Genomic DNA, 144,179 nt, shown 5'->3' with positions numbered 1-144,179 from the left:
AGATTGATGGTGTCATAGTCAGAGTCATCAGAGTCAATTCAAAAAAAGTCCTTTGGCCACTGTCTGTGTACAGGAGAAGGTGGGTTAGTGCTTTGAATGGCATCTCGTGACTCTGTGTCCATTGGATCCTGGGAATCTTGCCACATGGGATGGGTCCAGTCAATAGGCTCATCAGTGAGAGACTGGATGGGACCAAGTGATGTGCAATTCACATGGGGAGGTACCAGACAATAATAGCTGTTGATTTCACAAAGATATTCAGCTAGTTGTTTTCTCAAGGGTCCCATGGCCTCCTTGTCAATAATTGATCCCACATAAGTCCTCCACTCGTATTCAGTATTCTGGGTCCAGAGGAGTCCATCGGGCCTTCTAGAGAAAGGCCTGTGAAAAATGAACATGGTTCTGATGTTGGGCTGAGTAGCGATGGGCCTGTCTTCTATTCCATGGGTGTCTATGATGCGCTTCAGACTGTAGCGCCATGCTGAAATGGGCTTAAACCATTCCAGAAATCTGGACAGGAGAGTTCTGTTGGTGTTGTTCATAACATACTGATATAGGGCCATGAGTGGGAATTCTATCCCTGTAGAATAGAGAGTAACCATGCACCAGAGGAGCCATAGTTCTTCCAGGATGAGTTCTCTGCCAGGGTGGATACTGAAACAGGTGAGGAAAGGGTTGTCAGGGATAAAGACAGTCGAGGAGGGGAGTAATCCCCTTAGGGTATTTCTTGCACTCAGGTAGTGAAATAGATGATCCCTTGCGAACTTAGCCATTTTTGTGATAGGCTGGTTTGGTGAACATCCGGGAGGGAAACTGTCTGGAGTAGGAACCAGGAAATTGTGCATTGGAGAAGGAGTATGTGGAGAGGATGAAGATGATGCCATGAGGATCAAAGGGAGTGTAGAGGAAGATTGGATCAGGTGGAGGGTTTTTGGCCTGGATAGAAGGTCAGGAACCAAGTTGTGCTTCCCCTTGATATGCTGGACTGTGAATTTATACTTGGCGAACCAGTCCTTAAGCCTCAGTAATTGTGGTTCAGGAAGAGACTTGTTTTTGAAGTCTAGAACCTTTGGGAAGGATGAGCTGTCCATGACCACAGTGAAATGGTGACCAATCAAATGAAATTTGAATTTCTTTATTCCATTTTTGACAGTTAGTATCTCTTTGTAGACTGAAAGATAATGTTTCTGAGGCTCTGGGAACTCTCCACTAGCATGTCCACATATGTACTTTTCTCCTTGAATCTCTTCGATGAGGACGGCACCCCAGTGGGTGTCACAGCATCATTCTAAAGGATGCGGTGTCCAATGCTGGGAATCTTTAGTGGTGGTGGGTTTAAAGCCACTTCTTTTAATTTTTTGACTGCACATGTCTGTTCTTCCCTCTATGGTGGGGCATCCTTTTTAAGCATCTTTGACAGCTGGCAGGTGTGGGCGGTCACATGCGGAATAAACTTCCTGATGTAATTGATGATACTAAGGAACTGTTGTATTTGTTTTACTGTCAAGTCCTTATCAGGAAACTTCAGTAATTCTTCTGCAATGTGAGGTCCCGGTTGGTATTTTCCATCCTTGAATTTCATTCCAAGGAAGTCGATGTCAGTTTGGGCCAGTGAGCTCTTCTTTTCTGATAGCATAATTCCATAGGAATTCACCAATTGTTGAAATGTGGAGAGGAGTGTCCTATGGGCCGTAACATCTTTGGAGAAGAGAAGGATATCATCTATATAAATAAGAGCACTATGTAGTATGGGCTCGAATATCCTTGTCATGGCCTTTTGGAAAACTGATGGGGCCGTCTTAAGGCCGAATGGAAGGACTGTCCATTGGTATTGGGCCGTAGGAATGCAGAAAGCAGTCTTGGGCCTATCAGAGGGGTTAATACCTAATTGCCAAAAACCAGCTTTAAGATCAAACTTGGAGAAGATATGGGCTTCGTGTAGTTAGGTGAATAAGGCTTCAGGCTTTGGTAATGGGAACTTGTCATCTTGGAGGAAATGATTCAGAGGCTTGTAATCTATGACAAGTCTTTTCTTCCCTCTTAGTCATTCCGATCTTTTTTCAACATAAAAGGCCTGGCAGGCCCATTGGGAGGAAGTGGGTTCTATGAGGCCTTGTTGGAGAAGCTGTCTGCACTCTTCTTAGGCTAGAGCCAAGTCTGTAGGATTCATTCCCGGGTGTGATGCCTTTGTCGGATTGATATCTTCATTGAGTTTGAATGGAAGACTGACAAAGAATTTCGGGTTTTTCCATAGGGGGTGGTGATGGTGAAAATGTGCATGGGAATCAGCACAGGACCTTAAGAGGAGCTCCTTGTGCTCTTGGAATTCGGCTGAGGCATCGGCCAAAGAATATAACCTTGGGACATAAGTAAATGGCTAAAATTTTCTCTTATATTTCAATCCTGTGGGGAGGATCTTCAAATGCTTCGCCTGTTGATACAAGTCAAAGCCTATTAGCAAATCCTTGTCAGGAAGATCCGACCCGATGACCCTAGTCCAGAGGATACAAGTGGGTAAGAACTGGATTCCAATTGGATGCTTAGTGATGAGGCTAGTTTTGAAAACATTTCCATCTGCAGCCTTAAAGTATTCTTCATGAGGGACTCAGTATTCTGAGGGTAAGATGGCTGGGTTCATCATGCTTTTGTGAGCCCCGGTATCCAGGAAGCCAATGACACTAATGGGCCGTTCATACTTGCTAGGAAGAATATGAATCGGGACTAAAGGAATTGGGATAGTGTCTGGGCCATAAGTGGATTGGGAGGATTGGATATGTTAGGCCAGGTAAGATGGGTAATGGGCTTCAGTATCTGAACTGGATTCTTCTGAAATGAATGAGTAATCTTCTTCTGATCCAGTGTCTACTCCAAGGGCAAAGACTGTTTCTTCATCGGGTTCATCATGTTCAGAGAACAGAGATTCAACATCATCATGTTCCAGGGAGATGTGAGAAGCCTGTTGTATGTGTTGTAATACCTTAACTACCTTATTGGGGTTTTTTGGGCAGTTCTTGGCATAATGACCTCGATTGCCACAGACATAGCACCTGTCAGACTTCTTTGTACCCGTTCTTTTCTTTCGAAAGTATCTGACTGGCCTTCTTCCTTTCTTTTACTTGAAAGGGGGTTTGAACCCAGAGAGATGCTTCTTGTAATGTGCTTTCTTCTTTGGCTTGCATTCACAGTTCTTTTCCTTGTATTTAATGGCAAGGTGAGACTTCTGGCATACATTCTTCAAAGCTTTGCTATTGTCAATGATATCTTTGAACAATTTCTGTTGTTCGCACATTTTGTCCAGACAGACCAAAGTCATTTAATGGATTTCCCCTATAGTGATAGCATTCATTGCTCTTCTAGTAGCAGCAATACTTCTGTGGAGTTCTGGTTGTAATGCTTCAGGTAAGGAGGCAATATAGGTATGCCTGAGGTTGACATCATTGTAACCATTAAGCAGATAATAATGTTGAGTCATGTGCTGGTAGTGTTTTTCAATGTCTGATCTTTTTAAAGAACAACAGCGCATATCAAAAAACTCTTGTCTTAACTGCTTGCTGTATAAGGATGCATCTCCGAGAAACTCAACAAAGAAAGCGTTGACTGCTTGTAAGGGAGTCAGGTGGCAAAATTGAGCTTTCTGATATTCTCCAATGGAGTAAAACCAATCTTGCAATGTGCCAACAGTTCGAGAGATGAATTCTCTGAGTATAATGTGGGAGTCAGCACCTTCCCGGAGCATTTGGACATCAAGCCAAGCTTTAAATTCTGCAAGGCGATCTCTCCATTTTGATGGGGGAACATCATCTAAGGTGAACCATGGGCCTGAACTGGGCCTGGTCTGTTGTGGAGCGCCTGGTAGTCCAAAATCTAGAATTGGTTCATCATCAGGGATCTCAACATGGGGGTCTTGAGGAGGCCCTGTAGGGCCTGTAGTGCCACTGGTAGAATCTGTGGTTGGTGAAGGACCTGTTTGGGAGGCTGTTGGCTGAGGATCAGCCATGAGCAGTGTCGTGATATCCATTCGTCCGTCCTCACTGTCATCAGACGAGTCATCAGAAGAATCTTCTTCTGGTTCTGGCTCAGAGGGTATGGACACCATATGCTGAGGAGGAGGATCAGGATACATTTTGTCCTTCCCTTTATCAATTTTTCTTTTTGAAGGATGGGATTCTTCCGAGGAAGATGGACTCTTTGGCTCATATCTGGCAGGTGTTGGAGTAGGTTTGAACAAAGGAGACGGGTGGTATGTCGGAGGTGGTTCATATGAATAATTAAAAGGTCCAAAAGGGGAGTAAGTAGGTTCAGGAGTAGGAAGAAAAGGATTAGGAGTTGTTTGAGCAGAGAAAGGGCTGAATGGGCTGTAAGAGACCGGAGCTTCTGTGGGCTTATGCAAGTCTGCCTCAACTTGGGCCAACTGTTTTTTCAGCCTTCTTATCTCCTGTTCCTTCTGGTTGAATTCTACACCAAATCTCCGTTGTTGGATCAAAGCCTTCAGATCTCTATCAAGCTGGGTAATTCTGCTTTGTAAGTCCTTGTACATGTTTTGGGCAAAAGCAGTGAAGGAGTCAATCTTTTGATCAACATGCTGAGTCCTGGTGAGGACCTGGTCAATCTTGGAATCAATACGCTGTAGTGCCTTATTCTGGACAGCAGCATTCTTGGTTTGCCAGTTCAAAACTTCTTCAGCTTGAGTGATCGGGGTTGTCTGACCTTCACTATCAACCTTAGTTGAGTGAATGAAAGGTCTGGTGGAGATTTTGGTCTGCTGGTCGGTCTGTTGTGCTAATGGAGGAAAATCTGCTTCATAAGAGGTAGGTGAGAACATCATGCAGGGTTGCACCAAAGGAAGTGAAGTCGGAGGGGAAGAAACTGGTTTGAGAGGGGGCAGTTTCTTTCCTTCCTTTCTGATGATCTCAAGGGTAAGCTCATAGATGGGAAGAGGCTTCTTCTGCTTGGTTTCCTCATGGATACCAATCCATGGGCTACTATCTGGATAGTCTCTTCTGAGAACTTGTTGTGACTTGCAAGAGGCTCTTCTTGTTTGTTTGGTGAGCTTCCTCCAATTTTTGTCAGACAAAGGATGGTCATATTCATTTTCCCAGTAATTGTCACGACAGTCACAATCTTCATCGCATGCTCCAGAACCTGGGAGATCCTAAGGGCAGTGACCATCTATTTTATGAGGATAGATGTAATGATTGTCTGGTGTTACTGCTCCAATGGGATAGTCGTCTTGCTCCTTTTCTAATGGCTGGACCATCATGGTCTGGAATACAGGCAAGGATCCTGTGGAATGCCGTGGTGGCTGGAAGGAAGTCTGTACTGTTCCATCAAGATTCCTTCTGAAAGAAGATTCTGTGATCTGGATTGGTTGGGAGGTTGAATGAAGCCTTTCATAATTGGTTAACCAATCCTTTGGGATGAGCTGTTCAAGCTCATTTCTAAGCAGTTGCCTAGGTATCTGAACAATTGTTGGAGTAGTTTCAGTAACTGCTAGCACAAGCAGAGCATCATTTGATACAGATGGCTGAGATAGATCTACTGCATGATCTTGCAACCTGTAGATAATCTGGTGGTGTAACGTAGCCATCATGGAAGATGTGACTTGGGCTGCACCCGTGAGTTGGATTTGGACTTTTAAAGCAGTGCTGAGATGTGGATCTCTAAGGGAGAGATTGTAGTTAGGAAAAAACGTCAATACCACACTTCCTGCATACAAAGTGGTAAGACATGTCCCTATCACTGCATGTTCATACTGTAAAAACCTCGTATCGAGGAGTGATACTCTTGCTGTTACTGGAAGTCCTCGTCGTCCATGTAGACTGAGGATAAGTCGAACAGCTCCAAAGTGAAGATGAGAAAACCCTTCTTGCCTCCATCTGGGGATGAGCTGAGGAGGGATTTCTAAGGTTACGTACTGTTCAGCAGATGAACTCTAGAGAGAGCATTGATCCATTCTGGAAGCCTGAACATATTCTTTTGACAAAGATCTTCTGGAAGAAATGAGAGATCTGATAGATCTGGTCAAAGATCCAGATCGTCTGTAGATGTTGTATGGACTGAGAAGAGGAAGAAGAGATTCTCCAACCTGAGCATCTTTAGGTAAAGTGGATATTTCCACGAGGTTATCAATTCTGGAGGATAATGTTCTTCTAAGTGGTGAAGAAAAAGAAAGAGAAAAAGTGAGGTTAACAATCTCAGAGGGAGAAGGGGTCTGAAGATGAGTTTCAGAAACAGGGTTAAGTGTTTGACAAGCCATGTTTGGTATGTGGCGTTGTGACTAGAGATCGCTCTACCTTCTAGGAAGGAATTAAGCAGTTACTAGTTTCCAGCCGATATACCAAGATAAGAGAAGATGGCAGAAAACAGTGATACAAAAATTAAGAGAAATACCAGAGTTTGAAGATTTCTCTCCTATTCACCAGTGAAGTATGTATAATACAAACATAATCTGGCTCTGATGCCAAGATAAGCCGGGAGCCCTTACCACACTTTTTAATAAAATGTTAAAATATTTAAAAAGTTAAAAGGTGCATTCCCAACGATTTATTTTAAAATATGTATTAAATTTTTTTATATATTTTTATTTGAATTTACATTTAAGAATTTATAATTATGAAAATAATTTTAAAGTAACCCTTTAATACATATGATAATTTGAATACATTCAAAATTAATTTTGGCTCATTACAATTACAAATTTAACCTTGATTGCATATGTTTTTGCGTATTCAATATTTAGGTTTACTGTCCTTTTCTTCCTTTGTCTCATCAGTGTTGTTATTTGACAATTTTACCCATACTTTTTTTACCTTCTTACTCATACCCCCTGCCCAAAATAACACATCCAAAAGCCTTTCTTCTTCTCCTCTAGCTTTGCTTTTGCTCTAAGCCTGCTTTCATGTTTTTATTTCAGATTTATGATCTTCATGAGAGAGAGAGAGAGAGACCCAAGGCAAATGAGAGGCTGAGAAAGACAGAAACAAATGTAAAATTTTGTCCAATGATTAATTTTACCATATGAGCCAAAATCAATTCCTTTAATGTAATCTAATATTAATTGATATTTATTTTAATTAATACAAATCCTAATTGTACAAGGATTACTCTAATTAAAGTAAATCCTAATTCTAATTGTATAAGGATACTTGATAGATGTATCATATTAAGTCTTGGATATATATGTAAGTCGGTCCTCTCTCCGCCCATAAGGTTACACCCATTATCTTTCATAAAGTCGGAGATATTAGGGTCATCTCAAGAAAGTCTTCCATCTCTAAATTCTTGTGTGTAAATCAAGAAGGGTCAAGAGGAAAAAAATCAGTTTATTAAATTAAAGGGTCTCTCTCAATTATTAGCATTGCTCAATTAAATTTGGCATCAAGTACGCTTTCTAGATCTGTGAGAATTTATTTATTCAATATCCATTATTAAGGTGATGGTTGAATTTTATGTTTATGATTTACATTATGTTTGTGATTGTTATGACCTATTAAGAATTATTTTTACATATAGTATCAGAGTTTTAGGTTTTGAACAATTAAATTTCTCCATCAAATTTATGATGATGAACATAATATTAAAGTTCTTACTTGTTATTAGATATGGGTAGAATTAAAGTGTAGATCGTGAAAGTTTTATGATAAATGTTAATGATTAAAATAATTATAATAATATTATTATTAAAATTTGACCCAATTAAGTTTTAAGCATGAGGATTATTAACACAATGACAAATTGTGTTATAAAGAGATTTAAGTTTGAGATCATATTTTCTCAAAAGAAAGAAATTAAAAGAAATAAAAAAATTATATTTTCTACCCAATCTAATTAAGATTTGTAATTAAACCTAATAAATGAACAAATATTAAGTTTATTAAGATACATAATTTATATGTGTGCCTTATGATATTTGTTTTAGTTTGTTAGTTACCAAAGTGGCAGAACTATGAATGATATTTCCATGCATATAAAAATTATCAATTATCCGTACTAATAGATGCCTATTATGAAAAGTGGATTAATTGATACTTACTAGTCATCAGAACTTAAGGATTTTACCCAAAGGTAAATCAATTATTTTGTGATAGTGAGAATTATGAGGACAATAATATTTTATCAAATATATATTGGATGTCCAAAGACAACATGTATATTTGATACAAGTTAATTATTATCCAATCAAGTTTAAAGATATTTAATTTCGGATAGTATATTATAGTATCTACCCAAAGGAGAACTATAGTATACTCTAATTGTTAAAGTTATCTGAATCTATTTTGAGCATATAAATATCATATTACAGCTTTTTTTCTTCATTCGCAAGCTTCATCTCTTATTATTTTAATGAATTGAACTTCTTTGAATGGTGTGAGCAAGTCAAGTTCCAATTAGTGTCTTAGACCTTAACTTGGCTAATTCACTGCTATTATGAATATAAGTAGTGAGGAGGAGAAGTTAGACCACAAGCAATGAGAATCATTAAGCAAATTAAACCTTATGTTTTTTGTGAATGACTATTGCTAATTACATTAGGACTACAATTCCACAGGGGAAAAATATAAAAGAATACCTTAAACTCATGAAAGATATGTTCTATTCTGAAGTTAAGTCACTCACTGGTACTCTAATGGCATAACTCACGACCATGAAGTATGATGGGTCGAAAAGTATGTAATAGTACATTATTGGAACGAGTGATATTGCAGTAAAATTAGAAACTTTAAGAATGACAGTTGATGATTCCTTATTGGTGTAGTTCATTTTGAACTCATTAACTCCTGAATATGGGTTATTTCAAATTAATTACAACACTATTAAGGATAAGTGGAATGATAATGAATTGGCTAGTAAGCTAGTTTAGGAGGAAATAAGACTGAAAAATCAAGGTACTCATTCTGTCAACATTATAGGTTAAGAAGCTAATAAAGGACTTAAAGTTAAAGCCTAAAAGTTTAAGAAGAAAAAAAAAGATCTTCAAATGTTGCTTAAGCTAAGGAAAGGAATAAATGGTAGAATGACACTTTTAGAAAGATTGCTTGAAAGATAAAACTTGATTTTAAAGAAAAGTAATCTTTATGCTTATGTATATTTCAAATCAAACATATTTGAAGTTCCTAATAATACTTGGTGGCTTGATTTTGATGCTACTATTTATGTCTCCAATGTGATGAAAGAATTCCTTATGGTCCAAACCAAAAACCCAACTAAGACTTCCTATTTATGGGGAACCATATGAAGGCTCCAATTGAAGGCATAGAGACTTATCGTTTGGTCTAAGATAATGGCTATCAACTAGACTTATTAAAAACCTCCTATATGCTTTCAATTTCTAGTAATGTCATTTTTATTTCAAAACTTAATGAATTTGGGTTCAATGTTAAGTTTGGGCATGGATGTTTCAGTTTATTTAATAATAATGATAATTCCATTATTGTTTTTGGAATTCTTACCGATGATCTATATATACTGAAACTTGATGATAATTTTGTTGAATCCTTGCTTGTCATTTATAGCAATATTGGAATTAATAATAGTATACTGAATGAGAATTATATTTTCTTGTGGCATAAGCGCTTGGGTCACATATCCAAAGAAATATTAGAAAGGTCAATAAAGAATGGGATTCTACTGAGTTTAGATATTATTGATCTTGATGTGTGTGGATTGCATTAAGAGAAAGAAAATCAAACACAATAAGAAAGAAGCCACAAGAAGCAGTAAACTTCTTGAAATTATACACACTGATATATGTAGGCCTTTTGATACTCCATCTTTTGGTGGAGAAAAATATTTTATTACCTTTATTGATGATTTTTCATGTTATGAACATATTTATTTGCTCAATGAAAAATTTCAATCAATAAATGCACTTGAAGTGTACATAAATGAGGTTGAGAGGCAATTAGATAGAGAAGTGAAAATAGTAAGATCAAATAGAGGTAGTGAATACTATGGGAAACACACTGAAATGGGACAATGTCATGGTCTATTTGTAAAGTTCTTAGTGCACAATATACTATGCCAAGTACTGCTTAATAAAATGAGGTGGCGGAAAGGCAAAATCGGACTTTAATGAATATAGTTAGGAGTTTGATGAGTAACTCTTCTTTACCTATATCTTTGTGGATATATACACTTAAAATCGCTATATACTTGTTAAATAGGATCCCTAGTAAGACAGTCTCAAAAACACCTTATGAATTATGGACTGGAAGGAAACTTAGTTTAAGGCACCTGCATGTTTAGGGTTGTCGAACGGAAGCAAGAATTTATAATCCACATGAAAAGAAATTAGATTTTCGAATGATAAGTAGATACTTTATTAGTTATCCAGAGAAATCTAAAGGATATAGGTTTTATGTTCCAAACCATAGTCCAAGAATTGTGAAAACTGGTAATGCAAGATTCCTTGTGAATTGTGAAGTTAGTGGGAGTGTTGAGAGACAGGATGTGGATATACAAGAAAATAAAGTTGATTTTCATGTGCCTATTAAAGTTTCAATATCCACTCCTGCTCCACATTTTGTTCCAGCAGTTGTTGAAGGACCTAACAATGTTACACAACATAATGATGAAACACATCCTGAAAAAGCTAACCCACAAAGAGCTAATGAAGGTGAACCACAAGAAATGCCATTAAGAAGATCTCAAAGAGAAAGGAGATCGGCAATTGCTAATGATTACGTAGTTTACTTGCAAAAGTTAGATTTTGACATAGGAATTAAAAATGATCCAGTTTCCTTTTTACAAGCTATAGAAAGTAATGAGTCTGATAAGTGGTTAGATGCCATGAAAGATGAGTTAAAATCTATGGAACAAAACAAAGTATGGGATCTTGTCGAATTGCCTAAAGGATCTAAACGAGTTGGGTGTAAATGGGTCTTTAAGACCAAGCGCGACTCGAATGGCAAAATCAAACGATATAAAGCAAGACTTGTTGCCAAGGGTTATACTCAAAAGAATGGTGTTGACTATAGAGAAACATTTTCACCAGTCTCAAAGAAAGACTCATTAAGAATTATCATGACATTGGTGGCTCATTATGATTTAGAGTTGCACCAAATATATGTGAAAATAGCCTTTCTAAATGATGAACTTGAAGAGAGGAAGTTTATATGGACCAACCTAAAGGTTTCTCAGTTGAAGAAAAAGGCCATATGGTGTGTAAACTTAAGAAATCAATATACATACTTAAGTAAGCTTCCCATCAGTGATATATTAAGTTCAATGATACCATAAAGTCTTTTGATTTAAAGAAAAAGTCATTAATCGATGTATATATATCTTAAGATCAGTGGGAGTATGTTTATTTTCTTAATTCTGTATGTTGATGATATCTTGTTTGCTGCAAATGATTTGGGCATATTACATGAGACTAAAGATTTTCTCTTAATGAATTTTGAAATGAAAGATATGGGAAAGGCATCCTTTGTGATTAGAATAGAAATATTCCGTAATAGATCACAAGGACTGTTGGGATTGTCTCAGAAAGCCTATATTGATAGAATTATAAAGAGATTTAATATGCATAAATGTTCAATAGGAATTGTTTCCATACAAAAAGGGGACAAATTCAGTCTCAATCAATGTCCAAAGAATGATGTGGAACATAAAGAAATGAAATCAATTTCTTATGCTTCAGTTGTGGGCAATTTGATGTATGCTTAAACCTATACAATTCTTTATCCTGAAATTGATCACTAGAAAGTTGTAAAGAAAGTTTTATGGTACATGCAATGAACTAAAGATTTCATGCTCACTTATAGGATATCTAATCATTTAAAAGTAGTTGGATACTCAGATTCAGATTTTGCTGGATGTATTGACAATAAAAGTCTATTTTGGCTACTTTTTCCGATTAGCTGAAGGAACAGTATTATAGAAAAATGCCAAAAAAAATAGTTTGCTATTATTTCATCCATTATAAAAGCAAAATTTATGGCATGTTTTCAAGTTATAAATCATGTATTATGGATGTAGAATTTTATCTCAGGACTTGAGGTAGTCGACACCATTAGCAAGCTGTTGAGAATTCATTATGATAATTCCGTAATAGTATTTTCTCCATAAATGACAAATATGCCAAAGATACCAAGCATATGGAAAATTATTTTATTGTTAAGGAGAAAGTTAAGAAATAAAGAGTGTCTATTGAGCATAATAGTATTGATCTCATGATAACAGATCTGTTAACTAAGGGTTCACAACCTAAGATATTTAAAGAATATTTTCTTATAATGGGTCTGGGTTGTATTAATGTATAATGTATTGGTTTTGACACTCTGAGCTCATTGATATGTTTCTGATATACATTAAAATGTTTTCTATTTCTCATTATTGTCCCTTGTAGCAACCCAAGAGGGGGAGGTGAATTGGGTTCTAATTGCAAAATTAAAGATTAAAAGAAATTTAAACACAAAGAATTTATAATTCAAATATCAAGTTCTCAACATTAACTATAGTAGCTCAAGTTCTAGAGAGAGAGAATGAAGAAAATCTTTAGAATACAATAAATTTCCAAAAGATTATTATTGTCAAAACTTGTTTTCAGCCATAAATGGTGTCTATTTATAGTTTTTGTAAGAAAATAGCCATTGCGAGTGTATTAAATGCAAAACTAGCCATTCAACCACTCAAAGCTCTGTTTTATCGAGTTGCAGAAACTCAGGTTCGGCTGCCGGAGTTATTTACTTCAGCTACTAAAGGTTGAAGGGCCAAAAAATAGCTTTTGAAAAGTCACTTTCGACTGCAGGAGTGCTCTCTGGACAAAATGACTTTTAACGCTCAAAAATCATGATTTGAAGAGTGAACTTCGATAGCCGAACTTCCCACTTTCGATTGCCGAAGTGCTCTCTGAAAGTGTCAAAATGGCACTTAAGTTTCGGAAATGCATAACTTTTTAACCGGAACTCGGATTTTCAATCCATTTAAACCATTGAAAAGTTAATTTGATAAACTTTTCAATTAAAACACTTTTGAAGACAAATTTGCATTTCCCAAATGTGAAATTTTCATTTTAGTCTCCTTGGTTAAGAAAAAGTTACAAGTAAAGATACTAAGAAATTAAGAGTTTAGAAAATTCATAACTTTTTGATCTGAACTCGAATTTTTTATCCGTTTGAATCATTGAAAACTAATTCAATTTATTTTGCAACTAAAATACTTTTCAAAATTAATTTTACATTTTTGAAAAATTTATTTAATTTTCCCTTGATAAAGAATTAGGTGAAAACCAAGTTGAATAAGATATTCTTAGTACCACCTAGACTTGAGCCAACACAATTAATTAAATGAGATTTACAATATATAAAATAAATGAAAGTTATATTGTAGGGTCCCATAAATGTTTGCTTCCTTATCTTGCTCTTCCTCAACCTTAATTTGAAGCAATTTAGTAATTTTGAATCTAGAGCCTACAAACTCAACACAAACACTTTCAAAATATATTAGTAGCATACTAATTATTTATTATCATCAAAACATGAGTTAAGACACCTAAGTTCAACACTCATGATTGTGTACATATAATATTTTGAGTGAATGATGACAGAAAAAGTCTTTGGAGATGTTATTGTGGACCATGATGTGATAAATATATATCTATTATGAATCTATTATGGTAAATTGCTAGTATTGTGATATATGGAAGGAAGTATGTAATTAAATAATATACAACCGCCATAACCCACACTTAGTAATTTATTATAGGAAGGTAATTATGAAGTAAATTATTGAAATGATTTGCTTATTCCATGCGCGTCTAATGTTTATGTTATTAAAATTTATATCACTTAATTATTGTGCCAAGTGAGAGAATGTAAGATTTTATCCAGTAATTAATATTACCATATGGGTCAAAATCAATTCCTTTAATGTGACCCAATATTAATTGATATTTATTTTAATTAATACAAATCATAATTGTACAAGAATTAATCTAATTAAAGTAAATCCTAGTTCTAATTATATAAGGATATTTGATTATGTATCATATTAAGTATTAGATATATATATATATATATATATATATATATATATAAGCTGGTCCTCTCTCTACCCATAAGGTTACACAAATTATCTTTTATAAAATCAGAGATATTAGGGTCATTTCAAGAAAGTCTTTCATCGCTAAATTCTTGTGTGTAAATCAAGAAATGTCAAGAGGGAGAAATCAGTTTATCAAATTAAATGGTCTCTCTGAATTATTAGCATGATTCAATTAAACTCTACGTTAGATACGCTTTTTAAATTTATAAAAATTTATTTATTCAATATCTATTATTAGAGTGATGATTAAATTTTATATTTATAATTTATATTATATTTATGATTATTATTATCTATTAAGAATTATTTTTACAACAAACCCAATACCATCTCATTGCCTTAAGAGTATCAGGCTGTCATTTCACCATCACCGTTATGGTACTAATTTGGTCACTTGTGATGGCCTGTATCCAAAGATACATCCAGGTCGATTGCCACCTAGCGTGAAGATCCGACCATTAAGTTGCAGCTTCCGTCGTTTGTACCTTATTAAAGCATAGCTAGCTTCCCTCAGATAGCATGCTTTGATGTTTGTCCAATGTTTGCAAGTTATTTCACCTATCATATTATTCATCCTGTACTATAAAATTCTTCAAATTTCAATTTCAATATTATTAAAATTTTTATAATCTGTATCATGCCAACTTATTGATAAATTTATTAATCATCTCTTAACTTACATAAATGAATTGCAGTCATCTTTCAACTTTAATTCAAAGCATAAAATTATATATATATTAAAATTGAGAAATATATATGAAAAACTTAATCGAAAGACAATGATTTTAATAATATTTAAATTAAATTTTAAGTATTTTTATAATAAAAATTGAAATCAAGAGCATGCTAATATAAATATATAAATTGAGATATCATGTGGAAATTAATACTATGAAAACTTGAAGAAGAAGGAGGCAAAGTAAAGAGTTAGTAACTTCATAAATTGACATAAGGCATGTGAAATTCATCCTAAAAAATTTAATCCTAGTTTTAAACATTTTATTTTCAAATGACAAAAAAAAAAAAATTATTTTCAAGAAATGAAGGCCCAAAAGGCAAAAGTTTTGGATAAGCATGATCGAACTGTCCATTTAATAGTGTTTGGACATTGAACTGAACCAGACAAGGACCATTGATATGGGCTCCAGTTAAATGATTTTAAAAATTGATATCACGGCACCGTTTTTAACATAGAAATTCCTTTCGCCTCTGTCACGTTTCGTGACCGCAGGCTGCCAATGTTGCGTCTTCCGCAAAATTGCAGCCCATGAAATCCTTCTTTTACACCCTTTGCCTCTCCCCTTAAAATCCTTTTGGCAAAATGTTGAATTTCGCTTCCCGCACTTTTTGAGAAAGTCCAATTTAATTATTTTTAATTTTATATATAAATTATTTCCAAAATTTTAATATAAATTTAATTTAAATAAAAATCAATAATTTTAATTTTTTGATTTGCAGACTAAATTTTTTAATTTTTTAATTTAAATTCAAAAAATTGAAAATATATTAAATTGAATTTCAATAATAAGTAGATAGATGAAATTGAACTTTAAGCTAAATCCTTTTTCACTTTATTTCCTTTTATTTATTCATCCTTAAATATATTTTTAGTAAACTTATTGAATTATAAATTATATTTATATATAGATGTAAGAGATTTAAATTTAATACTTATTTGAATTTTCATTGTAAACTTAAAAACTTGAAAGTAATATTATTAAATTCGACTTGAAAATTGACTCAGCAGAGATATAGAGTTGATGGGTTAATAACTCAATTAGGGTTAATTAAATACATAAAATTCAATTAATTATAATAGCTATAAATATAAATAAATGAATATAATTAATTAAATTTTAATTATTTAAAAATAAAATTTTAACATTTATTAAGTTATATTTACATAAATTTTAATAGTGTATGCAATCGAATCACATTAGTTTACTAATCTACCAATTGATTTGATGCAAATACATTAAAAATATAAAATTAATTTAAATGGTAAAATGTGAACATATTTTTAATATATATTTTAAATTTATGATCACATAAATTAAATAAAAATGGATTGATTTTTTTAAAAATTATACGTGTAGTTTTATATTATTTAAAATTTATTTCTATTAAAATTTAAATTTGAGATTTTACGATTTTAAAAATGACTTCAATATCATTAAATTGAAGATTGAATTAAAGTTTACTAATACTTTTTTATTAATCGTTAAATTAATATAGGTGTTGAAAATAAAAAAGTGTTCAAAAAAAAATTCAAATTATTCATAATCCATCATCATCATCATTATTCTCTTCCTATAATCCTAGCTGCCTTGACTTATAATATTCTGTACATTTTCAAACCCAACAGAGGCTTACAATGACAGCTTGTAAGCATATCAGAGTTCAAATTGAAACAGCATACACAGCATACCCCAACAAAGAAGCCAGGCAGGCCATTGGACGCTCTGCTGAATTTCCGGTCTAAAGGTAGAATCATGCAAATTTTACTTCTAGAAATCATAATAGAAAGGTGAGAATATGAAACTCCCATGGGTCACTGGTGTTGCTGTTCCAACACACTACTACATCTACCTTAGATCAATATAGGTACGGTAACGAATGAAATATCTGTGAAAATCATTCTATCCTCAAATTTGATTAATATTATTAAAATTTAAATTCATTGTAAATTCGATTATTATTATAAAAAAAAAAAATTAAACCCAATTAATTTTATTTATTTTAATTAATATTTTACATAAAAAATTATTTTAATTAATAATTTATATTTAAAATTTTAATAATTTCATAAAATATTAAAATTTCATTTTATATAAAATAAAATATATAAAAATTATTATAAAAATATATATTTTATATTTTATTAAATATTTACATAAATAAATTCAAATAACGGACACCTAACATGTAAAATTCGAATCTGACCTAAATCTGTCACGAGTATTATTTTTTAAACTCAAGCTCATTACAAACTTAATTATATAATATTCAAATCCGTTTTATTAGGGTTCAATTAAATAGAATACCCATAAAAATTTGATCCGTTGCCATTCCTTGATCAATTTATAAATGTCCTAAAAAATTTGAAACCACTATGGTAATAAATATTTTTTTAATATTAAGTTAATAACAAAAATAATTATCAAAATTTAAATCACTCATCTTTATTACAAAACAAATTATCTAAAAACTTAATTCAACAAGATTAATACTATTGGTAAAATTATAGAATTCAATCAAAATAATATCAGGTTTCATAATTTTTGAGTTTTGACAATAATTCATATCCATTATAAGTTCAATTAAAAGTTCACTTTTTTTATCATTTAGAGTTTAAGAATAAGTAATTTTTAATAAATTCTTCTTGTAGAGCATTCATTACTTCAATAATTAAGACTTAATAAAATCAAAATTGTTTATAATCTTCTAAATTGATAAAATTAGAGTCGTTTATAATTTCCTATATTCCCCAGATAATATATTTTTAAGATCATTTGAGAGAACATTTTATTTTAAAAGCAGTAGATTGATATCTAAATATTCTTAAAATAATAAAAAATTTAATTTTAGTTTCCAAAAATTGAATTAAAAAAAAAAAAGAAGCCTCGAGTTGGTATCCTTTTATCCACTGTAAAACGTAAGAGGGTGACGGGTGAAAGATAATGCAAGTGTCAGGTCTCGGGAACTTGAAATGTCTTAGCAATGAAAAGCTTTTCTCATGTCAATCAATCAATTTCAACTTATATTTTCATTTACCATACATGGTAAATCTTAAAAATCTTACCACTCTTACGCTTCTGTCACTGGGTATAGTGTACCCTACAGAGACTCATGAACAAAAAAAAAAATTACAATAAATTATTTATAAGGAAAAAATTTTTTAAAAAATTTCTCATACACTAATTCTATATCTTTTTTAAAAAATATTTTAAAAATTAAAAAATTAAAAAAATTTTATTTAAAATATTAGAATTAATAAAATATTAATTAAATTAAATTTTTATAAAATTATAATTTTCAAATGGTGAAACGAAAATTATTGTTTTGCAAGCGAAGTAGAAATTATTAAACATGTATGTTTTGTAGTTGTGGAAATTTGTAGCTCCCTTTAAATGAGATGTGGAGCTTTCTGAATACAAATCTATAATAAATACTGATTTTCAAATCGAGTACGAATTGTGATTCCTTTGTCCTCCAGGAACAGAACACGAAATTTGTTTTCAACGCTCATTAAAGTCAGGAATTGGTACACAATTTCACACGAAAGGTCTGCTATTTTGGGCTAATTGTAAAGGAAACACTGTGAGAGGAACTGGAGTCGCACAGTTACTTCTTTTGCGGTGCTGAGCTGATCATAGGTCAGTCATGAACTGATGGGTCCTTCTATATAATAGCTATATATTACCACCATTAGGTGTTCAAAGGTCAGCCGGAGAAAAATACGCGTCAAGTCTGGTTGAGAAATGTCCGTGACTGGTTTGTCTTTCTCCCTGTTAAGCTTATAATATACTTCCATGTTCTTCATCGCTGGTTGATTAATTCGTCTAAACATTGATACAAGTAATCCAGTTTGGATGATAAATTAATAATGGCTCCCAACTGGGTCTGTTACGAATCCTGTGATAGTGCTATCTGCTAAATAATTTCGATAAGTTCAACCTCTCCTAATATATGCTAGTGGAATTACCTAATTAACATGCTAATTAATGCTAGTTATGTTATTTTTGGTTGTGACCCTTATGGCTCCACCAACTGCTAATTAACTCTCAATCGTTATCGTGGTAGTTGGTTACATATATGCCTCCCCATTGCCAATGTTCTCCAGCCCAATTCCCATGAAGAAGCAGAAAACATAAAGAAAAGTACGATAAATATTGCCAAATCAAAAGAAAGACACAGAAACTAATGCATATATGTTTCTACTTTATCACTATTATTTCATCGTTCTTCATCCTTCATGAGCTGTAACCCTTATCCCATGTTGTGGTGGGACATGAAAGGTTAAAAAGATGATCTCTTTGGAAGAATCTAAATACGCACTTGCCAAGTATCTCTCAATTCTATCTCAAAGACAGGATTAATTATTTTTCATCAACAATAACCTCATTGGAAATTATAATTTGTCCGATAAAAGCCATAATTAGACTCTAGTAAACTTTTTGGAGATCAGTGATGATTAAAGGATATTTAATCAAGTGCGGCTTGTGTGCATAAGTCAAAAGGTAAATTTAGTTTTCAAAGCAGAAAAAGAAAAAGCAGAGGGATTAATTAATATCATAATTAATTTAATTTAGAATTTTACTTTTTCTCGCCTTCTTATGATTTTGAACCCACATGATCACTGTACTTTAAACATGGGCTTTTTCTTCTTTAAACAGCAGAAAACATCATGCATGATGGGAAGCAATTAACAAAATACTGTCGCTTTGCTTCTGCTTCTGCATAATCGATGGTGGATTATATTGAAAGAATCCCTTTACAGGCATGTATTTATAATCTTATAGGTTCCTTTTAATCTGTTAGCTTATCCAGTAGACCCACATTTTGAATTTGTGTGGGGTAAAATGATTAGTGGTCCAAAATATACGCGTAATTACATACACTTGTTAATCTGATCCCCAAAAATTCTCATTAATCTCCTCCTTCAACATTTTATTTTATTTTTTAATTTTCAGAATCCAATGCCAATTTGAGAAATATTTTTTTTCCCCGCAAAAGTGGGGCCGAAAGGTCTTCCTAGTCCTTGTTTCACCCTTTCTATTAAAAAATAATAATTTTAATTAAAAAAAATTGCAAATGCCCACATGCAGCTTAATTACGGTATATTTTCATGTCTTCAAATTAAAAAAAAAAAAAATAAATGCAATGTTGGAAATTCAAAATTAATTAAGTTAGAAGTTATGAAAAGAAAATTATTTCCATTATATAATTGTGTTTTGTTCCTTTAACGGATTATTTGAATTTTGATAAGATTCCTAAATTCTTCGTGCTCGTCTTCTTGACTCTCTCTCAATTCCTCCTTCCTCAAGCTTGAATATCCAATTCGATCTCATTGTCTTTTTAGTTGTTCTCTTTGCTTGCTTGAACTCAATATTCCCTTCATCGTTTTGAGCGTTTCCTTCTACTTCTTTTTCTTTTCTTTTCTTTTTTAAGAATTCAAATCTCAATTTTATGATTTTTTTTTTTTAATTAGCATTGGCTTGTTGGTTTTCTTGGATTAGGAGATGAAGAATGATCCCTTAAAAAGTTAGACTGAATATAAGGGTATAAAAACAAATGGTATTGAATAAATGACACGTAAATTAATGTCCACAGATATCAGAATTAGTGTAGATGTAAGGAGATGTTATATAGACAATCTTGCCGAATCCGAATAGTGGAATTGATAAGGTAATGTCTACAATACAAAGGAAAGTCAAAAGACTAATGGGGTGTATCTCTTCGTTGGTACTCAGATACTTAAGTTGGTGTATATTTTAGAAAAGCAAGTGAAGAAAGTGAATGAGAGAGTCATTGTTCAATTGAGTTACCATGAAGAAGTGAGACCTTATACACTAACCTTTAACTCAATATAAGAGTGCCAAATGATGTGTTAGGGTCACTAACTCAATTGTAGTGTTTAACTTTTACAACGTAATGCTTAGAGTTTATTTTTAATCAGTATCCTATCTCATATGTTGTAGTAGTTATTGTGTCAATAATGATTTATTTATGCTATCGTGATTACATAACTGTTCAGACATTCACTGTGCTTGTCTTACAAACAATAAATGACTCTTCCTATTTCAGTGAGAGTGTTTTGCCTTCCAAATATAGCTTTGCAAGACGGATCTCCATTACTTGATCCGCTCATAATTCTCATGCTCGACCGGTAACTCATATAATCTTCCCACCATTCATCCAGTTTATAGTCCTGATATGTAGATGCAGTATCTACATAATTCTATGTCGCCCAACGACCCACACGTCGTTAATCCAAAAGTCGAATATTTTTAAATGTGTATGGTATTTTCACATTTTCATCTCACACTAATGTGAATTATAAAAAAAAAATTAAATGAAAGGAATAAACAATAAATTTTTTGAAACAAATGAGAAAATTTATTTGAGTATTAAATTTTTGACAAAATCCATAAATGTTATAATAATTTACCCATAAAAAAAAATCAAGCAATATATTCTTACATGAATGCATATAAATGCACATATATACATACAAAATAGAACATGAAACGATGCATAAAGGCTGTGAATCAAATGCCGATGCAGATGCAGATGCACATCAGAACGACAGTATCCAAGGCCAATCATTTTCACACGCATTCAAGCATCATTGTCTCTCTAAGGAAATTGGTCTGAAAACGATGTTTCATACTCTGCTTTTCTTTTTTGATTCAATTCTGTATTTAATTCACACCTCTTAGAACAATATATATATATATTATTTTTACATGTAAATTTTATATTTTACTATTTTAATTATAGGAATTAGGAATTTTATTTGAATAGTCTAGGATGATGTAGTCTTTGTTATGGCTATGGTCTGGTTTAGGTTTAAATTCAACTAAACAAATGCTATCAAAGAACAAACAATGTCAGATTCTGGACTCTTAGGGGTCCACCTACTTGCGCGGCGGAGGCCCTCCCATCCTTTTCTTCTTCCTTTGTTTCTTTCTTTCGAGTTTCACCTTCTCTTTCTTCCTTTCCTCTTTCTCTCATCTCTACCTCTCTTCACCTTCTTTTCTTATCACCTTACACATGCGCAGCTCTCTTTTAATTTGATAACGTGTTGTGCTTAGGAAAATTTTATATCACTCAATTATAAATTTGAAATATAATAGAATTTATACATAAAATAAATAAGATTTATATAGTTATATTTTGAATTTAATTTTTTTTTAATTTAATTAAATTTCATATTTATCTATTAAATTTAAAATTTTTCTATTATGATACTTCATGCCTGTTTGTTATTGCATTTGAAAAATTGAAATTACTTTTTTTGAATAAAAATATAATTTTAGATATAATTAAAAAAATAATTTAAAAATTTATTTTATTATTTTAATATTATAATAATTAAAATTTATAAAATTTAATTTTTAATTATTTATAAAAAAATTTTAATTAATATATTTAAAAAAATAATATTCTTAATAGCAATTTCAACGAAAGTGAAAGCTATATTCTTCGTGATTATTCATCACTCTTCTGTGAAATAATTGGTCAATTGCTTCAATAGTAGTGGTCAAAGTAATAATGTATGCATAACGATCTTGATTTGAGAGGATAGAACATGTTAATACACAAATCCTAATTAGTAATTATGCTATGCCCTTCCAAGTTATACGTAAAGCACAATGATCACCCCCACCAACATGTCAAGCCATGTTTGGATTCACCAAATTTGAAAATCCATATAAATTAATTAAATTTACGTGCTACTTTTTAATAAATTAATATTTTAAACAACTTATAAAATTAAAATTAAAAAAAATACAAAACATGGAAAGAAAAATAGAATTAGTAGAAAAGTTTTAAAATTTAAATTATTTGCCGAATAAGCAAAGCATGATAAGGACAAAGAGACAATAATAGAGTAGAAATGGGGTTGCCTTTGAATGAAATCCTTGTTACATCTCACATTGTTAAAGCAAAAATTATCCAAAGAAAAAAGCATATATAGACAAGAGAAGAGAAAGAAAGTAATGGGTACCATACAATACATAGTGCTTAGTGCTTGGAGGACCACCCGACCATACTCCACGCAAGTATAATATGCTAAGCATTAGCCATGATAAACAAGCTTAATTACACACAAATTTCGGCTTAGACAATTTTTTTTTTCTTTGAGTTTATGCTAAATTAGCTCATTTTGTATTTTTAATACTCTAATTATCTATTTTTATTTATCAATTTTACATAATAATTAAGAAAATAATTATAAATAATCTTATTTTTATAAAGATATAAATAAAAGGTAAAATTTAAAAAAATAATTAATAATTTTTTATTTTCTAAAAGTAATAGATAGTTTTAGATAAATAATAAGTAATTTAAAAAAAATTATATCTAATATAAATTTAAATTTAATAATTGTTAAATTATATATTTATATTAAAATATAAAAAAATTTAATTAAAAAATATATAAAATGTATAAATTTAAATAAAAAATTTTAATTTAATTATTAATAAATTTATTTTAATATAAATTTCAGTTTTTCATAACCACATAAATAAAAAAGAAAAATCTATATAAAAAAGAATAAAGTATATTTTAAGATTGTTAAATTCAAACCCAAACCTTTCTTCTTTTTGGAGCGCAGTGAAGAGCAGTACCGCTGGCGCCCCATTTTGGAGCTCGGGAGGCGTGTGGGTCCACTCTGTGAGAAAAAAAAAAAGTGTCGTTTTGGGTCCACTCCAAACCAATTATTTTTGGTTAATTATTAGATACGTAACATTAAAAAATAATATAAATAATTTTTCTTATATAATATAAAAAATAAATTTTATATATTTATGGTAAATAATATATATATATATATATATATATATAGTGAGTATATTTAATAATTTTTTATTATTTTCAACTTTTTTTATCAGCCACATATATCTTTATTCGTACGGCTCAGCTAGGCTAGCCTCGTTTCATGTTTAGCTGAAGCTCAGCTGGGCTCCGCTCGGCTGTTATCAGCTCCCTTTTTTTTTAATTATACTTGTTCTGAACTCTGAAGCCGCGCGTGAGAACTTGAGATTGGTAGGTAACCCCTTTGCCCAGGTCCAATTTGGTAGTCACGCTTGCTTTGGTTCTTTTTTAAGCGGCTTCTTCAAAGTTCAAATGAAAATTGCGCTTCACTTCTCTATCCATTTCCCTGAAGTTTCTTTCACGCATTTGCCTGTTTTGTTTGTTGTTTCTCTGTGTGTTGCAGAGTCGGTACAGCTTTCTCTTTCCTTGTAACCCACACTTTGACAAACTCTTCCTGCACTGCACATAATCGAAAGTAGTGCTTCTACTTTTTTCACAATTCATACGCCATACCAATCAATTAAGCTAAGGTTCTCTTGTTTAACAAATTCTGCTGCATTTCTCTCACGGAGGTTCCATCTGGGTCTCACTCATGGAAGCATCATCACCCATTTCAATCCAGCAAACCCCTCTCCAACACCATCTACCTGAGCCCTCTCCAAAACCTTACAAGAAAAGCTTCGTTACTACTCTAATGGAGGCTGCCACTCTTCGTACTCCTTCCTTCAAGGAAGACACCTATTTCATCTCTCATCTCAAATCCTCTGAGAAGAAAGCACTGCAAGAGCTCAGGGACAAACTCTACGCCTCTTATGAGTCTGATAGTGAGTGTTCCATGTGGGGCATTCCCCTTTTGCATTGTGAAGAGAAGGCTGACGTGATACTGTTGAAGTTTCTGCGTGCCAGAGACTTTAGAGTCCCTGATGCACTTCACATGCTGGAGAAGTGTTTGTCCTGGAGAAAGGAGTTTGGAGCAGACAGCATCTGTGAGGAGGAGTTGGGTTTTAAGGAGCTTGAAGGTGTTGTGGCTTATATGCAAGCGTATGACAGGGAAGGACACCCTGTTTGCTACAATGCTTATGGGGTCTTCAGAGACAAGGAAATGTATGAGAGGATATTCGGAGATGAAGAAAAGCTCAAGAAGTTCCTACGATGGAGAGTTCAGGTGCTGGAGAGAGGGATTAAACTTCTGCATTTTAAGCCTGGTGGGGTTAACTCCATTATTCAAGTTACTGATCTCAAAGACATGCCCAAAAGAGAACTCAGGGTCGCTTCTAATCAGATCCTCTCTCTTTTTCAAGATAATTACCCTGAAATGGTAGCTCGTAAGGTAATACCCTTTAACTGCTTCTCTCTCTCTCTCTCTCTCTCTCTCTCTCTCTCTCTCTCTCCAATAATTTTCCCCTCTTGTTTGTTTGCGTTCATCTTCTTGCTGCTCTCTTATTCTCTTCCTTTGTCTCGTTGGGAATTAGATCTTCATCAACGTCCCGTGGTACTTCAGCTTGTTGTATTCGATGTTCAGTCCGTTCCTGACTCAGCGAACTAAGAGCAAGTTCGTGATCTCCAAGGAAGGAAATGTTGCAGAGACTCTGTACAAGTGAGCGTTCTAACTCCTCTGTTCACTTCATTTTAGTTGGTGTTAACTATTTTCGTCATTTTCGGTTGATACGCACTATGTGGTATTTGCTTTCTGTTCTTGATTTGTTGTGATCCCACCCGCCCACCCTTTCTCTTGTCTTCTAAACTTGTGATCTGGCTAGTACTTGCTGTTTTCGAGTTTGTTGTCTGAAATTGGTCTTGTTTTGTTATCAGATTTATAAGGCCTGAGGATATTCCAGTTCAGTATGGAGGACTAAGTCGACCCAGCGATTTGCAGAATGGCCCACCTAAACCGGCTTCGGAGTTTACTGTAAAAGGAGGAGAGAAAGTGAACATTCAGATTGAAGGGATTGAGGTGCAGTTTATCATAAATTTGTTCTTTCTTGATTTCACATGAAACCTTATCTTCAATTAATGGTCCAAATCCAAAATAATTTGTGTAATTAATTGTGTAATTTGGGTAATTAAATAGGTTGGTGCAACAATTACATGGGACATAGTGGTCGGGGGTTGGGACTTAGAGTACAGTGCAGAGTTCGTGCCTAATGCAGAAGGGAGCTACACCATTGCTGTGGAGAAGACAAGGAAAGTGGCTCCCTCAGAAGAGGCAATTCACAACTCTTTCACGTCAAGAGAAGCTGGGAAGATGGTGCTGTCCGTGGACAACACAGCCTCCAGGAGAAAAAAGGTTGCTGCTTATCGATATATCGTCCGCAAATCCACTGTTGTTTAGATTGAATAGCTTGCCTAATCAAAACTCTAATAACAGAGTACTTTTTCTTTTGGGGTTATTTTTTGGAGGATGATTGAATTAATGGCTGTGAACTGTTTTTAGTCTACTAGATAGAGCAGTAATGTAATGTATAAAAACGGTGGGTACTACATAGCTTTTATATATGTTAATATAGAAGCAAATCAAGTTTTAACTTTGTTAGTACTAGTTCATGTTTCTGTGTGCCACTGAGACGTGAGAGAGGACTTGGGCCCTTAGCAGTCCTGTGTCGAGGACTCGATAGGGATTGCGCAGTGTTTGCAATCTCCATATGATTTGCTTTGCTTTGTTCTTTCTTTTTCTTGGAGGTGTTTGCGTTTTCCAAGAGAAGATATTGAGTGGAGAAGGGAAGGATCTCTGTGAGACTCTCTCTGTCTCACGGAGTCACGGTTTCAAACTTGGAAGAAAAACATGCTTGATAAGCAAAGGAGCGTTGTCAAATGTCACGGGCGCTGTCTTGCGGAAGCAATCCGTGAAAATTAAGATAACGCGAGAAGGCGCCCTCTGATAAATTTTGCGGGGGCAACATGTTCACCGACGTATTTGTTGCTTGCACGGTTGCACTCAGAAGCAACCCCGATATATTTCCTTTGACTAATCATGATAATGTTGATCCTCTCCCTCTCCTCCCAGTAGCTGGTGTCTTTTGCTTGATTGCTTCTTGGGCATCAACATAAATGCTCCTTTGAAAACATTACTGGATAAAGTAATGAAACACATGAATATCTAAAAATGGGTTAATGCTACACACAAAAACACTAGGTGAGTGCAGACAATAAACTCTTCCGATTTTCTTTTTCCTGTGGGTGAGTTGCAGCCAGCCACGCCCGTAAGTCTGCCACCTACACCTTTTGGGATTCCTGATTGGTGGCCATGCTCAAATTAAATGTCACTGTAAATTTCATTTGGTTTTGCTTGAGAAGAGGGGTTGAAGTTATTATGTTCGAACAATTATATATCATTTCAACTATCATAACTGCAATTGAATGATAAAAAATCTGTTCTTAATTTGTTCCATCATCATCCAAAATAGGGAATTTTCAATATGGAGGGATTTCATTTTCAGAACCTAAGCTTCTTTTGGAGCTTACATAACCTAGGATTCTAAGTTTTCTAACCAGAAAGTTCAGTAGGCTGTTTCGAACATGGGTTTGGTTAAATAGTTTTATGATTTTACCTGTCCTTCCTAGATGTCATTTTATTTTAACGTAGGACACTCCTACGGCTACTGCTCCTCTTTCTTAAAAGGAAAACAAAAACTAGTGAGAAAGAAATTAAGAAACACTGAAACGGCTCCACATTTTATTTTTCTTATTAGGGTAAAGTTTAATATCCAAATTCATTGTTGAAAAGCTTTCAATTGCCCTGCACGTCTCTCTCCTACCAACCAATAGCCATACTGTTGTGTCGCATATAAATGCAAATCCTCACATTGAAAGCCCATGGCCCAGCCCAATTAACCCTGATTGTTAGTAAATTCCAAGAGTTTCTCCTCGAATGAGACACGCACCCCAGAATTTGCCTGGACGTGTCCATCATGCAATATGCCACGTCTTTCCAAGCGCTTACTCGTACATGTAGGCGCTTAGTAAGAGGGTAAGACATGGCACGTTGTTTGGTCGACACGTCGAGGCAAACGGACCATAAATAAGAAGGGAAAAGGAGGGTTAGCCAAGGGGAAAGTGAGGAAATATGCCTCAGGCAACCTTCACTCCATCTGGTCAAAAGATTCGAGTCATTTAGGCTATTGAGTGGTCACGCCATCCCTGCTGTTGGTTTGGGCACTTGGAAGTCTGGTTCTAAAGCCAAAGATTCTGTCTTCACTGCCATCGTTGAGGTATAGGACTACCCAGAGAAAATCTTGTAACATTCTTGGTACTTAATGAAATTAAAGGCATCATTATTGAATTAAGAATCAAGATTTGGATGCTATACGTACCTTGTCAAAGTTTTAGTTTTCATTTTCAGAAGTTACTTTTGATTTCTGGATATTTCTACAGGCTGGTCACAGGCACATAGATACGGTGATGGAGTATGAAGTCGAAGAAGAAGTATTAATCTGTCTTCAAATCTCTATCTTTTTGTAAGACCTTCAATATAACGAGTTAAATTCTCTTTTTAACTAAACATATATCATTTTAGGTCGGACACGGACTCAAGGCAGCCATACATGCAGGGATTGAGAGGCAGCATCTCTTTGTCACGTCCAAGCTGTGGTAATTAATAAAGCTGCTTGAACTCATGCTCAAATGTCTACGTATTTAAATTTATTTATGAATTTGTAATTTGGCATTCAACGGTGCATACAGGTGCACTGATTTGTCTCCGGATAGGGTTCGCAAAGCTCTGAACAGTACCCTAAACGAACTGCAACTTGACTATCTTTATCTTTATCTGGTAATTAGTGGTTGCACTTGGTCATATATATTTGCTTCATTAATTATTCCATATCAAATAAACATTGATAAGGAGCAAGAATTCTGTTGCAGATCCATTGGCCTATCCATCTGAAAGATGGAGTCAGCTTACCTCCCAAGGCAGCGCACGTGTTGGACTTTGACATGGAAGGGGTTTGGCGAGAAATGGAGAAGCTTGTCAAGGATAATCTTGTTAGAGATATTGGTGTATGCAATTTTACTATTAAGAAGCTCAACAAGCTTCTGGGCTTTGCTCAGACAGTGCCCTCCGTGTGTCAGGTCAGATAGTATCGCCTCAGGTCTTAATGCCAATTTTCTTGTGATTACATTATCATCATTATTGATTATCTTGGTTTTAGATGGAGATGCATCCAGGATGGAGGAATGATAAAATGCTGGAGGCTTGTAAGAAGAATAGCATCCATGTGACTTTAAGAGTTTAATTAAATTGGATTTGATTATTCCTTCTGTTTGGATATTCCATGGGTAAGATAACTATGGAAGGAAAATTTATCCAGGCATATTCGCCTTTGGGATCATCAGAAGGAGGCAGAGATCTCATACATGACAGAACAGTTGACAGAATTGCAAAAAAGCTAAAGAAGACCCCAGCACAGAAGCTAGTGAAGTGGGCGCTCCAAAGAGGAACCAGTGTCAAACCCAAATCAAGCCACCCTGAAAGGATCAAAGAACACATTCAGGTCTTTGGCTGGGAAATCCCAGAGGAAGATTTCCAGGCTCTCTGCAGTATTCCAGATCAGGTAGAGCTAGCCTTTTTTTTTTTTTTTTTTTTGTATGTTTTTATATATTTCTCTCACAGTACATATACAAAGTTGACATGGATTTCTAACATTTAATAAGGGTACAGAGACGAGTGCTGGATGGGGAGGATCTGTTTGTGAACAAGAGTAAAGGTCCATTCGGAAGCGTAGCTGATCTTTGGGACCATGAGGACTAATTGTTCTTTGAGATTTCTGTATATGTTGAATTCCACTTAGAGATAATAAAATAAAAAAAGAAAAAAAAATCGGATGCTCATATGCATGTATATATCTATGTATCCTACAGGCTACAGTTCTTGATCATCACTTGCGACTATTGAAAGCCTGAACTTCTGGACATGTCGAATGAAATTTATCTAACAATTTAATATTACGCACCTTAAATTAAGATATGCCTTAGGAAATTTATCCAACAATTTCTTAGAAGCTTCGGATGAATTTTTATATAACATTAAGGGTACGTAGATGACTGAAATTTCATCCCGATTCCCGCACGTACAAAATGGGCACTAGAATTCAAATCAAGCATTCTATACAAGCGCTTCTTACTTGGTTTTTAGCCTTATTTTTACTTTTTTTTTTTTTTTGAAATATTTTGGAGACTTATTCACTGACATATTGAAAATTTTAATTTTAAAATTAATAACGATAAATACGTAATATTTATTTACTATTACAAAGATTATAGTTAAAAAAAAGCTTATTTTCCCCTTAATTCCATGCGGAACGATACCCATATAGCTTGTTGTGGCAGGAAATTCCATGATGTATAATTCTTCAGGTTACCTTATAATTAGAGGTAAGTTAATTGACTTGTGTTATATCTATTCATTTTTATTAAATAGAAGGTAAATTTCATTTGCTGAAGGGGTTAAAGTGGCAAAGTTTACAGAGCAAAGCGCAATTTGGGTATGTGTAAATTTTTTATATTACACATGAGAGAAATTATTTGGTGTACTCGGTGTATATATATTTGAGAGAATAATTTATTTTTTTTTGTAAGGGAGTTATATTTATGTGCACGAGATTATTTTATAAGAGAAAAAATATTGATTTTAATTATAATTATATTTTTATTATTTAAATTAATTTTAAAGTTTGTGTAAATTTAAAGTTTTTAATTAGAGTTTATATAAACTAAAAATTTTTAATTTTATTTATACTTACTTTTAATTAAATATAAAATTTGCTAAGTAGTAATTAAAATAAGAAATTAGATAAATAAAAAATAAAAAATATTAATCTATTTATTATTTATAAAAATATAAAAAAATTTATAGTGATAAATAAATAATTTTTGTCAATGATGCATAATAATAATAATAATAATAATAATAATAATAATAAAATTATAAAAAGTATTATAACGACATATAAATAATTCATCGTTAATAATATATATTAAAAATAATGATTAATCTATATAAATTTGTCGTTAATACTATTTAATAATAAAAAGATGTCACTAATAATTTTAGAAATTATCATCGCTATTATTTTTAATAGCATAAAATTTATAGCTAAATTCTTTGTGATGTTAATTTCACAATATATTATATTGTCATTAATTAATTTTAGTCACTAAATACCAAATAATTTTATTTTTTTAATATTATAATAATTAATATAAATTAAAATTTTAATATTATGTTATAATAATTCTACTTATAAAAAAATATATTATAATTCTTAATATAGTGATTCTATAATTATAGTTCTATAAATAATATTAATTTATTAAAAATAATTTAATTTATTTTAATAAAATTAAAATAAAATTTTATAAAAATGCCATTATGATTTATATTATTTACAAAAATATGGGAAGATTTATTTATATAAATCACATTTTATTATGTAAAAATATTTTTATACAATATATTTGAATTGACGTGAGAACAAGAAAAAAATTAATTTTTGTCAATCAAATATATGAATTCTTTTATTAAAATTTTCTTTTAATTAAAATTTTTATAAATTCATAAAAAAAATATTTCATATAAAATAAATTAATATTTTCTAATTATAATATATTTCTAAAATTATTAATTATTACATTAATATATAAGTTAGTTTTAATTAAAATTAAATTTATAAGTCCTTTATGAATACTACTACATTTATTGATATATATATATTTTTTTTTTTATTTATAAAAAATATTTAATTAGTATGCAATACATAATAAAGTTATATGAATTTAAATTTTTTAAATAATATATAATTACGTATAAAGCATCTAAAATGTTATATGTGAGAAAAAAAATTAAATAGATATTAAGTATATATTATTTAAAAATTAATAACTAACATAATATATTAGGTTTGAGTATAATTATAAAATTAATATAATTAATAGGATGTTCAGAATTTATAATATTGATTTTTTTATTTTAAAATAGTACATTATTAAAATTTGAAAATATATATGTGCACATGTAAAAAATATAACAATTTTAAAATTTTTTTATATTATAATTTTATTATAACTTTTTAAATGATAAATATGTATAAAAAAATTACGAATCATACTTTAAATATAAATTGTTATTTTAATTTACTAATTTTATATTTAAATACAAGTACAAATTGATATTTTAATTTAAAAAGAGTCCAATTTCATATGAATACAGATATTCTATCATTTAATAAAATTTTTGTTTATTTAGATTAAATAACTTTTTATTGAAAATTGACGATTATTTTTTAAAAAATAATTATAAAAAAATTTAATTTAAAAATATGTGATAAATCAATTTGACAAAGTATTTTACTATAAATTAAATAATTATTTATATATTTTTTATTATAATTATTTTAATTAAAAATAATAATATGCTAATGTTAGTATTTTTTTATTCTATTAGTATAGATTTTTTATTTCTTATATAAAAATATTTTTAATCATTAATTTATTATTTATAAATAATTTATCAGGTTAATATATTTTTAATTTTATTTTAAAAAATTTTCTGCATATCATAAAAAAATATAAAATTATGTAAAATATTACATATCAAATAAAAAATTAATAATATTGATACTTATTGATATGAGTGTAAATAACTAATTTTATCAAATAAAATTAAATAGTCGAATTGAAAATAAGTAGAAATAAAAAAGCATTATATAATTAAAACTATATCAAATTAAATTTATTTTGATATTATATACATAAATTCTTAAATAGTATTAGAAAATGTTTAGATTTTTTACTCTAATTGTATATGTTTTATAAAAATTATAAAACTCTAAAAGTTAATTAGTTTTGATTAATTAAACACTTCATTATTAAAAAAAATTAAGACGAAAATATATAAACAAATAAAATATAAATAGTTAAATTTATATATTTAGAAAACATTTATAATTATAAAATTATATTATATTTTCATTTATACACTTTCATTTTCACTTACTTAATTTGAAAATGATAAATGCACATATAACATATATGTCATGAAAAACAAAAAATTATATATTATCAAATATTAATCAATATATTATAATAATATTATATTATGTAAAAAATTATATATAAAAATATTAAATTATGAATATATGCAAAGAGTATAAAAAATATGCAACGCAAATTTAAAAAAAAAACTAGTTAATATAAATGGAATATTTCATGCTGCGATATGAATAAAATATTCTATAAAATTTATGGTGGTAGTTGTCTGGAATTGGTTTAATATGTTGCAGTAATTTAGAATCTAATTAAATATTTAAAAGAATATTACACTATTTCTAAAAAGTATGATTTTATTTTAAATAAGTCAAAAATAGATAAAATTTAAAATTTATATTGACGGTAAAATTGAAGGAAAACTATAATACACCTATTTAAATAGAGAAAAGATGAGTGAAATCTATAATAGCTTGTCACAGGAATTTTAGAGATATTCAAATTGAAGTTTGAGGATTTTTATAATATAATTTAAAGTTGAGAAACGATGTTGGTACAACCACCTAAGCTGAGAGACTATGAATGAAGTTAACCCATAATTTTCTATTTGGTTACTAAGAAAATAGATGTGAGGAATTTTTTGTTTGATTATTTAGAAAATAGATGAGTTCTGCAATTATTGGTTTTTGGTTCATAGGTTCATGACTTCTAGCATCTTTTCTGTGATTCGTGGTTCTTTGATTCATGGATTCTTCTCTAAGTTTTGTTTTGTTATTCTAGTATGTTGATTATTGAACAAATGAGTTTTATTATTCTTAATGGCTTCTAGCATCCCTTCTGTGATTCATGGTTCTTTGATTCATGGATTCTCCTTTAAGTTTTGCTTTGTTATTCTAGTATGTTGATTATTGAACAAATGGGTTTTATTATTCTTTGAAAAAATGTTGATTATTGGTTGATTATCAAAGATTTTGCTTGATATTGATTGATTATTGAATAAAATGTTGATTATTGGTTGATGAATAATGAAACAAAGGTATTCTGTAAGCCCTTGACCTGTAAGGATATTTTAGTCATTTCTCATATAGCAATAGAAAATTGACAAAAATAAGGAGGCGAGGAGAGCCCTTGAATTGTTGGGTTTCAAAATTCAGAGACAAAATCGTTGACTTTTAAAAATAGGGAGACAAAAATATTAATTATGACATAATTTAAAGACTAAAAAGTAATTTACTTTTGTACAAATGATGTATAAATTCCCTGAGCTCTTTGCTAAGAAATCATTGTCAGCTTTCCAAGATTTTATGAGGATGATCATCTTTCCACCGAAAAGAAAAAGGATGACGCTCATCATCATCAATCTTCGTCCTTGGACGATTTCCGATGACAAAGAATTTCCAAACTGAGAAAGCTTCACAGGCGAATTTACTCTAGTTATTGCCGCAGGACAACTGCCCACCTTTATGCCTATGGAGGCCTTGTCATGTGCAGAGCCATGGCCTCCCTAAACACTTTTCATTTCTCTATGTCTTCCGAGGAACTGCCGCAATTTCTGAACGATGTACGCTAGCCCGGCTCACTTCTGAGTAGTTTTCTGCAAGCTCTGAGTGATTTGCACTGACCCTGCTCACTTCAGAGAAGGATCTTGCTAACACAGTTCGACTTTTCAGGAACAAGCATATAACTGTACAGTCGTCTACCCTGCAACCTGGATTTTTATTTTTCCATGCTCGAACTGCATACTTCACTACCATTTTAGCAGCCAAGGATCGCTTCGTTGCTGAAGCAACAATTCGTATCACATCGTAGTTTGATAACACATCCCATATCTACAGAAAAGAGAGAAAAATGTGTTCCAAGTTATGAATTATATACTTCCAATGTCTCAAAAAAAATTATGAGCTCATTTTCTTTCCTTTACTTACCCCATCAGTTGCAAGAACCACAAATTCATCATTTTTCGTAAGCCTTCTATAAGAAACTTCAGGAGTTGAAATGAGGCCATAATCTTTCAGGCAGAAATCTCCAAAGGCCCTGGCCATGGCTAGACCTGGACAATCTTCATTGGGCATCCATATTCTAAACACTTCTGGTTCTTCATCCAGTGCAAATATTCTGCCATTTGAATTCTTAATTCTTTCAGCTTCACCTAAGGACATCGAAAGCAGACTTGTAAGACTTAGGAGTTTAACTGGTCACGAGATGAACAGATGATTAGAAAGAAAACACCCACTTGCAATATTGGGTTTCAAATCAACTGTGAGTTGGACGGGTTTGAGTTGGTTTTTATTGCATCTAGTGCCAAGAACAGCACGAGAGTCTCCCAAATTGGCGATTATCAAGTGATTTCCCTGTAAATTGGAAAACAAGATAAATCAATATCTATCTGTTGAGCATTAAATAAATGGGATCATATACTAACTAATACCTGTTTAACCACAGTTACAGCAGTAGTGCCACTGCAGAAGCTATCAATGCTGGCATCAAGGCTTAGTTCTTCATCCATATCCGTGAAGCATTTAACAAAACTGGCCTCCCACGAAGACAAGAGTAAAGTTCCCTTATTATCGTCATTGTGTTCTTCTTTGCTACCATCACTTTTATTTGTGTCATCGCCGTTGTTTCTATCAACAGCCTCAACATCATCATATCTGAAGCTATTAACCTGTGATTGCTTGATAGCGGCAGAGAGCCTTGAGGGTAAAGTGTCACGTACATGGCGCGCAACCTTGTGGCCATAGGGACCATGACCATCGAACATGCCACAGAAGAACATATCTTTATTACCAATAAATTCCTGCATCAAAATTCAAATTTTAGTTTAATGAATTAGACTGTTAATTTGCCATTATCTGATTAATTATCATAATCAAAATGAAACATGCTTGGGCAAGGGAAAAACTGAAATCAAATATACAGCATTAAGTCCACTTAATTTATCCTCCTAAACTGGATACCTTTCCCAATTCAAACAGCATTTATCTAAATGCAAATTTAAATCAGATGTGTCTAATTCTTTTCCTTGATAAAACCAGATAACAATAAAATCATGAGAAATGCAATTTTCCTTGATAATCCAGATAACAATTGCAAGCATATCAACAATTAATGTTACGTGAAAACATCACAATAAGTTAAAGTTGAACAACCAACAAGAAAAGAACAAGGCCTTGACAGATAATAGTGAGGGGAAAGAGAAAATGGAAATGGATATGATCAATAAATAAATTGCCATGAAAATGAATTGATCAGAGCCAAGAAACGTATAAATTAACTCCCATAACAGAAAGATTATGGGAAATTGAAATGCTGATGGAAATGATGGATGTTACCTCCCAAACAGTCATGGCATCCTGATTAACCCCCTTTTTCCCTTGTTGGGAATACATGGATATGTATTTAGAAGCTCCTTGTAATCTCATTCGTGACCCAAAGTCTCCAATGATGACATTATCATCCTCCTCAACGACGTCATAATCCCTCTCTTCTAAAGATTCCTGCTCCACACCACCTTCACCGAAATTGGCATCCTTACTACAACATGCTCCCATATCTTAATTTAAGGCCCCAGGAAACACTTCTGTAGCAAGAAATGCGATTTCAGCATCCAACAATTCCCCTGGAAGAAAAAACAGGAGGGAAATTGAAGGAAAAAATAAGACTTCAGGTGGACCCAAGAGAGTCAAAAAGCGGAAAGAAGATTTTCATGCATGGGAAAAATATATAAAGCTAATAAGAAAAAAAAAGATGAAATATTTGGAAAAAAAAAAGAAAGAAAGAAAATGTATATAAAAACAATGAAAGAGGCAAGCAAGGAGCAAAAGCTCTTTTCAGGGATATGGATCTGAACCCACCTCCAACTACATTTTAGGATTGAAGAATGGATAGCGTCATGTTCCTCGTTTCTGTGTCCCCCAGGTTGCTTGTCTCTCAGAAATCAGGATACTTGCCGCTGCCAAATTTTATTCTCAACCCATCTGAGGTTATAAAAGAGGAGCTCTTTTCGGAGGAGCTCTTTTCGCTCACCTATGACTAAAATGAGACACGACAGACATTTGTAATTTTGTAATTTTCACTTACCAATTCATATTTTTTCTATTTACTATCTTAAGTTTTGTCAATTAGTGTCGTAGAATTTGGAGTCTACCATCATTGACGTTTAAAATAAAGAGGGTGTTTGATGATATAATTAAGTAATTGAATTTAAATTTTCTTTTTTATTTTAAAATTATTAAATAATATTTATTAACCTATTACTTAAAAATTTTAGTTAAAATTTCCCATGGATAATAGATATGCGATGCACAACTCCAACCATGGTTAATGGAGTAGAAGCTTAATATGGAAATGAAATATTAAGAGACTGGCTGATTATAGTACCTTTATGCCAATCCCATCATTCAAGAGCACAAAAAGTGTATTTTAAGAGTTTCCTTTATTTTCTTGCATATTGATGTTGTCTATATATAACGCATGAACTTTAACATGTAATTATTATGCAGTTCTATATTTTTTTGTTAAAAAACTTTCATATTAAGTGAAATCTGTTTTATATTTCCCACTCTCAATGAAATGATATTTTGACAAGAAAAAAAAAAGAAAATTAAAAAAAAATTATTATGTGATTTTATCAAGTACTGTTTTAGTTAACTTTTTAACAAGAAGGTACACTGATATAGCATGGATGAAAAACCGATCCAAATGGAGAGGGATTCAAATCTTTAAATGCAAATCAAAATGGATATTCACAAAGTGTTCGCATAAAACATAAAGTATTCGGATAGTTCACAAAGTGGTTGGATAAAACATTAGGTAGTGTCGGACAGTTCACAAAGTATTTAGATAGAACAATTCACAATATATTCGAATAAGATGATTGTTTGGTCAAAGGACAAGTATGTATTCAGACATGGAAGAGTGATCGGACGTGAGTCAGTTGCATAATAAAAATATGTCTTATATTATCGCCGAGAATATAGGACATAATAGATGACACCTCCACAAAGAGTGGACGCAAATGAGCTGGTATGAGTTTGCGAAATCCCGATTAAAGCGAAAAAGGCACTGTCTTCTACCCTATAGATATGGTGCGCATAAATATTCAAGGTATGCTATTCTATTCTTATTTTTGTTGGTATTTACTTTCTCTCTTTTTGGCATCTGCTGACTTAAGCGTCAGAGTGGCCTAGTCCAGGCCACTGACCTCACCTTCTTTCTCTTGTTACAGGTAGCATTTTAGTTAGTCACCAACTCAAAAACCTCAGACAACATCATATATCGAGGGAAAATTGTCTAAATATTGTTAGGGTAAATTGTTATTTAGTCCTTGAGATTTAGTGAAATCCAAATATTAATCCTTGTATTTTTAGAATTCACCTATTTAGTAGTTGACATTTCAATAAACCTACATATTTGTCCCTACCTGAATGTATATAGATCTAAAAGTGCCTAAATTATTTTTTTAATTATAAAATAAAATAATATAATATAATAATAAAATTTTCAACTAATTTCTTTTAGTTCAAATATATAATATACCAAAAATATTGATAAAACAAAATAGTAATATATTGTAATTAAAATAATAAATATTATAAAATATGGGGACTATTTGGTAATAAAACTTATATTATAAAATTATAATACTATTTTGGTATTTTGATATAATTAATGATAAATTGGATGGAAAATTAGATGAAGCGATTAATTGTAGGTTTATTTATATGTTAAGGGCTAAATAGATGGGATATAAATATATAAGGACTATTCTGTACGTTTCACTAAACTTCATAAACTAAATTATAATTTACTCTAATTTTCTTTTTGATATTCTTTACTAAAAAACTAAAATTCAGGTACCTTTTTATCATAAATTTAACCCCAAGATACTTGATAAATGCGCCAAATCTTATAGTAATAAATCGTAATTTTCCAAAAAAGAAAAAAAATCTAGGAACTTTTCTCAAAATTCGCTAGTAACCATCCATTGCTATTTGATAAGCCTTCGTTTTTCTCTCGTTTGAGGGTTCAAATTTAGGGCTAGGTCCAGGTTCTCTCTACTGTCTCCATCTGCTCCACCGAGTGGAGGGAGGCCATCTCCCCCTCCTCGGTCAGTGGGTCTCCCTCTCTATGGAGAGAAGGGTTGTAAATAATTTTGAGGTTGAGTTATTAAGTGATGAGTGGTGAGGGTTTTCAAAGGCCCCCTTGTGTTCTGTGTTTTCGATTACATGTTGTTGCTTTATAGCTAGTTGTTCTTTAATGTTTTCTTTACAGATCTTATAGCACATGAAAGTCTTTTCTTGAAGATATATTCCAATTATGATGTACAAAGGTTTAATCGCTCTCTAAGTTAGTGAAGGCTTCATTTTTCTGGTCTGGTATGAATCCTATCATATGGTGGGCAACTCATGAGGTGCGATTTAGAGCCTGTTTGGATTAACTGTTGAATACAACTGATAGCTGATAGCTGTTACTGTTAGCTGATAGCTGATAACTGATAGCCGATGATAGCTGTTTTATATTAAGTGTTTGGTAAAATTATATTTAACTGTTGCTGTTAATATGTGAAATGACTAATAAGGGTATATATCATATAATTTATTTTATTATTTAAATAAATATAAAATTATAAATTTATTACATTATATTATTTATTTTATTATTAAATTAAATATATAATTATTAAATTAATATATTATATTATTTAAATAAATATATAATTATTAATTTTTTATATTATATCATTTATTTTATTATTGAAATAAGAAAATAATTATTTTTTAAGATAATTAAATAATTTAAAAATATAGATAAAATAATAAAATAATTATTATTGTTAATAGAAAAATTTATAATTAATTTTAAGTTTTTGGATATAAATAAATATTTTATATTTTATATTATTAATAAAAAATATTTTAACAAAGTTGAAATACATTAATTAAAATATTAAAATTACAAATAAAAAAATAAAAATATTAATAATATTAATTTTCAAGTTAAATAAAAAAAGGATAATATGGTCAAAATAAAAAATAAAACCAGATCAGTTATCGGATGAGAAACACTCTAAAAATAGAGTGATACAATGCGGTGATGGGTATCATATCAGTTGCCCATCAGCTATCAGCTCTATTTTTTTAAACTTGCCAAACACCACAATTTACCTGTTTGGGTGTCTATCAGCTATCAGCTGCACCCAACAGGTAAACCAAACACCCCCTTAGTAGATCGGCCTGGAAGGTATGAATGGGACACCGAAGAGACCCATCACCTATGATTTGTGCTTGCTATGGTGCTGATATAGAGATGAAATGGCTTTGGATTCCTTGGCCTGGGTTTCTTCAACTACCTAACTCTTTAAAGCTATCGGAGAAGAAGGAGATAGAAGGGCTCCTAGTTTTTCGGTTGTTGATTTTAGGTTTTTATGGCTTCAATAGTTGAGAGAACTACAGGTTTCTTTGCCAAACATGGCATTAGATGTGTTCTCCGATGACTGAGAATGGAATGGGTGGCAATGAACTGGATCTGTGTCTTTTGGTGGTCAGGTTAGGGTTTTTGGGTAGTTGACCCATTTACAATTAGGTTATTTCTTGTTGGGTCTAACTTTGAAGGGTTTAAGTTGAGATTTGTTTGTTTCTATTTTGAACTTTTCTATACTTAAGGGTCTGTTTGGTTTAACTATTGAATACGGCCGATAACTATTACTTGATAGCTATAATAGCTGATTTATATCAAGTGTTTGGTAAAATTATATTTAGGTAAAACTATATTTAACTATTGTTGTTGATATGTGAAATAAACAATAAGGGTATATATTATATAACTTATTTCATTATTGAAATAAATATGAAATTATAAATATATTATATTAAATTATTATTAAATTAAATATACAATTATCAAATTAATATATTATATTATTTATTATATTATTAAAATAAAAATATAATTATTAATCTATTATGTTATATTATTTATTTTATTATTAAAAAAAGAAAAAAATTAATTTTTTTTAAAAAAATAATTAAATAATTTTAAAAATAGAGATAAAATAATAAAGTAATTATTATTGTTGATAAAGAAAAAACTTATAATTAATTTTAAGTTTTTATATATAAATAAATATTTTATATTTTATGTTATTAATAAAAATATTTTAATAAAATTGAAATGTATTAATTAAAATATTAAAATTATAAATGAAAAATATAAAAATATTAATAATATTAATTTTCGAGTTAAATAAAAAAGGATAATATGGTCAAAATAAAAAATAAAATTAAATCAACTAAAAGTAGAGCTGATACAAACTGTAGCTGATGGGTACCATATTAAATTTATCAAACACTCTAGTTCATCTGTTTAGGTGTTTAGGTGTCTATCAGCTATCAACTGCACCCAACAGATGAATCAAACACATCTTTAGACCAAGGTCTTTTAATTCAATGAAACCATCATTTAGCTATTGAAAAAAAAAAAAAAAAACTAGTGAGACACTGTTTGATTTTGTGAAGTATGGAGGAAGAGGAAAAAACATATCAAAGTATTTCTATATATTCAATTTGATTGAATTTTTAATGCAATGAATTATAATTGAATTTGAAATAGGTTTGTGTTTGAAAAGAAGTATTTATATTAAATTTGAATTTTTTTTTCATATAGTTATATTATTTTTATATAAAATATATATTTTAATAATAACATTTATAAAATTTTAAATAATATTATATTTTAAATAAATGTATTTTAAATATTTCGTAAGATTTGCAAACTTTTATAGTATAAATTATTAATAAAATATTTTTATTAATTAAAATATATATAACTAAATGAATAATATTCTATTAATGATAATTGAATTTACATGGATACAAATGTGTTAAGATGAATTTTAATAAATTTAGAATAAATTTAAATATTAAAATTATTAGTTAGATTTAAATTTAAATATAAATATAGTTATTTTTATAAGTAATATACTTATCATCATCAATAAAAGAGAAGGGAAAATTATTTTATTTATTAAATAAAAATTAAAATTCTGATATAAATGTAATATTAGCATTTTATCAAAATAATAATCATAAATTTTTTAAATAAAAAAATTATATAATGTAATGTTAATTATATGCAGGATAATTTGTTTGGTTGATGAGTTAATAAGAAAACATCTCATAAATAAAATTAGACTTCATGAAATTAAAATTATTTATTTTTATTCTAAAAATAACTTTTGAAAAAAAATATTTACTAGATAATATTTTATTTGTTTACTATTATCTTCTATATCTATACTTTATATAAGTATGAGAAGGGAGAATATTAACTTTGTCAAAAATGCCAGTATGAGAAGGGAGAATATTAACTTTGTCAAAAATGCCCATTAATTGAATTATGTTTTATTTTTAAATTAATTTTAATGTTTAAATACATTTAAAATTCTTAATTTTGGAGCATATAAATTTAAAATTCTCATAAATACAACCTAAATAATTAAATATAAGAAGTTCTATTTAAAATAATTTAGAAATTTATTATTATATAAAAAATTTCTAATTTGATCGATTTGTTGATTTGTTATTTAAATTTAAATTTAAATTCTATTCCATTAAGGAATATGATTTTATTTAATTAGGATAAAACTTAATAATAAATGTAGTAATATTTAAATATGACTTAAAATTATCAAATCATGCAAGTCTCGTATATCATACGAAAGGAGCACCAACTTCCACCCCATATAACAGTTTCTCTTACATATGTTTTATGAATTTTGAATGCTTAGAAATATTTGGATTTCTTGCACCGTAAGTCTAAGGTTTAGGGCACACGACATGAGTGTTCCAGACTTTATTGGATCCATCTCCAAGTAGACGGAGTTGTCAGGCAATGTTTCTCAACAAACGACATTGCGTAACAGTTATATAAACTTATTTTTATTCAATAAATGATTCTTTATTTTGGTATAAATAATTTCACATTTATAAAGAGTATCTTTATATTTAAATAATTATAAATTATAATGAGTTAAATAAACATTTAAATAATATTTTTATATTTAGATAATTATATTTTATAATACTACATAGTTATTACATATATTATAATAATAATAATAATAATAATAATAATAATAATAATAATAATAATAATTTATCTTTTTGTGGATATAACATCTACTTTTGCTTAACAGGATTCCTTTGATTCTTTTAAAATAATTATTTACTTATATATATATATATATATATATATATATATATATATATATATATATATATATATACTCATGATAATTTAGTATTACTAGTTTTTTTTTTAAATGTGTATTGCATATTTTTTATACTCATTGTATATACTTATAATTTAATATTTTTATATATTATTTTTTATTAATTTTTTATATAATATGGTTATAATATATTAATTATTATTATTATAATATAATAAATTTTTATTTTTCGTGGTATGTATGTTGTATATGCACTCATCATTTTTAGATTAAGTTAATGAAAATAAAAGTATATCAATGAAAATAAGAAATTATAGAGGTAAAATTTATAATGAAAAATTTATTATTTTGATATAATTTTATAATTACAAGTGATTTATAAATATATAAATTTAACTATTTATTATTTTGATAGTTCATAAGTGTTGAGTTTATCAAGACTATTTAGTTGTTATTATTTTATAATTTTATAAAATATATAATTAATGTCAAAAATTTAAACTTTTTTCAATTCTATTTAATAATTTATATACATAATAATAAAATAAATTTAATTTAATATAATTTTATATAATGTGGATTTTTATTTTTAGTTATTTTGGATTCGATTTTTAATTTTACTTACTAAAAATTAATTGGCACATTCATATTAATAAATATTAATATTATTAATTTTTATTTGATATATAATATTTACATAACTTCATATTTGAGAAAAATTTTAAAATAAGATTGATAAATATATTAACACTAATAAATTAATAACTAAATTTTTTATTTAAAAAATAAAAATCTATGTTAATAGGATAGAAAACACTAACAGTAATATATTATTATTTTTAATTGAAATAATTATAATAAAAAATGTATAGACAATTATTCAGTTTATAGTAAAATACTTTATTAAACTAATATATAATATATTTTAAATTAAATTTTTTATAATTATTTTTCTAAAAGTAAATGTCAAATTTTAATAAAGGAAGTTATTAAATTCAAATAAATAAAAATTCTATTATATAATGTAATGCTTATATTCATATAAAAATTGTGACTTTTTTTAATTAAATTATCAATTTCTATTTATAGTTGAATATAAGTTTATCAAATTGAAATAACAATTCAATATTTAAAATATAATTTCTAATTTTTTTTTATATGTATTTACTATTTACTAAGTTAGGATAACATTATAATATTAAAAAATTAAAAAATATTATATTTTTTATATGTACGGATATTAACATTTTTAAATTTTTAATAATGTATCATTTTAAAATAAAAATAGTATTATAAATTATTCATCCTATTAATTTTATAATTAAATTCAAATTTAATATATTTTGTTAATTATTAATTTTTAAATAATATATGTTTATCTATTTTAATATTTTATTCTCATACATGTAATTATAATTGAATTTATAAGTCTTATGTAAATACTATTAATTAATAAGCTTCATATATGTATATATATATATATATATATATATATAGACAATTAAATTTTAAATTTATATAAACTCTTAAATTAAATTAAATATTAAAAAATATAATTTCAAATACTATAAATAAAGAAAGCCAATTTGGTCAAAGCCAATTTTCTTCATCTTCACACATTTATATATTGTATAGATGATAATGAATGATTAATTTTAATTGGCCATTAAAAATCAATACATTAAAAATAAAATAAAAATAGAAATATATCTAATTATCTTTATTAAGTTTTGTTATAATTAAGCCTTGAATTTAATTCTAACCAAAATGGAATTCTATTTATAAATAACAGAAATTTATTTAGATTATATGAAAATTTATTAATTTATGTTATTATATAATCATATTTCTGAATAAACATAACTCTAATTGTACTTGTTGGACCTAAGGGTTTTAATCTATATTTTAATGATAATAAACAATAAGTGCACTACTAATCTACCTTGAAAGTGTTTCCGTTAAGATTGTAGGTTTCAAGTTCAAAATTAAGAAATTACTTCAAATCAAGATTGAAAGAAAGCAAGAAATTGAAGCAAATATCAAGGAGACACTACAATGTAAATTTTACTTTTAGCTTGTGAATCTTAAATGGTTGGTTATGATGGCTCAAGTATAGGTTTCTCTAAATTTGTTAGTATCTCTAATTATAACTTTTTCCTAATCAAGGCGAGTAAAATGAAATTTTCACTTTTGAGAAATACAAATTTGTTTTTGAAAGTGTTTTCTTTGAAAAATTTATAAATTTGCTTTAAACGAATAAAAAATCCGAGTTCAAGTAAAAAATTTATGGGTTTATGAATCTCTAAACTTCTTAGTGTTTCTATTTTTAATTTTTCTTAACCAATGAGAAGTAAAGTGAAATTTTCACTTTTGGGAAATACAAATTTATTTTTGAAAGTGTTTTCATTAAAAAATATATCAAATTAGCTTTCTAATGTTTAAACGGATCGAAAATCCTAATTTAGGTAAAAAAGTTATGAATTTTTGAAGTCTAAGTACCTTTTCATCTAGAGAACACTTTGGCAGCCGAAGTTCATTCCTTAAATGATAGTTTTTTAGTGTTTAAGCCCTTTTTGTCCAGAAAACACTTCAGCAGCTGAAAGTGAAAACTTCAGCAGCCAAAGTTCACTTTTTAAATGATATTTTTTAGCGCTTTAACTTTCGGCAGTCGAAGTAAAGAACTTCGACAGCTTAATTTGAATTTCTGAAACTCGCTATAATAGAGTTTTGGGTAATTGAACAGCTATATTTATATTTAATGCACCTTCAATGGTCATTTTCTTCCTCAAGCTATAAATAGAGGCCATTTGTAACTAGAGAAAAAAACATAACAACTATTTCTTGAGAATTTATTGTGTTCAAAAGATTTTTTCTTCTTTTCTCTCTCTAGAACTTAAGTTACCATAATTAATTATTGAGAGTTTGCTATTTTGAATTATAATTTCTTTGTTCTAAGAGTTTGTTCAAGGTTGTTGTGAGTATTTACTGTAATTTGAGTGTGATAGAATATTAAATTACTCTTGAGTGTAAAGCGATTTGTAGAAAAGTAAGTGTTTGCTCTTGTAGTGATTGTAAGAGATTGATTCTTCATTTAAAGAAGAATTTTAGTGGAGTTAACTCTCAAGAGGGCCTTGAGAAGAGGATGTAAGTTTGAGATAACCAAACTTCTATAAATTTCTTGTAATCATTTTTCTTTTCTCTCTTCCTTGTGCTTATTCTCAAAATTCCCTCTTAGCCTTCAAATTTTTTAATTAACATACAATTCACTTCTCCCTTCTTGAGTTGTTACAAGGGACAATAGTGTTATATGATAAAAAATTATAATAGTGAAAAATATTTTTAAGTTAGTTGCTTTACTTAAATTTAGGTGTGACATCCTCACTTTAGATAGTCTGTACGTTCTATTGTTCCGATGATCAATGTCTGTCCGAGTAGCCAGAATGTCTGAAACTATATTTAAACTAGAGTAAAGAGTCATAAATAACTCAAATAATGATAAGAAAAATTAAGTAAAAATTTTAGAAATTAAATACAATAAAGTTAAATGAGCTGTAACTCTAACGATGGGTGACCTAACGGGAAGCTATTGTGAAGACATTTAGCAATCCTAAACTCGTGGGGAAACCCTTTGAAATAATTTTTGGGAATCCAGTGAAGAATTATTGAGGTTTAGATGACAATATAATGTCAAGAAAATGCTAAAAAAATCTTTAATATCGGTACAGACAATTTTAACTTGGTAAGCTAAATGAATGGCACTTTGGTCTTTCACCTTCAGAAATAATTTTTTATCAACTTGTCCATTTAAGTAAGTGAGATCCATGTCCTAAAATATGAATAAATATTGCTAAAAATTTTATTAAAAATAAGTAAAAGAAAGAAAATAAGAAAAGAAATAAAAGAAACAAAATTAAAATATTATCTATTACATAAGCATGACATAGGGGTAATCTAATTAAAAATTTGGACTAATTAAAAATTGACACACATAAATGAACAAGATAAATACTTATTAAAGAAGAAAAAAAAAATCATCATCTTCATTTCCTTCATATTGGCCGAACCACCATGGCCATGGACTCCTCCATTTCTTCTTCCCTTCTAGCTTGAATTTCCCTCTATTCTTACCCCAAAAACCTTAGGTCCCTTCATCAAAAATTGCCATTCCACTTATTTACAAATTTGCCATTTAATAGTTAATTAATATATAAATCAATTATTGGGCAGAAAATTCAGTCATCTTCCTCATGTTTTCTGTCCATCCTTCCTCTCTTTCTCTGTCTTACATTTTCCTCTATTAACACCCAAAATTAAGCTTGAATTCCTAGGTTTCTCACACAATTTCTTTAGAAAATCAATAAAAACCACTAAATTTAGCCTTGAAAAGAAGAGAGCACTCAAAAAATCAAGAAAAATTGGAAGCTTGGAAGAGCAAGAAATTCTCCCAAGAAGGGTTTACCAAGGGGAATTGAAGTTTGATTGAAGGGAAGGGTGCTTGAAGGTTGTTGGAAGCTAAGGAACAAGGTTAGTGTTATCAAATCCCTTATATTTTTTAAGTTATATCAAATTGATCTAGAGTTTGCTAAATTTGAGAATTTTAAGTGTTGTGTTCTAAATGATGTAATTATGCCTAAATTAAGTTAATTTGATACCCAATTGTTGATATGATTTGATGAGATGAACAAACTATTGAGTGGGTGTGATGTTGTGTGTTGAGGCAGAATCTGGACTCTTGAGTCTAACAGGTTCGGACGGCCATAAGTAGAGCTAGACAGCTCTAATTGGTGTGAAGCTAATTGGAGGTAAAACTTAGGACATAATGTCACATTTTTCATGCAGAGATCCTGCTCAGAAACTAAACCTAAAATGACCAAAAATTGGCTTGAATCCGGGTAACCATATTCTGGACCTGAAAAATAACTAAATGAACAGTATTTGTTCAAATAGCCATAACTTTGTGTAGAAAGGTCCAAATGACCTGATTCTTGAACCCATGGAAAGCATAGACAATATGGAACAACTTTCATGAAGAACAAAAATCCAAATTATGACCATAACCAATTCAAATTGTTAGCCAAAATTAGGACACCAAAACTGCCAGAACCAAGAATTGCCCAGAATTTCTGGACAATGACCAATCCGGCAAGTTATGGTACATTGACCATAACTTGAGCTACAAAAAATTCAAATGGAGTGATTCAAAAAGAGAATTAAAGAAGACACATAAATGAACAACTTTGATGAAGAAAAGTTTATCAAATTCTCACTGTAACTTAGACCAATGGACAGTAAACATATGACACAAAAACTGAATTTTTGAAAATACTTCTAGGAGGCTTTGAATTGTAATCGGTAATCAATGCCAATAAATTCAAAATCCAAAATGTGGTATAATTATGTATCTAAAATTTGTATACATATTATGTATGAAAAAGTCAATAATTTGAGTGAATAGTAATGTGTGAATAGTAATCACTAAATTATGTGAAATAGTAAAATAAACTAGAAAAACCATTGTAATTGTTAAATATAGGAAGTGATAGGTAATTTGTGATTGGTGAATTTGAATGACCCCAATGACATAGGAAATGGTAGAAAAACTATTATAATGGTTAATATAGATAATGCAATTAGCGAATTTAAATTCTTATATTTTAGTGACTCTAGGATATAAGGGAAATTAAGGCTAAAAATTTGAAATCCATGAAATATTCATGGATTACTTGAATAATGAATAGTAATTCACCTAAATCATGTGAATAAGTAGTTAGGGCTTATATGCCCACCACAGATAGAATTTATAATACATTAGTAATTCAACTCAAAATATAAAATTATAATTAGCATAAGTAGATTATCAAATGTATAGATGAGAAGAAGTCATTATGAGGATATATGTTTCATCGTAACTAGAATAACAATAATAATACCTTACCCCATAAATAGTATATGAGAGGAAATAAGGAGAATCATAAATACTTAGAAAGCAAAAATATTTCTTGAATTGCAAATGATAATTCATATAAAATTTTATAATGAATAAATAAATCACATAAATGTGTGAATGGGATATTAGTTCTCATTAGGAGAGAAAGGAATAATATTTTAAGTACAATGGTACATAAAAACTATTGTTATGAATTGTGATTAATATGAATGATATAATGAATGTATAAATTATGATGAATGCATAATTTATGTAGAATTGTATTTTAGAAATTTATACTTCTGCTAGGAATAGAATTAAAATGTTATAAACTATAATTGGAAAATAAAATGAAATAACAAAACTTAGAAACATTTAATAGTAATAATGTACCCATGTATTGCCTAGACACGTATGTCATATTGAATAGATTGGCTTGCCAATAGGGTATTGTTTTAGCAGTACTGCATAAGGCTTTATGTCTGTATTTATGGCTTTATGCTCGCATTAATGGCTTGTACGCTCAATTATCTGATTATTTGTTACCATGGCTTTTTAGCCATATTGACTGCATACGTGGTTGACGTTTCGCATTTCACATCCCATGGTATGACGGGCCGAAACACCACGGTGTCCAGTGCTCAGTGACCTGCTTATCTAGTTTAGTCAGCCTGTCATAGGTTACTTAGGCAGTGAAATTTATTAAAATAAGTTAAGAATATTAGTAATTAAAAATATTAAAAGTTAAATAAATGAGTGAGAAGACTTGAAATAAATTAGATTAGCTCTAAGAATGTATTTATTTGGAAGACCTGAAAGGAGTTAGATCAATATTAAAATTTATCTATTATGAGATAACTCTAAGAATTTTAATTATTATGAAATGATCTAAGACAACTTAGAAAGTATTGAGGAAGTGATAAAAAGATTAGCAAATGAATTATAACATAAATAAATATTGTAATTGTGACTTACATAATAATATAAGCATAAATTTATTGTGTTTGGATTATTTTTCTATTGTACATTATTACTGTACATTTGTGAACTAAGCACTCTCAAAGAGGACTAAATTAGGATAAAACGTATTTAATTTTAGAAACCTCATATAAAGTATAAATAAATCTTAATTATCCGAATTATATTTTATTTCTATCTTTATTTGTATATTATTTTTTTTGTTATATTATTGCATCACTAAGCAGCAATGCTTAGCGCGATGGATTATTTCCTTCGAGCAGGTACTGAAGACAAAGCCCAGTGGACATTATACTGGGATTTTGGAGTTTGGATCTGCAGAGTGTTCAAGATTGTTACCCCCTCAGCAATACTTGTAGATAGGGCTCATATAGGTCATATTATGTATTTTGTACATTATAATTAGTTATTATTTGTAATATAAATTATGAATTGTATGTTGTAATATAGATTATGGAATTGTAATTAATTTGTAGATCATGTAAATTATGAATTTATGTAATTAGTTTGTAAATTATGTAAATTAATGAAGTTTAAGAATTTTGATATATGAATTGAATATTTCTTTAAATAAATATGAATATTTATTTATGCTTTGAATGAATGGAAATTTTGAGTTTGAGAAATTGAAATTTGATGAGATTATGTTAAATGTATTTGGAGTTTGGAGATATGATAAATATAATTGGAAGTGTTTTTAACATGTTCTGAATAACTATTTTTTTTTTTAATTATAGCCTGTATGCCGGATTTTCTATAAAATTTGCGAAGATTCAAATTAATCTAAAATTTTAAATAAAGACTAAAAATGATATGAATTTCACATAAAAGCCTTTTTAATCAATCAAATGAGTATTTAGAAAATAAAATAAGATAAGATAAGGTATTTCGACACTCAGTGTGACATGCCTTGTTCGGCTACACTGTAGACTGGTGAGGGGTGTCACATTAGGTGTATTAATAGAGACCATCAAGATTTATGAGTATTCTCCTTCTTCAATAAATTATTTTGCTTATAAAAAAAAACATGAAATAAAGGAAGTATAATATTAAATAGAATTTTTATTTTAAATTAAAAATATTAATTATTAAAGAGTTTTTTCTTTTATAATAATAGTTATTTTTAGATGTTTAAATAGTTTTAAATTAATTTTTTATTTTAATTTTTTTAATTTTATAGTATTATTTCACTTACTCAGAAAGAAAAATTTTATTAATTTAAATATTCATTAATTAATTAATATGAAAATTTTTATAAAATTATATATAAAAAAATTAAATTATGAATAAATACATGTAATACACATTTAAAAAAATTAATTGTCCATAAAAATATAATTTTACTAATGTATTTTATATAGAATAATGATTTAATTAAAGAAAATAAGTAAATACATATAATTATTAAATTTATAAAAATAAAAATAAATAAATAAAATTTTAAAGGCCTTACTTTTATCTATAAATTTTTCTATAATTGGATTACCAATTCACATAGGATTACCTACCTAGAATATAATTTCTGCTTTATAGATATTATCCACATCAGCATTTCTTTTTAGTTGGAGTCCAGAAGATGGTAGAAATCCCATCAAAATTAACCGAGTCGGTGTGATGCCAACTATAAATTCAGGAATTAAATTAATATTCGCCAACGCACAGAAGAGAAAATAAATCGCACCAAGAGCAAGAAAAGAGATGGCTTTGAACCCTCAACTGTTCCAAAATGGGATGCCGGTACCATTCGTCAACGAGATCTTTGTTTTGACTAGAGATGGCGTCGAGTTCGAGATTGACAAGATCCCTGGGTGAGGTTTCAGTATCCCTTATTCTAATTTTCTGTATTAATCTGTATCCTTCATGTTTAATAACGTAATAGAAATTTTAGTCTATTGTTTTTTGATCGATGAAGGTGGAATTCATCATAGTCATTGATTAATTAGATATTAATCCATATTTCTATTTGCCTGATGGTAATTCTCCTTCGTCGAGAAGTGGAGTTCAGATTTTCATTATTTTTGGGAGGAAACATAGGGTATTCAATAAGGGAAGTAAGAATTTCGTTATATATTTATGAAATTATTATTTTTTTATATTAAAAAAAAAAAAGAGTTTGGGGAAGGATATGGTTGTAAAAACTCCCAATTAATACTTTCTTGAGCCGCGCACTGATGCATTTTCCATTGAATTTAGTTTGAGTATCATAAATGTGATTGGAAGAATGGGCGTCTCCTTTTTTCTTATGATAATGGAGTTAACAGTCACTATATAGGCTTTTAATGCGATGTTGAGTGTATCAGACGTCTTCTCGCCTGGGGGACATAATTCAGCAGCAACAAACAGGAGAATGCTTAGTTTTTAGTTGATATTCAGATTTTTGTTTAGTATACTTTTGGAATTAGGCATAGTGTGGTTTATTTTTTTGGTTAAATTAGGGTCAAATTGATTTGGGATTTCAAACAATTTAAGACCCACTCGATAACTGTCTGTAGCATAGTGGATTAGGCTTCAATTAAGTAATTTTGATTTTGGTTTAAAGTTTTGGTAATTCAGATTGATTTAGGATTTCAAACAACTTAAAACTACTTGATAAATAGGAGCCTGTATTATTGGAGATTAATCTTCAAGTTAAATAATTCGGATTCTGGTTTCAAGATTTGTGGTGTCTTCTTTTGTTTTAGAGATGGTTCTCAAGATTTTATGTTCTCTTCCTTTTCCTTCAGTCCCTTCTATACTGCAGCTGGTTTTTCTTTGACTTCTTCTTCAACGTTGATTTGAAGCGACTTTTAACAGCTCAAGGGATTTTGTGAAATTTCATCCGAGCTTTTTTTTTTTTTTTTTTTTTTGACTTTTTCAAGCGTTCCTTACCAAATTTTGTTAATTTACTTTCTTGTTGCTAGAATTATTTTCTGGGTTTTTAGTAATTTTTGGATGACATAGATATCACATTTCTAATCTGTGAATTCCGTGCTTTATTTGGTCAAAGACTAATGTTACTTGACAAAGGACTAGTTCAAAGGACTGTAATTTTTTTAACTATTGCATTAATGATTAGAAAACCCTGAAATATCCCCAGATTTGATCTGATTTGGTTCAATTTGGATGAAGTAGGAAATTTATTATTGGAAGGCTAATTAACTCTTTTATCATATTTGCAGAAGTCAGGGAGGTCATGTTAAAGCTAAGGGAATAATCTACTTGTCAAATGTACGTATGGTTTTTGTTGCAAATAAACCTGTTGGAAACTTCACTGCTTTTGATATGCCCCTGGTAAGTGACAACTTATTTCTGCCTTGCCTACCTGTGTATGCTACCTCATCTAAGTTTGACTTTATTGTTCTTTTAATTATTATGAAAATAGCATAAACCTTGTTTTCCAACCTTTATTGAATGGTTGTTGCAAGTACTAATTCCTTCTTCCCTTTCTTTCACCTCTTGTGAAGTTTTATTTTTGGTACGTAATTTTTAGCATTTTTCATGGAAATATTAGTAAGAACAGTGATGAAAATTGAAGAGGATAGCTGGAATCTATCCTTTGCATTGAAGTGAATCTGAAGTGTTTGCACTATCATGCAACTTGTAACGGTAACGCATCAGTGATTTCAAAGACTCATCACAAATTGAGTTTTGCATATAAATGTTTTCATGCGTCTTCTTTTACATACTAAAAATTACCAGGTAATGGGAGCCCTTCTTATGAGATATGCTTTAGGCAGAGACCAAGTTACATGTTTGGTTGCCTGAATGGTTGCATTTGCTATATTCCTAGGTCTCAGTCAATCATAGGCTCACAACTAGTAAAATTGGAAACTTAAAGAATCCATGGCAATGTTATGGTTAAATTGGTTCTGGAATATTCATATTCTACTTCGATGCTATTATGTCAGCTTTGTAATGTTTTCCAATGGTTCAATTTCTTTGTTTTGCAGCTTTATGTTCATGGAGAAAAATTCAATCAACCAATATTCTTTTGCAACAATGTTTCAGGTCTTGTGGAACCAGTAAGTATAACAATGGACTTCCAGTTATTGGCTGTAACCAATTTTCCTTGGTAAATTCTGACTGTCTCAGCATGACCGTTCAGGTAGTTCCAGAAAATGAGAATGCAGCTCTCTACTCCACTCACTCATTCAAGATTTTGTTCAAGGAAGGGGGCTGTGGAACCTTCATTCCACTTTTTTTTAACTTGATCTCTTCTGTAAGGCAACACAATCAACAATCAATCCCCAGAACGGGCCCTCAGATGAATCCTTTAGTAGCAGCACAGACTCCAGTTGATGAAATGATGAGACATGCGTAAGTTAAATATTTTGATTACACAATTTTGAGCATAAAAAGAAGACGATATTGATTCTTGTAAATACATGCTTGGCTGGCTGGCGATAGTGCTTTTTGGAATATGCACAGTTGACATATACTGACTAATTTTTGATTGCTCATTTTGCAGATATGTTGATCCTAATGATCCAACAAGAATTTTTTTGCAGCAGCCCACTCCAGAGTCCGAGTTAAGGAGGCGCACATACCAGTTGTCTCCAGCTGAACGCTCCATATGATACCATTTTCTTTGTTGGATTGTTTATCAAGCAAACTAGCTAAATACAGTTAATTGTGTTGTGATGTTGTACATAGCAAACCTACTTATTTAGCGATTCAGTGATTTTATACTTTAAATTGCTACTTATTTTTATCCATGCCTTTGGTGGGTATGGTATCCTTGCATGAACTTTTACAGTGTTTACTACGCAATACAATAAAATTTATGTATTTTGGATGGAAATTTATGTTATGCATAGGCTCCAGGTAAGTCCAGAAATTTCGTCAGAGAATTATCTTTTCTGTGCTCTTATTTTGTTATTTGAAATTGATTAACAAAACTAAAAGCAAACTTTCTTAGATTACGAAGTACTAATAACATTTAATACTGCCTTCTTAAATTAGTTATTTAATCACTTCATAGCATGATTTCCAGAAAAGTGCTGCCTCCTGAAAAGAAGAAAAAATGTTAAAAAAAAAGGGTGCTGCTTTCTATTTCTAGTCATATTCCTTACGTGTATTATTCTAAAATATAACCACAATAACTCTATTTATCCTCAAGCCCTTCATAATTAACACTCAGACTGTGTAAATTGTATATAAATTGAATAAATTCTACTTTCTTAACCTGCTTTAACATCCGATTCAAATTAGTTAATAAAAAAAAAAAAAATCAAAAGCTCATTTTAGTCAGCTTGCTTCAATAGACAATTGAAATCTTAATCTATCAAACCTTTTAAGTTTTTAAATTGACTGTAGAGGCTCAAATTTAACGATCCCTCTGTTTTTCCTTCTGTCTCCATCACCTATGCAACAAAACCACAGCAGCAGCCTCAAATAGAGTCAACACTGTTCATATTAAGGCTTAAGAAGACGTTATTCGTAGGGGTTAGCATTCAGTTCAAATCGAATCAAATTAAATTATAAAAACTAAATTATATATTTTAGAAATCGAATCAAATCAAAATGGATAAAAAATCGAATCGAATTGAACCTCTATATTTCGGTTCGATTCTATTCAAACCGATCGGTTTTAATTTTTTATTGATTTTTTAATTTAGACTTAATTTTCAAATTATTTGATCTAATTTTGACTTTGGTTTGAACCTAATAACCATTAATCAATGAAATTAAATAATATATATATAATTAAATATAATTCATAACTTCCCCATAAAAATAAATCAATTCAAAAATCAATTTGATTCGATTTGGTTTGATTTGAATATGTAAAATTACAATTCAGTTCTGTTTAATTGATTTTTTCTCTTTAAAACCGAACTAAACAGAAATAACCGAAATCTTTATAATATAAAATCAAACCAAACTAAATTGATTGAATTTTAAAACTGAATTGGTTAAACCTAATTGATTCGGTTCGATTCAATTTTTCGATTTGAACCGAAATCTGCTCACCCCTATTCTTTGTCCCACAAAATTCCAATTCCAAGTTGTAGCTTCTTTATTCCTTCCTCGACGATGGCAAGAATCAAACTGAGCAACAACTCAGAAAATCACAGCTTTAAACTCTTATCGATGTCCTCTTAATCAAAAATAAATTTGCAATGAAGGTCAAAATTCACTCAAATTTTTTAGTAGATAAGGGAATCCGAATCTAATCTACAACATTAATCATTATTATTATCGATTCAGTCGCATTAAAGGTGAAGATTGACTAAATGAAGTAGATTTAAGAAGCAAATAATTTCAAAGCGCTTGATGACAAAAGAAGCTTGTTCTTTTTACTAAGAAGTGAATCTAGCTCGGGAATATATTTTAGATTTTCTTCATGGGTTCTTGACTGCTTGGGGTTCTTGCACCAGGGTTCTAGGCTACTGGGTTGGTGGTCAATTGATGGGGGAAGTCGAGAGGAACAAGCCCGACTTTACCATGAGGGAGCTTTTGGCTTCATCACTTTTTTGTGGTTATCCTCCTGAGATAGTGAAGAAAATACCTAAAAAGGATCTCGCTAAGGAGGTTTGGAGGCTTCAAGCTGCCCTGGGTGAACAAACAGAAATCACCAAATATAGTTTGAGAGACTTCAAAATGAAGAACTTAATTATCCCAATCCTTCTTACCCCACGACACACAGGTAGCTCACTCATTCAGCACCCCATTTGCAACGCCATACGAAGCTCGTCTGTCTCAATTGCTCCTTAGCCACAACTTGAATCTCCTTTTGTTGATTCTATCCTCCTCTGGTTATTGTTGCATCATTATTGTTGCATATATCCCCAATAAAGCCCCTGGTTATGAAGCTTTTCATCATCGTAAAAGATCTCTTGTTCCTCAACATCAACAAAAACTCCCCCTTTTTTGAATAGTGATAAGCAAGAGATCAGAGAGCTTAAGAACCAAATGCAAAAATTTGCCACTAGAAGGAAATGGGAATTCCAACTATTTAAACAAAAACAAAAGTGAACCCAAAAGCTGAAACTTGAAAAAGAGAACTCCCTTTTACCCTCAAAATTTGAATCCAAAAAGCAGCAAGAAGGAAATGGGATTCTCAACAAATTGAAAAAAAAGCAAATTAAACCCAAAAGTTGAAACTTGAAAAATCAGCTTCTGGGTGAGTTATTGCTGATCAAATTGGACTTGGTGATTGTATCCTCTATACCATAGAGAAGCTCAATTCACTGGCTTTCAAGGCTGCAAAGGAGTTGAATGTAAGTATAAGATGGACTTGTGTTTTTAACGTCCATTAATCAAGCACGTGATGAAAATTGGTTCAATTGGATTAAAATTGAAATATTAGGGATTTGATTGATTTAAATTAAAAGTTGAAGGACCCAATTGACCTAAATTGACTGTTGGAGTATACTTCAAGGCTAAAATGGGCCTTTGACCAAAAAAATATACATTTCTTTTAAAAGAAGAGGTACCAATAAATTGAACTCTAATTTCTTGCTCTCCAAACAAAGCTTGGATACACCTATTCAATGTGCACAAAGAAAACAAAGTTATTTGCTTATTACATATTAACATCATAAATTGAAACTTACAAGTGAATACATTTTCATATACAGTAGTTGCATTAAAAGTTAAACCAATATATCATTCACAATCAATTAACTTGTGCTCTTCCATTGAAGTTGCTACAGAAATGTCTCGGCAATATTAATTAAATCTGAATGCTCGCTTAGCAGAGTCCAGCATGTTAGAAAGAAGTATAGAGGTTATCACAGGTCCCACACCTCCTGGCACAGGTGTAATGGCTGACGCTACCTTCAGTCCTTCACTGCTTCTTCATAACAAACATCTCCCACAACTTGAAATCCATGATGGCAAGAAGGGTCCTACAAATTATAACATCATCCAATACATTTGGTAGCATGAAGAATGTTCAAGACTCTTAGGCCTGTTTTATGAAGCCAAAACTGGTTATTTGTGGATAAAGAATAGACGCCACAAGTAAATTGTTATTTGTTAGTGCACAAGACAGGCTTAGATGCATGTATCGCCTATATGGTGTGAGCTATTAAAGACTGAACATGTATGGCACGCATTTGTGCCTACAAAGTCCAAGCAACAAACATTGAACCTCAATTATCATACCATGCAATGAAATTATGCTAATTAGTTCTGCTAAAAAACATAAGGAAACCACAAGAACAGGGTGACAAAATCATTGTGCACCCATTGATAAATGGTAACCACTAATCAGAGGGTGCATGATGCGCAATCTATTTGTGTGGTTTCTTGGGTGAAATACACTTTTTCCATGCTACTTTATTTGGCTGAAAAACATCAGATATTATTTTCCAGCTATGGCATACAATTTGTTATTCAAAAATATGCCCATGTATAAAAGCAACAGAAATGGCAAAATTTGACCTTGATTCCCCCCTCGCCCCCCAAAAACCCCAAAAAAAAAAGTACAAAAATGTAAGTACTTGCCTTAATTGAATTTGTCCCAGTGTCAATTACAATTGCTCCCGGTTTTAACCAGCTGCCTCGAACCACATTAGGAATCCAATATCTGAGACTACAGTATCAGCTTCACAAGTTATCTGCTCTGGTTGCTTAGTAAATGCATGTACACTGCTGACTGTTGCATGGTGCCTCTGCTCATAAACAACTCATTACAAATACAGATAATGAAGATATCATTTTGCACAGCAAATCAATATACTACCTGCAAGAGCAAAGAAGTGGGCAAACCGACAATCTTGCTTCTTCCAATGACCACTGCCTTCTTTCCAGTGATTTCCACCCCATGTCTAAGCAACAACTCAATGCAACCCTTGGAGGCACAGGGAATGAAGAAGGGCTCCCTATCCCTCATGGCAAGGTTACCCATATTGAGGGGATGGAAGCCATCCACATCTTTTTCTGGACTGACACAATTTATGACCTTTTCCTCGTCCAAATGCTTCATCAACATTTTCATTTGACAATATAACAAAGTTAGCACTGCCTTACATCCAGCCTAACGCTATTATCCCAAAGATGCACGCATTAGACAATTTAAGATCCAGTGCCAGTGGTTTCAATCATGAGAAAAAGGAACTTCACTCTAGGGGTTTGAATGATCCTACAGTGCTAGGAAATAAAAGATTTACATTATTAGAGTTACCAGTCACTAAACAACATATAGAAAATATAGACCACAAGATAAGATTTAATAAGCAAAACCAATTAACTTGCAGGTCCTTATGCATGCGTACCCACCACACACATAATTAGACAAAAAGTATTAACTCTTATAATAGAATTTTGCAAAACCGAAACATCTATGATTCTTAGCTCCAGTGTTAAATTGATAACCAGGGAAAAAAAAAAAAGAAAAGAAAAGCAGAAAGCAGAAAGCAAGAAAATTACTTGAGGTAAGGGAAGTTGCATGATAATACCATGTACAGATGGGTTCTGGTTAAAACTTGAAACAACATGAAGAATTTCATCCTCTGTACAATCCTCAGGGAGTTCTGCTGTTAAAGATGCTATTCCAACTTCATCACAGGCGTTCAACTTGATGTGTAAGAAAGTATGGGAATCCCTTCTCTTACCCACTAGAACAACAGCCAATACTGGAGATTTTCCTATGGCAGCTTTCATGTTGCATATTTGGACAGCTATTTGTGATTTTATATCTTCTGCTATTGACTTTCCATTAATTAGAGTAGCAACCTGACCATTTACTGTTTGAATAGGTCAGTCTTTTAAAAGACAAAAGAACAAACTAAAACAGCCCAAAATTAGTAATGATGCAAATGCATTCCTACCAGATAACCAATCAAATCCAAAGCTAAAGATAAGAGCGAGTGAATAATTGATACTAACAGTGAATCCCGGAAGAATGGGGACGGACACAGCCACTGGGAACCCAAAAGTAAGGATGGTTGTGGCCCAGGATAGGAGTGGAAACAGGATTCCAAGACGAATATGATAATGAAAGAAATGGGATTCGCTTTCCCAACATGCGCTTTATGTTAGCCAGGACTGCCACAACTCCCATCTATCTTCAGTTCAGACTTCAGTTCGGTGGCGTCTCTCTGCGCTTTGCAGCATCCGGCTCCCAGCAGCATCCCCACAGCCAGGCGATTATCGTAATTCCAATATCCTAATCTCTCTTCTCAACTTCTAATGTACGCTCATTTGGGCTTTCTTTTCTCGGCCCATATAAGATGGGCTGTAGCTTGTTAAGCTCATGTCAGATTAGGGTTGATAGTTATAAACATCACTCATCTCATAATTGTGCGTCTATTTTCCTTCAACAGAGCTCATCTTCTCAACTGGCGGAATAGACAGCCGCGTGAAAAATGGTAAGTTTTCTGTCACTTGTGAAGCGGCTCTCTTTGGTTGGATCATGGTAATACTTTTGCATTCCAATCTGTTTGTTTGCTCAGAAAATATTGTGCCAAAGTCTAAAAACATTTTAATCTCCTTTTTACATCCCGGGAAAGTATAATGAGGTGCTCAGAGGAGAAGCCTTGTCCAACAATTAATTTAATATTTTTAAAATTAAAAAAAAAATTTATAAATTTTTCCTATTTGATTGCGTTGGTTGTTCTTGGTTCTTGTATTTGCAATTTTCTCGTATGCATTGGGATTTCAATTTATATTTTCTTTTCATTCCCTCCCCTTTTTTGGGCGAATAAGATAGATTTTGAGCACCCTACATTCATGTCTCTTGTTAACATTTTATTCATCTAATTGATTATTATCCAAATATTTATTATTGGTCTTTAAGACAACAGCTAAGACAGGATCTTCTGTAATTTTGCCTTAAAATCTCTACCTTTTTGAACCTTGCGTGCTTGCTTCCCAATGAAATCATGAAATTGCTTTTTTTTTTTGTTGCATTAGAATTGCACAAGTTAGGGAGTTAAGGTCGTAATTGGGGTTGCCTTTGCAGCTGCTTTTGGTAAAAGCATCCCTTAGTGCTTTTAGGCATTATGTGGTTTTGTAATAGCGTTGTCTTTTTTCTGTTTCTTATTTGTTTGGTGACAAATAATTTGATGGCCCATGTGGATATATGTGCCTCTTGGACTGAAGGTTGATTTGCTTTCTCCCTTTTTAATTTACAATCCTCATCTATCCAAATGAACCTTCAGCTGATTCTCCTTGGCTGGATTTGGGAAGGAAACTTTTATTCATTTGATTTATTGCAACTTTGCGTCCTTGTTCATTTGTTTCTGAGGACATGGGTTTGTTGTTGTTTCTAGTTCTGCTACTGCTACTTATGGAATCCAAAAGTTCTCTATTGCTCACTTCTTTTCTGCTGAATTGTTTTTCTTTTTTTATTTTTTATTTTTTTTTTAAATGTGTATAACAGGCAAGAGGCTTGAAGAAACACTTGAAGAGGCTTAATGCCCCAAAACATTGGATGCTTGACAAACTTGGCGGTGCATTTGTATGATCGTTATCAATGGCATTATATGTGTTATTTCAATTTGTTCCTTGTTTATTCATGTTGCCTGATTTCCCTTATTTTGGATTTCTCTTGTTTATTGTCGTTTTGCAGGCCCCAAAGCCATCATCTGGTCCTCACAAGTCAAGGGAATGTTTGCCTTTGATCCTTATTTTGCGGAATAGGCTGAAGTATGCTCTTACATATCGTGAAGTTATTGCTATTTTGATGCAGCGGCATGTTCTTGTTGATGGGAAAGTTAGGACAGATAAAACATACCCTTCTGGTTTCATGGGTTCGTGCCTAAATCCTTTCCTCTATCTCCCACCTCCACCCACCCACAAGCACCAAATCCCCTTTTCCTTTCTTTTGTAAATAATTTGATCTTCTAAATGAAAGAATATTCTAGGGATTCTTTCTTTTCTTCCCCTTTCACTTGCACAGTGGCATTGGTTGGGGATAATTGGTCATGGGCAACAAGATTTTTCTGCAAATAATATTTTGGCCAAATAGAACTGATGGATTTTTGCATTTTCTCTGATTTTATCTCATTTGCAGCACTAAGCATGCAATGTGATAAAATTTGATATCTGTTTTGCAAATCCCCTTTCCCTTTCTTTTGTAAATAATTTGATCTTCTAAATGAAAGAATATTCTAGGGATTCTTTCTTTTCTTCCCCTTTCATTTGCACAGTGGCATTGGTTGGGGATAGTCGGTCATATGCAACAAGATTTTTCTGCAAATAATATTTTGGCCAAATAGAACCGATGGATTTTTGCATTTTCTCTGATTTTATCTCATTTGCAGCACTAAGCATGCAGTGTGATAAAATTTGATATCTGTTTTGCAGACAAGTGGTCATCACATGTGATTAGCTATGATGAATACTTCATCCTTGTTGCATTGATTTTATTTTTTTAATAAATTGTGTAGTATCTCTTGTTTTCGTGTATGTTAACAGATGTTGTGTCAATTCCAAAGACAAATGAGAACTTTCGTCTCCTCTATGACACTAAGGGCCGTTTTCGTCTCCACTCCATCAGAGATGATGAGGCAAAGGTTTGTGTTCTATTTTTGCATATGCCTACTGATTTTGATTATACTTTATTTCTGTATCATGCATATGACTGCTTGGCACTAATTTTTTTGAAATACCAAGAATTATATTAGTAAAATACTAAAATTTGTGTTTTTCATGTTTTTATTTTGCTTGTAAGTGTTTTCATTCATGTTTTAATGGTATGCAGTTTAAGTTGTGCAAAGTCAGATCTGTTCAGTTTGGTCAAAAAGGGATCCCATACCTGAACACCTATGATGGGCGCACCATCCGCTACCCAGATCCACTTATCAAGGCTAACGATACCATCAAGCTAGACCTAGAGAGCAACAAGATCACTGAGTTCATAAAGTTTGATGTGGGAAACGTTGTTATGGTCACGGGAGGTAGAAACAGGGGGCGAGTTGGAGTCATCAAGAATAGAGAGAAGCACAAGGGGAGTTTTGAAACTATACACATTCAAGACGCCACTGGTCACGAGTTTGCTACTCGCCTGGGCAACGTCTTTACAATTGGAAAAGGGAGCAAACCATGGGTGTCTCTACCCAAGGGTAAGGGTATCAAGCTGTCAATCATTGAAGAGGCCCGGAAGAGGCTTGCTGCTGCCCAAACTGTTGCTTAGAAATTTATGGAAAGTTGTGTGTGTTGCTGAAGTTACTGATGTTGGCCTTAGTGTCAGTCTTTGCTTTTTTTAGCTAATTGTTTTGATCTTACGCCAAACCAGTACTAGAGCTTTATTTTTATCATCTATGGGCACAATTTTGAACTATACTTGTTTTTGAATGTCAATTAGCTTTTCATTGGTGAAGGTAGTCTGAATGTTACTCAAAGCATGAATAGTTTGTGTTGGTGAATAGTTTCAGGACCTGAGTTGTTTAATGCATGTAACTACCATGGAAAACTTGGGCATGTTGGTTACTCTGATGGGCAAATAGGGTCTAGGATTAAATTATTATTTCATAATTCATGAGCTTTCTTAGACTCGCAGTTATTAACTCGTTTTATTCATGGAGAGTGAGTTTTGATACAAATGTCAAGGGAAAATGAAAATCAGAGGTTCCATGCTAAAACGTGAAATTTTATACTGCAAGATGTGGCTCATCCCTAATTTTGGAAACTTGATGTTGGAAGCCAACTTGATTGCAGTACACATAATATAAATATGTGTGATCCTTGTTGGAGCACGAAGCTAACTCCATATTGATGATAATCTTATAATCCTATTAGTATTAGGAGAAGAAGCTATTTTTCTATAGGAGACATTTGAATTAAGTTTGGATGTCTGAGTGCATTGACCAAAGAAACATTTCGAGTTTATATATATATATATATATATATATATATATATATATATATATATATATATATTGTCTGAAGATTCTGATTTCATTGCAAGAAAATCATCGGGGCAGATTGCCCAATACAAACTGAGATTGATACACAGGATTTAGCAAAAGAAGGCATCATGAAGAACCTTTTGCGCCAAAAAGTGCGCTGCTTTGTTACCGGAACGTTTAACAAAAAGGAAAGTAACTAAATCCAGCTGGGCAGTAAGGAGCCAAATATCTTGTACAATTGCTGATATATCCATAGGAGGGTGAGAATCATGCAAGGCCTGAATTAGAGTTAAGCAGTCTCCTTTAAATTGAACCCTTTTGTATCCTTTAGCCACTGCCAATTGAATGGCATCCCTACAAGCTACAAGCTATGCTTTCTAAGACCCATGGTTCCACTATGTGAGGGTGAGAATTGAAGTTCCAGTCTCTAATAGAACCAGAGTTGTCACGGAAGAGTAATGCAGTTGACCCTTGAGCTCACTTTCCATCCACAGCTGCATGATTAAGACATTTACTGGAGCAGGCGACCATGACACAACCTGAATTGGTGAGTTATCAGTCGAAATTCTTTTTATTGGTTGGGCTTCATTGAAAGCCTGTTGGTAAGATAACGCAGCATTAATGATAGATCGCAGTTGTTGTTGGTCATTAAATAACAAAGCGTTGCTGGATTTCCCTATGCTCCAACACAAAAAACTGCAAGTTGAATGAGATCATTAGCTGTATTAGCAGAAAAAATATAAGTGATAATGAAAAAGATTGTGTGTATATATGTTGTTTTATTTACAGAGATATTACATTTATTTATACGAGAATATGAGTTAATTTTGATAAGAATAATAATTATTGTAATTATACTAAATTAATCTTCTATAATCATGCTAATTATTATAATTATACTAAATAAATCTTCTATAATCATGTAAAGACAAATTTTCCTATAATCATGCTAACAAGCTAAATCATGAGCTGGCTGTGGATGAGTAAGGGATTCTCAGTATTCAAGTATAGAGTGCCATTTAAGAAAGAAGATCGAAAATCCAAAAGGAGAGAGGAATCAAACTGCTGCAGCTATTGGGCAATCAAAAAATATGTGCTTAATTGATTCTCTTTCTCCACAGTACAAGCAATTCGGAGAAACATGTTGAACAGGATTATGAATAGCATCACTAAAAGTTAGCTTCTCCCTAAGCATGAGCCAAAGGAATAAGGAAAGTTAGTTGGGGAAAAAAATCTTTGCATGCTTTCCATATTGCTTCCAGTTCAGAGGATGAGGATAACTAAATAATTTTTTCTAAAAAAAATGACTGCATAAATTATATATATATATATATATATATATATATATATATATATATATATATATATATTAATTATGTATAAATCTCATAATAAATATTTTTTAAAAAATTATTAGAGTATTTTTATATGAGTTAGAGCTAATAATAATTATACTTTTTTCTATAATATTTAAAATAATTTTTTCTTGAAAAATGTTTTTCGCTCTCAATTATAATTAAAAAAAACCAAAATAGGTATTTTATGTTAGAGTAAAAATATTTTTAAATATCAGATACTTTTACACTATGCATGACAAAAGTTAAAATGGGAGAATTCTTCTCTTTCTTATTTATCATTTAAATATTTGAAAAAAATATAATCATTCTCATTTATTCCTCTTTTATAAATTCAAATTAATTGTACTTCAAATTATAGTATAAAAATTTCAAATCCTAAAAGAAAAAAACTATTTTTTATTATCGTATCATTTTTACCCTTATTTTTTAATGATAATATGACCAAAAAAAAAACTTTTATCATTAAAAATTTTTGATATTGCACAATTTTATTTATTTTTTTTTCCAATAAATAGATCACTCATCATCGATAACACTAAGCACAAAACTACAAAATTAACCCACGGAGGCTTCCAACTAGTTCAATTCCAAGTCCACAACTCGTAAGGCTCCCAACAAGCCCAATACCCAAACCCAAATAGGTAGGTCTAACCTACAAAACTGAAACCCTAAAGATGATAGGAATTCGACCTGAAAGAAGGACTCAACTAAATGTGTAAGCATCACCATCCTACCCCATGAGACTGTACCAATGAGTCGTAGCTACATGAGAAGAATAAATTTTGATAATTGTCCCTGAACTTATCTAGTTGTAACATTATAGTCTCTCAACTTAAAAATGTAACATAAAACCTTATCAACTTTCAAATTTTACACAACTCGTAAGGCTCCCAACAAGCCCAATACCCAAACCCAAATAGGTAGGTCTAACCTACAAAACTGAAACCCTAAAGATGATAGGAATTCGACTTGAAAGAAGGACTCAACTAAATGTGTAAGCATCACCATCCTACCCCATGAGACTGTACCAATGAGTCGTAGCTACATGAGAAGAATAAATTTTGATAACTGTCCCTGAACTTATCTAGTTGTAACATTACAGTCTCTCAACTTAAAAATGTAACATAAAACCTCATCAACTTTCAAATTTTACACAGTAAAATTTCTATAACCTCTAATTATCAGTTTTTCAGTTAGACACTGACCTTTACAATTTCAGCATGGAGCTTAGTCAGTATTTTTCTTTTTTCTTTCAAGTAATGTGTAAATTAAATCATTTTTCTCTCTATAGACAGAATAATTTTTAATGCGTAAAGAGAATAATTTTACACTTTGCATAAGAGAGAAGAGAGAAATGTTAACTAAGTGTCATGCTAGAGCTATTTATATTAGTTTCTAACTGAAAAATTAATAATTGAAAGTCAGAGAGATTTTACTGTGTAAAATTTGAAAGTTTAGGGGGTTTTATGTTACATTTTAAAGTTAAATGACTGTATTGTTATAACTATATAAGTTCAAGGACAATTGATGAAATTTATCCACCTAAAAAAGATGACATGAAACCAAGAAGCACAACTAGAGGAGAAACTCTAGCAGACAAAGCCATGCAAACCAATTCAAACCTAAGCAATTTCTCTTCAGAACCATCGTAGCTTCCCTAGGGAGAGCTTGAACCATAAACCTTCAATATACATCCTTAAGAACTAGACCAAAGGAAGCCAGCAAAATCATATGAAGACTAAGGCCATGGCAGTCATAAGATAATAACTGCTAACATAGAACCCCTTTAAAGGGTGAAGATGGTAGAGCTCAAACGACATGCAACCTTAAGAGTCGACTATGTAAAGGCTAAGTAGGCTAAAGACCAGAGAGGTACCATCTTTAATATCTCAAGCCCTCCATAGATCTACCAGCAAATACCCATTGACTACTAGACAACACAAGCCAACACTTTACAGATTTCCATAAAACCAACCTCCCATGAATCTCTTCGAATATGCAAACCAAAACACAACCATCAAAATCTATGTACACCTCAACTTGATGGTAGAGAGAGTAAAACTTACAACAAGCTGAGAGGGAGCCCCCTTACCTAGTGTCAAGGGGTAGAAAGTTTGGATAGAAAAATATAATTTTAAGGACTAAAGAGGATAATAGTCATTTATTTTATATTTATTTTTATTTATGTAATTCTACGGATGTGATAGCTCAAACATAGTGATGTCTTCTCCTGTCACACCTCATTTTGTCTCTAATTCTCTTTTAAGGGAGAGTGACTAATTGACTACTGTTGAGTGACAAGTGTAACTAGCTATTAACATGGTAAGTCTTTATTTTGTTACTCCATATAAGTTTCCTCTTGCTTATAAGTGATGTAAGGATTGCCAATCTCATTGTCTAAATTATGATATATGAATGAAAAAAGTAACCCGTTCATAATATATTATGCTCTATTATTTATTATGCTTAAGATACTTACTTATATATAATACTTGTGATGTTTTTCCAATTTACTTGCTAAGCCCATGCTAATACACTCATCTTGATGAACATATTTTCGTGAGATTCTCTTAGTTAAGTTATCGTAAAAGAGTTAAGTCAAGTGCCACATGGTCTTAGGGATGTTCCGATACTAGACTAGTGACACATAGTAGGGGTACGAAAAGCATCAGTGTAGGCAGAGAAAAGGAGATGAAAGTTCTCAGCAAATACTAAACAAAGATAGGGAGTTATGAAACTATAAAAAATTATATCATAAAACTATCATTTAATGTAAGTATATTACATAAAATAATAAAATCAGTAGAAGATAACCATAAAAGTAACTTAGTTATTAAATATTTTAAGAAAAATTATTTGATAGTTATTTAATAGTTATAATTTTATAAGATCCATTATACATTTATAGTTACAATTTTATAGGACTCACTATATTTACCATTTCATATATGATTTAAATAAAATAAAATACCTCCCCATTCCCTTTTTTTTATTAAATAATTTTCACTTATCCAAATAAAATAAATTGAATAATTTCCCTTTCTCCCTTCAAAAATACTTCGCCAATCTCCTTGCCTCGTAACCATGGATATATAGTATTAAAGGACAGGGCAGCCTTTCTTTGTATTTTCCATATTAATTATTGAGAATTTTTTTGGGCGTTACCGGTCTGGTACTTGTTACTTTGTTAGATTTCAAAACAAAGAAAAGGAAGCGAGCTTCAGGTTTATGTTTGGATCAGCTATAAATTTTCGGTGAAAAGCAAAAGGGATGGCGAGTTGTCTATGGAGGAGTCATCCCCAACAACTAATTCAATATCGCCATCACTCCTCCGCCTTATCCGATTATCATTCTCTTCATCCCTGTCATCTGTATGACCGCCGCCTTTGTAATTTCTCAGTCACAACCCGTCCCCGCCGTAGCCGCTCCTCCGGAATCTATTGTAACTATGACGATACGAAACCCAATCAATCATCTTCTACAGGAATTCAACTTTATGGTCAGATTGAGAGGTATAGGTTATGAAAATAAGAACCATGGATCTCTATTTCTTCCCTTTCTTCCTTTATTAAGCGAAAAAATTAAAAAAAAAAAATTTCAATTTCCTCTCATTTCAGATTAATTACAGAAACTGTGAGGCAATCACAAGATGCTTGGGGTGGTTCAAAAGACTGGATTGAAGTTGAGGTATTCGCCCCTTAATTTTGCCTATTCGTTCGAATAAGCTTCATATTGTAAAGGTTTTCACTTCTTCGGATCCAATTTGCCCCAAGAATGGATTTCTTACATACTAGCAGTCCCAAAAGCTTGTTGAATTTTTATGTTTATATCCATGTTCTGCATGCAAGTGGTGCTAATATTGGTTCGGCTTGCTTTCCACCCTAGACAAGGATCCTAAACATCATTTAATTAAATGCCAAAACTAGTTAAATTGACTTGAATATTCTAAACTGCCCCATTTAAGTAGTTAATTATGATTTCATCTCAGGGTGCATGGGTTCTCAAACCAAGAAGCTCACAACCCAAGTCAGCCGTTCATTTTGTTGGAGGTATATTTGTTGGAGCAGCTCCACAGCTTACCTACCGTTTGTTTCTTGAGCGCCTTGCAGAAAAGTGAGTTACTGCATTATGATACTGTTTTTATCGAATTTTAATTACATACTCAACAAATGCATTAGTTTCTCAATGATCTTATAAAAGGATGATGCGGGGCATTTTTGAGTGAAGAAGCAAGTCAAACAACAATGGAAGCATGTGACAAGGAAGAAAGTAGCAATTTTAGCAAGTTTGGCATAGTTGTTTTTTCTGGGTAGCAAATTTCACCTAGGCCATCTAGTGAAGACTTCCAGAGCTGTATAAATTATATTAGAATTAATTAGGAAGTTTTTTTTTATTCTATTTAGGATTTATTTGTTTCCTACTTTATCTAGGATTTAGTTTTCCTATTTAGTTTATATTTTCTTATTGTGTTTTGGTTTATATAAATTTCTTAGAAAGTAGATTTATATTCCTATTAGGTTTAAGAGTCTAAAAACACTATAAATACTCTTATTTACATGTAATTTAGGAGACAGATTGTGATCAATAAAAATTCAGTATAGAATTTTTTCTATTTTTTTCACTCTTGTGTATGGAGTGTGTTTCTATTTATGGAGGTGGCGATTATAGTGGTTCTTACGACGATGATCGGGGAACTAGAGCCCTTTACCATAGGGACAAAATGTTGCAATGATGAGAGCGATGTCCGGAACGACGGATTGATCTCAGATTTGAGCATATCGGGAGACGCCTTGAAGAAATTGTAGATCGTCTTAGTGCTTTGAGAACTAAAATAAAGAGGAATTGAGTTGACAAAAGAAGGCTAGGAGATGGCGTTGCTCATGGTGACCCTATTTATCAACCAATTTCTGTACATAAGCAATATGTCTACTATGATGATTCAGGGGAGAAAGATGACTATGAACCAATCAGGTTCAATAGGCATCAATAATATGATGGTGATAGGAGAAGAAGTGCAAGTTTTCTTGATATTCTTAATTTCTATTGGGATCTCAATATAGAGGAATTTTTAGATTGGATTGTTAATGTGGAAAGATTCTTTGATCGTGTGGATATAGCACCTGAAAAACAAATCTAGTTGGTGGCTTGTTGGTTGAAAAGTAGTGCTTCTGCTTGGTGGGAATGGCTGCATTCTAAAAGGAAGCCAGAAGAGAAAGGACCAGTCTGTACATGATTTACAATGAAGTATTTGTTAGAACAAGAATTTTTGTCTCTAGATTATGAGCAGATTTTATTCTAACAAAAACTTTGCTAAGAGGAGGTCCAACCAAAGCTTTTTTTGGTTGTGAAACAAGAGAGTGAATAATAGAAGGAGCTTCAAGATTCAACAATGCAACTTGAAGTGGATGAGCCTCAATTTGAAGAATTGAAACCTGAAATTTTAATTGAATTTCCTTTTGCTGTGGTTGAAGATGAAGACCTTGAAAAATGTGTTCTAGGGAACAACAAAGATCATGCCATGAAAATTTCAATGGTACTTGAGGAAAAACAATCCATGGATGCAGTAGTAGAGATTGAAGAAACTCAAATCATGAAGTTGATGAAAGTTGAAGATTTATATAACTCTTTAATTCCAATGGTTTTTGTTGATTCTATTTCTCCAAGTATTTTCATAAATACAAAGAAAAACATGAAGATCCTCAATTCCACTTTGTTCATGTCAATCTTATTGATTCCATCCTTGAAAGTTATATGGTGTACATCTCCAATAAAAATTCTCATTCTCTTTCGTTTCAAATTTCGAGGGAAGATTTATTTGAAGTGGGGGAGAATGGTGTTGGAGTTGTTTTGGCTATGTTTTTGAATCTTTGCAAGTTATTTCAACTCGAAGATTAGTGTTTTTTTTTTTTTTTTCAAGTGGGGGAGTATGATGCGGAGCATTTTTGGGTAAAGAAGCAAGTCAAATAATAATGGAAGCATGCTAGTGTGAAATAAGGAAAAGTAGCAATTTTAGCAAGTTTGGGCAAAGTTGATTTTTCTAGGTAGCAAATTTCACCAAGGACATCTTGTGAAGACTTCTAACAGCTGTAGAAATTATATTAGAATTAATTTAGGAAGTTTCCTATTCTATTTAGCATTTATTTGTTTTCTACTTTATCTTGGATTTAGTTTTCCTATTTAGTTTATATCTTCTTATTATGTTTTAGTTTATCTAAACTTTCTAGAAAGTAGATTTATATTCCTATTAGGTTTAGGAGTCTAAAAATACTATAAATACGCTTATTTATATGTAATTTGGGAGACAGATTGTGATCAATAAAAATTCAGTTAAGAATTTTCTCTATTTTTTTCACTATTGTGTATGGAGCACGTTTCTATTTGAGTTTCTCGTTGCATCAAAGGATCTGTAGAAAATGATCTTCTAATGCATTATTTACTCAGTAGTGAATGGTTCGTATTTATGGATTAGAATTTGGATTTGTCCTTCTGATGTTCTATTTTGCCAATCAATTGTTATCTATACTCTATCCGATCTGCCGCTGGTGAATATTTGTCAATTTGTCTATTGCTGATAACTGAGGACTTTGATAATAATATCCTTTTGTGTGATCTTAGGGGTATTTTGGTGATTGCCACACCATATGCTAGTGGCTTTGATCATTTCTTCATTGCGGATGAAGTGCAGTTTAAATTTGATAGGTGTTTTCGTTTTTTAAAAGAAATGGTGAGTTTCTTCTATTCATTACCTGCAAAATGATATTTTCCTTTGCTTTTGGAGAGGGAGGGTGTTGAGGAAGCAACTAGCCTTAAAGTGCTTCTTTGTATACAGACAGAAGATCTTCCTACTTTTGGCATTGGCCACTCATTGGGTTCTGTTATTCACCTTTTGATTGGTATGCTTCCAAGTTCATTATATTTCTTCTTACTCACTAGGTTGCAACTACTTTTGCTTTGCATCTATTTATTAGCTTGATATGATTGTTCTGTTTATCAGGATCACGATATGCTGTGCAAAGAAGTGGGAATGTGTTAATGGCTTTTAACAACAAGGTACTTGACTCTTGTCTAGACCATTGATATATTGACCAAAGAAAAAGAGGTAAAGTGGAATTATTAGAAACAGAATACATTTTATAGGGCCATCCTGGAAATTTCACCCACCCAATGATGTAAGGTGATTTATTGGGCATACTTATGGACTGCGTTCATCTCATTTCTTCCATACATTTTTCATCACAAATACATTGACAGGTGATATAAATGATCAAGATTCTCCTGTTTTCCCTCTTCTATCTCTTTCACTTAGTAATTCATTTCTTTTACATTTTGGGAGCAAATCAGTCTGCGCCCACGAGCGCGTGCGCGCGCGCACGCACACACACACACACACACACACACACGCACATATATATCTTGGTTCTCATATATTTATTCTTAGAAGCCCTTTTTCTAAATAATTTGAGGTTAACAAAATTTTCTTTCTTGGTTTCACAGGAGGCAAGCTTAGCTATCCCTTTGTTCTCGCCTGTTCTTGTTCCTGTGGCCCAAAGCATTGGACCATTTCTATCACAAATTGCATCATCACCAACAGTCCGCCTTGGGGTGAGATTCTAAGTCAGTGGTTTTCTCTGTGCAGTGTGCAGTCTACATTTCTTTTTTAACCGTTGAAGAATGCAATATTATCTATAAGTAGGAGAATTTAAACATCGGGAAATTCATGAGATAGCTGGTTCATTTGTTTGAGATAAGGCCATCCAAGGAACTCATCATGTGTCTCGTATACTTTACACTGAATTGGTCTGGTACTCCTTGTGTCCACCCATTTTGTTCTACAATTTCCACTTCATGACTCAGGTAGTCTCGTTTTCCTTCATGTTTCCCCTCTACAAAGTTTGGTGCAGTTCTCACTTAGACAACTCACCTGGACATTTTAAGTCTTTTGTCAGCCAATGGTGTGTTTGTCAATCCATAGATACATCAGTCAACTGTGTGTTTCTCAATACATACGTATATTTTAGGGCTCTTAACCAAATAAAGTCAGAACTTCAGTCAAATTCTCAAAATGCTTAAAAACATTAGTGCATCAGAAAATGTTCCAAATTTCAGAACAGAAATGACAAGCAAGTGAATCAGTTGACTGCATTTCTTGTGCTTATTTTGGATAAGATATCTACATATCTACATTGATAGGCAATTTCATTCAAATTTTAACAGAAGGCCAAATGATATTATAAAATGTGTAGACATCCTCGTACTTGAGTTGAACAGACAGATCTTTATCTTGAACAAATTCTTGCAGACAGATTTACAACTAATCTTTACAGTTGTTTTTAATTACTTACAGTTCTTGCAGGCAGAGATGACTTTGAAGCAACTAGAGAACCTAAGCCCACCCATTATGAGGCAAGTTCTTCCTTTGGTGGAGCAGCTGCCTCCATTGTACATGGACTTAGTCAAGGGAAGAGAAGATTTTTCTCCAAAACCTGAAGAAACCCGACGACTTGTATGTAAAAGTTCCAAGAACAACTTAAAATCATATTGTGGAATTGCTGTTGCATTATGAAACCTTTCTTGGGCCACAATAATTGAAGATTTATCCATTCTGATTTTTAATGATGGTACAATCATGTTTTGGTTTCATGATTTTAGCATATATGTAGTAGATCACAGCTGTGGCAACTTATCTTGTGTTTCTTTTGTGGTGTAGCTGCATGATATGATGGCAGATTAGAAGGTTCTTAAATCTTAATAGCGAATTATTTTCTAAAATGACTGAAAATTGCTGCAGTCAATTGCAGCTCTCTTCTGCAAAATTCAATGTGTACTTTCAGAACATTGTTTCAGGTTTTTAATATAGACCTAATCATCTATGTTTTGTATTTCTACAGGTGAAGTCATACTATGGCATTTCTAGAAATCTTTTGGTGAAGTTCAAGGATGATGCAATTGATGAAACTTCAACCTTAGCTCAGTTGCTTAGTTCAGAATCAGCTATTAGTTCAATGCTAGACATGTCAATTCGCTTGATGCCTGGAGATCATGGGCTTCCTTTGCAACAGGTAATAATGAACCAAGTGAAATCACTATAATCGCCAAGTCGAATGACATATCCTTTATACTTATATATCTTGCAGGTTCTCCCAGATGTCCCACCCGCAATGGCAGATGCGGTAAATCGGGGAAGTGAGTTTTTGGCAAATCTGACCGTGGGAACACCATGGGAGACCGTTGCTAAGGAAGTAGGCAACACAATAGGTGGAGATTCAAGGATCCTTCGTGCTGAAGCATCCAAGGACATAGATCGGCTTGTTGAAGTGATCACCTCTTGGATGGCCTCTAATACAGGTCCAAAACTTCTAAGGCCATAATGAGTTGGGTAGTCACACTTACATCAAGCAAAAATTGGGAGATGCTAGAAGAATACTTGGGGAATATGATCTTTATGTTATTCTATTGTACATTCCGTAATTACATGGCATATCCAATCTTAGAAGTCAATCAAATAATGGATTTCAACTAATTAGGAGTGGACAGATACAGATGTAGTTTATTTCTTCTTGTTAATCTAGAATTTCTTAGGTTGTAAAAGAAAGATTGCAATTTCTATAAATTTACAAAAATACAACTCAACTCAATTAAGTTTTTATCCCAAAAATTTGGGATTGGCTATATGAATTCTCTTTCTCTATTTTAAACGATGTTGGGTTAAATCTTCGGAAATGTATAATGCTTTTAGGTCATGTTGTACTAGTGTACTCCAAGTCAGTTTAGGTCTACCACTTCTTTTCTTTTTATCCTCTAATCTATTGTGCTCTATTTGTCTAACGGGAGCCTCCGTATGTCTACGCTTCGCATGACCAAACTACCTCAATCTCCCTTCTCTCAACTTACCCTCAATTGGCACCAACTCCTATCTTTTTTCTAATATTCTCATTACAGACTTTATCTAGTTTAGTATGGTCACTCATCCACCTTAATATTTTCATGTTTACAACTCTTATCTTAGACAAATACGACTCTTTCAGTATCCAACACTCACTATCATATAACATGACTGATCGTATGGTTATACTGTAAAATTTTTCTTTCAACTTATTGAGAATTTTGCGATCACATAAAACTCTCGTGGCATATCTCCACTTCAACCATCTGAATTTAATCCTATGACTAACATTCTCCTCATATCCTCTATCTACTTGAAGGACTGAGCTAAGATATTTAAAGTGATTACTTTGGGACAGTATTACTTTATCCAAACTAACTTCTTTCCTATCACCAGTTCGGCATTCACTGAACTTGCAATGCATGTATTCTGTCTTCGTTCTACTTAACTTAAAACCCTTTTACTCTAGAGTACTTTTTCAAAGCGCTAGCTTTCTATTGATTCCTTCTCGCGTATCATCTATCAAAACTATATCATTCTCAAACATCATGCACCAAGGGATATTCTCTTATATATGTTTTGTCAATTCATCTAAAACTAATGTAAAAAAGTAAGGGCTTACAGCTGAACCTTAGTGTAATTCAACTGAGATAGGAAAATTTCTTGTGTTCCCTCCCACTATGCGCATAATAGTAGTTGCTCATTCATACATATCTTTCAATACTTGTATGTACCTAATAGATACCCTCTTTTGTTCTAATACTCTCCATAAGACATCTCTTGGAACATTATCATAAGCCTTCTCCAAATAGATAAAAACCATGTGCAGATCTTTCTTCACATCTCTATATTTCTCTATCAAACTTTTAATGAGAAAAATTGCTTCCATAGTTGAACAACCGGGCATAAAGACAAATTGATTGGGAGAGATAGAAGTATCATGATGTAGTCGATGTTCTACAACTTTCTCCCACAACTTCATAGTATGGCTTATGAGTTTAATTCTCCTATAGTTTGAGCAACTTTGTATATCTCCCTTATTTTTAAAAATAGGTACTAAAATACTCCTACTGTACTAAAATACTCCTACTTCATTCATCAGACATTTTCTTTGAGTTTAGAATCTTATTAAACAATTTAGTTGACTATGCTACTCCTATATCTTCCAAACACTTTCACATTTTAATTGGTATTCCAATGGGTCTACAGGCTTTACCCACTTTCATTCTCTTAAGTACTTCATTTACTTCTAAAGATTTAATCCTTCAAGTATAATTCACATTCTTTCTATTGTTCTATAGTCTATATTCACGCTATTACCATTTTAACTATTATTAAAGAGATTATCAAAATAATTTCATTTTTCTTTAATGTCCTCATCTTTCACCAACACTTTTCCTTCTTTATCCTTAATGCACCTAACTTGACTGAGATCTTGACATTTATTTTCTCTCCTCCTTGCTAATCTATTAATATCTTTCTCTCATTCTTTAGTTCTAAATTTTTCATATAACTTTTTAAAGGCCTGCGCTCTTATTTGACTAACTGTCTTTTTTGCCTCTTTCTTTGCTATCTTGTACTGTTCATATGCCTCATTATTATTACACTTAGGTAATTTCTTATACCATTCCCTCTTTTCTTTACTGCCTTTTGTACTTCCTCGTTCCACCACCATCTCTCTTTTGAGGGTGGTCCATGTCCTCTAGATTCTCCAAATACTTTTCTAACTACTTCTCTAATCTTTGATGTTATCTGTATTCACATACCATTGGCCTCCATATCTAGCTTCCATGCTTCGGACTCGAGAAGCTTATTTTTAAACTTCACTTGCTTTACTCCTTTTAACTCTCACTACTTTGTTCGAGACACACTATTTCTTCTAACCTTACTTGAATTGTTCATAAACTTGACATCTAAGATCGCTAACCAATGTTGACTTGTTAAAACTTCTTCCGGAACGACCTTGCAATCCTTGCATAGAGCTCTATTTGTCTTTCTAGTTAAGAGAAAGTCAATTTGGCTTATATGTTGTCCACTTTTGAAAGTCACTAAATGTGACTCTCTTTTTATAAAGTAGGTATTTCCTTGTATTAGGTCGTATGCCATAGCAAAATTCAGGATGCTTTTTCTCTCCTATCACTTCCTACATGTCCATTCAAATCTCCACCGATGAAAACATTCTCTTCATTCGGTATGCTTTGCATTAGATCATCCATATCTTCCCAAAACCTTTGTTTACTCTCACTATCTAATCCTATTTGTGGGGCATAAGCATTAATTATATTTATTGTTTCTCCTTCTAGTACCAGCTTTATTAGTATAATTCTATCTCCTACTCTTCTCACAGCTATTATAGTAACTTTTAATATCCTGTCCATGATTATGTCCACTCCGTTCTTGTTTCTCCCCTTTCCAGTAAACCATAGTTTGTACCCTGAATTACCTACTTCTTTACTTTTCTCTCCTACGCATTTAGTCTTCTGAATGCAGGCAATATTCACCTTTCTCATTTTCAAGGTATCAACAAGCTCCATTAATTTTACTGTAAGTGATTCAACATTTCAAGTAACAACCCTGATTCTTCTCTTTTCCTGTTCCTTCCTAATTGATTTCCTTCTATGATAGCTTCTATTGTTCTCTATGCCTATCTTGTGTTCTAGTTCACTATCTGTTTTACTATCTGTCCTATGTACTAACTTCTTTATCAACACCCGTTTATAATGTGAAAATCTTTGCTCATTTAACACCACACCGGGATGTAAGTATGGCGCGTCTCTTTCGATGAACGCCTTATATCCTTGCATATTTCTCACTACACTCGGGCTTTGATGTAACTTGCCGTAAGTAGAGGACGCCCCAATATTTATATCAATATAAAAGTATTGTTATTATTATTTTTTTATATGAAGGATTCAATTTTTTTTATTTAATTTGTTTTTTCGTCTTATCCATTTCACAACAGACATTAGATAAAATAATAATTTTTGTAATAATAATTTTTGTTGTCTTGCATCTCTGTCTCGTTTGTCCTATGTTGTGCATATTGTCTTTATCTTATTTAAGGGATCACGTCATTCGCATTTATTAAAAATGCAAAACTTATATAAACTTGGCACATATATAAATTGGATCTAACTCTATATAAAAAATTAAATTAAGTATTATATTTAATATAAAATTTTTATTTTAAATTAATGTGAGGAAACACACCGTCGGGCATTAACATCTAGAGCATGCAAAACCTTAAAGCAACCTCATTTTCTAAACTTAAAACGCTGGAAACTGACTGGACAGACCGAATCTTAATCCAATTTTTTCACATGTAGTTTTCTTTCCTCCAATATGGTAAGATGATGTTCCCGATCATCGAAAACATTTAATTATGAGAGATTGTATAAATGAAACAATATTTTTAAGTAGATGTTTATGCATAAAAATGAAAAGCAAATATAAACTCCGCACCTGATGCAGTTTCAGTTGCTTATTCTAATGTTCCTGGAATTGTAAAGAAGTGATTCTCATCAAGCATTTAGTGTCACTAACCAGTGTCCCAACCATTTTTGGGTGCGTAGGTAAGCAGATCATGATCAGACCCTTACATAGACTGATATTGGAAAATTATTCTAAGCCCAATATTTTATTATTTTATTGAAAATATTGTTTCCTATCTCATGAGTAACTAAGAAACTCTTTCTTTGCAAGTCCAACAAACCAAACTGGATCACCAGAGAATGCTGGATATTTACACTATGCGAAAAGCACAGGCAGTAAATACAATATTCTGATATCTAAAAAGAGTAATAAACTAGACATGTTGAAGGTCCCTCCTTGCAGTCTATAGAATTCATTCTTCATGATACAGATACAAGCCAAGGCCAAACCGGGCACATGCTCTGCAAAAAGCTATTTCCTCTGCTGCAGAAACAGGATCTTCAATGAGGGCATCACTAGATGAAACTGTCCCAGTTGACTCGCGGTATGCCTGTATCAGCAAGCACTACAAGTAAGTCGCAAAATGGAACCAAAATGGATGTCTATAACCCACACAAATTAAAGCAACTAAAAAATGCACAGCAAAGAATGAAACAAGAATCATCTTTTTTTTTCCCCTCAGTGAGCATTCTAAGGAAAAAGTTTAGAAAAGTACATTGTGGTTAAGCACTTTGACGAGTAAATTCTTTGCATCATTTTAGTAACATAAGCTTAATTCATTATTAATATCATCTTTTGCTAATGATAATCATACTTCTATGATGCTCATATGTCATAAATGACTATTAGATTCGCGCATTATCCATATAATAATTACATGAACAACCATATGGCATCAAATTAATGATTTGCTAATAAATATTTTTCTTTTTTAAAATAAAATTTTATTATGAAGAAAGAAAAGAAAGGTACATAAAATAGTATTTTGCTCTGAAGTATATTACAAATGTCATTAATAAACATACTCCACTTCAGTTTCAACATACATTAACTATCAAGGCACTAAACCACAAGACACACTTCTAAATTTTTCACAACATATTGTTTCAATATCTTCCTCATGTTCCTCCCCATCTTGCCTGAAGCATTAATGCTTTGTTTGGAGGAAAGAAAAGAATTGAAATACATTTCCATCCTTTCTTTGGGTATTAAAAAGAGGAGAGAAATATGCGAAAGTGAGGGAAATTAGATTTCCCATTCTCCTTTCCAACTCCACTTTTTATTTCTTTTCATTTAGGGAGAAAATCAAGGGAAATGGAAGGAAATAACTAAAGTAAAACTTTAAATTATAAATGAAACTTCCGTATACATACAAAAGGAACGTCATTTAATAGGGGTATAACAATGAATTTAAGTTGAAATTCTTCTGTTCTTTGTAAGAATTCAAATAACATAAGGAAATTTAAATTCGCTTCTTTTTCTTTCTTTTCTTTTCCTTCATATAATTTCTCTCCGCTTCCCTTCCCTTGCAAGTTTTAATACCCAAACAAAGCATAAATCTCAGAGATACAACACTAGAAACTAGAGGTACGAATTCTAAGTTAAAACTAGAACAGATATCTGAGATGCACTAACCAAAAAGAGAGGGAAAAGGAGACAAGATATTTGCTATGAGTCACACAGAAAGTTTACAAACCAAAAATTGTTGCAGACAACTATAAATTCTATATGGTTTCATATGTGAAGAATTGATATCCAAAATTGCATATGGTTAAATCCTACAAAAGTAAATCCTACTTAATTAGGAGTAAGTTGTAACACAGGAGTATGACTAGACACTAGTAAAGATCAAATTTCTTCAACAAGATATAGAAGAGATCCTTGCCTGAATGGTCCCCAACTCCACTTGAATCTAGGATTGTAGAGAGTTAGTTTGTTGACTTAGTTTGATAACTTATCCAGCTGGCACGTAATTGTGATTCAGTAGCACTCCAAAATATAAGACCTTATTCCTTAAGTTCAATTGATGGATGAGATCATTTCTTCTCATTTTGTTTTCTGCACTCTGTTATCTCACATGGTATCAGAGCAGGAAAAACAGATCTAAGATCCATGACAGTTATTTTTATGGCTTTTCTTTCTTGCGTGAGTTCTTTATCTCTGGTTGTGAAGGTCTAATCATGGAGACAAATCAAGTGCCAGCTGGATAAGTTATCAAACTAAGCCAGTCGACAAACTAAATCTCTGCAAGGATTACTATGATATAAATTTCTTAAAACAAGGGTATCAAAGAGACATGTCTCAAATATGTGTTCTTTAACTAAGTCTAAAGTGGTGAAATGTAACATATCATTAGAAACCTTAATGTTCTGCTCATTACCATCAAATTTTGAGAATTTACTGGTAAGATAGAATAGACAACAACCTTACTTCTAAAAAGCTGTGTTCAAACGAACTTTTGAAAGAAGGATATTATTTCTAAATGGTCGAAGGCAATAGTAGATATTGGATCAGCATGTAGTGAAAATGCAGGATATTACAAACTCAGGTGTGGAACTCTTGAAAAAGCAATTTAAGAGGGACATGAAGGAGAAGACATCATCAAGTCAAAGTCACAGGTGTAAGACATGGAAGAAAAAACTCTTGGAGGAGGGAGAATTCGAATATCGTCTCCCAAGCCATTAATAATCTTCAGGTCCATGTGAACAGGCTACATTTTTTCTTTGCAAAATACCCTCTTTTTGTTATAGGTAAAATGACTTTAAACTAGGTTTTCAAATCAGCCATCTCCTTTCTAGCCATGCAATAGATGCATCATTAAGTTTCTTCCCAATTAGGTCAGAATGACACATGAAAGTACTCAATTACATATTGTTTATAGCAAACTTAGGATTATAAGAATCAATCATGGTCCAGAGGTGTACATTCGGCTGGTTGGTTAAACTGAGCCAAAATTTAGAAGTAACTGAAATCACTGCAGCCTTTTAAAAACTAACCAAATCAACCAAACCTCGATATGGGTGCAGTTACTTCTTTTGTTGCTGGCTTTTAAATAAGCATTTTTCAAATGGTCCTTAGGTCCTATAATGAGAATATGGGAAGAAAAACAAAGATAGCCAATCCAAAAATGCAGATCAAGTAAAGCCTTAAAAAGGCGCATGCTCATATTAATTCAAATACATGTATATATCCATCTTAAAAATGGTAATCTAAACTTTTCATGATAACAACCATTTATATAAGCATACTAATCTATTTAAGGCAAAATAAGCCATATAATCAACAAGTCAAAGTTTTTCTTTTTTAATTTATATATGTAATACAGCTCATATAAAGGTATTCATGCACTCCAGAAATTTATTTTAAATTTTATTCAATAAAAACTTTGATTATTTTGACTTTGTTCAATTGCAATTTTTCAAGTTATCAAAGTATCAAACCCATAACTAAGATTTTTTTAAGGAAGAAAAAAGAACCAAAGTAAAGAAATTTTATGGGTTTGGTCCAGATGTCCACTTACTCAATTAAAGCCAAATAAAGGCAACCCTTTACTATGGAAATATCTAAGCTTGCTGTGCATTCAAAGAGCATGAACCATATAATCAACAAGTCAAAGTTTTTCTTTTTTAAATTATATAAGTAATACAGCTCATATAAAGGTATTCATGCACTCCAGAAATTTATTTTAAATTTTATTCAATAAAAACTTTGATCATTTTGACTTTGTTCAGTTGCAATATTTCAAGTTATCAAAGTATCAAACCCATAACTAAGATTTTTTTAAGGAAGAAAAAAGAACCAAAGTAAAGAAATTTTATGGGTTTGGTCCAGATGTCCACTTACTCAATTAAAGCCAAATAATGGTAACCTTTCACTATGGAAATATCTAAGCATGCTGTGGATTCAAAGAGCATGAACCATGGCACGCAAATAGCAGCACAAGTTTAAGGTTTTCAAGAAATTAAACTAATAAAGTAAGTTTTGGAAAAAATTATTCTAGTACCATCCAATGCATTCGAAATTTAGCAAAGCGACAACAAGATGAATAATCAATAGAAATATTGGAAAACACGAGCCACACCTCTCCATCTGATCCTCGTATTGTGACACGGTATACCACAGTCACGCTTCCATTCTCAGAGAATATAAGATCGCGTATCTCTCCACACCATCCTGCCAAAATGGATGTTAACAGCTTATTTGTTTGAAGGAGAGAGGAAATTTGTGTATATCTAATTGATCCACAAGATAAAACGGATTAACGGATTTATGCAGAGTCCAACATAATTGCAAACCCATTATATACTGGCTAATAGTAGTAGAATAACCTTCAACCTAACAGATCCTGACTATCCTTGTCTGCTTGAAACTAGGTCTGAAACTCACAGTAGATGGCACAATAATTTGGATGCAATATCATTTGATTTAGCAGAATAAGGCATAAAAACAAGTTCTAAAAATAAAAACCTAGCAAGCATCATAACAGTCGAAAATTTTGGGGAAAAAAAAATTAATAAAAGGAGGAAAGAACAAACCAGGGGCATAGAAGCTAAGCATACGGTTAGCATGGTACCTAGAGAAGAAAATCATCAGAATCAGGAACAGATTTGGCATTTGAAATTTTTAATTTAATAAAAATAAAAAATAATGAATAAATGATGGTCAATATTAACGATAATACCAGGGGATGAAGGTGGTGGCGGGGGAAGATGGTTTGATGATATCGTCGGGAATCCTCTTGTTGAGATCACGAAGGATCTCGACGAGGGGGCGAGTGATGAAGGATGAGTATGGGGAAGAGAAGGATTTATCCAAGGGCACCACATAATTTGAATTTGGAACGGCTTTCTTCTTACTGCCATCACTGCTGCTGCTGCTACTATTGCTGTTACCAGTCGTATTGCTGCCACCAACCGCACATACGAGCCTTAACTTTGATCGCCCAGCGTCCATCTTCATATTCCCTGCACGCAATCCTCTCGACTCGAAGTCAATGCTGCCTCTACTCATTCCCCATGATGACGATGGGAAGACCGCCGGAAAATCTGATTTCGCGATGAAGATGCTACTGCTGTTGAGCGCTGCCATTTTGGTAGCCGACGAGGTGACTACCCGCAGCTTTAATTTCCCCAATCCTGACTGGCAGAGATGATATCAAATGCCCACCTACCACCAGTATTTGGTGTGTCGTGTGCGTGATGCACTTTGGTAGACTGTTCAGACAAGTGGTGTAAAGGTGCAATTATAAATAGCTCGAGTTATATTTTAATTAATTTTAATAAATTTTATTATAAATATTTATTAAATTTATTTTTATATAATATCGTTAATGCATGTGTGATTTCATAGGGTAAAATATTTTTAAGTTTATTTATTATGTCAAAATTAACGCTTAAGTTTGTATTTTAAAAAAAATAAATGAAAATTTATAAATTTTATTTTTTTTTATATTTTCATCGTTTTTATTTTCAACGATTTAATTAGAAATTAAAAAGTGATTAGTAAGAGATTAAAGTGACAGCAATAACAAAAACTAAAAGAAAAAAAAGGTGTTTATAATGGTAAAGTTTAAAGAGGGAATCATAATTATTCTTATGAGAATTAAGGTATTTTCAATTTATTTTTTTTAATATAAAGACCTAAATGTTATTTAGATTCCACTATTTCATTTTGTCGTGATTAAATAAGGGATTAAAATATATATATATATATATATATATATATATATATATATATATATATATATATATATATATATACTTTCAGTATATGATTAAATAAATTGAAAATTAAATATTAGATTAAATAAGTCTATATACATTTTATTTAAAGCCTAATGAGTTGTTGCTTAATAAAATATTTTTTTAATAATGTAATATTATTTTCTCTATTTTTTTAATAATAAAATATTAAAAACAATAATTTTAATATTAAATTTTTTAATTTTGTTTTAATTAAAATAATAAATAATTTTAATATTTAAAATTAAAAAAATAAATTTTTATTGAAAAAAAATTTATTAAGTGATAATTTATTTGACTCCTATTAGAAAATATATGAATTATTTGACTCAAATTTTTAATTTTAAATTTATTTAATAATTGATTGGAAATATAAAGACTTGTTTAATTTTTTTTTCTATTAAAAAGTGAGCGAATAAAATGCTTGTAATTATAAAACCTCAAAAACAAAATGTTTATAATGTTAAAATTTAAAGAAAAAATAATAATTTATTCCAAGAGATTAAGATATTTTAACTTTTTATTAATAATAAAAGTCGAGAAAGATAAACGAAAAGATTAAAATGTAAAACATAATCAAAATTTAAGAAGACTTTTATCTATTTTTGAAAATATAAGAATTCTAATACTAATTATATCATAACAGAAGAAAAAAAAATCATTTTTATTACTTTTCAACAATTTCTTTGTCTCATAAAATTATATCATAATTATTAACATTTAATTGTTCTTAACATTTGATCTAATAAAACTATTTAATCCATTTATCATTTTCTCCGTTAATCAATAGTTAAGAAAATCATTAAAGATTTAAAATGTATAAGAACGTATAGAACTTTAAAATATCCATTAACAAATAAAAAGCAAATTAAGCAGTTTTCCTTCCGTCATTTTCTATTAAGATCCCATGAAGTACGAGCATCTGCGCAACATTTAAAAGCTCCACTTTCATGAACTTTTCTTTCTTCCTCTATCTATCAACACCAACAGTCTTCACAGGCCACAGCCATTTACCATGCCAAAAAAAAAAAAAAAAAAGCCCTAGGATTCACGTATAGTTAGCTCTTTTCTATAGATAAATCATGTTAAAATTGACAGCCATTAACAAATTGCATGATAAGAATTAAGGCCAGATTTGTCTCCTCATGTTGGAACCCTCATCACCTGTAATAAAAGTCTGGTCATTCTTTTAGTCAAATAATTGTTAATTAAATTATAATCAGAATCCAGGGAGCTATAGTTCACACCTTTCCAAGCTTGCTATGGAAAATCAGCTCCACTTCTCTTCGGAGGCTTTCCGTATCCATTGCAAAATCTCTATGATATTCTTCTACCAACAGATCTTGCAGTTGCAGCCTCATTCTCTCCAAAGCATCATCCAAGCCACACAAGTCCTTGAAAACCAAAGCTTCAGTTGTTTTGAGTCGCAGGAGATTCTTGATTGCAACAAGGGCCTGAAATAAATCACCACATATTAAAACAAAGTAATGCTGTGATATCAATTATACATTCAGAGGTTTCACATATGATGGAGCAAATTGTGCACACATGCTTCTCTCTCCCTCTTGTACTCTCTTGGGTGTGCAAATAAGGTGAAGGGAGGTGATCCATCAAGTTCAGTTGAGCCACAACTGAACAAATCCCGCAAAAGGCAGTCAAAAGAAGCCAGCTATCAAGTATTGCTGGAAAAAAGTCTTGACCTCCCCAGCATCGTGGATAGAGACTTACTTAAACCCATCACCTCACCTGCCACTTGGACACCATCCTGTGGATGTGATGGTGTGCACACATGTGAGTTACACATGAATAAAGAATTCTGAAGGAGCACTACCATGCTCAGTCAGGCAAACAAAGTCCATCACTATAAACCCCAGGTTTCAGAATAAGCACTGCCATCAACAGTCATGTTGGTCACAACTCTGCAGTCTCAGCTGCCAATCACCAAGGATGGCTGAGATTGCACAGCTGCAACCGGTTCAATCATGCTTAGAAAAATCCATTCCAAATTAAATCATGTTTTATTATGCAAATATAACAATTCAACAACAGCAGCGGCAGCAACACTACAGATGCTGAAGACTTGCCTTTTCTTGGAGATCAAGGTCTGTCGATGCTGTTAGATCGACTATAGACTTTAGGAAGAAGTGATTTCTGAAGAAAGGCAGCTCAGCTCTTCCTACATTTTCTAGTTGACATTCAGCCAGATCAGCAACCAGAAAAACAGCTTTCTTCTGGAGTCTGATATCAATGCTCGAGTTGCTCAGTATGTCCTAAAAGGAAGGTTTAAGAAAAGAGCCATCAGTTGTTATTGTCAACACAATAAATAAAGCATCATCAATTTACTGATATAGATACCTGAAGCATCTTATCTCCAGCTTCTGCATAAAACAATTCCTGACCACCTACATTATTTCGGATCAAGGCTGAAACAGCATATAATGCTTTTATGGATTCTTCTATGGAAGTCGATTTTACCATCTTCATTAGCTTAGTGAGTGCCCCAAGTTCCAAGACCTAAGAGCGTTGAATATCATGAATTAGCCCAGGACACAAAGCAAATACAACAAGGAACATGTATTATTGTTGATAACAGAAAAGAAAATGAAAACATAAGGAAGAACTTTTCAACTGGAAACTAGCAAAAGTGCATTCCAGAAGTTGACAAAGGAATTATGCCTGTTTCTGGACAAATGCATTATTTTGACTTGCTTTCCCAAGAACCCATGCAGAAACTCTCCTTATATCTGAATCAGGGTGATTAAGCTCTCGTATTAATACATGAAGGCCACCGAGTTTTGTCAAATCTTGCATACACAAAAGCAGCAATGTTAGCCCCTACTATTGCAGCAAAAAAACAAATTCAGAACTCAGACAAACACCCACCACATAAAAAAAAAACAATGAAAGGGGTAAAATTCTGTGATGTTGCAGTGTCACAGTTACAATGGATCTTTTACATTTTCCACAATGCAAAAAATATCGTCATTCACAATTTAGAAATAGTTAAAAAGTAATGGGAGATTCAATATCATGCTTACTGGGTTGCCTTCATTACTATGATATGATATAATGGTAATAAGGGATCAAGTGACAAGAATAATATGAAAATAATCTTACTCACACGAATACTTCTTTTTGTTGGGGGTTGGGTAAAATGTTGCGGGGCTTGGGGAACCCAGTATTCTCACTTTCCTGATGTTTCCTAATTTGCTGAAGACATAGCATCTAAGTAAATAACCCATGTTCCATGTATGCCACCACATCACAAATCTCAAAGAACTCACAAACTCAAAGGAATATGATCTAAAACTATGCCAAAAGTCCTGCTACTGTGATACTCCAACTAAAGAGATTTCGAATGACAATAACATGACTAAGCCTCCACTAAACTGTACCATATACTAATGGGACAAATTCAACAGCCATGCGATTTTTTAATTTTAGTCAAATGCAAGGATGCAGAAAGAACGGGAGGTGAACATAAAGATTCTGCTGCACAGAGCAAATCTTTGCCAAGGAATTTGGATAAATGATGTGAACTCCACATTAAGGGAGACAAGGTAACCCAAGAGTCCAAAGAGAATTATTATTGGCAGCAGTGTCCTAGATGCAGAAGCATTAGCTGGCACCTTACAATGTTTTTTAAATTTAGCAAAATATGACTAAACATCAGGGCTTCCAGTAAAACCCCATGTAAATTAAGTGTTATAACCTAAAAGTCCTCCTAAATACTCAAAGCTATTATAAAACTTCAGCGATAGTCACCATGAAAACAGCTTATCCAGAAATTTATTCTAATCTAAAATAAAACACAAAGAAAAAGAAACAAAAAAGGGGGAAAAAAAACAACACCATCTACGTGTCTCTGGACAAACATGTTAGAAAATGCAAACTATCCTATTGCTTTACTCGTTCACAAGCATACGATTGGAGGAATAAGCGAGTTATGTACTGTTAGTGACTGCCCATGATTATCATGAACTAGGGGCTAACTGATAAAAGGTGACGAGGGGACAAGGTAGATGTTGACCCCACAAGCTCAAAGGAGCATAGATTTTGATGATATCAAAACTCAACTAGAATCAAACTAACATTGTTTGAAGTGTTGTGCATCTCAAAGAAAAAGACACAAGGATTTCATGATCGATTCGTGCTTCTAAAGAAAGGATGACATTCTAAGGATAACACAGGACGAATCAAAGGAGATAAAAGAAGAAAATGTTACCTTCTAAGGCTGCATTGAAAATCAGAATTGAAGGTACATATAGTATAGAAGTTAAGTTTTATTTTTAGGATTACTTGTGAAAAGAATTGAGGAGTAAAAGTCAATGATGCTTATTTTCAATTCCTCAAAAGATTTTTCTTTTAAATTTCACTATTGGCCTAAAAGTATTTGACTATGATTCAGTATAAAGTTTTATAGCTTTGAAAGTTATGCAGAAAAGTTTTCCTGGTATGCTAACTGGTTTGCTACTTATTTTAGTATGCTAACTGGTTTGCTATTTTCTCAAGTATGCTAACTGTCTCAACTCTGCACAACATCGCAGAAAACGACAAAATAACGGCTATTTTCTTGAAATTCGTATCTGTAATGTTCAAATGAGTTCTCCAACAGTAAAAAACATTCCAAAGCTATAAATACACCTACCTTTGGCCATTTTGCACTTAATGAAAGTCTCTCCACTGTTCAAAATCATAAAAGCTTTCATTCAAAGTGCTCAAAGTGTTTTTATTGCTCATCATTGGCTTATTTACTCAACTCTTCTTTATAGATTCTGTTGTATTGAGTGAGAGTGAGTTTTAAACACATTATTATCATTTATGAGAGGTCATTCAAGCACCTAGTGAAGCTTGGTTGTGAAAAGTGTTTGGGATAACACTTGGTAGAAGTGTGAAGCTACTTGTAAAAGCTTTGGTGAGAAGATTTGTAAAGGGCTTTTTGTCTCTTGCCTTTAAAAGAGAAGAATAGTGAAGTGAAGACTCAAAGTGGGATCTTTGAGAGAGTGGATGTAGGCTAGTTGAAGCCGAACCACTATAAAAATTTCAGTGTTCATTTTCTCAACCCTTGCTCTTTACATTTATGCATTTTAACTTTATGATTGATATGTTTTTGCTGATATGAAAGTTGAGGCCATTTGCTGTTAATCTTGCTGCAATCTGAGAAAATCAGTTTACTGCTAAATCTGCTGATATCTGATATAATCTGCTTGTTGTTTGATCTGCTGTCAGTTAGTATATCTGGTATGCTGCTCTGGTTACTGTGTTAAAAATTTATCCAGATTACTGATATCTCTGCTGAATGCTGATATAATTTGTTAGATCAGTATACTGTTTGCATATAGCCTAACATTGAATCAACTTGTCAATAGAGTTGTATTATTCATATTTCTCATTAGTCAATTGAGTTGAACCTAGCTGCAATTTTCAAAGGTTTTGAGCAAGAACCGAAAATTGTTTTTAAAGTCCAATTCACCCCCCTCTTGGACATATTTTGGGACATCAATTTGGTATCAGAGCTTGTCTCTCTTGCTTGAGGATTAAACCCCTTAGAGTGATCCTTAAACATGGCTACTTCATCTAGAAACTCTGCTGGTATACCTGCCCCCTTAGCTGAAGGTTATTCCATCACTAGACCACCACTTTTTAATGGCACAAATTATTCTTTTTGGAAAACTAGAATGAGAAACTTTATACAATCTGTTGACATTGATGCTTAGAGAATAATTAAAGATGGTCCTTATATTCCTTATAAAACCAGTGAAGGAACTGTACAAATTCCTAAAGCTGAAGTTGAATTTGATGATAATGATTGGAAGAAAATTTCTACAAATGCCAAGGCTATTAACATTCTTCATTGTGCTCTTGATATTAATGAGTATAATCGTATTTCAGGATGTCAAACTGCAAAAGAAATTTGGGACAAACTAGAAGTCACATATGAAGGAACTGATGTGGTGAAAGAGTCAAAGGCAAACCTCCTCATCCGTGATTATGAGTTGTTTGAGATGAAACCTGGTGAAACTATTGCTGAGATGAGTACCAGTTCTGAGATCTTGTCAATCTACTTAAAGCTCTTGGAAAGAGATTTGAGGAACAAGAACTTGTAAAGAAAATTCTGAGGTCTCTTCCAAAGACGTGGGAAGCAAATACTACTGTTATTCAAGACACCAAGGATTTCAGAAAATACACCTATGATGAGCTAATTGGTTCTCTCATTGCACATGAGATGATCTATAAGAAAGATGAGAAAGAAGGTGATCAAAAGAAAAAGAAAGGTATAGCCTTCATATCCGAAAAGGTAGATGAGAAAAAGAAAAATGTTGCTTTTAAAGCTAGTTCAAGTGATGATTCAAGTGCTTCAAGTGCTTCAAGTGATGATGATGAAGATATGGCTATGATAGTCAAAAGATTCAAAAGAGCATTTAGAAAAGGTGGAAGCAAATACAAGAAGTTCACAAAGAAATATGCTCCAAAGACTCCAAATCATTCAAGTGAAATAGTTTGTTATGAGTGTAACAAACCAGGCCACATTAAGCCAAAGTGTCCTACATTGAAGAAGAAAAACAAGTTTAGAAAGGATAAAAGCAAAAAGGCAATGGCAGCAACTTGGAGTGATAGTGACTCTTCATCAAATGATGAAACAAGTGACAAAGAAGCTGCAAACACTTGTATGATGGCAATTGAAGAAAAATGTGAAAGCTCACACATTGAAGATAGTGAAAATGAGGTAAATCTTGAACTTTCTAATGTTGATGAATTAGAACTTGCATTTGTGAAGACATATGATAAATATAGAACTTTTAAAAAGAAATGCAAAATTTATTTTCATGAAAATAGTGCTTTAAAATCAGAAAATATTTCCTTGAGTATAGCTTCAAAGGAAAATGAATTTTACAAATCTCAAATGAAATTATTTAAGAAAGTTAATGATGAGCTTCAAAGATCAAAAGAAGTGTGTGAACAACTTCTTGAGAAAAACAGAATTCTTGAGGCAAAAGTTGAGTCTTTGACAAGAGATTTAACTAAATTTACAAAAGGAAAAGAAACACTTGATATACTTCTTGGGAATCAAAGATCCACAAATGAAAAATCTGGAATTGGTTATGATGGATTTATGAAGTATGAAAAATACAAACAATTTTTTGTTAAAGCTACTTCCTTTTCTCAACCAAGTATTACATGCTTTTATTGTAATCATAAATGTCATATGATTAATACTTGTCCTATTAGGAAAGGAACCTTTAAGGCAAAGAAAGTATGGGTGCCTAAAGGAACCCTACCTAATGTTACTAACACTCAAGGACCCAAAGTTGCTTGGGTACCTAAGAACAGTTAACTGATTTCAGGTCTGCCTAAGGAGTATGCTGGAAACAGAACATTGGTACATTGATAGTGGCTGCTCTAGGCACATGACAGGAAATAAAGGCAAGTTTTCCTCTCTTACTTTGAAAGAAGAAGGTTATGTCAAATTTGGTGATAAAAGTAAAGCTAAAATTATTGGATGTGGAACTATTGGTAAATATTCTTGCATTGAGAATGTTGCATTAGTTCAAGGATTAAAGTACAATCTTTTAAGTGTTAGTCAACTTTGTGATAATGGTTTTAAAGTCATTTTTACTTTTACACATTGTGAGATTCATGGAAACAATGTTATGTTTGCTGGTGCTAGAATAGATAATATTTACCTACTTGATTTAACAAGTCTTGAAGAAAATTGTGAAACATGCTTTATGACTTCAGATGATAATGCATGGTTATGGCATAGAAAATTAGGACAGGCTAGCATGAGTACACTTGCTAAACTCTCTAGAAGGAACCTTGTTAGAGGACTTCCAAAGCTAAGATTTGAAAAAGAATTTCAATGCAAAGCTTGTGCACTTGGTAAGCATACAAAATCATCTTTTAAATCAAAAAATGTTGTAACGACGTCTACACCATTGGAATTATTACATCTTGATCTTTTTGGCCCAATCACACCTAGAAGTCTAGGAGGCAAGGCATATACATTTGTAATTGTTGATGATTTTTCAAGATTCACATGGACTTTCTTTCTTGCTCATAAAGATGAAACCTTTGATATATTTGAAGCTTTTTGCAAAAGAACTCAAAATGAAAAAGGATATTGCATTACATCTTTGAGGAGTGATAATGGAAAAGAATTTGAAAATAATTTATTTAAAAATTTCTGCTCTCAAAATGGTATTTATCATACATTTTCAGCTCCTAGAACTCCACAACAAAATGGAGTTGTTGAAAGGAAAAATAGATCTTTGCAAGAAATGGCAAGAACAATGCTGAATGAAAACAGTTTACCAAAATATTTCTGGGCAGAAGCTGTAAATACAGCATGCTATATTTTGAACAGAGTTTCCATTAGAGCTATTATAAAGAAAACTCCTTATGAACTATGGAAAGGAAGAAAACCCAATATTGCATATTTTCATGTCTTTGGTTGCAAATGTTACATTTTGAATAACAAAGACAGCAATCTCAAGAAATTTGATGCTAAATCTTGTGAAGGAATATTTCTAGGCTATTCAACAAATAGCAAAGCATATAGGATTTTCAATAGAAAAACATTGACCATGGAAGAATTAATGCATATACTTTTTGATGATGCTAACACTTCCTTACAAAGGAAAGATTCTTGTAATGATGAAATTGAGCAGATTCTAAATTCAAAGAATTCAAATAAAGATAAGCTTGATTCAAAAGAACTAGTGGAGGATGATTAAAATGACAAAGAAGAAGAACTTCCTTGCTCCACAAATGTTGAAATTCAAGAAGACTCCCAACCAAATGTGGAAGAACTACAAATTGAGGAACCTCAACATCAAGATATTCCACAAGAATGGAAGTACCATAGAAATCATTCCAAAGATGACATTCTTGATAGTCCATCACAAAGAATGATGACAAGAGCTCAACTTAGAAGATAATTTGGTAATGTTGCTTTTGTTTCTCAATTTGAACCCAAAACATATGATGATGCTCAAAATGATGAAAATTGGCTTTTCGCTATGCAAGAGGAATTAAATCAATTTGAAAGAAACAAAGTGTGGACACTTGTTCCTAAACCTAAAAAGCATTCTGTTATTGGAACTAAATGGGTATTTAGGAATAAGATGGATGAAAAAGGACATGTAATTAAAAATAAAGCTAGACTAGTAGCTCAAGGATACAACCAAGAGGAAGGTATTGATGAAACCTTTGCTCCTGTTGCTAGAATTGAAGCTATTAGAATGTTGTGTGCATTTGCATGTTTTAAGAATTTCATACTTTATCAAATGGATGTTAAAAGTGCATTCTTAAATGGATATATTGATGAAGAAGTTTATGTGGCTCAACCTCCTGGTTTTGAAGACCCTCATTTTCCAAATCATGTTTACAAGCTTACTAAAGCTCTCTATGGTTTAAAGCAAGCTCCTAGAGCATGGTATGAGAGACTTAGTAAATTTTTGCTTCAAAATGATTTTAAAAGAGGAAAAGTGGATACTACTCTTTTAATTAAGAAACTAGGAAAAGACATGCTTATTGTGCAAATCTATGTAGATGATATTATTTTTGGTGCTACTAACCATTATCTTTGTAGAAAATTTTCAAATATGATGAAAAGTGAATTTGAAATGAGTATGGTGGGTGAACTTACTTTCTTCCTTGGATTGCAAATTAAACAAATGAGAGATGAAATTTTTATAAATCAGTCCAAGTACATAAAAGATATGCTAAAGAAGTTCAAAATGGAAGATATGAAAAGTATCGGAACTCCCATGAGCTCAACAATTAAATTGGAGCGAGATGAAAAAGGTAGATAACAAACTTTATAGAGGTATGATTGGTTCTTTACTCTACTTGACAGCATCTAGACCAGATATTCATTTCAGTGTATGTTTATGTGCAAGATTTCAATCATGTCCAAAAGAATCTCATCTTGTTGCAGTTAAGAGAATTTTTAAGTATCTCATTGGCACTCACAATATTGGCTTATGGTATCCAAAATGTGAATCAATTGATCTTATTGGTTATAGTGATTCAGATTTTGCTGATAGTAGGCTGGACAGAAAAAGCACTTCTGGAACTTGTCAATTTCTAGGTCATGCATTAGTTTCATGGCACAGTAAAAAGCAAACTTCTGTTGCACTTTCTACTGCAGAAGCTGAATATATTGCAGCTGAAAGTTGTGTTGCACAGATTTTGTGGATGAAACAACAGCTTGAAGATTTTGAAATTAAATTTGATCATATTCCCATAAGATCTGACAATACTAGTGCTATAAACCTATAAAAAAATCATGTTCAACACTCTAGAAGCAAGCATATTGAAATTAGACATCATTTTACTAGAGATCATGTTCAAAATGGTGATATTCAAATTGAATTTGTCCCTTCAGAAAAACAGCTTGCTGATATTTTTACAAAGTCACTTAATGAGGAAATTTTCTGCAAAATAAGAAGAGAACTTGGTATGATTGATACTCTTGATTAAGTTTTAATGTATTCTCATGTTTCTATATGAAAATGAAGTGATATATGTTGGTTTGTAGTGTTAAAAATGCATTCTGATATTTCTGGTGCAATTTGAAAAATTCTGGGTCTTATCAGATATGAACAGTATTCTGCAGAATTTGATCACAGTGGCATACTAATCTGTTTGCTAATTTTCGTGATTGCTAACTGCTTTACCACTGCTCCTACTTTTTCGTTGGCAAACTAGAAGTCAGGTTTGATTGTACTAAAACTCTAAAAGTATTCTTATTTTCGAGCTCCTATTCTGCATGTTTAAAGCCCATATTACTTAATTACCCCTCTATTTAGAGCATTGCATCTTTATGTGATTTAAGGGCAAAATGGACTTTTAACACATTTAATTAGCGCGAGACTCAAATTTTTTTTGGAACCATCAATCTTTTCTCTGCAACTCCACTGATACACAGTACCCATTCTCTGCAAATGTCTCCAATTGTGTCTTTTCAGTTTTAAAATTCAAAACTCCTTCTTCTTTCCGTCGCATCACCTACCAAAACCCGAACAGATGTATTTTCTCTCCATTTGCAAACCCATTTCATTCACAACCTTTCAAACCATTGTCTCCCTTCATCGTTCTTAAATATTTCCGAAACCCATTGGCTGTGAATCGATTAAATCGATTGTTTCAAGATAGAAAATCCCCAAAATTTTTCATTTCCGTTATTTGTCTAAATCTGCCGAAAGAAACCATTTCTTGTTGGATTAGTTTTTGGTTTTTGACGCGCTTGATAACGATTCGCACTCTCTGTCTCTGCAAATCTCAGGTATCAAATATGAAACTTGAATGGAATCGTGGTTTACATTTTGTTTGTGCTTGTTTTGATTTCGCAATGTGCTGCTGATTTTTTTTTGGCATTAACATTTCGTAAAAATGTGGTATATAACAAAATCATGAATCGGTTGCCATGGATTCTCAAAAACCCGAATATCTCTTGCTGTCTGTTCTATTTTTATGACATTGTGCTAAGTTGTGCTAGAAATATATTGATGTGCTTCGAATAGTTATATATATTAACTGCTCACATCATTAAATTTGTGAACCCAGTTTTCACTGTCCTTGCGGCCTAATTTGCTTCTGAGTTGGTTATGGCACGAGAAAAAGGAAAAGGCAAAGCAAAAATCCCCACATATTCATCGTCTTCAAACTCCACTGACGCAAGTGTTCCTGCGTCTCCTCCTCCACAAAAAGACGCTCCTCTGGTAATAGGAAAATCAAAAGAAACACCCAAGAAAAGAACCAGTGAACCTGTCTAAGAAAAAGGAACCAAAAAGAAAAAGACTTCAAAAGCTCCAGTTATACATATGGAAAGGGCATTCATGAACCCAGGTATATCCACTGGCCTGCTTTTACTGAAGTTTCTGTTCCTTTACAATCCTTGTTTGAATATCAAAAATGGGACAAATTGTGCTCTGACACTGAAGGAGTATATGTGGATTTAGTTCAAGAATTCTATAAGAATTTAAGGGTTGATGATTCTGATAGAGATGAATCTTTTAAGGTGAAAATGAAAGGGAAAGTCTATGAAGTGACTGTTGATAGATTAGCCAAAGCCCTAGGAATCCCAAACAGTGGGAATAAAATTTGTTCTCACAAAGATGTTTTTGCTGTTGGTGGATTTAACAAAAGAGATTTTGAGGTTGAAGTATTTAAAAGGGAAGTAAAGGATAAAACTAGCATTACCCATGCTCATCAACACATCAAAATTCTTCATAGTTTTATCATCTATGTGTTGAACCCTAGAACTGGCAGTCCAAACTATTTAAGTACTCTTGATCTCTGCATAATTTGGCATATTGTGAATCAGATTGAATTTAATCTTGCCTACTTTATGCTGAAGCAAATCATGAAATGGAAACCACCTTACAAGCTATCCTATGCCCATCTTCTTAATGGTCTGTTTAGAGACTTTGGGATCCCTCTGAAAACCGAGAAACTTAGGACAAATATGATCCCAATTACAAGTCTGCAAAAAGATGAAGATGGTAGAAAACTTAGATTCGAACAAGGTGCTAGTTTCAAGGAAAGTGTAAGCGGTACTGTTAATGTTGAAGGAATTTTGGAAGAAATGAACAACTTGAGGGAATTTGTTGAAATTGAATTTGGAGAGCTACAGAAATTTAGAGGTTTTCAAACTGTTCTTATGAATGCTCTTGATTCTAAAGTTGATGGCACTTTGATGTTAATGTATAAAATTGTGGAAGAATTGTTTAAAATTAAAGTTCATCTGGGTATTTCAAGTACTGAAGCTGGGGAAACCAGTAAGGCTGCTACTGGTTCTGTTCCTCAAAAAGAGAAAGAAAAAGAAAAAGAACAAGAGAAAGAAGAAGAGGAAGAACAAGAAACAGAAGAGGAAGAAGAAGAAACAGAAGAAGAAGAGGAGAAAGAGGAAGAAAAGGAAGAAGAGGAAACTGAAAAAGATAAAGATGATTCTGATGATGGAAATGGTAATGGAGGCAGCAAAGAAGGAAGTGGGACGGATATGAGTGACTCAGAATCTGAGGCAGAACCACAGACTCCTGCTCCTGCAAAAGACAAGGCAAAAACAGCTAAAAAGGAACAAAGAAGGAAGCAAAAAGAGGAAACTGGTAAACCATCTGACAAAAAGGCTAAAACTGGTAAAAAATTGACAGCAGAATCTGATACTACTGCTGCAACTGAGTTAGCAGCTGGCCCCATTATTCCCTTGACACCAGGAACTGAAATGGCTGCTGCAATTCTTCAAACCTTAAGTGATAAACCTGTCAAGCCGAAAAAGTTGAAGATGGCTGCTCCAAAACCAATCAGAAGAAGCTCTAGGCTAAAAGGCTAAACAACCATTCTGCATATTTGATGATTACATTTTGTCTAACAGTCTGTCTCTTAATTTGCTACTTAGTTTGCTACTTTTGGTTTTTCTGAACTTTACATTAGTTTGCTATATCAGTTACTGTTTAACTGTTTATTTACTGCACTTAAACTGGATTTTGATTTATGCACATGTGCATGATTTCTCCCATTATTTTTTTTTGATGCTGACAAAAAGGGGGAGAAAATGAATGAGTAATCTTGATGATATAACTTGTGGTTGATATAGCTTGTGATTACTTGTGGTTGATATAGTTTGTGAATAGTATATTGTTGATATAACTTTATAGTGTGCATATTGTTGATATAACTTGTGAATGATATACAGTTTGTGATTAGTGTGCATATTGTGCATATTTAGTTAGTATCTTTAGTCACACTTGACTCCTTAAGAAAATGCTTATGAATATTTCATTGAAATTATTAAGGGGGAGTTATTTGTGATTAATTTTTGATATAAGCACATACATAGGGGGAGTTATTCTCACATATACATTCATACACATACTCACACTTATTAATATTTACATGGTGATTCAATTGAGTTTTGTCATCATCAAAAAGGGGGAGATTGTTGACCCCACAAGCTCAAAGGAGCATAGATTTTGATGATATCAAAATTCAACTAGAATCAAACTAACATTGTTTTAAGTGTTGTGCATCTCAAAGAAAAAGACACAAGGATTTCATGATCGATTCGTGCTTCTAAAAAAAGGATGACATTCTAAGGATAACACAGGACGAATCAAAGGAGATAAAAGAAGAAAATGTTACCTTCTAAGGCTGCATTGAAAATCAGAATTGAAGGTACATATAGTATAGAAGTTAAGTTTTATTTTTAGGATTACTTGTGAAAAGAATTGAGTAAAAGTCAATGATGCTTATTTTCAATTCCTCAAAAGATTTTTCTTTTAAATTTCACTATTGGCCTAAAAGTATTTGACTATGATTTGGTATAAAGTTTTATAGCTTTGAAAGTTATGCAGAAAAGTTTTCCTGGTATGCTAACTGGTTTGCTACTTATTTTAGTATGCTAACTGGTTTGCTATTTTCTCAAGTAAGTTAACTGTCTCAACTCTGCACAACATCGCAGAAAACGACAAAATAATGGCTATTTTCTTGAAATTCGTATCTGTAACGTTCAAATGAGTTCTCCAACAGTAAAAAAACGTTCCAAAGCTATAAATACACCTACCTTTGGCCATTTTGCACTTAATGAAAGTCTCTCCACTGTTCAAAATCATAAAAGCTTTCATTTAAAGTGCTCAAAGTGTTTTTATTGCTCATCATTGGCTTATTTACTCAACTCTTCTTTATAGATTCTGTTGTATTGAGTGAGAGTGAGTTTTAAACACATTATTATCATTTATGAGAGGTCATTCAAGCACCTAGTGAAGCTTGGTTGTGAAAAGTGTTTGGGATAACACTTGGTAGAAGTGTAAAGCTACTTGTAAAAGCTTTGGTGAGAAGATTTGTAAAGGGCTTTTTGTCTCTTGCCTTTAAAAGAGAAGAATAGTGAAGTGAAGACTCAAAGTGAGAACTTTGAGAGAGTAGATGTAGGCTAGTTGAAGCCGAACCACTATAAAAATTTAAGTGTTCATTTTCTCAACCCTTGCTCTTTACATTTATGCATTTTAACTTTATGATTGATATGTTTTTGTTGACATGAAAGTTGATATCATTTATCGTTAATCTTCTTGCTATCTGAGAAAATAGCCATCGTTAAATCTGCGATATCCGATATATTCGTTAGTATATCTAGTATGCCGCAGTTCTTTGTGTTAAAAACTTATCCAGATTACTGATATCTCTGCTGAATGCTGATATAATTTGTTAGATCAGTATACTATACTAGTTGAAGCCGAACCACTATAAAAATTTCAGTGTTCATTTTCTCAACCCTTGCTCTTTACATTTATGCATTTTAACTTTATGATTGATATGTTGTTAGATCAGCATACTGTTTGCATAACCCTTGCCTTGTCTTTGAACCTAGCTGCAATTTTCAAAGGTTTTGAGCAAGAACCGAAAATTGTTTTTTAAAGTCCAATTCACCCCCCTCTTGGACATATTTTGGGACATCAAGAATCAAGAGCATTCATAAGAACAGTTTGAAAACCTCTAAATTTCTGTAGCTCTCCAAATTCAATTTCAACAAATTCCCTCAAGTTGTTCATTTCTTCCAAAATTCCTTCAACATTAACAGTACCGCTTGCACTTTCCTTGGAACTAGCACCTTGTTCGAATCTAAGTTTTCTACCATCATCATCTTTTTGCAGACTTGTGATTGGGATCATATTTATCATAAGTTTCTCGGTTTTCAGAGGGATCCCAAAGTCTCTAAACAGACCATTAAAAAAATGGACATAGGGTAGCTTGTAAGGTGGTTTCCATTTCATTATTTGCTTCAGCATAAAGTAGGCAAGATTAAATTCAATCTGATTCACAATATGCCAAATTATGCAGAGATCAAGGGTACTTAAATAGTTTGGACTGCCAGTTCTAGGGTTCAACACATAGATGATAAAACTATGAAGAATTTTGATGTGTTGATGAGCATGGGTAATGCTAGTTTTATCCTTTACTTCCCTTTTAAATACTTCAACCTCAAAATCTCTTTTGTTAAATCCACCAACAGCAAAAACATCTTTGTGAGAACAAATTTTATTCCCACTGTTTGGGATTCCTAGGGCTTTGGCTAATCTATCAACAGTCACTTCATAGACTTTCCCTTTCATTTTCACCTTAAAAGATTCATCTCTATCAGAATCATCAACCCTTAAATTCTTATAGAATTCTTGAACTAAATCCACATATACTCCTTCAGTGTCAGAGCACAATTTGTCCCATTTTTGATATTCAAACAAGAATTGTAAAGGAACAGAAACTTCAGTAAAAGCAGGCCAGTGGATATACCTGGGTTCATGAATGGCCCTTTCCATATGTATAACTGGAGCTTTTGAAGTCTTTTTCTTTTTGGTTCCTTTTTCTTGGACAGGCTCACTGATTCTTTTCTTGGGTGTTTCTTTTGATTTTCCTATTACCAGAGGAGCGTCTTTTTGTGGAGGAGGAGACGCAGGAACACTTGCGTCAGTGGAGTCTGAAGACGATGAATATGTGGGGATTTTTGCTTTGCCTTTTCCTTTTTCTCGCGTCATAACCAACTCAGAAGCAAATTAGGCCGCAAGGACAGTGAAAACTGGGTTCACAAATTTAATGATGTGAGCAGTTAATATATATAACTATTCGAAGCACATCAATATATTTCTAGCACAACTTAGCACAATGTCATAAAAATAGAACAGACAGCAAGAGATATTCGGGTTTTTGAGAATCCATGGCAACCGATTCATGATTTTGTTATATACCACATTTTTACGAAATGTTAATGCCAAAAAAAAAATCAGCAGCACATTGCGAAATCAAAACAAACAAAACAAGCACAAACAAAATGTAAACCACGATTCCATTCAAGTTTCATATTTGATACCTGAGATTTGCAGAGACAGAGAGTGCGAATCGTTATCAAGCGCGTCAAAAACCAAAAACTAATCCAACAAGAAATGGTTTCTTTCGGCAGATTTAGACAAATAACGGAAATGAAAAATTTTGGGGATTTTCTATCTTGAAACAATCGATTTAATCGATTCACAGCCAATGGGTTTCGGAAATATTTAAGAACGATGAAGGGAGAAAATGGTTTGAAAGGTTGCGAATGAAATGGGTTTGCAAATGGAGAGAAAATACATCTGTTCGGGTTTTGGTAGGTGATGCGACGGAAAGAAGAAGGAGTTTTGAATTTTAAAACTGAAAAGACACAATTGGAGACATTTGCAGAGAATGGGTACCGTGTATCAGTGGAGTTGCAGAGAAAAGATTGATGGTTCCAAAAAAAATTTGAATCCCGCGCTAATTAAATGTGTCAAAAGTCCATTTTGCCCTTAAATCACATAAAGATGCAATGCTCTAAATAGAGGGGTAATTAAGTAATATGGGCTTTAAACATGCAGAATAGGCGCTTGAAAATAAGAATACTTTTAGAGTTTTAGTACAATCAAACCTGACTTCCAGTTTGCCAACAAAAAAGTAGGAGCAGTGGTAAAGCAGTTAGCAATCACGAAAATTAGCAAACAGATTAGTATGCCACTGTGATCAAATTCTGCAGAATACTGTTCATATCTGATAAGACCCAGAATTTTTCAAATTGCACCAGAAATATCAGAATGCATTTTTAACACTACAAGCCAACATATATCACTTCATTTTCATATAAAAACATGAGAATGCATTAAAACTTAATCAAGAGCATCAATCATACCAAATTCTCTTCTTATTTTGCAGAAAATTTCCTCATTAAGTGGCTTTGAAAAAATATTAGCAAGCTGTTTTTCTGAAGGGACAAATTCAATTTGAATATCACCATTTTGAACATGATCTCTAATAAAATGATGTCTAATTTCAATATGCTTGCTTCTAGAGTGTTGAACAGGATTTTTTTATAGGTTTATAGCACTAGTATTGTCAGATCTTATGGGAATATGATCAAATTTAATTTCAAAATCTTCAAGCTGTTGTTTCATCCACAAAATCTGTGCAACACAACTTCCAGCTACAATATATTCAGCTTCTGCAGTAGAAAGTGCAACAGAAGTTTGCTTTTTACTGTACAATGAAACTAATGCATGACCTAGAAATTGACAAGTTCCAGAAGTGCTTTTTCTGTCCAGCCTACTACCAGCAAAATCTGAATCACTATAACCAATAAGATCAAATGATTCACATTTTGAATACCATAAGCCAATGTTGTGAGTGCCAATGAGATACTTAAAAATTCTCTTAACTGCAACAAGATGAGATTCTTTTGGACATGATTGAAATCTTGCACATAAACATACACTGAAATGAATATCTGGTCTAGATGCTGTCAAGTAGAGTAAAGAACCAATCATACCTCTATAAAGTTTGTTATCTACCTCTTTACCTTTTTCATCTCGCTCCAATTTAATTGTTGAGCTCATGGGAGTTCCGATAATTTTCATATCTTCCATTTTGAACTTCTTTAGCATATCCTTTATGTACTTGGACTGATTTATAAAAATTTAATCTCTCATTTGTTTAATTTGCAATCCAAGTAAGAAAGTAAGTTCACCCATCATACTCATTTCAAATTCACTTTTCATCATATTTGAAAATTTTCTACAAAGAGAATAGTTAGTAGCACCAAAAATAATATCTACATAGATTTGCACAATAAACATGTCTTTTCCTAGTTTCTTAATTAAAAGAATAGTATCCATTTTTCCTCTTTTAAAATCATTTTGAAGCAAAAATTTACTAAGTCTCTCATACCATGCTCTAGGAGCTTGCTTTAAACCATAGAGAGTTTTAGTAAGAATGTAAACATGATTTGAAAAAATGAGGGTCTTCAAAACCAGGAGGTTGAGCCACATAAACTTCTTCATCAATATATCCATTTAAGAATGCACTTTTAACCTCCATTTGATAAAGCATGAAATTCTTAAAATATGCAAATGCACACAACAATGGCATAGAGCATTGCAAACTCCTTATCTACGTTTTGATATACCAGCTACTACTCATGGCGTGGCAAAAAAAAAAAAAAAAAAGCAAGTCTCATGTCTCATGTCATGGTAAGCCAATTAGAATACCAAAACTCACACATACCATTTGCATTATCGATTGGCTCAACAAGAATTAGAAGCTCCTGCAATGCACGGTGGTGATCTTCCAAAGATAAAGAAGAGTTATTTAAGTCGTCTAATGCAATCTGCATCAACTGGGAATCGGATGGCATTTTCATCTTTTCCATCAGTTCCTGTGTCACTCAGAACAATTTTCTTCAGCAAAAGGAAAAAAAAAAAAAAATTTTAAAATACAAGAACTTGCCATATGCTAGGGCGTGGAATGACCAGATGTGTACACATATATTGCAAGCTTCAAATGATTCACAGATGGTGCACTTAATGATCGCACATTTTCTAGCAGCAGCATTTTCAACTTATCTATCTCTAAAGTAATAGTATGTGTAAAACGAAAATTGAATATCCCCAGAATTTTCTCTTATGTATCCCAAAAAAAACCATCAAGAGGGTGAGATAGTTTCCTTAAGAAGTGAGAAATTTCATTAAGCTATATACAACATATAGAAAATTTCATTAAGCTATATACAACATATAGCTTCAACCTCTCAGGCAAAGTGATAAAAATGTCTGCTGCTTTTATGAACACAACTTTAAGATCAAAAGCAAAATTTGAAGACCACAATTGAAAACTACCTTAATTTCCATTTGACGCTTCTTCAACTCGCTAGGAGACAGACGCTGGACATCTTGTGCAGTTTCCTTTAGTTTCTCCGGATCGGAATGACCTGATACATTAGAAGTATAGATGAAGCAAGTGTCAATTAATGTAAGACTAAAAGCCTAAGAAACCGATAAAAATACCCAATTCAGACACCATACAAGAAAACTAGGAGCATTAATTTCAAACTAACGTTTCCACTTTCAAAATGTTAATAAGAACCAAAAGGGTTTGGTTGGTTGTGGGGGGGTGGGGGGGTGTGTGGGTGTGGGGGGTGTGGTGTTGGGGGTTGGTGGAGAAGGGAGTGGAAGATTGTATAGTTAAATACAAACCAATGGCCCACTGTAACATCCCATCGAGAGAAGAGAAGCCACCATCAACTTCGTCGTGATCATTGACGACCGAAGCAGCGGAGGAATCTTCGTCGGGTTCAGCCTTGAGCATGAGATCAGACTCTTCTTTTGCAGTTGACCAAAATAGCCCACCAGATGAAGAAGTCTTGTTCAAGCGCTCACCTTCAGCGACGTTGATCACGATAACCATTATCAATACTGGTAAGACTCCAAGAACACCGAGACCTGCTGCCTTCCACCCCATCATGCTATGCTATGTGCCCTTCGCGTCCTTTCCCAATTACTCCAAACGGCAATAATCAACTAACCAACTAACCACCAGTGCAGTCATACGTCAAACAAACTCAAAGTAACTGCAGAGATAAGGACCGCTTGGACTCCGGCTCCGATGAATGTTCAAGAAAGAAAAAGTATTTCCGTTCATGAATATAAAAACAATAAGAGTTTCTTAGAGCGCCGTTAATTGGATGACACGTATTCTCCTATAATCTAGACCGTTCATCAATATCGAGCGGTCCTCACGAGGTGGTCTATTAGGTTTTAATTAGACCAAATCGGGCCGTTTGATTATCAAACAGAACCGAGTCGAGACCTGATTATTAATCCGTTTAAAAATTCCGCAATTAATTTTGTGGTTAAAAAAGGCAAAAACTGAGCCAAATTTGGAGTCCACCACTTCCACTCTGTCTCAACGCGTAAACCCCTAAGCCCTTTGCTAAAGGTGCAGCAGCAGAAGTTCAGAGATAAGAGAAGCCGCTCGTCGTTGTTGTCTGTTGGATAAGTGTGGTTAGGTAAGTTCGTAGAGAAGAGAAGAAGAGATGGTGAGACTCACTGCTGACTTGATTTGGAAAAGTCCTCATTTTTTCAATGCTATTAAGGAGCGGGAATTGGATCTTCGAGGTGAGTTGCTCAGCTTTCTGCTTCTGTCGAACCCTAAAACACTCTTTTAGGTTTTCTAATTTCCCTTTCCCCTTTTATGGTTGCAGGTAATAAGATCCCTGTAATAGAAAACTTGGGTGCTACTGAGGTATCTCTCTCTCTCTCTCTCTCTCTCTCTCTCTCTGGTTTTCGTCCATAACATTTTTTATATGAGAATACGCTGTTTATTTACACTGCACTCCATCTCGGTTGGTATCTAAATTTCCTCATTTGTCGTCGCCTGAAACAATGCTTATACCTTTTGTCCATTTAGCCTGGCTTGAATCCTTGCAAATTCAAGTTATAGGTAGGGGAAACAAACAAAACCTAGCAAAAGGCAAGATTAATGAAAATAGTCAAATTGGACAAAATTATGCTTGTGTACCATTCATTAAGCAAATATTCTTCTCTTATCAGACTTAGACTACCAATACTCTTCATCCTTTAACTGGATGATAACTATTATGTAGAATATGTGTGTGTGTGTGTGTGTTTTGTTTTTTCTTTTTTAATAACCATGTAAAATAGTTTATAATATCTGCTTTTTCATTATTGTGACTATAATGTACTGCTGTACAATGGCTTATTGATAGGACCAATTTGATACTATCGATTTGTCTGACAATGAGATTGTGAAGCTGGAAAACATGCCATATCTTACTCGGTTGGGCACTTTGCTCATCAATAACAACAGAATAACTCGTATCAATCCCAACATTGGAGGTAAACCTCTTAACACTTTTTAGTATAGCATCTTAAAGTAGGCTATCATGCTGTGTACTTTTGCTTTTCTCGTATTTGATATTAAACTTTAAATATTAAAAGCTTATTTCAGTCTTCTGTTGCTTTATTTTGTAGAGTTCTTGCCAAAATTACACACATTGGTTCTTACAAACAACAGGCTTGTCAATTTGGTGGAGATTGATCCTCTTGCTTCTCTTCCAAAGCTGCAGTTCCTCAGTCTTTTGGATAATAATATCACAAAAAAACCAAACTATAGACTGTACGTGATTCACAAATTGAAATCACTTCGTGTTCTTGACTTCAAGAAAGTGAAAAGCAAGGTGAGATTAGTTGCTTAACCCAAATTTGTGTTTGGCGGTTTTTATGGGCTTGTTCTAATATATATGTGTGTATTACTGTATTTATTAGAATTGCAAGATGGACCTGGAAAGCCTTTCTTCATTATCCAAAAGTACCATTAGCATTTTAATAAACCTTGTTGTTGATTATCATGCAACTGGATGATTTGAAACCCATAGAAATTACATAGTTGTTGAGATAAAGAAATACTCTCAAGGACAAATTTTAAGTTTGCTTCTTGGCTTATGGACCCACTACAATGCAATAGTTCTATGGTGGTATAGGTACAGTCTTTGGTTTGTTATTACAGATTAATGTCATTTTTCAAACACATGCATGATGCTGAAGTCTTTTGGTGATGGTTATTAACCTTGCTTATGCAGTGTGTGAAACATGACTTGTTTTTGACCTGGCTTTGCGCTATGTGCAAGCTTCTTGCTGAACACTTGCTGCACTGCCATGGTCTATTGTTATTCCAGACTTATAAGTACAATTTATTACAGTTATGTTGACTTTACTTTTTTCATACGACTATTTGTGTGTGCGGAATTCTTGGAATAAAGGTTTAGTTGAGTTGAGTTGAGTGATTTGTGTGTGCAGGCGCGCATGCTTTGTGTTTGTACTTTGTTTGACATAGAAAAGCGAGGGCTTTCAACAGAATGCTATTGCATAGTAGTTTTCATCCATGAAGTAAAACTCTTGAATTATTATTTTTTTATATACTCATCTTTTGAATTGCTTGTCAATTTTGTCCATGGATGATAGGAGAGAGTGGAAGCAGGAAATTTGTTTGCGTCCAAAGAAGTTGAAGAGGAGACTAAAAAGGAATCTGCAAAGACATTCACACCAGGTGAGGTTCCAAATGTTATAGATGTTGCAGAGGAGCAGCAGAATCCGAAGGTGGTTGCGCCTACACCTGAGCAAATTATAGCTATAAAGGTACCATGCTAAGTACATCTAAGCACTTGATGATATTAGCGTGCTGAATTTCTGTAAATGTGTTTTTAATGTTGTTTTTGGTGGTTAATTTTCATCATTCATGATGTAATCTATTTTAAAAGATTGGGGAAAAGGTTTCATAATTATGGCGAGCAAAATTCAGCATGTAGATGACATATCTTATCTTAAATTGTAACCTATGGCTACTTCTTGAAAGAGCAATCATGATCTCCTTTGTACAGCAGTGTCAAGAAAGCCAAGGGAATTTTATAACTATCTACCATCTAGTTTGGAGATTTTAATTCTATCTATGAAGCTCATGGTGAGAGAGGTAAAGTACCACAAAATAAGTCCCAACATTGTAAGCCATTGAACCCCAAACACAACATTAAATCCATCCAAAGGAATAATAAAGAAATAAGCAGTAAAGCAAGTATGAGCAACATTAAATTTTAACGCCTTGTAGATGCCATTACTATGAATTTTTTCTCCATTGGCAATCGACACACTCATTTGAGTCTGAGGTTGAGCTTTTACCCCGGTCGTTTCATTGCTTTGAGACTAACAAAATTGTGTGCTACCCGAATCAACCAACACTTGCAAAGGATGGTCATTAATGATGGCCCTTAGTTGCATGGTTCGGCCATTTTGCATGCCCGTAATAGAGTGTAAAGAAATTTCTGATTCACTCAATTCATGCTGTACTTAATCCTCTGTTTTAGGATTTGCCACTTCTAAATAAAATAGCTTTTTGCATTAGTGTCCAATGGAATAGGGTTCATCACAATTGTAGCTTAGAACCTTGGCTTGTCTTTTTACCATCTTTGCTCGGCTAAATCTCTTAACATAAGGAGTAGAGATGCTCCATTACTGGCCCCTGTGGTAGACAATCCACCTGTATTTTTTATTGATAGATTAACTGAGGATGTGTACCTTTGGGTTGTCAAGGCAATAGAAACCCCCTTGCCTTTTCCCATTTGCTCGAACTGTTGCCTTTTTTTCACAAGCTCGTACCAGATTCATATCCATCACTAAGTGTTGGGGATTCTGTCATTCCACATCCATTCGGATGGTCTCTGATAAACCAATAGTGAACAAATCTACCCATTGAGCGAATAGAGGATGCTCTTGCCAATGGCTGAAATTAATGTTGGTATTCCTCCACTATACTAGTTTGTTTCAAAGTCACCAGCTACCCTAATGGATTGCTTCGTAATGGGGGTCTGAACCGTAAGTTGCATGTTACATATTATAGGAGGAGGTATAGGAATAAGGATAGAAAGTGATGTAGAAGAGTATAGTTGTTTCTAGATGTTCTACAAGAGGTTATGAGCAGAAAAAAAAATAGTAGCAGTTACTAAATCTGTTGTAACTGAGATTGTTATAGTGACAGCTAAGAAGTTAGGCAGTTACACCAGCTAGAGCTATAAAATCTCAGCAGTTACTTTGTAATTTTCATCGAAGAACTATCAAGAAATACAATTTCTTTCTCTTTCTCTCCCTATTTCTCTATTCTATTATCTTTCTCTCTTCTATTCTTCTTCTACCCAATTTCTTCTCTGTTGGGGTTTCCAAACCCTAACATTTGGTATCAGAGCCAGATATTTGAGAAACCAGAGAGCTAATTGTTCTTGAGGATTGCAATATGACTAGATCTGCTATGGTCAGTCCGGAGATGTTCAGAATTGCAGAATTGGAAGAACAAATGAAGAATTTGCAAGAAGTGTCACAGAGGACTGTCGAGAAAGTGAACACTCTGCGTGAATCAAATCAGAAGACTGAAAAAGAGTTAGCGGAGGTGAAAAAAATTGCCATGAGCAATCATGTGATTCTGGAAGAGTCGTGAGCTCACATGATTGGCTACCCTAGGGAAAAGAATAGGGAAAGTAGCAGTTATGAGGAAGGGGGAAACAAAGGAGAGAACAGAGTTTCGCAGTCCACACCTGTCCAATCAGTTCATGTGCAAATGCAATCTATTCCGGCATAATTTGTGTCTATGAATCAACCTACTCTCAGGGATAACAGATGGTTGTTGCCAATACCTAATATTCCAGGTATGACTCAATTTCTTCCTAAAATTGAGTTACCTACTTTTGAGGGAAATGACCCTAGGGTTTGGTTGAGAAAATGTGTAAAGTATTTTGAAGTGTATAGGGTGCCTTGTGATCGAAAGGTGGAAATGGCAAGTCTTTTCCTTGTGGGTAGAGCAGATGCTTGGTACCACAATTGGTATAAAGGGAAAAAACATATTGGGAGGAATTCGAGAAAGCTATTTGTAGTAGGTTTGGGTATGCGGGATTGGAGGATATAGTGGAGGAATTCATGAAAATAAGGCAAGAAGGAACTGTGGGTGAATATCAAGATGAGTTTGAAGATCTTAGAATTAAAATGGAGAGATTGATGCCTGATTTAGGGGAATCATATTTCCTCTCTGGCTTTGTGGGTGGTTTAAAAGATGAGATTAGATTCATGGTAAGGATGATGAAACCTGTTTCTTTATCTCAGGCTGTGGATATTGCTAGGTTATAGGAGCAACTATTGGAAAGTAGTAAGAAACCTAAAGGCAGTACCAATTTTTCCAAACCCTTCAAGAATTTTAGCAGTAACCCTATCACTCCTAACCCATGAAAATCTCCAACCCAGTACTCTAAACCATATCAATCTTATCAATACCCTCCAAGACCACCCAATTATGATAAAAATTTCAAATCTAATCCAAGCACTACTGTTAAAACACAACCTACAGGTAGTAATATGTCTTCTAATCAAACAACAGCCTCATCTTCAGCACCCAAAACTGGAAATAATGGTACTGCAGCTCTTAGAAATTTACCCAAACCTTGTTTTAGGTGTGGGGAGAAGTATTTCCTTGGACACCAATGTAAACCTAAGTCCCTAAATGCAATATATGTGAAAGGTAAGGAAGAGGAGTTAGGGGATGAAGAGTGGCATGATGTGAAGGCTGATTGGAATGAAATGGTGACAATGGATGACACAACCTTGTCTGTACATGCTTTGGAAGGGAGTCATGGTGTGGATACAATAAGGATGTTGGGGATCCATAAGAATAGGCAGCTGATGGTATTAATTGATAGTGGTAGCGCCACCAGTTTCCTTGATAAAAGAGTGGCTTTGGACTTGAAATTAAATTTACTGCAGATTCCTTATACAACTGTTACAGTTGCTAATGGTAGAAAATTGAGATGTGAACACATGAGCCAAAATTTTAAATGAAAAATGCGGGAATTGGAGTTTGCATTTGATTTTAGAATTTTGGAGTTAGGGGGATTTGACATGATTCTAGGGGTAGATTGATTGAGAAATCATAATCTTGTTTTGTTTGATTTTGAGACTTCTGAAATTGCTGTTACAAGGCATGGAGGTGCAGTGTCACTGAAAGGAATTGGTGAAGGATCCTTACAGTCTGGATTATGGCAATCTGAAAATATATTTTGCAGAAAAGGAGATAATTTTCAAACTCCTCTATTTTGCATTGTGAGTTCTACCTTGTCTGACACTTGTTTAAATGTTATGTCTTCTAGTCTTGTGAATGACAAAGGGTTGCAACAGTTGTTACATATTTTTGAGGAATCTCACGGATTGCCTCCATTCAAAACTCACAACCATGCCGTTCCCCTTCAACCTACTGCTCAACCAGTCAATATAAGGCCTTACAGGTATCCATATTACCAAAAGGCTGATATTGAAAAGTTAGTAGATGATATGCTTCAATCTTCAATAATTTAGCCAAGCACTAGTCCATACTCTTCTCTTGTTCTTTTAGGCAAAAAGAAGGATGAGACATGGAGGTTTTGTATGGATTACAGGAGACTTAATGAGCAAACTGTGAAAGACAAATTTCCTATCCTCATTATTGAAGACTTGTTGGATGAATTAAATGGGGCTAGCATTTTTTCCAAGATAGATTTGAGGGTTGGTTACCACCAAATCAGGATGTTGCCACAGTACATTCCAAAGACTGCATTTAGAACTCACCATGGGCACTTTGAGTTTAAGGTAATGCCATTTGGGCTCACCAATGCCCCTGCCACATTTCAGGCACTGATGAATCATATCTTTCAACCCTTCTTAAGAAAGTTTGTTTTGGTTTTCTTTGATGACATATTGGTGCATAGCAAGGATATGCAGTCTCATTTACAACATTTAGAAGAAGTTTTTAAAGTTTTACAACAGCAGCAACTTTATGCCAAAAGATCTAAATGTTTCTTTGGGGAGACTGAAGTAGAGTATCTTAGGCATATTATTTCAGCACAGGGTGTAGCTACTGATCCCAAAAAGGTTGCTGCCATGGTTAATTGGCTAGTTCCAAATTCAGTAAAAGACCTTAGGAGTTTCCTTGGCTTGACAGGATACTATAGGAAGTTTGTTAAACACTATGGTATAATATACAAGCCTTTAACTGACCTTTTGAAGAAAGATAATTTCCAGTGGGGTGAGGTAGCCCAGTAGGCTTTTGATACACTGAGGAAGCTCATGTCTGAGGCACCAGTCCTTGCCTTACCAGACTTTACTAAACTATTTATTATTGAGACAGATGCCAGCAATTGGGGCATGGGAGCTGTTCTCCAACAGCAAGGGCATCCAATAGCTTATATATCTAAGGCATTTGGCCCTAGAAGTCAAGCCTTACCAGTTTATGAGAAGGAACTTTTGGCCATTAATTTTGCTGTTGGGAAGTGGAGACATTACCTTGAGCAAGGTCAATTTTTCATTGAAATTGACCACGAGAGCATTAAGTACCTTTTGGAGCAAAGGTTGCATACTAATTTACAACAAAGGGCTATTTCTAAGTTGCTAGGTTTGGACTATAAAATTTTGTATCGGAAGGGCATTGAGAATAAGGTTGTAGATGCATTATCAAGGAGGCTCGAGGATGAGCATTCAAGCCATTTTTGTACTGTTATGCATTCAGTGGATACAAAATGTGGTGCAGATTTATGATGGAGATGAGAAGTTTAGTGGATTGATTCAGCAGCTTTCTTTGGATAGTAATGCTATTCTTGGTTATCAATTGAAAAGTGGAATTCTGTATTACAAAGATAGAATTTTTGTGGGTTCTTCTACTGCTTTAAAAGTTGTTTTATTGTAGTCATATCATAGCTCTCCTATGGGAGGTCATTCAGGTGTTCATGCCACCAATATGAAGCTCAAAAGATATTTTTTCTAGCCTGGAATGTTGCAAGATGTGATGAAATGGGTGAGGGAATGTGAGACTTGTGCAAGGTGTAAAGCAAAACACTGTGCTTACCCAGGGTTGTTGCAGCCATTAGCCATCCCTTCTCAAGCATGGTAGCAAATTTCAATGGATTTTATTGAGGGACTTCCCAAATCAAAGGGCAAGGATGTCATTTTAGTTTTAGTGTGTAGATTTACCAAATTTGCACACTTCTTGCCTTTAGCTCATCCTTATTCTGCTGCAACAGTAGCTCATCTTTTCTTGGATAATATTTTCAAGTTACATGGAGTTCCTCAAATTATTGTTTCAGATAGGTACAAAATTTTTACTAGTAATTTTTGGCAAGAATTATTCAAGAAAATGGGTGTGAAGCTTGCTTTTAGTTCTGCTTGTCATCCTCAGTCCGACGGGCAAACTGAGAGGGTGAATCAATGCTTAGAAGGATATTTGAGGTGCATGGTTCATTTACAGCCATCTACTTGGGCTAATTGATTATCATTAGCAGAATGGTGGTATAATACCTCCTTCCATAGTGCAATTAAGATGTCCCTATTTGAGGCACTTTAGGGTTATGTTCCACCACTTTTTCCTTATGGAATTACTGAAGAATCATCTGTGGCAGCCGTAAACCAATTTCTTCAAAACAGGCAGCACCTCAACCATCTTCTTATGGAGAATTTGCAGATGGCTCAGAATAGAATGAGACAACAGGTTGACAAGAATCGAACAGAGAGAGAATTTGCAGTAGGGGATTGGGTTTATTTGAAGCTTCAGCCTTATAGGCAAGCTTCAGTGGCTGTAAGACAATCTCTTAAGCTATCTGCTCGGTATTATGGTCCTTTTGAAATATTAGCAAAGGCGGGACAGGTAGCTTATAAGTTGGCCTTACCTGCATCTTCATCCATCCATCCTATCTTCCATGTTTCCATGCTCAAAAAGAAATTGGGAGATGGTGTTACGCCTATTAGAGAACTGCCTCTGTACCATGAAGATCAGTCAATTGTTGCTCCTGAGGAGGTGTTGCAAACCAGAGTTATTTTGAGAGGTGATCAACGGGTTGAGCAAGGCCTCATTAAATGGGTTAATCTTCCACTTGAGGATGCTACTTGGGAAGATAAAAGTTTCATTACTGCTCAATTTTCAGATTGTTCACTTTCTTGGGGACAAGAAAGTGCTGAAGAAGGGGGTATTGTTACATATTATAGGAGGTATAGGAATAAGGATAGAAAGTGATATAGAAGAGTATAGTTGTTTCTAGATATTCTACAGAGGTTATGAGCGGGAAAAAAAACAATAGCAGTTACTAAATCTGTTGTAACTGAGATTGTTATAGTGACATCTAAGGAGTTAGGCAGTTACACCAGCTAGAGCTATAAAATCTCAACAGTTACCTTGTAATTTTCATCGAAGAACTATCAAGAAATATAATTTCTTTCTCTCTCTCCCTATTTCGCTATTCTATTATCTTTCTCTCTTCTATTCTTCTTCTACCCAATTTCTTCTCTGTTAGGGTTTCCAAACCCTAACATTGCAGTAGTTTTTGAAAGTACTCCATGTTAATCTTGCTTCTTCCTGCTCCAATTTATAGAACCAAATTTGTGCTTCTCCTAACATGTGAAATGCTGCAAGCCCAACCTTGTCTGCCTCCATTTTTCTCTAATTATTAAAGAATTGCTCACACCTGTTTAGCCACCTCAGCAGGTCCTCAAATCCATCAAACGAGGGGAAGTCCAATTGGTATATCAAGAAACTATAGCTATTCCCTAATGCCCTTCGATTTTGTCATTTGTGTATTAATGGTTGTTTCCATGATGGCTACTTTCAGTTCTTTCTACCCCTCTTGGACTGCCTCTCTCGAGTTTCTGAAAAATTCTAAGTTGTTGGCATAAGTTTGCAATTTGGGACTCAACATGGTTGTGTGATTCTTGCATCTTTCGGACGCAACAGTTTGTTTCTTGCGTGAAATTTTCAACTCTTATCTTGCCAATTTGAATCTTCCATGATGCTTGGCTGTGATACCAAGTTGTTAAGGTTCTTCACATAGGATCGGGTCACAGGTCTGTTAAGGTCCTTCATGTAGGTTATTGGCTCTGATACCAAGTTGTTAAGGTCCTTCACGTCGTCCTATTGTGACTACAGTGAACTCAATGGAGAAAGCTCACAACCTTAGACTTGTTAGAGAGTCTCAGATCTTATAAAAGTTTGAAATAAGCTGCTTGATTTTTTATTGCATTCAAATGCTCCTTAAATAGAGATTACATCAGCCTGTTACAACCTCTAAAATAGGAATCATAAAATCAAGATTTTTATTAGAATGAGAATACTGCTTAAATAAAGCTTCCTAAATAGTGATCTACTAAATTAAGAGAGATGCTACAAATCTTCTATTATCCCTTGAAATCTTTTAATTGCCAAATCAATCATTGTCTTCTTTTTTGCCACTATCATTGGCATTTCCTAGCTGCTGCCCGCGTTTTACAAGGTCTGGCTCACGAAAGCATCCCTAACAATGGACATTCTAGGCATGGTTTCAAATTGTGGCCTTGGTTGCGGGTAACGGAAACAAGCTTATAACGGTTGTAACATAAAGGTAATGGCTTGGCGCTATGTGAATTTTTTTGAAAAATTTACAAAGTTCGTAGAATGACTATTGGTAGATACAAGTAAAATTAAGATATGCAATTATATAGTAAGTACAAATACATCAAATAAAGACATTAAATGGCAGATACAAGAGAAAGGCCATTAAAACACTGTGCACATGTGAAAAAATAGAGAGGAATCATCAAAGTAATGGCCATTACCGTTATGTTAATGGCCGTTACACTTGCAAGTACCTGTTTGCCTATAAATAACGGCCTCACGCGTAATGGCCCCCCCTTCAAAACCTGTGAATAACGGCCATTATATTACGTAACAGCCGTTATTTGAAACCATGATTCTAGGCAATGCTCCTAAGGTGGTTAAGTAATCATGCCTGTGAGGGACAATAATTACACCCCCTTGAAGAACATAAATAGCTGCTGAAAAATCAATTTATTCTTTTTCTGGATAAAATAGATCAAGTATCTTTCTATGTAGCCTTCTAGAGCCTTTTCGAATTTGGACATCTAGATATGACAATCAAATTTCACTTCACATTTTTACAAGTTTCTTAGTAGTCCTTAATATGTAATCTATATTTAGGTTTTGGTCTTTTAGAATCTTTCAGATTGGTGTAAGTTTGATTATGTGGGAAATATTATCTCTGGCTTTTAGTCTTTTATATTGAAAAGGCAATTGAATGGAGTTTTAGAACATTCTAGTCTTTCTCAAAAGAGGTGTGCCTTTTGCAACAAGTTCATAACTTTGGTTAGGATTATAAATTTAGTATGACAAACTGATACTGTATATATGACAAGGGTTCCCTTAGGTGTTCACTCAACAGGGAAAAGTGGTGCTGTTATTTTCATAGGGGCGGGTGCTTTTTCTATTTTCCACTATTCATATCATGCAATTTCATGCATTACTCCTGGAACATTTATTGCAACTATATCATTCTCAGAATAATATATTTTTTTCATATTATGTACCACTATACAAACAATAGATTTGGAATGACTAGATTTTTTTTGGAATGCTTACATATTTTAGTAAATCAATTAGTCCCAATTTTCTACCCTTGTTTCTTGTCAAATACCCTCTTTTTTTGGGAGTGTGTGTGTGTGTGTGTGTGTTGGGGGATGGGGGTATTGTTCTTTAGACCTAATGCTTAATATTGTGATTCACCACCTCCTTTTGCCACTGGCATGTGTTGATTAGATTCAGAGTATATTCTGTTTCATTTGGTTGTGTGGTCATTATGCAGGCTGCTATTGTGAATTCCCAAACTCTTGAAGAGGTTGCCAGACTTGAAAAGGTAGTTGCTTTTTGCTTAATTGGATGGGTATCTTGGAATTTCTGAGTTGGATATGAATTTTTGTAATGTTTTCATGTCTATGCATGACACAAACATAACATTTCCAAATGGATTTTGAATGACAGGCATTGAGTTCAGGTCAGGTTCCTACAGATCTGAAGATTTTGGATAATGATACTGGGTCCAAACTTGCCAAAGAAAAGGATGACAAAATGGCCATTGATAGTTACAATGAGACTGATGCTGAACCAGGGAGTCTAGAGGAGCAGAAGGATGAAGAACCTGCACCTATGGAACAGGTATCATTCTATCTATTACGCAGGTTTAGAACTATTCTTTATATCTTGTTAGTATTACTCTCCTTTTTCTCTGTGTTCTCTGTAATTTTCTGCAGAGGTGTGGATTTAAATAATGTGATGGCCATTAAATGATAAATTTTTGGGGTCTCGATTACCCTTTATCCCTTGTAAGCACAAACTTTTCTTGCTTTATTTTTGGGGTCTCGATTACCCTTTATCCCTTGTAAGCACAAACTTTTCTTGCTTTTTTTTTCTTAGGTAAAGGCAACAGTCGTTATGTAAATTAGTGCCCCTTCTTTAGCAAGCAGACAATTCTTGCATGAACTCAGCCTTGTTCTTGACGTATAAAAATACCAAGGTTGAGAATTCTCACACCACCAGATTTTTAAGAAGATGGGTCCATGTTCACCCATATTTCTTTCGTAGAATTTCATGGGTGAATTGTGCCTCACACTTCAGAACACCTGACAAAAATTGTTAATCTATAATTTCTGGCTAATGCTAGATCACATTTTCCCTCATCTACTCTAGTCCAAGATAAAGAGGGTGGCTTTGGTGTAATGGTAAAGTTACTCTATTTGTGACTTGGAGGTCATAGTTTCAAGCCACAGAAATAGCCTATTTGCAAAACAGGTTTAATCAACCTTCCCCATAGCCCACAACTGTGGGATGTTTTGTGCACTGGGTCACCCTTTATACTAGTCCAATATATTTAAGAGCAGGGGAAGGTCAAACACTAGCACAAGTTTAGGTTCCTAGGTTAATTTTTAATACTGAATCACTGCTATAAAAATTTTGAGGATAACAATAGAAGTCATACAGAAAACAGATTCTGTGCTCTCCTACTTCCATTTGAAAGACAAAAAGGCCATGAATAAGGTGCTTTCTAATTATCATCCTCATTATCGGGATCGTCAATCTAGATAAGCTTTATGCTTTGGTTGGATTCCACTGGTAGCAAAAATCTTGCTTATTTTCTTGGGGGTTGTCATGTTTGGGTGTTTCTCTTGAATGGATTAGGGGCAGGGTTAGGTGTCAGTGGATATATTTATCACTTCAATTCCATAGCTGGTCAATCCTGTTGATTTATCATCACTTGTAGTTCCTTTCCAACTCTACATTGATTTCTTTGTTCTGATTTTGTTTGGGGCAAATCTATCTGATGTAGAACCAGGAGAATAAAGGGGAGTAATGGGGTGGGAAGTAAATTCTCAATTGGTAGAGACACATTCTCTAGAGAAATAAATTCTCAAATAAAGAAGAGATAATTTCTCAAATTTTATCAATTGTCAATAATGATATGATAATAAACTCTAGTAAGATAAATAGATATATGTATTTATGGTTTATCAACTACTATTAGTAACTAATTAGGAATACTAAACCAAAACAAATTAGGAAATAATAAAAAATTCAAACTAGGAGAATGGTAAATCTCATATTCCCGTGGATCTTGACACAAGTTCAGGCTATTGGTGCATCAGACATGGTTTCTGGACTTCTGGCAGCTGGCGAAGCTCTAGGGAGGTCCACACACCAGATTCTACTCGTTTCCGATTGGGTCAAAATCTAATCCAATCAGATTTCTGCTTCTAGGTAATGTCAGGCGACTGGACAGGCATGATTGAGTTGCCCAGAGGTTGCTAGTGATCTAGTGGTGGTGACAAGGTTCAGAAAGTTGTGGGCTTGTGGTGGCAGCAAGGAAGCTTGTTGCGAGATGGGAAGAAAAATAAAGGCTTTGTTGCGATAAAGTGCTCAGCAGAAAAGAAACAAGAGGGACATGCTTGCAAGGGACAATGGGTTTGCAGGGGCAAGTTTTTTTTTTTTTCTTTTCTTTTTTTAAAACTAAGGTAAGGAAAATTTTGCAGGAAGTAGGTGGGTTCTGATATCAAATTGATGTAGAACCAGGAGAATAAATGGAATAATAGGGTGAGAAACACATCCTCTAGAGAAACAAATTCTCAAATTTTATTAAGTGTCAACCATAATATCATAATAAACTGTGTCTCATAAGAGAATAGATGTAGGTACTTATAGTTTATCAACAAGTCCTATTAGTAACTAATTAGGAATGTAAAACCAAGACGAATTAGGAATACTAAACAAACTCTATTAAAATAGTAATCCTAGTACTCCTTGATAATAATAATAGAATTTCTAAACATAAGAACTCTAAACTTCTTGATTTTACTATGAAAATTAAATCAAAATAATTCCTAAATTCAATCTTCTTTGACTGCATCACTATCCTTCACAAGGTTGTATGGATTTATGCAGTTTGATAACCCTTTTAATCTGGTATGGGAATTCTAAATTTTTTATGTGATCATCTGATGGGTTCACACTGATACTAGTCCTGTTTGTGAACTTTGCATTTGATCAGTATAGAAGCTACTGTTTTGTTTATATGAATGCTCAATGCTCTATTTACCTTTTAATTTTTGGCTATGGATTGTGCTATTAACGCAATTTCCTTTTCTTTTTTCAGGAATAGAGAGGGTATTTTCTAAATGCAGCCCACAGGATATTTTCCCCGTTGGCATTTCTTGATGGAGTTGTGGATTAATTTAAGATTTTGCATCTTTCTTACTAGGGATCTTCTGCCGTGCAACTTTCCTTGATCTTCTCTCTTTTTTTCTTCCTTTCTCGGTTGGCTTTCTGTTGCAGATGTACCATGTTTACCCGACCTTGTGGGATGTAGACAGGTTAATCTTGTCTTTTCGTACTTCAGGACACTGTCAATTCTCCTTAGCCGTTTGGGAATGAATTTACTAATAGATTAACCCTGCATTGCTAATATAAACAAGTTATCTGGTAAAATAGAATTTTGATATTAAGTAGTTATTGGAATCTTTTGAGGCTAAGGATAAAAATCTGAATGCACAAAAGGAAAAAAAAAAAAAAAAGTTGAATTTTTTTTGTTTTACATATTTTTAGCATTTGAACTCAATAAAATAAATTAATGGAAAATATATTTTGTCAAAAAGAAAATTAAGTCATTTTTTAAATTTTAATAATTTTAGTAAAACATAAAAATAGTTGTACATGCATACTATAAATATTAAAAAATGAAAATATAAATATAAAAAATTCATGAAAATATATAAACATAGCCTGAAAACTAGGAAATTTGGCAGTGCATTGAGAAAAATTATAAGATGTTCTCGGTGCATAAGTTTATAATATGTTATATATTCATAAAAATTTAATTATCTCATAAATTATGCAATATGAACTCTATCTCATTGTGAGAGGAGTATGTACTTTTGGCGCAGCTAATAACATCTTGTTTGACCCTGTAAAATTGAGTTATGATTCCTAGTAAGATTTCTTAAGTTTTTAAAACTATTTAATGCATGTTATTTGTTTGGTTTCATTATTTCAATAACTAAATTTCGTTGATCTGTCTAAATTTTATAACAAGTTGGAAAAAGTTCAATACCGTTTTCGAAATAATAATTTCATTAAAGACAAAATAATAAGGATAAATGGCTAAAAAAACTCTAGCCTTTGTTCATTTTTACAATTTTGCTCTATTCTTTTTTTTTTTCTAATAATTTCACCTTAACCTTTGACACTCAATTTAATTCTAACCCATTATCAAACTTAATACTAACACCAGTAATCATGTCTAATAAGCATTATAATATTTAATTAAACATTAACTCTATCCCTAAGTTACCCTAATAATCTCTAAATTGAAAAGAAAACTTAGAATCCCTAAACCCAAAATCGTTTTTGTTCCTTTGGCTCATTCTTCCATGTGCAAGAACAAACAGAAGAAAAATGAGCTAAAGGAGCAGAATCAATTTTGAGTTATGAATTATGAGTTTTCTTTTTAATTTAAAGATTATTATGATAACTTAAGGATAGAGTTAGTAGTTAATAATTGTTATGGCAGAGCCATAACCTATAGGGAAAAAGAAGAAGAAAGAGAAGAAGATGAGGGAAGAGTGGAGATAGAAGAAGAGAAAAAGAATTAGAGTAGGAAGAAGAATTCTATTATTCTATTCAATTGATGATTATACATATTCAATATCTATACATTTGTACATCTTATGTGCTACTCATTCTCTGTTATAACCAATTCAACTAACAGCTCATCTTATGTGTCTACATCACAACATTACCCTCCCATCAAGCTCATTCCTGTCCTTATGAATGAAGTTTGGAAATCGTAACATCATAAAATCTTTATCCTCCCATGTAGCATCATCAACAGACAAATTACCAATGAACTAATACTAGCTCTATTGACCTGACATGCTTTACAAGTCTTCACATAACTCTTTAGCAACTGGTTATCTTTTTTTTTTTTTTTTCTTTGCTACAGTTCAGTATATGTACAAGTGCATGCTGCAATCTTTTCTTTTGCCTTCTCCATATCTCAAATTCCAATTCTTTGAGAATGATTGCAAATGTTGAATGCCATTTCAATACAAAACTCTCACAAATAATCACAAAAGTATTTTCTTTTTCTTCCTCAATATTTTCCTCATCAACAAGCAAAAATTTTTGCTTCAAGCTTTGTATGTTGAAACTGACATTTTTACGAACAGCTTGAAGCCACCCTTTCTCCATTGACTGAGAATCACAACCACCATCAATTTGTTTCTTTTCTTTATCACTTTCGTGAACATGAGATGTGACACCCCTTACCCGACTACAGTGTAGCCGAGCAAGTTATGCCACTCAGTGTGCCGAGCACTCTATTTTATCTTAATTCATTTTTATTCTTCCTTTTGAATATAACTTGTGAAATATAATTTATTTAAGCCATTTATCAAAAGTATTATTTATTTAAGGTTCCGAAAATTTTAAAGAAGATCCGGCAGAGTACCGGCTAAAAATGGAGAAAACAGTTCTTCGGAACCTGTGAAAAACACTTCCAATATTCATATATTCGTATTCAATTACTCTCAAACTCCAATAATCATCATCTCAACATTTGTCAACCATTCATTTCTCAATTTCAATTCTCAATCATTCATCTCGTTTGATAGTCATGTACCAATCACAGATCAATATTCACTTTTCCATTTAGAAACACAAATTTGCATTATTTACATGAAAATCAAAATATGTTACATAGATCCAAATACATATGAGAAGATAAAAATTTAGTTACAAAATATCAAAATGACACCTAGTGTCCTACCAATGCACTGCAGGTGACGAGGTGACACGGACACTATGCAGACTGTGAACGGCCTTACCCAATCTGTGGTCTACTGGGCCCTCTGTCCAAATTTTCAGTACCTACGCGTTGCAAAAGCGACGCGCTAAGCATAAAGCTTAGTGGTGCAAATAATACAAGAAAATATAATATGCAAATAAAAATAATAATTTCCTTGCTATTGTGTTCATAAGAAATGAATAATTACTAACTTATTGTTTAGTCGAGGGCTAATCATGTTTTATGATATTAACTTCTTCATGCATTTCGTTAATTATTTTCTTCATGATCTTGAGCTTCTTTGTATTTTTGTAATCATTCCTGATTCTTAATTTTCGTATTTTCTTTAATAATCAGTTCAATCACAGTTATACTTCTCCATGCCCAAGTAACCTATCTTTGGGACTAGGATGGATAACGGTCGTTGGCACCGACGCGGTGCCTCGGGCGTCATACCATGGGACCTTGAACGCCAACCACGTATCACGATCGGTATGGCTAAAAAAGCCATGATATCATATAATCGGACATAAAAGCCATGAATACGGGCATAAAAGCCATGAATACTGGCATAAAGCCTTTCGCAATACTGCTAACACAATACCCTATTGGCATGCCAATCTATCCAAACCAATCACATTAGGCCTACTAGGGCATTTTGCACTTTTAAGTTTCACAATTTTTAGACTTGGTTGTATTTTATTTCTAAAATTTTTACTAAATTTTTCTTATTAATATTTGAGTTAATTATGGTCCCTCACTTTAGTTTAAATATTTTTTTTCCAGAAGTTCTAGTATGTCGGACCGACAGGTCAAGACGATAGACTTCTTGAATTGCTACCGGCAGGATATTACATGAGAAGACCCTAACACTATAGAATCACTCAATTATTTTGGCAGAATTGGAAGTCAAGAAAATATCCTTACCCTCTTGAGTTCCCAATGGCAAATTGCTTGTAGGTTCAGTACTTTGCATCACATCAATTTGGTCAAGAGAATCTGAAACCTTTCTTCAAAATCAAAATTTGGAATAAGCTCTAACAATTGTACCGATTCTATTGCAATTTCCCTCAAGAAATCGAAAACTCCCTCCATGTTTTGCTCATCAAAAGTTGTGCAACTCACAATTCTTAAAGAAATGTCTTTAATTCTCCCACAAGCCCTCCATGTTTCATTAAGTCTTCTTGAATCATCCAAACCTTCAACAAATTTCCTTCATAAGAATTAGACAATTACATTTTAAAGAACATAACACCTCTTCGAGACTTTGAAATTTGGGGTTTTCTGCCATAAATTTCTACAATTTGAGTGGTGATAAAAGCTAGATTTGTGTTAAAGAAAAATGGAAAGAACAATGAAATTTAATGGACAAAAGGAATTGAAAATAGTGGGAAGATATCGAAATTCACAAGAATCAAGATTAGAGTGTTTGTACCCAAGAAATCAGAGGAAAGGAAGAAGATTTAGAAGAAAGAGAGAGAGATTCAAAGAGAAAGAAGAAATTATAGAAGGAGGAGAATTTCCCTTGATGAAACCTACTCTGATACCAAACTATTATGGCAGAGCCGTAACCTATAGGGAAGAAGAAGAAGGAGAAGAAGAGGAAGGAAGAGTGGAGACAGAAGAAGATAGAAAGAATTAGAGTAGGAAGAAGAATTCTGTTATTCTAATCAATTAATGATGGTGCATGTTCAGTATTTATGTATTTATACATCTTATGTGCCACTCATTCTCTGTTACAACCAATTCAACTAACGGCTCATCATACGTGTCTACATCACAACATTAGCATGGAAACAAGGAAAGGGAAGAAGAAGAAGGAGAAGAAGAGGAGGGAAGTGTGGAAATAGAAGAAGAGAAAAAAATTAGAGTAGGAAGAAGAATTTTGTTATTCTATTCAATTAATGATTGTATATGCTCAGTATCTATGTATTTATACATCTTATGTGCCACTCATTTTCTGTTACAACCAATTCAACCAACTACTTATCATAGTGTCTACATCATAATAATAAGATATTATAATATTTATTAGATATAATGATATGACGTTACTATTAAGTTTAACAATTGATTTTGACAGTAAGATAAAATTAATTCGGGTGTTAAAGGTTGAAGTAAAATTGTTAGGAAAAAAAAAAGGATAGAGTAGAATTATAAAAATTATCAAAGGTTGAAGTTTTTTTGGTAATTTCCCCATATAATAAACTTAAAATATCTTCAAAAATTATATATTTTTTATAATTAAATTTATGGAAAAAGGTAATTTTATATTTTATAAAGTTTGATATTTTTTGTCTGAAATTCTAATAAAAAGTTATCCAACTTTGGAATTTAGTTTCCAATTCTTTAACAGAAGACTATTTAAATTCTAATAATAATATGTTATACAGTTTTGGATTGAATTTCCATTAGTTAACAAAAGCCAACCACAAGAATTGAATACCATAGTGTATTTGTTAAAATAATAATAAAAAAAAATCAACTAATTATTATAACGTGGTAAATGATGTATTAACTTTATCATTTTTTTATTATATTGACATATTAGTTCATTTGCTTAATTTTTATCTAATTTATCATTAATTATAATAAAAATAATTAAAATATGCTTATTTTTATTTTTAATATGAAGCAATTAAATTTTAGGATTTTTGTATTATTAACAAAATAATATCTTGATTTAAATTTTTTATTCAATTAGCAAATAAATTTTATTTTTAAATAATATATATATGATTGAATAAAAAAAAAGAATACAAAAAATAATTATACATTCTTAAATAATTTTATTTTTTATTTTACATATTTTTACAAAAATATATGACTGTACTTTTTAATAAAAAATTATTAATTTAACTTACCAAGAGAACTCCTTTCACGGCGACATTTTTTTTAACAAATATTATTTTTATAAATAATTTTAAATCAACGTTAAATTTGTAAATAATTTTTGTTTTTACATTTTTTTTAATAATTAATCCAACGTACTCAACATAAATAATAGTAAATAGTAATTTTGAATTGATTCAAAATATTTAGACCAAGTGCTGACACTTCAAGTATCAATCAAATAAAGTTTGACATTGAGTCCGTACTCAAAATTCTACTAGCGTACAAAATTTAAAGATTCTTGTCCTACTCTCCTCAAAAATTAGAATTGAAAGACAGCCAACCAGCAAGACAAAGCCTTCAATCAAAGGGGTGGATTTGGAAGATTAATTAGGAGGACAAATCAGAAAATCCTTAAAATTCAGTCTCTCCACTCTCTCTCGAGAGGAAACTTTCTCTTGTTTTGTCTTTGGTTCTAAAACTTTGGGTCTCCTCTTCTGCCGATGTTCGCGACTATCCCCTGCTTTCTTCGGGCAAGGGGCGACTCCCTCGTCCATGCTCGATGGTGGGTTTTCTTCCTCGCCGCCTACTGGGTGGTGGTGTAAATACTGGGTTTTTGGCTTGATTTTGGGTTACACTTAGTGCTTTTATCGGAGAGGAAGATCATTGGGAAACTTGCTCTTTAATCAACCTTGTGGTTCTTGCTGCATGTGGGTACCGGTGGGGTTTCGATGGTTGTGCTTTGTGTTGCTCTACTTTATGGGCTCTAATGGTTGGGTATAGTATCTCTGGAGACTTTTCTTCTGCTTGTTGTAAGCAACTGATCCCTTAAAAACTAAAGGATTGGGATGTCAAGAGCTCTTCCATGCCACCTCTTGGAGCAGTGGAATTTGGTTCCTAAGTTGTTTGTGACGAAGCAACTAAGACACTCAACTTGTTGGGGTTTTCTATTTTATTATGGCCTCTCTAAGCTTTGGTCGGTCTAAAACCTATCGTACAGAAGTCATCCTCCCTGATTTGATATGGCGTATATAGACAGCGGCTAGGGTTTTTCCTCAGTTTGTGCCAGGTGTGGTTAGGGCTGAACAGAATGGTTCAAATTGAAAAATCGAATTGAATCGAATTAATTTGATTTAATTGGTTTGATTTTAAAATTAAATCGATTCGGTTTGATTTTAATTTATAAAAATTTCGATTATTTCGATTCGATTTTAAGAGAAAAAAATTGATTAAATCAAATCAAATCGAATATCGATTTATATAGTCAAATCGAATCAAATTGATTTTTGAATTAATTTATTTTTATAAAAAATTTATGAATTATATTTAATTATATATATATTAATTATTTAATTTCATTGATTAATGATTATTAAGTTCAAACCAAAGTTAAAATTAGATCAAATAACTTGAAAATCAAGTCTAAATTAAAAAATCAATTAAAAATTAAATCGATCGATTTAAATCGAACCTAACCCAAATAAAGCGATTCAATTCGATTTTTCATCAATTTCGATTCGATTCGATTTTTAAAATTGACGATTCAATTTTTATAATTTAATTCGATTTAAACCGATTTTTATAATTTAATTCGATTTAAACCGATTGCTCATCCTAGGTGTGGTGAAGCGAGTCGTCCTTTTGGGCCACATCCTAATAGCTGGTTTAATTGTGCAAGGCCATAAGTCCTTCCTATAAGGCATGGAAGACTATAAATTTTTCAAGAAACCTGACCCCGTATTTGGATCTGAGCAATAGATTCCTTCGTCTCTTTTATATTGGCCCTCTCTGCACTTTAATTTTTTTTTTCAAAGCCCTTTCTGTACTTTAATTATGGTTTTTAATGATAATCTATGCCTTCCTTTTCGATAAAAAAAGAAAAAAAAAGTCTTAAATCAGAGTTATATTCCAAAACAACAGTGAGATGAACAAATCATAGATTCAATTTCGAATACCACATTAAATGGATCAGAACCTCAAGCTCAGACCTAAAAAATGTTCAAAGCCAGTGCATAAAATAAGAAAATATTGACGTCATGCGGACAAGGCTTCAAACTTAACAGCACGCAGCAAATAACATCAAATAAACTAGAAACATAATGTCATAACGAGATGGTTCTCAATGCTATGGATCATTTATCAACACAATCTCCACAAGCATCGACTTATTATAGAGACAATACCACACATGCACACAGAAAGCAGTTTTCATAAACCATAACTATATTAAGGTTCTAACGCTGTTGGTGCAAAAATCTGCAGTCCTCGTCTAGACACCAACCATGCTGCTGATCCAGCACCTTCTTAGACTCTGGCCAAACTGAAGATGTAACGATACAAGGGTACTTTCATTTTTCACAGAATATCCAGCTGCTCCATCATGAAAGCCAGGCAGCATCACCACATTAAGCTCACTTCAACACTGACATTTCATGATTCCCTTCAACCAAAAACAATCAATAAAATATAAATCATAAATATTATAAAGATGTTCTGATGTGACTAAATTCAAAATATAACGAGATGTAGCATGAATTGTGTTTAGGGATGAACCTCGATTAGTAATGTGACAAATCTTTCCAGTATCAATAGGCACCGAGTGAGACATCTCGCGTGCCGCGCTTGCTGGTGCAGGCTTTCTCACCCCATTCTCCTGCACCAGCAATGGGGTAGAATTGGCTGATTGCTATTCAGATTCATCATAGACTTCTTCATCAGAAAGCTCATCAAAATCTCTCATATCAAGCTGGTAACGAAGAATCCCACCAATCCCACCAAATCCTCTGCAAAACTGGGATCCTTCTTGTGATTTATTGGTAACAAACTCAAGAGTGCAACCAAACCTCTTGTACTCGTTAGCAAACCACTCAAGCAGTGGCATCTTTTCTTGAACTTCCAATTCAGCAGAACTGGATGAATCCCTAAAGTTGTTCTGGTTCGCCTCCTGCTCCTTGTTCAAATGCTTTATGACAATCTCACCAGTGGTGCTGTTTTTCAACTCATACCTACTAATATCCAAATTTTCCCACACAATGAGAGTCTCAACAGCACCCATGTCTAGAGCTTTCAGCGTGTCATCCACACCAAAGACATACTTCCCAGTATCCTGGCTAATCTCCTCAAAGTACTTGCCAATTAAGCGTTTTTCCTGTATAAACTTCACATTGGATAGAATTTCTGATGATAGTTCAATTGCCTGATTAAAACCATTTTCACCCCCATATGAAACATCAACCACATTCAGAATTTTAGCCTGAAGTCGAGGATCAAACATATCAGACTGACTCAGCTCAGTCTTGAAGTCAGCAGATCCAGCAAGAATTAATCCTGAAACATTAGGCTGGCTGGTAGCAGGATTAATATAAAATTGGGTGGCAAGTTCAGCTGTCTTCCTCACATAGTTGTGGCGCTTCTCCATTCGAAGTCGAGCAAATCGAAGAGCTGATTGCCCTCCTCTCCCATGTTTCTTTGGCAGGTCAACAGAAAATTTATGCAGCACCTCTCGGGTGTTACCGCTTAGTGTCCCAAAAAGGGTTCCATTTCCATCCATGACAATAAAGCCAAACTTGTCATCAGATTCCAAAAGCTCATTTAGAGCTTCTGTATGAAACTTGTTGTCACACAGGTAAAGAGATGCATTTATGGGCCTAAAAGGCTCAAAGTCAATTGTAACCTTCTTTTCCTTTCCGTCTTCAGTAACAATTGTTCCAGTGTAAAGCACAAGCCCATTTGGAGGAACCTTGTTGTAAAGTTTGAGCCTTTGCTGAGCAGAAGTAATTGCACCTAACACGGACTGACGATTGACCCTGCTTTTAATGTTTGAAGCAGTTCCAAACTCATCACCAAGCATCTTAGTAACACGGGATACCTGATCACGAGGCGGCATGATGAGAGAAATCATGCTTGTGCCATTGCCTCGAGCAGCTTCAAGTGCTTTTATAAGCTTTTTAATCTTCCATATCTCAATGTTTTTATCAGTCTCATGGCCATCTGCCATTTTTTTCTGACTTACAGAGCAGCAAGGAGTTTACCTGCAAAAATAGTATATCCAACCATCAAATGATATGCATTGGAAAGTTCTGCATTACATACAACAATCTTAACTTTGAGAAAGGATTTGATATCACTGCATCAAGAATCAACTAAATAGCTACATAAAATCTTGAATTTATTAGGTAAAACAAATCACAAGATGTGGACTGAGTGAAGCTTCTGCAAACATACAATGTTCCACCATGAATCACAAAGCCTTTTTAGCATGATTTAATGGGCTTTATTTATTCCTGCATAGTTTAAACATGATGGTTTTGTTATTAGAAACCCATGATACTTCACCTAAAAAATAATCCCCAACACTTATGAAGTCAGAAAATTCTCAAGGTTGAAATTTTTTTCTAGTACATCTGTATTAAAATTTTGAATTGAAGGGTAGTGGTGAGGGTTAGATACCGTTAAGTAGGAAATTTGGGCTGACTTGCGCTTGGACCAACCATAGCTAAAAGGTTTAAAACTAACCAATTAGCTAGTTGGCATTGCATTATATACCATTTACACTTTGTGCTTTATTAGATGTGGATTCTTAACAATCTAGAAACTAGGAAACAAATAGAGACTGAACCTGATTATTAGGGCTTATGCTACTTAAAGCTTAGACAAAGTGCACAAAAGCATGGGTATTTTTACCCTAAGAAGCTGTATCCCAGCGTTCGAGTCTCCTTATTTTGTGGGCTTTGGGAAGGGTAATTTATGGAGTCCTTAACCTTCCTTCAGCGAAGATTTAGAAGAAAAAGAAAAGGTCATACCAAAAGATAAAGATTATACAGAACCAGTGAATATACCATCAAAACCAACTACTTTCCTGGAATGGGAAAGGCAGCGGGATTAAACTAAGCAATTTGATATCACAACAGAAGAGAGAAGGCACAAAAAGATTGAATTATATAAATTGATGTAATAATAGACGGACTTCAAACGAATGACTTAGACATGATTCTATTTTAATTTATTTTAATTCAAGTTTTATTTGCAAATGAATTCTTGATTTATGGATGCCATTGAGAACTTATTTGTGGTGGATCTTAAATTATACAACTAAATATTTTAAATCCATATTCATTTCCTTATTTGATGTGGACTTAAAATTATTATTTTTCATGAACATAACCACAGATAATAACTATCAAATTCAAATCCCTCCATCAAAACTTTAATAATTTAATATCATCAAAGTAATTGAAAAGCTTAAATTCGAATTAATCATAACTCAAACTTCACAGAAAAATCTGAAATTTTTCTGTGAATACATAAAGAATTTCAAACACCATACAGATATGAATTCCTAACAACAGTTTAGATTCGTGTCAACTCCAATCTCAATCATGTTTTGCAAGTCATAACCAATCATACCTTCACAATAACTGCTAATCAAGAAATCAAAATTCCCTCCAAAGTAATTATAAAGCAGAAACAGAGAGAAAGAGATCCCAGAAAGAAAGCTCCTAAATATGTGTGACAGATAGTATTATAATAACAATTACCCAAAAAAAGAACAAAAAACACAGAGTCAGGCATAGAAATACGATATAATAATCATCATCAAAGAATAAAATACTAGTATTTTAATAAAGAAAAGAGAGAGAGATACTGGACCTGACGGAGCGTGCGGTGGCTGAGCCTGATCGCCTCCCAGGAAAGAAGAAGAGGTTGTAATTTGTTGTACCCAAATCACATATACCACAAAGACCCTCAGCTTCCGTTTTATATGGCGCTACCGGTAACCCTAACCAGGGAATACTAACCATGATCAAATTGATAACCTGAGCTGAGTCGGTTTCGATTTGGATACAACCCATTTTTATTGGGCCTTAAGCCCTAACTTTTTGGGACTCGAAATTAAATAGTAATAGTACCCGAATTAGAAAACCCGGAACCGAGAGCACCTGTGTTATCAGCTTGAGAAAGAACGAGGCTGCGGAGCATCTGAGAGTACATTGAAAAGTCAGGGAAAAAAAAAATGGCGTGGAGAGGCCAACTTTCTCGGAATCTTAAGGAGCTTCGGATTCTTTTGTGCCAATCTTCGCCTTCAAGTTCATCGGCTAGGTATTAACAATGCCTAATTGCTTACAGTTTAATTTTTCCTCTTTCAGTCATTTGATTGTATTTTTTCGGATTATTATTATTATTATTATTATCAGAGCATTCGTCGAGAAAAATTACAAGGATCTCAAGACTCTGAACCCTAAACTCCCGATCCTGATCCGTGAGGCTAGTGGAATCGAGCCTCAGTTATGGGCTAGATATGGTATGTGAAGCTCCACACTATGCTTGCTTCTTTCATTGTTTGCTTTCCATTCACCATTATGATTATTACCTCAAATAACTAATAAATTGTCACCTCTCTTTGGAATCTCTTATTGCATTTTCTTCCATTTGATTATTAAGGTAGCTCTCTTCCTGCCAACGCATGTAAAATCGAATTTCTCGTTTTGTTTTGGGTTTTTAGCTGCCAATTTATCTAACATTCCTTTGCCATAATGCGTTGATGCTACGTGGGGAAGACATTTAGAAGAAGTGAATTTGGGTTTGGGTTCTGTACAAATTTGTTTTTACAGTCAAGAGCATAGAGGAGCAACGTAATTTCCAATTCATGGATGCAAGCTTATCAAAGTTTGTGTGTGTGAGAGTGCTAGAGAGAGCACTTAGTTAGAAAGTTTAAACACAATTTGGTGTACTAAGTTAAAGGGTTTGTGAGTGATTGTGTGATTAGAGATTGTTTTCTTTTAATAGTGGATTGATTTGTGGAGTAAGCAAATTGCCAAACCACTTAAACTTAGTGTTCTAATTATTTAATTGCGAGTATATTTTAACTGCAAGACCTTTTATAATCGAATTGGGTGGAGTCAGGTGCACGCCAAAATGCCTGCCTCATCGCCTTCCCTATGTCTACCTCATGGTTTTAAATAATGGTTGTTATGTACCGTAATGGCTGATATTTATAGGTTTTTTAGCCTATCATTACTGTGACACCTGTTATTAAAGGGGAAAAAAAATATACTATAATGGCCATAATGGCCTTTACATAAGGACAATGGCCGTTATTTACTGTTAAGCAACAGTAACATTACAAGAAACAGTAACGTTACGCCACTTTTTCGGTCCAGATGGGGCAACAACTATTTCTCATGCTTTGTTTCTAGTTTGGGGAGTATTAAGCTGTTGCATTTCACTTTCTTTGTCAACTTTCCATATAAAATTTTCTATCTTTCTACAAATCTTTCACTTCTTGTCTCTTGAGCTAAGATCATCAACTAGTGAGTTCAAATCATCAAATATTTTTCTAGCTCTACGCATCCATATCTCGAGGGTGAGTTCTTTATTTTTATTTTTATTTTTAGTGTTTTTTTGATTATTTGTTGAAGACAAACTAGTGAGTTCAAATCATCAAATAGTAGCTCTACGCATCCATATCTCGAGGGTGAGTTCTTTGTTTTTATTTTTATTTTTATTTTTATTTTTAGTGTTTTTTTGCTTATTTGTTGAAGACAATTATACTTGATGCTAGGTTTTTTTGTTAAATTTATAGTATGAAGTATTAGTTTGCTTGATCTATGGATCTTTTTTTTTTTTGGCTAATTTTGAACTATTTTCGAAATTAATTTTAGTAAAGTACGTAAATAATTAGAATATAACATCGAATAAACTTTTAGACTTCATTGATGTTTGATAAGCATAAGGTTAAGCATAAGGTTAGTTTTTTACTATCTACATAGTTATTTTAATTTTGAATTGATTAATGCTATTGATGTCTAAGAATGATGGATTTAATTTTAATATTTTTATTTGATATATTTATATTTGTTATTTAGCTGTGTTTATTAGTTTTATTTAATGAACTTCACAAATTTTTCAAAAAAAAAATTGTGTAGCGATAGGCTTGTTTTCATTATCTGTGACCACGATTTAAATCCATAGGCTAACTAGAAGGTGAGAGTTGTAATCAGAGTATCTTCAAGAGTTGTTTCTTTAATAATATCCCCTTCAAGGTTGGAATGTCTCCCTTGAATAGGATGAAGCTATAATTTGGTTTTTCAAGCGTTTATTCTCTTAAAGCAAATGAGTTGTTTTATCCATTTTATTTTTTGCTTCCAACCAAGTAGGAAATCTTCTGTTTTGGCCTGTCAGTGTCCTGGACATGAGATTGTTATCTGCTGATTACTTATTTCTTTGTCATCCCCATTCATCCCTTTACCCCATACAGGAAAAGCAATGTGGTAAAACATGCAAAATCACACCCACAAACTCCAACCCAAAAATGCACTTGGGCAAAATTTTACCCCCTTATTTTCTCAACGTAATCTTACCTCTTCTATGTTAATATTTCATCCTACATTAGGCGTGAACTGTCAGTGCCCCTTTATGCCAAACACAATTTGAGAAGGGGTGAAATAATGTATGTTATCATGCAACACTTCACCTTGAGCACCATGTCTAATAAACCCTTATAGGGAAAATCTTCAAAGGACTGTTGGTAATCACACATCCTCTGTTGATGATAAAAATATTGTTCCTGTTTCCCCCAACTCCTGGAGAGGAAGATTATCTTACTCGCATTTGATAAGCTAGCATGATAATGGTAGTTGTTTGATTGATGATAACTTAACAGGGATGTATTTAAAACTTTGCGCTTGAATTCTTGTGCCATGGTGAATTTTCATTTTCACTGTCAATATATTCGTGCATTTTAGGACAGCAATACCTTAATTTGTGCTTTAATAAACATCTTTGTCATCATTTTATTAGTATGCTTATGTTTGTAATATCATCATTAAATCTTTGGGCTCCATGTAGATATGGGTGTTGAGAGGTGCGTTCGATTAGAAGGTTTGTCTGAGGCGCAGATCTTTAAGGCCCTTGAAGACCTTGCAAAAGTTGGGGCATCGCTCAAAGCTTGATATCAATGCTGTTCAACTGTATGGAATGAAATAAATTGGTACTCTGGGAAGATATTCCTATGACATATTTCCTGAGTTTTGCTATGTTTGCTTTGACAGATGCTCACCATTATCATTTATTTTGATCACAGCCAACATTATCATGTTTCTTTTTCTGTGGCCAGTGCTACCTTCCAACCCATTTAATAAAGTTGCTTGTGTGCAGTAGGAAGAAAAACTTAATATAGACCCTATTTGATATGGAAAGCCATATATATCTTCCACAGAAAAAAAAAAAAAAAAAAAAAAAAAAAAAAAAAAAACCCAAGAAGAGGTTCCAAGTTTGCATTCCAGTCATCTACTATAAAAATGTATGGAGGAGAGGCAAGTCATCAACAAAAAAATGTATGAAGCAATCCAGTTGTCAACTAAATTTGCTTTCTTCAACATGAACAAAGGTACAATCTAACAAAAGGGAAGCAAACCCTTGAAAGGCAAAATGAGGGAACTGGTCTCCTATTGAACAGTTTAGGAATCAACTGAATGGGCTTATAAAGCCTGGACAGAATCTGAATCGACGAAGGTAGCATTACCACTTCAAGGATACCCAATTGTTCTTACCACAATTGAAGTACCAACGGAAAAACTATACTTTTTTCAAGAAATATCGAGATAGAATTTCAAGAAATCAATAAGGGAGGATGGGATTGGAGACACCAAACGGATGGAGATGGTAAACCTGCTGAACCAAGGGGGATTGAGACAAAGAAGAGAGGAAAATTTTACGTAGATTTAGTTTATTATGGAATCAAGACACAAATATATAAATCTCTTTTATTTAATATTTCAGTCTTATTATACACTTTGAATCTTAAATTCAACATGGACTAAATTTAAACAAAAATTTTCAAGAAAATATCCATAGTTTAGGCGCGCGGCAGTGGAGATTGTGGATATGGCGTCAAGTGGAGCCTCCTAATAAGACTCAGGTAGCTGTTACTAGAATTATCTCCAAACTTGCCCGTCGCCACCTATTCAGAAGCCACTGGGTTGCAAAAGACGTGAAGCTGATGGTTTGGCTTGGATAAGCTAGGGCAAGAGAACTAATAACATATATTCAATGGTCTCGTTAAATTCAGCGCACACTCTACAGATTGAATAAAGGAGAGGTCCTCTATTAAATAAATTGATTGTTGGAATGCTTTCAAGAGGAGCCTCCGAAGGAACACTTGAAGCTTCCTGGAATGTTCAATCATCATACGCTGTTCCAATGATAATGGGACAAAGATCTTGATCAATAAGCATGATGTTGGACAGAGATAGCAGCTTTTAGATTTCACACTAATGTAAGTGCTTTAACCAATGTACCAATGGGCTATAATCATTCTAGCATGTCAATGGGCTGTAATGATTCACTCTTCTAAGGTTGCAATGGCTCTTCATTTTAGTAAGGCCTAATGATTGAAAGGAGTCAAATTGTTTTTTATTTTTAAAATTTTATGTTATAACAAATACGCAAATCTAAGATACACATACAAATCGCACAATCACACAATATAGAAAAGAGAAGAAGAATAACACAGGAGTTAACGTGGTTCAACCGTAAGGTCTACGTCCACGGGCATGACAAGAGAAAAAAGTTCCACTATCGGCCCGTGCCTTCCGCTACCAATACAGATCTCATTTTTTATCCCAATCAGGTCGTAGCGCGAAACTTTCGGGTCGGATTGCAATTCGAGTCCATAAAAAAATATATCCAAAATTCAAGCCACAAAAATAATAATTCTTCCTCTTGGCTTGAATTTCCTCAATTATCAATAAAATAACCACAAAAACTGTCCTGCCATATGCCCTCATAAGGACATTACTGAGCACTACAAACACCAACTAAGTCTAGACAATGCCTAAACTTGCTAATTGGGACTCCCTTGGTCATCATATCTACTGGATTATTATGTATAGAGACTTTCTGCATAACTATAGTCCCCTGAGATACAATGTCCCGAATGAAGTGATATCTGACATCAATGTGCTTAGTTCGCTCACGGTACATTTGATTCTTTGTAAGGTGTATTGCACTCTGACTGTCACAAAACATTGTTGCCTTGTTCTGTGTCACGACCCAACCTATGGGCCGGACCGGCACTAGGACCTGAGCCAGCCTAAAGCCCCCGAGGCCCGTAGTAAGCCTTAACTATTCATTTACCCAACTCTAAGGCCCATTTGGGCCCAATATCAAGAAAACAAACGGACAGAGTCCGGCCATAAAATGGACTTTTCAACGGGGAGTTTTCGACTCACCCGACCTGTAAACATAATAAATACTCAATTGGGGAGCTTAGCTCACCCTCCACATACTCATATCCTCATAAAAATAAATGGGAGCTCAGCTCCCTCATCCAATCCATCAAACATGCATATCATTATACGTTTACAGGTCCAACATGATAATAATATTACAGACCATAATCAAATAAATACTTCTAACACATGCGGAAATTCTAGGAGTAAATAAAATTACACAAATATCGATAAACAACCTGCGAAGGAGAAAAGCAGGTTAACCAAAATAAAATCCTCCTGTAGCATGAAAAAATATTAAACAGGAGTGAGCGTTCGACTCAGAGAGTAAAATATCAATTTTAACCATAATCTCTATAACTATCTAAAACTAATGCACCCTGTAGAGTGAAATGCAACATCAACAACATTTTCACATTATAACATCAAAAAGGTAATTTGGAGCACTCACGCACCCTGTAGCATCAATCATAACATATGGGAGCTGATCCCCTATACAGCTCTCTTAAATCCAACATGGTGCCAGCGAAGAACTCAAGCCGGACTTTCGCTTAATAAACCAAATCGAGGGTCCCAGCGAAGAACTCAAGCCGTGACTACCCGTCCTATCCATAGTCCACACCACATCACACGCACGCCAACGCACGCACCCTGCTCTAAATTACCACAACAACATCCATGGCACTTTAACAGTTATTAATGCAACATAAATCGTGCCTAGAGTTACTACATAAATATATGCACATAAGTGATGCATGGGCATGCTTGAACATATAATAATAGTGAAATTACAATTAAAATTAATATTTTACTCACAGACTTGACGACAATCACTGTGGCGGCTGGGTGGAGGAAGAAGGCTGTCCCGGCTCACCTGACAATTTTATTACAATCATTTAATAAATTTGACTCAATACAAACAAAGAAAAAGACCAATACGTCCTAAGTCGTGCCGAAAATCCGGCAGAGTCTCCCCTATACCTAGGACCTACCCAACCTGCAAAATGGCTCAAAACACACTTCTATATTTACAATCCATATATCCATAGCTCAATCATATCACACAGCCCCTCCTGGGCCCATCAAATCAATCATACATCACAGTATGTAATATTTCAATTTAATCCTTATAATTGACTATTTTTGCAAAAACTGCCCAAATAAACTCTAAAAATTCTAAAACTTTGCCCCGCGGTCCTTAGCAATATTACTAAGCTATTGCAAAAAGAATCATAATTTTCTAAGCTACCACGAATATTTTATGGATTTTTAATCCTATTTAAGCACTAAAAAATTACGAAAAAGTAAGGTTCGGGTTTACCTTCGCCAATTCCGACTTCGGGAACACGCTCGGGACGTTTGAAAATGGGGGGCTAGCCAAAACCTCGGTGCAATTCGGAGACTTTTCCAGAATCTGTCCGTTCGCAGAATTTCGCACCGGCCAATCGTCGAATTTCCGCGAAATCGAGGATACCTACACGAAGCCCATAACACGGGGGTTAGTACATAAATTTTTCAGAATTTTCTAAGCTCATTAAATGCTTGGAAAAATACTGCGAAGTTCCGTGGGACCCACCGAAAAACGGTGTCGGAAAAATTTGAAAATTATGTCGCCGCGAAGCTCTCGATGAGTGGAGCGTGCTGGTACCCTCGGTTTTCTCGTGGGATTCACGGTTTTCGAGAAATCTAGCCCAAAAGTCGAAATGGGCTAAAAACTTCCCGAGCAAAAATTGGACAAACCGCTCTATGGATTTCGGCGTTCTTGGTGTCTATGGAAAGCTCTCGCCGAGTAGATGATTTTAGACACAAGACTCGATCCAATTGGTGGCCGGATCGGCCAAATTTTGGTCGGAAAGTCCAACGGCACACAAGGCGCCGTCCGTTCTAAGGCCGCCGGCGTTCCAGCGCGGCACGGCCATGGGGAGGGCCGAGGTGGGGCGCGGCGAGGTGGGGACGCAGGGGAGGCGGCGGCGCGGCAAGGGGAGGAGGGAGGAGAGAGAACAGAGAGAGAGAAGAGGAGAAGGTCGACGCGCAGGAGGGGAGAAGAAAAGAGAAGAAGACCGGTCCGATTCGACCGGTCCGATCCGTCGATTCGATTCGGCCGGTTCGATTCAGAATACAAAATTTGAATTTTTACTCTGCCTCGGGACCGAAAACGAGGTCCAAAAATTCCGAAAAATTTCTAGAAAACTCAGAAAAATACGTAGACTCCAAATATATTTTTAGTTTTGCCACGTGGTCTTTAAATTAATTTTTAAAAATCATCAAAGTTTATATTTTCGGAAAATCGAACCCGATTTTTAAAATCCGAAAAATCTCAAAAAAATTCCTAAAATTTAAATAAAATTAAAATACCAAAAATGCTCAAAAATTTAAAATTTTGGGGTGTTACATTCTTCCCCCCTTACAGAAAATTCGTCCTCGAATTTTTACACAAGGCAGAATAAAGCACATGATTATACATTGAACAAATAAGGGTACTTGCTACGTATGTCCCGTTCTGACTCCCAGGTGCACTCTTCCACTTACTGACTCCTCCACAAAACCTTAACCATAGGGATCTGTTTGGATCTCAGCTGCCTCACTTGGTAGTCCATTATGGCTACAGGCTGCTCCTCAAATGTCAAGTTCTCTTTTAGCTCTATCACATCCGGCTGTAGTACATGAGAAGGATCTGGGATGTATTTCCTGAGCATGGAGATGTGAAACACGGGATGAACGTGAGAAAGGTTGGGTGGTAGCTCCAACCGGTAGGCAACTGCTCCAACTCTATCAGTAACCTCAAAAGGTCCGATATACCGAGGTGCCAACTTGCCCTTCTTTCCAAATCTCATGACTCCCTTCATTGGAGAAACCTTCAGGAATACATAGTCGCCCACTGCAAACTCCATATCCCTCCGTCTGGGGTCTGCATAACTCTTACGCCATCTTGAAAGTCTTGATCGTTCCCTGATTAAAGGAACTACCTCTGAAGTATACTGCACTAGGTCTACATCATGCACCTTCGCTTCCCCCATTTCTGTCCAACACAGAGGAGACCTACACTTTCTTCCATACAATGCCTCATAGGATGCCATCCCTATGCTGGAGTGGTAACTGTTGTTGTAGGCAAACTCCACCAAAGCTAGTTGCTCATCCCATTGACCTCCAAAATCCAAGACACTCATGCGAAGCATGTCTTCCAGTGTTTGGATTGTCCTTTCGGACTGTCCGTCTGTCTGAGGGTGGAAGGCTGTACTGAAGTTCAACTGTGTGCCAAGTGCCTCCTGTAATTTTCTCCAAAACCGAGAAGTGAACTGGGGCCCTCTGTCAGATATTATGGAAGCCGGAACTCCATGCAATCTGACTATTTCTCGAATGTAGAGCCGGGCATACTGTGCCACAGAGTATGTAGTCTTCACAGGCAAGAAGTGAGCTGATTTGGTTAAACGGTCTACAATTACCCATATCGAATCATATCCTCGCGTGGTACGAGGCAACCCAGTCACAAAATCCATAGTGATCATTTCCCACTTCCACTCTGGGATAGGGAGCTCTTGCAGCTTCCCTGACGGTTTCTGGTGTTCAAACTTCACCTTCTGACAAGTCAAGCACTTGGACACAAAGTCTGCTATGTCACTCTTCATACCATTCCACCAGTAGCTATCTTTCACATCATGGTACATCTTGGTGGAACCTGAGTGGACACTGTACAGTGTATAGTGTGCCTCTCGCATGATTTCATCTTTGAGATTGTCCACATCGGGCACACATATCCTAGAACCTTGCACTAGGGCGCCATCATTGGCAAATCCAAACTCACCACCTTCACCTTGCTGTACTCTTTCTATAATCTTCATCAATTGTTGGTCTCTGTGCTGGGAAACTCTAACTCTGTCCCTCAAGTCTGGCCTCACTGAAAAATGAGCCAACAATACCCCCTCATCTGAAAGATCTAGGATTAAATCTTGATCCATCAACTCATGTACCTCCTGAATCAATGGTCTCTTCTCTACTGAAATGTGCGCCAACCTGCCAGAAGATTTTCTGCTCAAAGCATCTGCTACAATATTGGCCTTCCTGTGGTGGTACCGATGGTGCAATCATAGTCTTTCAGAAGCTCCATCCATCTCCTCTGTCTCAAGTTTAAATCCCTCTGTTGGAAGATGTACTTCAAACTCTTATGGTCGGTGTATATCTCGCACACTTCACCATACAGGTAGTGTCTCCAGATTTTAAGTGCAAAGACTACAGCCGCCATTTCCAAATCATGGGTGGGGTAGTTCTGCTCATGCCTCTTCAGCTGCTTGGAAGCATAAGCCACTACTTTTCCATTCTGCATCAAAACACACCCTAGGCCAACTCTGGAAGCGTCACAATACACGGTGTATCCTTCACCACTCACAGGTAGTGTCAACACAGGGGCAGTGGTTAGACACTCCTTAAGCTTCTGGAAACTTACCTCACAGTCATCTGTCCAAATGAATGGAACATTCTTCCTGGTCAACTTAGTTAGGGGAGCCGCTATCCTGGAGAAATCTTGTACAAAACGCCTATAGTAGCCAGCTAAACCCAGAAAACTTCGCACCTCAGTGACTGTTGTAGGCCTAAGCCAATCAGTTACAGTTTCAATTTTCTTGGGATCCACTTGAATGCCGTCACTACAAACCACGTGTCCCAAGAATGAGATGTTTTCTAGCCAAAATTCACATTTCGAAAATTTAGCATATAGCTAGTGCTCCCTCAAAGTTTGCAACACCATCCTCAAGTGCCACACGTGTTCTTCCTCGGTCTGAGAGTATACCAAAATGTCATCTATGAATATGATGACAAAATGGTCCAAAAATGGCTTGAACACCCTGTTCATCAAGTCCATGAAGGCTGCTGGTGCATTAGTGAGTCCAAAAGACATCACCAAGAACTCATAATGACTATATCTCGTCCTGAATGCCATTTTGGACACGTCCTCATTCCTGATTCTCAACTGATGGTAGCCTGATCGCAGGTCTATCTTGGAAAAGAATCTAGCTCCTTGGAGCTGATCAAACAGATCATCGATCCGAGGAAGTGGATACTTGTTCTTCACAGTCACCTTGTTCAGCTGTCTGTAGTCAATACACAACCTCAATGACCCATCTTTCTTTCTTACAAATAGCACAGGAGCACCCCAGGGTGAAGTGCTTGGGCGTATGAAACCCTTGTCCAAAAGCTCCTGTAGTTGCTTCTTCAGCTCTTTCAATTCTGCTGGTGCCATCCTGTAAGGCGGCATTGAAATGGGGTTTGTACCCTGCACAACATCAATGCAGAACTCTATTCCCCTTTCTGGTGGCAACCCTGGAAGCTCTTCAGGGAAGACATCCATAAATTCTCTGACAACAGGAACATTTTCCATACTGACACCTTCTACAGAGGTATCTCTCACCAATGCTAAATACCCTTGACATCCACGCCTCAACATTTTTCTAGCACTAATTGCTGACACCAAGTTATATGGAGCCACGCTCCTGTCACCATCAAAGCTAAACTCTTCCACACCAGGTATGTGGAAATACACCTTTTTGTTCCTGCAGTCTAAAGTGGCATAATGAGTTGCCAACCAGTCCATCCCCAAAATTACATCAAAATCAATCACTGGTAGAGGAACCAAGTCTGCTGGGAGGATCTTTCCATCCACTACTACTGGGCTACCCGGAAAAACCATATATACATCTATGTTGTCACTAAGTGGGGTAGCTACCGACAAAGGACATTCTAAGGTTGTAGGGTTTCTACCCAATCTCATGGCAAACACAGGGGAGACAAATGAGTGCGTAGCACCTGGATCTATCAAAACACGAGCCTCATAGGAACAGACCAAAAGAATACCTGACACAACTGCATTTGAAGCTTGAGTATCCTGCTGGGTCAAGGTGAAAACCCGAGCTTGACCCCTACCCTGAGTGGTAGAACCCTGATACTAACTTCTACCTCCTGATCTGCCTCCAAATCCACGTCCCCCTTGTCCTCGGCCCTGTTGGCCATCGCACTGCCATCTTTGCCGAAGCACCCGGATACAACTGACGAGGAACATTCGCAACAGAAACCTGTGACCCCATCTGTGGCTCGCTGAACACGGGGCATTCCCTGGCAAAGTGACCTGGTTGGCCACACCTGAAGCATACTCCTGAACCCATCAGACAAGGTCCTGAATGTCCTCTTCCACACTGTGCACAAGGTGCCAAGGAGGATCCTGATCCAGACCCAGAACTGCTGTACCCCGAACTATGACCACTGCTGGATCCGTACCCTGGTCTGAACCCTCAGGATTTGTGTTTGAAACCACTTCTCTTATTCCTGCTTCTTCCTCTGTAATTAGTCTGGCCCCCACTATCCGAAGTACCCATGTGGGGAACACCTGAAGAACCCTCTGCTTTGTTTTTCTTTGCTCTTCCGCTGTCATCCACCGCATAGCTAATCTCTATCTGTCTGGCTCGATCAACTACCACATCAAAAGACTGATCAGACATCATGGCCAGGTTTTCATACCTCCTGTCAAGCCCCTTTAGGAACCTCTTCACCTTCATAGTTTCTGTAGCAACTGCTGTAGGGGCATACCTGCTCAATTCCAGAAATTCTGTAGCATATTCATCTACAGACCTGCCATTCTGTCTTAAGGCCTCAAAGGCCCACTGCTTTTGATCCCTAAAGCTTTCTGGTACAAACCGGTTGATGAACAGTTCCACAAACTGAGTCCACGACAAACCCTCCATCCGAGATAACACGTAGTCATTCATCCATTGTCTAGGCATAGGCCCCATGACATGCTGCATACACTCTATTAGTCTTCCATCACCAATCGCACTGCATTTCTCGCTGTCTGCAAGAATCCAAAAATTGATATGCATCGTCTGACACATCATAAGTACCAGGCACCAATTTCTTGAAATTGATGATCTGTTTGTAAGATTCCCCTCTTGGTACAGTGGACTGCTGCTGCTGTGGAGGGTGGACCATATACTGCGCCATCATATCGATGGTCCTCTGCAAACCAGCTAGAGTAGCTGCCATGGGGTCCATGGGACCCTGTGCCATGAAAGACTGTTCCTGAACTGTGGGCAGCTGCTCTTCTACTTGAGCAGCTCTAGGCCTCCTACCCCGCCTCCTCGGGGCAGGCGCCTCATCTTGTGCTGACACCTCGTCAGGCACATCTGGTTCTGGTGTAGTGGCAGCTCTCCTGCTTCTACGCATTTTCCTGAAATTCAGTAGCATTAGCCCACAAAATTCAAAATTACTCATTACACAGCTCTATAGACTCATATTTACACACAATATATGAAGCAGAAACTAGAAGCAAAGATGAGAATGCAAGACGAATGTGGACCCTATTTTTCCGCATGTGACTCCTAGTAGACTCTTCCCAACACTTTAGATGAACATTCCCTAAGAATCTAGAGCCTAAGCTCTGATACCACATTTGTCACGACCCAACCTATGGGCGGACCAAGACTAGGACACAGGCGACCTAAAGCCCCCGAGGCCCGTAGTAAGCCTTAACTATTCATTTACCCAACTCTAAGGCCCATTTGGGCCCAATATCAAGAAAACAAACAGACAGAGTCCGGCCATAAAATGGACTTTCCAACGGGGAGTTTTCGACTCACCCGACCTGTAAACATAATAAATACTCAATTGGGGAGCTCAGCTCACCCTCCACATACTCATATCCTCATAAAAATAAATGGGAGCTCAGCTCCCGCATCCAATCCATCAAACATGCATATCATTATACGTTTACAGGTCCAACATGATAATAATATTACAGACCATAATCAAATAAATACTTCTAACACATGCGAAAATTCTAGGAGTAAATAAAATTACACAAATATCGATAAACAACCTGCGAAGGAGAAAAGCAGGTTAACCAAAATAAAATCCTCCTGTAGTATGAAAAAATATTGAACCGGAGTGAGCGTTCGACTCAGAGAGTAAAATATCAATTTTAACCATAATCTCTATAACTATCTAAAACTAATGCACCATGTAGAGTGAAATGCAACATCAACAACATTTTCACATTATAACATCAAAAAGGTAATTTGGAGCACTCACGCACCCTGTAGCATCAATCATAACATATGGGAGCTGATCCTATCTGACTCTCTTAAATCCAACCTGGTGCCAGCGAAGAACTCAAGCCGGACTTTTGCTTAATAAACCAAATCGAGGGTCCCAGTGAAGAACTCAAGCCGTGACTACCCCTCGAAGGATCGGGTCCTAGCGAAGAACTCAAGCCGTGACTACCTGTCCTATCCATAGTCCACACCACATCACACGCACCCTGCTCCAAATTACCACAACAACATCCATGGCACTTTAACAGTTATCAATGCAACATAAATCGTGCCTAGAGTTTAACTACATAAATATATGCACATAAGTGATGCATGGGCATGCTTGAACATATAATAATAGTGAAATTACAATTAAAATTAATATTTTACTCACAGACTTGACGACAATCACTGTGGTGGCTGGGCGGAGGAAGAAGGCTGTCCCGGCTCACCTGACAATTTTATTACAATCATTTAATAAATTTGACTCAATACAAACAAAGAAAAAGACCAATACGTCCTAAGTCGTGCCGAAAATCCGGCAGAGTCTCCCCTATACCTAGGACCTACCCAACCTGCAAAATGGCT

The 144,179-nt window shown here is 33.5% G+C and overlaps 10 protein-coding genes and 2 pseudogenes across 12 annotated transcripts; 7 read left to right on the top strand and 5 right to left on the bottom strand.

Annotated features, from left to right (window-relative positions):
• Window positions 1-23,852: 23,852 nt before the first annotated feature.
• Window positions 23,853-26,125, top strand: LOC110664481 (patellin-6). The gene is made up of 4 exons (XM_058146993.1): window positions 23,853-24,922; window positions 25,065-25,189; window positions 25,405-25,546; window positions 25,664-26,125. The coding sequence occupies exons 1-4, from the start codon at window positions 24,185-24,187 to the stop codon at window positions 25,922-25,924; spliced, it is 1,266 nt and encodes a 421-aa protein (XP_058002976.1). The 5' UTR covers window positions 23,853-24,184; the 3' UTR covers window positions 25,925-26,125.
• Window positions 26,126-27,655: 1,530 nt separating this feature from the next.
• Window positions 27,656-29,418, top strand: LOC110664464 (aldose reductase). The gene is given in 9 exon segments (XM_058146992.1): window positions 27,656-27,694; window positions 27,696-27,800; window positions 27,964-28,014; window positions 28,106-28,179; window positions 28,273-28,360; window positions 28,453-28,659; window positions 28,740-28,805; window positions 28,899-29,141; window positions 29,249-29,418. Coding segments are annotated over 9 exon segments (963 nt in total). The 3' UTR covers window positions 29,339-29,418.
• A 4,286-nt stretch (window positions 29,419-33,704) lies between these two features.
• On the bottom strand, window positions 33,705-36,514 carry LOC110664485 (probable protein phosphatase 2C 65; annotated as a pseudogene).
• Window positions 36,515-51,319: 14,805 nt separating this feature from the next.
• Window positions 51,320-54,486, top strand: LOC110664480 (UPF0664 stress-induced protein C29B12.11c). Its single transcript, XM_021824194.2, has 5 exons — window positions 51,320-51,514; window positions 52,865-52,976; window positions 53,636-53,707; window positions 53,791-54,002; window positions 54,154-54,486. Exons 1-5 carry the CDS (start codon window positions 51,405-51,407, stop codon window positions 54,260-54,262), a joined length of 615 nt encoding a protein of 204 aa, XP_021679886.1. The 5' UTR covers window positions 51,320-51,404; the 3' UTR covers window positions 54,263-54,486.
• A 2,635-nt stretch (window positions 54,487-57,121) lies between these two features.
• LOC110664482 (bifunctional protein FolD 1, mitochondrial-like) lies at window positions 57,122-59,830 on the bottom strand (annotated as a pseudogene).
• A 45-nt stretch (window positions 59,831-59,875) lies between these two features.
• On the top strand, window positions 59,876-62,958 carry LOC110664479 (40S ribosomal protein S4-1). Its single transcript, XM_058146991.1, has 5 exons — window positions 59,876-60,004; window positions 61,018-61,095; window positions 61,207-61,387; window positions 62,055-62,152; window positions 62,341-62,958. Exons 1-5 carry the CDS (start codon window positions 60,002-60,004, stop codon window positions 62,770-62,772), a joined length of 792 nt encoding a protein of 263 aa, XP_058002974.1. The 5' UTR covers window positions 59,876-60,001; the 3' UTR covers window positions 62,773-62,958.
• A 4,934-nt stretch (window positions 62,959-67,892) lies between these two features.
• Window positions 67,893-74,484, top strand: LOC110664478 (uncharacterized). 2 transcript variants are annotated; one of them, XM_021824191.2, is made up of 10 exons: window positions 67,893-68,357; window positions 68,463-68,532; window positions 68,834-68,958; window positions 71,461-71,569; window positions 71,675-71,738; window positions 71,840-71,895; window positions 72,340-72,447; window positions 73,190-73,348; window positions 73,734-73,904; window positions 73,980-74,484. In XM_021824191.2, exons 1-10 carry the CDS (start codon window positions 68,116-68,118, stop codon window positions 74,211-74,213), a joined length of 1,338 nt encoding a protein of 445 aa, XP_021679883.1. In that variant the 5' UTR covers window positions 67,893-68,115; the 3' UTR covers window positions 74,214-74,484. The 2 variants fall into 2 exon arrangements, with proteins under 2 accessions (XP_021679883.1, XP_021679884.1); XM_021824192.2 differs by having other exon boundaries at window positions 67,896-68,357; window positions 73,199-73,348.
• Window positions 74,485-78,338: 3,854 nt separating this feature from the next.
• Window positions 78,339-83,385, bottom strand: LOC110664477 (DNA repair RAD52-like protein 2, chloroplastic). The gene is made up of 4 exons (XM_021824190.2): window positions 82,842-83,385; window positions 82,696-82,733; window positions 82,242-82,333; window positions 78,339-78,710 (listed from the first exon to the last, which is right to left on the bottom strand). The coding sequence occupies exons 1-4, from the start codon at window positions 83,246-83,248 to the stop codon at window positions 78,573-78,575; spliced, it is 675 nt and encodes a 224-aa protein (XP_021679882.2). The 5' UTR covers window positions 83,249-83,385; the 3' UTR covers window positions 78,339-78,572.
• Window positions 83,386-84,719: 1,334 nt separating this feature from the next.
• On the bottom strand, window positions 84,720-104,360 carry LOC110664475 (uncharacterized). 2 transcript variants are annotated; one of them, XM_021824187.2, is made up of 8 exons: window positions 103,926-104,360; window positions 103,569-103,660; window positions 102,958-103,108; window positions 86,578-86,705; window positions 86,257-86,415; window positions 85,986-86,171; window positions 85,149-85,355; window positions 84,720-85,065 (listed from the first exon to the last, which is right to left on the bottom strand). In XM_021824187.2, exons 1-8 carry the CDS (start codon window positions 104,191-104,193, stop codon window positions 85,045-85,047), a joined length of 1,212 nt encoding a protein of 403 aa, XP_021679879.2. In that variant the 5' UTR covers window positions 104,194-104,360; the 3' UTR covers window positions 84,720-85,044. The 2 variants fall into 2 exon arrangements, with proteins under 2 accessions (XP_021679879.2, XP_058002973.1); XM_058146990.1 differs by lacking the exon at window positions 84,720-85,065 and having other exon boundaries at window positions 85,143-85,355; window positions 103,926-104,345.
• A 51-nt stretch (window positions 104,361-104,411) lies between these two features.
• LOC110664476 (U2 small nuclear ribonucleoprotein A') lies at window positions 104,412-119,070 on the top strand. The gene is made up of 8 exons (XM_021824188.2): window positions 104,412-104,846; window positions 104,933-104,973; window positions 105,458-105,587; window positions 105,723-105,928; window positions 106,713-106,886; window positions 115,931-115,981; window positions 116,107-116,280; window positions 118,769-119,070. The coding sequence occupies exons 1-8, from the start codon at window positions 104,765-104,767 to the stop codon at window positions 118,772-118,774; spliced, it is 864 nt and encodes a 287-aa protein (XP_021679880.2). The 5' UTR covers window positions 104,412-104,764; the 3' UTR covers window positions 118,775-119,070.
• Window positions 119,071-126,337: 7,267 nt separating this feature from the next.
• LOC110664473 (eukaryotic peptide chain release factor subunit 1-3) lies at window positions 126,338-130,084 on the bottom strand. Its single transcript, XM_021824185.2, has 3 exons — window positions 129,938-130,084; window positions 126,842-128,319; window positions 126,338-126,728 (listed from the first exon to the last, which is right to left on the bottom strand). Exon 2 carries the CDS (start codon window positions 128,283-128,285, stop codon window positions 126,975-126,977), a length of 1,311 nt encoding a protein of 436 aa, XP_021679877.1. The 5' UTR covers window positions 128,286-128,319; window positions 129,938-130,084; the 3' UTR covers window positions 126,338-126,728; window positions 126,842-126,974.
• Window positions 130,085-130,217: 133 nt separating this feature from the next.
• LOC110664474 (NADH dehydrogenase [ubiquinone] 1 alpha subcomplex subunit 2) lies at window positions 130,218-133,382 on the top strand. The gene is made up of 3 exons (XM_021824186.2): window positions 130,218-130,387; window positions 130,483-130,589; window positions 133,136-133,382. Exons 1-3 carry the CDS (start codon window positions 130,302-130,304, stop codon window positions 133,237-133,239), a joined length of 297 nt encoding a protein of 98 aa, XP_021679878.2. The 5' UTR covers window positions 130,218-130,301; the 3' UTR covers window positions 133,240-133,382.
• Window positions 133,383-144,179: the final 10,797 nt, after the last annotated feature.

This window comes from Hevea brasiliensis, chromosome 5 (assembly GCF_030052815.1).
Source record: "Hevea brasiliensis isolate MT/VB/25A 57/8 chromosome 5, ASM3005281v1, whole genome shotgun sequence".
NCBI classification, from domain to species: domain Eukaryota; kingdom Viridiplantae; phylum Streptophyta; class Magnoliopsida; order Malpighiales; family Euphorbiaceae; genus Hevea; species Hevea brasiliensis.
The sequence above is the reverse complement of the archived record's forward strand: the minus strand, read 5'-3'. Positions and strand labels throughout refer to the sequence as shown.

Excerpts from the sequence above, each read along its gene's own strand:
- LOC110664478 (XM_021824191.2), top strand. The coding sequence starts at position 68,116 with ATGGCGAGTTGTCTATGGAGGAGTCATCCCCAACAACTAATTCAATAT. Across the intron at positions 71,896-72,339 it reads TAATGGCTTTTAACAACAAG|GAGGCAAGCTTAGCTATCCC; the intron begins GTACTTGACTCT and ends TTGGTTTCACAG. Across the intron at positions 73,905-73,979 it reads ATGGGCTTCCTTTGCAACAG|GTTCTCCCAGATGTCCCACC; the intron begins GTAATAATGAAC and ends TATATCTTGCAG.
- LOC110664481 (XM_058146993.1), top strand. The coding sequence starts at position 24,185 with ATGGAAGCATCATCACCCATTTCAATCCAGCAAACCCCTCTCCAACAC. Across the intron at positions 24,923-25,064 it reads CTGAAATGGTAGCTCGTAAG|ATCTTCATCAACGTCCCGTG; the intron begins GTAATACCCTTT and ends GTTGGGAATTAG. Across the intron at positions 25,190-25,404 it reads GTTGCAGAGACTCTGTACAA|ATTTATAAGGCCTGAGGATA; the intron begins GTGAGCGTTCTA and ends TTTTGTTATCAG.
- LOC110664476 (XM_021824188.2), top strand. The coding sequence starts at position 104,765 with ATGGTGAGACTCACTGCTGACTTGATTTGGAAAAGTCCTCATTTTTTC. Across the intron at positions 104,847-104,932 it reads GCGGGAATTGGATCTTCGAG|GTAATAAGATCCCTGTAATA; the intron begins GTGAGTTGCTCA and ends TTATGGTTGCAG. Across the intron at positions 104,974-105,457 it reads AAAACTTGGGTGCTACTGAG|GACCAATTTGATACTATCGA; the intron begins GTATCTCTCTCT and ends GCTTATTGATAG.
- LOC110664474 (XM_021824186.2), top strand. The coding sequence starts at position 130,302 with ATGGCGTGGAGAGGCCAACTTTCTCGGAATCTTAAGGAGCTTCGGATT. Across the intron at positions 130,388-130,482 it reads CCTTCAAGTTCATCGGCTAG|AGCATTCGTCGAGAAAAATT; the intron begins GTATTAACAATG and ends TATTATTATCAG. Across the intron at positions 130,590-133,135 it reads TCAGTTATGGGCTAGATATG|ATATGGGTGTTGAGAGGTGC; the intron begins GTATGTGAAGCT and ends GGCTCCATGTAG.
- LOC110664475 (XM_021824187.2), bottom strand. The coding sequence starts at position 104,193 with ATGATGGGGTGGAAGGCAGCAGGTCTCGGTGTTCTTGGAGTCTTACCA. Across the intron at positions 103,109-103,568 it reads AGCGTCAAATGGAAATTAAG|GAACTGATGGAAAAGATGAA; the intron begins GTAGTTTTCAAT and ends TGAGTGACACAG. Across the intron at positions 86,416-86,577 it reads ATGCATTTGTCCAGAAACAG|GTCTTGGAACTTGGGGCACT; the intron begins GCATAATTCCTT and ends CAACGCTCTTAG.
- LOC110664480 (XM_021824194.2), top strand. The coding sequence starts at position 51,405 with ATGGCTTTGAACCCTCAACTGTTCCAAAATGGGATGCCGGTACCATTC. Across the intron at positions 52,977-53,635 it reads CTGCTTTTGATATGCCCCTG|CTTTATGTTCATGGAGAAAA; the intron begins GTAAGTGACAAC and ends TTTGTTTTGCAG. Across the intron at positions 54,003-54,153 it reads GATGAAATGATGAGACATGC|ATATGTTGATCCTAATGATC; the intron begins GTAAGTTAAATA and ends CTCATTTTGCAG.
- LOC110664473 (XM_021824185.2), bottom strand. The coding sequence starts at position 128,285 with ATGGCAGATGGCCATGAGACTGATAAAAACATTGAGATATGGAAGATT.
- LOC110664477 (XM_021824190.2), bottom strand. The coding sequence starts at position 83,248 with ATGGCAGCGCTCAACAGCAGTAGCATCTTCATCGCGAAATCAGATTTT. Across the intron at positions 82,734-82,841 it reads GCCACCACCTTCATCCCCTG|GTACCATGCTAACCGTATGC; the intron begins GTATTATCGTTA and ends TTTCTTCTCTAG. Across the intron at positions 82,334-82,695 it reads GCTTAGCTTCTATGCCCCTG|GATGGTGTGGAGAGATACGC; the intron begins GTTTGTTCTTTC and ends CCATTTTGGCAG.
- LOC110664479 (XM_058146991.1), top strand. Across the intron at positions 61,096-61,206 it reads ACAAACTTGGCGGTGCATTT|GCCCCAAAGCCATCATCTGG; the intron begins GTATGATCGTTA and ends GTCGTTTTGCAG. Across the intron at positions 61,388-62,054 it reads ATACCCTTCTGGTTTCATGG|ATGTTGTGTCAATTCCAAAG; the intron begins GTTCGTGCCTAA and ends GTATGTTAACAG.